The 144,179-nt window shown below is 38.3% G+C and overlaps 1 protein-coding gene and 1 long non-coding RNA gene across 4 annotated transcripts; one reads left to right on the top strand and one right to left on the bottom strand.

Annotated features, from left to right (window-relative positions):
• Positions 1 to 43,904: 43,904 nt before the first annotated feature.
• KHDRBS3 (KH RNA binding domain containing, signal transduction associated 3) lies at positions 43,905 to 133,072 on the bottom strand. Of its 2 annotated transcripts, XR_008440284.1 has the most exons (11): positions 132,594 to 133,072; positions 106,786 to 106,904; positions 95,623 to 95,739; positions 93,380 to 93,526; positions 86,963 to 87,102; positions 78,887 to 79,079; positions 66,813 to 66,895; positions 51,526 to 51,584; positions 48,100 to 48,249; positions 46,667 to 46,723; positions 43,905 to 44,650 (listed from the first exon to the last, which is right to left on the bottom strand). XR_008440284.1 is itself a non-coding variant. In XM_053996582.1 (9 exons), exons 1-9 carry the CDS (start codon positions 132,679 to 132,681, stop codon positions 48,158 to 48,160), a joined length of 1,038 nt encoding a protein of 345 aa, XP_053852557.1. In that variant the 5' UTR covers positions 132,682 to 133,072; the 3' UTR covers positions 47,218 to 48,157. The 2 variants fall into 2 exon arrangements, 1 of the variants encoding a protein (XP_053852557.1); XM_053996582.1 differs by lacking the exons at positions 43,905 to 44,650; positions 46,667 to 46,723 and having other exon boundaries at positions 47,218 to 48,249.
• Positions 133,073 to 133,526: 454 nt separating this feature from the next.
• On the top strand, positions 133,527 to 142,044 carry LOC128809026 (uncharacterized). Of its 2 annotated transcripts, XR_008437592.1 has the most exons (6): positions 133,527 to 133,688; positions 133,998 to 134,113; positions 134,300 to 134,430; positions 136,342 to 136,450; positions 141,727 to 141,789; positions 141,891 to 142,044. It is a non-coding gene; the product is annotated as an uncharacterized LOC128809026 (long non-coding RNA). The 2 variants fall into 2 exon arrangements; XR_008437591.1 differs by lacking the exon at positions 133,998 to 134,113.
• Positions 142,045 to 144,179: the final 2,135 nt, after the last annotated feature.

Below are 144,179 nucleotides of genomic sequence, written 5' to 3'. Positions count from 1 at the left end.
GTTTTCTTTTTCAGACCAGATCCTCTAGATGAGGAAATGGCTTTTTTCCTGAAAATGCATATTGCCTGGAGTTATGTCAAGCAGCAGTGAGAGACCCTTTCAGCACAAGAGGAGCAGTTACAGCAACTGGTGACCAAGACAATCAGTGTGGTTTTATCTGCCAGAAGAGAAAATTCCTCTGGCTTGTTTGCCAGTGATGTCGTGGTGATGCCACTGCTGCACAAACCACTCCTTGTGCCCTACGTGGCTGACACTGTCCTTGTCCCCAGGGCTGCAGTGGTTGCTCCATGAGAGCATCCTGAATGAACTGACTCTGATCTCCTCAGTGTCCTTTCTTGAGAAGGAGCACTCAGGAGGAAAATGGCCTTTTTGGAGATTGCTGTGCCCTGGTCAGGAGGTGAAGTCCCACAGACATGCAGAACCTCTCTGGGAAGTTCATGTCTTGCCATTGAGGATTGTTACCTCATGGATCCCCTGACATCCAGCCAGGATGAAATCAGCTACAGCATGGTGAGCATTAGGTAGGAAGATGTGACAGTTTTAGCCCAATATGTCAATTGCTGATGTGCAAGTTTCATAACAAGAGCATTTCCAATAAACTGGGGGAAAAAGAAAATGTCAATTCTATCTAGATTAGATCTATGTAACTCTAGATGCTTCTCAACTACATGAAGGTGTGCTGATAATAATCAGTGCATAGCCATGAAAAACACAAAGACTTGGCCAACTTTAAAAACTCAAAACTTTTTCATAGCAAGTGAAGCATGAAGTATCTTGTTCACTTGTATATACATACATATATATGAAGCTTGAACAAAATCTTCTGATTTTTTTCTTTACAGCTCCTACAAAACATCAGCTATTGCAGAATGTCACTGGTGAAAATATGAGCATATGTATGGAATTGATTTAGTGCCAGCTAAAGGAACATTAATCTAGCTGCAAATTTTCACTGCAGGGACATGATGCAGTAAATTTCTGCTACTCTAACACTGGAGTTGATATTCCATGATATATGACACTTTCGTTTGGAAAAGAAAAGAAAACTTTTCTTCAAAACCTTAATTGACTCTCATATATTTCTGACTACAAATTGTACTGGATAATAAAGGCAATAAGTATAGCAAGTAAACCCATATTTTTCAAACACTCTGAAAGATATACAATTAAGGTACCCAGCTCACTGTATTCTCTTCATTCCCTTTATAATAACTGGGAGTTAACATTTTTAATTTACATTGATTTCCTTCATGGATTTTTTGGTTACTAGCATAGAAGCAGAAGAAAAGAAAAAGCCTGTGCTTCCAAGAAATCCTTCAAAGTGAAGTCAATAACTGGGCTGCCTTATGGGATGATCTGTCGAGATTCCAGGTAAAGAAAGTCATGGGACTGCACCATCACTCTCTAGCAAGAGTCCAGTCTCCAGTGGTTTTCTTTTATTGTGTTTTGTACAATTTACTACAAAACTGTGTAGTTAAGGGAGTAACCCCAGTGACTTCAGATGCTTCAGAGATTATGCAGGGATGAGCATTTTGTATAAAACAGTTCCCAGAAGAAAGGCACTGGTCCCATCCTTATTTCACTACATCAAATTCAGAGCTTTGGATCAGTGGATGGGAGCACAGTGCTGCTCTTTCAGAGTCAGCAATTCACCAGGCAGGCCTGGAAGGCGGTAACTCTTAGAAGAGGTAGTTAAAAGCATCTTTGAAACCCTCTGTTGGATCTACTTCACTGACTGGTAAATTATTTGCCTGCTCACTTGTATGAGTAAGACATCAAGGGTAAATGCCTTTTTCTGCCTGATTCAGACCAAGCATCACTGATCTGAATTTGAACATTATCTTATGTCATTAGGCAATCTGAATGGCAGCATGTCCCTATTTCCTTTGGCAAAGCTATTTTTCTTACGGCAGGAAAGAATTATTCTTTACTGCATCATTTCCCTTTTCAGCAAAGATAGGAAACCAGAAGCATCTGCAGCACCAGCTACTTGTGCTAGAAGTACTTAAAATCTTCAGAAATTGTACTGACCTTTTGGTCTGAGCTTGCTTTAGATTCCAGTGGCAGTGTAGCTAACACCCCTTACACGCATCACCTTTCTGATTTCTACCAGTGTTTCACCTGCTCCAACAAGAATTCTCCTTTTGCCTTTCTCTACAGGTCTGTACATCTGTACACATCTGCACACACTCCCAGATGCCCAAACAAACAGGTAAGCCCAGTTACAGCTGGGTTTGCAACTGGGCATGCTTCATTCACAGAATCATAGGATAGTCTGGGCTGCAAGGGACTTTAAAGGTCATCTACTTCATCATCCATAGCAACACAAGAAAGCAAGACAGCTCTTGCAGCCTCAGTCCATGCTTTGTGCAGCTTTTCATCAGATCTCCAGCTGGTGCACCCTGAGGAAGGCAGGTCCTTCTTCCTTTTAGTGACTTGCTGGGCCCCATGTGGAAAGTCTTTTTCCATCTGTTTTCTAATCAGTTTCTGGTTGCCAGTCACTGTCAAGACTTCACTGGTTATAGGGGTGAGCACTTGGTCTGACTCCACAGATACCTTGAAGACTACAAAGGCAGGAGATTTTTGTGAAGCATTCCCAGTCTGTCTCTCAAGTTCATGGACATGTCCTCTACAGCCCTGAGATCCTACTTACCTAACTGCATGTCTCTGTCCAGATGGAACAGCTGGTATGGGATTTTAGAGTATTTCCAATGGCAGCCTTAAAGAGCCCTGATCTCCCTGCACAGGAAGGGGACATGGCCATGCCAACCATACCAAAAGGTAGGTACTGTAGTGTTGTGTAATAGACATTTTATTGCAACCTGTAAAAGTGATCCCATTTGCATCTGTTAACAAAGGCAGACCCATCTGCAGTCTGTGTTCAGCCATTACAGAGTACTGGTGCCATGGATTAGCTGAGGTCCTGCATATGCCACCTCACAAACAAGTGATGGATGCCACAAACAGCTGGACCCTGAGGGTTTTTTAGCACTCTTCTGGGAGCAGTCCATTCTGAAATTTAAACTACCTCAATTGCCGTGCAGGGATCAGAAGTCTATTTCTGTAAGAACTGAAAGGGAAAAGTTCAGAGGCAGCATAAATAGAGTCTGATTGTCCTCAGCTTAACGGAGGGAGGATAATAATATGTAAACAAAAAGTGTCCAGCTTCAATCTAAGAATTATTCCATCAGCCACACATGCAGATTAAATCAAAATGTTTGGATAAAAATAAATGGTGGTGGGAGGAAGAGAAGATGGTGAAAAGGGATGCTGGTTTCTTACCTAATATGTATTTTACACAAAAAATTTCTGGACTTGCTTTGAAGGTGACCTTCTGGCAGAGGATAAACCTGACAGCTCTAAGGCTGGAGATTCAGAAGATAAAAAATGGTTGCAATCAATAGTGGAACAAAGAGGCAACTTTACCCTGGGCAATAGGGAAGGGCATGACTCTGCCAGGTGAGTGAAGTCTTGCTCTATTGGTTCACAAAGTACAACCCTAAAAGTTTTTGGTGCTCCTTGCTCAGAGATTCTGACAAACTCTCTGTGGTCACATGATGTGACATCAAGAGATTTTTCTTCTACATCTCAGTATATACAGGTTTTTCCTACTTTATATATTAGAAGCAGATGGAAAAAATGAAACTGAAGCCTTCTCTCTGAAGACTGAAAAACTGAATTCTAAGTTACAAATTCACATTTTAAGTTGCCAAAAAAAAAAACCAAAAAAAAAAAACAAAAAAAAAAAAAACCACAAAAAAACACCAAACAAAAAACAACTAAACCTTACTCTGATGATTTTGGAATCAAAAGTCTTCAATTAACTTATGTATTCATCAACATTTTCTATTTTGAGTCCCCTAAATTCTTCTATTTTTCCAAAAGAATTAATTATATTGCATTTTTGCTCACACTTGACAACTTTTTGTTTCCTTTTGCTGTCCACAGAACACTTGTTTGTTAATGGCTTCCATAAACTGATCAGTAGCTTTAACCATTAAATCTTTCCTAGCCCTTTTTTTTTCTTTTTTAACTTTGTCCAAAAACATAAATCACATCAGTGGCCAGAGTTTTTATTAGAACTCTGGAACAACAATTTCTCACTGTGAACAGAAATACAGGATAATCAAGGCTGGAAATGAACTCTGATGGCCACCTGTTTCACTGTGTTTCTCAAAGAAAGGCCAGCTAAAATCAGGTTGATCAGCACCTCATCCATTTGATTTTTTAATTGACCAAGGTGAGATGTCACAGGTTCTCTGGGCCCTCTCAGCCTCTGCTCACCAGGCAAATACTCCAGCCCCAGCCATCTCTGTGGGGCTTTGCTAATCTCCTGCACTTTGCAGTCTTTCTTGCAAAGGGGAGCCCGGTGCCAGACACAGATGTGGGGGCTCAGAAGAAAAAAAAGAAAAAAAAAAATCCCTTCTGCAGTCTGATCCTTTTCAATTTGCATCTTCCACAACAGCAGGTGAAGGTACACAGAGCCTTCCAGGGCCAGCTTTCACCCTGACTGCTCAGGAGCTGTGCCTGCATTTGCTAGGACAAGTGATCCTCAGATTTCTGCCAGCAGAAGTTGTCAGCTTTCCAGTATTGCAGATTTTTAGGTCTTAGGACTATCAGGCTGTCAATGCCATGGGCTGCTGACCTAACAGGATTGTCAGCAGATGTCCCCACTGAATCCCTCCCCATACTTGTGACTTCCTAACACATTTTTCTTTGGCTTCAGGATGCTTAACAGAGCTGCAGAACACTTCCCCAAGTAACAAGGGTAACAATGACAGCAACAATAGCAGCAGAAGGAAAAAAGACTCATGCAATCAGTCAAGGAGGAAATTAGGACACTGAGGTTGGGAACTAGGGATAAGGGGAATGCTGCAACTGACAGGAAAGTACATTGAGTTTGAAAAGATTTTTTAGGTCTGTATACAAGATGACTCAAGAATATCCCACCTGAGGCTATTTGCGAGCTCACCTTCTGAGATGGCTTTATTGTCAGCACAAGACAATGCTTTTTGAAAACCAAGACAGCATATACACAGGAAATCTATAGTTACACAGCCAGGTGGAATCAGACTTAGAGAATAAAACCCACATATTTCTTAGACTAAGTTGCTTCAACTTAGATGTAAGCCAGCACAATGTAGGTATTAAAAAAAAAAAAAAAAAAAAAAAGAGTAAAACTGACCTGCAGTAGAGCTGCAGTAGACTGATTGGTTAACTATAAGCCAAATTTCAGTTTCTCCAGGAGACACATCTGTAATCTTTATGTGCCACAGGTAGAAGTATGGGGATTTCTGAAAACACTATTTGGGGATTATTTTAAGCTTTTTCTTTCCAAGTTGTAGTAGCTTGGCCCCTGCCTGGACAAGGAATAAAAAATGGTTCTTTCAGAGGCTTTTTTTTTCCCGCTGAGATTTGATCTGCCTCTAACAGCATGCTATTGCATGCTATGAATAAAGTCAGCTAGCAATGTGATCATCTGGAAACAGGAGATCAGAATTATTTTTTCTACTCTGCTAGTGACTTGGGATTAGACCTTGAATAAATTCTTGTATGCCTCTGAGCATGTTTCCCAGACAGACTGTGGACTTCCCATCCCTGGAAGTTTCCAAGGCCAGGATGAATGGGACTCTGAGCAACCTGGTCTAGTGGAAGGTGTCCCTGCTCATGGAAGGGGGTTGGAACTGGATGATCTGTAAGATCCTTTCCAACTCAAACCATTTTGTGATTCTACAATTTCATTATTCTGTCTTCTTTCATTTTCTATTTTGCTGTGTGAGTAACAGAGTTGTGGTAGCTCAAAGAATTTACAGCAGGTCTGGCTTTGATCTGAGATACAGATTACTACAACATAGCTGGACCAGAGCATCTATGTTTGCTCTAGATCTTGCATTACCCTGTTCTTATATGCTTCAGTTCTCCTCATGATGAAGGAGAACTGAACACACAAGCACTGAACTTTTCTTTTTTACCCAATATATCCTCATCATCTAACAGGGTCTTTTCCTGGGACTGAAAGTAAAAATTCTCCACTAGCTGAAAATGGTTCCTAGGTTTTCACTGCTGATTTATGCACAAGGTGCCTGGTCAGTGCTCAGTAGGCTTTTTGACATTTTAGTAGATAAAATTCGAATCATCTGATCCCTGTCTGTGCTTTTAATTCCCAATCTGTCTCTTTGGCTACATCCTGATTAATGAAATAAACAGGACCTGAACAGCACAGGACTGGGGCCCCAGTGTTGTTTGAAACACAAACTTCTATTTTCCTGCATTCTCCACTTTCACAGAAAATGGTCAGGCTGGTCCAGGGAGCAGTGTGAACCAAGAAGCAGTTTGGATGCAGACTCATGTTTTGGGGAAGAGAATTCAGCCCCACATGCACAATCTGCAGTGTGCCAGCTCTCACCATGGCCAGTTTGTTAGCAGGGTCATAGGCTTCCATACTTCATCTGGCTTGAAGTTTGAATTGCATTCTTAAAGCATTCTAGGAATGCTGCTGCTTAATTTTTACAGCCATAAAAGATTTCCCCTTTTCCCATCTGATGAGGAAAAGGCTTCTTGGAACTCACATTTGGGAGAAAAAAATCCCTTCCAAAAATGATCTTCATTTCTTAATAACAAGAGATGAATGGCTAGTGCACTTTCCATAGACATTTTGCTCTCAGTTCCTCTAAGCATGTCTGAAAATATCCCTTGGTCTTCCTATGAGATCTGTCCTGTCATGAAATGGAGGCTGTCACAGAAAGAACCTTAAGAAAAGCACGATGCAAAAACAAAATACAATTATTGCTAAACAGCTTTTAGATTTTACATCAGAACCATGGGATTTTATAAGAAAAGGAGGTGAGAAGCAGGATCACCACACAGCATAGCACAGAAAATATTTGCACTGGCTTTACACCTGTGCATCTCCACTGAGTTTTGCTGATCAACTTACGGAAGCAAGAAAGAAGATTCTGACCTAGAGAATCAAACATCAGCAACAAAACTAGGGGGAAAAAATTGCATTTTGTTTTTCATTCTCCCAACTTTTTTATTAATAAAACTTCATACTATAAAAGCACAATAAATACAGATAGCACATTAAAAATGCTTTTCTATATCAGGAAATTATGTTCTTAAAGCAATTTTGGATTCCCACATGTCTTTACAATAGAGCACTAAATAACTTGTTTGTGCTGAATCTATTGTACACACTATTAAAAAGCCAAAAAAGTCCAAATTACCTATTAAAATATGAAGTGAGTTTAGGAGCTAAGACCAGATTAAGAGGAAAAAAATTCTCTTGTTCTCTGAAACAATCTTAAAGGCTTTACTGACATTCATTTTATTTTCTCTACTGATTTTATTGAGAGACAATTTTGATAGGTTCTCTTCTTTTTGCCAGGTTTCAGTATTTCATGACAGTTGGCAATTTGGTGTTGACATAATGATAGGATTTGATATGACCCCTAATACTTAAAAGCCAACTTTATTTTGGAAGCAATAGCTGCCAACACTTTAAATAGACATGCAGTTCTGATATATTACACCTTTCTTGTATGGGAGCAAAATATGAGGCAAGGTGAGCAACCAAAATCTTTGCCTTGTTTTCCCTTGAATAAAAGTCCCCAGGGGAGCAAATGGCTTTTTCTCTCTTTCCTTTATGTTTATTTATGCATTTTGCCCATGCTACCATAGGAATACGGGCAGCAGGAGTTACAGCACAGCTTGGAAAGGGTATCAGTGAGGTCACACAGGAAGTTTTGGGGTGCTGCACAGTAGCAAGGCCTCTGGCCAGACAAGGGAGAAGCCATATGTGAAGTGCAGTCTTTCAGCTCCTGGTCCTAATGGTCTGCTGTCCTCATGGAACACAAAGAAAGTCTAGGACTGAACAGGGGATCAAAACAATGTTCAAGACAATTCTTCATCTTCCAAAAGCAAGAGGAAAAAGGTTCAAAATGTTTTTATTGGATATTAGGAAATTTTCTTCACTGAAAGTGTTGTCAAGCATTGGAAGAGGCTGCCCATAGCAGTGGTGGAGTCACCATCCCTGGGGATATCTAAAAGATGTGAGGATGTGTCACTGAGGGACATGGTTTAGTGGTGGGCTTGGATTTTAGGGGGTTTTTCCAACCAAATGATTCTGTGATTCCATGGCATGGGATCTTAAAGACTGAGTCAATTCTAAGCCTTCCCCTTCACAGACTCTGTAGCAGAGAGGAATCCCTTGAGGAAAGGAGACTTCTGAGGAAGTAACAAAGGCATCCCTGAATATCCCTGGACTACGTCAGAGGAGAAGTCCTCAAGTACTGAACAAAATTTTGAACATTGGTCCAATTATAAGCATCTGCTTCATCAGCTTCTACAGTAGCTTTAGCTTTAGAAAGACGCAAAGATACATATTCCTAGAGGCAGCAGTTAGGACCATTTTATGGGGTCTGACTTACACTCTGACACTTCAGTTCCGTACCATTCATTGCAATGATGTCAGCAGATAAACTACTTTTGTCAATATGACTTAAAATCTATATAAGTACAACAATTAAAACCAACATCCTGATATCTAATTGTTCCCTTATGCTCACTTTTGGGACATAAAGACCAAAATTTTCCACATTCTTCCACTAGCCCAATCTGCACATGGGTGTCTAAAGAGCTGCTAACAAGTAGCTTATGCCACCTTTGCAGAGGCCTATCATACTTTTTAAAGTGCTGTAGCACATCAGATCCACCAAAACAGGATTTGCAACTTGGAAAACAAGGATATCTGGAGAAAACTCTTAAGCCTTTGTCTTTTAAGAAAGCAAAAAGCTCTTTCCAGAAAGCCATTATTTCCTTGTTCCTACCGAATGCAATATTAGGGAGCTGTCTGAATACTAGTTAAGGTGTTATTCATAATAACTGGATTCCATTTAAGACCCTAACACAGCTGACTTGACAAAACCAGCTATTACTGCACATCAGTCCCATGTCTATGGCAATGCCTTCTATTTAGGTGTCAGAGCTTCTCCTCCTGATTAACACATTGTACTTCAGGTCACTTTTATAAAATAGGAAAATGCAGTTATGCCCATTTTGTGCACAGGAGGTGAGCACATAAACACTGCAATGACTTACATGCAAAGCCTGTGCTTCAGACGTGAATCACACTCCAGAATCTAAATTGCAACACTACTGTAATTTCCTTCCCTATTCCATTAAATGAAATTTGTCTAAACTAATGTACTAGCAGATGCTCTGTGCACAAGAGTAGTGTTGCATCAAAGGTTTCCCCTCTGCTAGTCACAGATTTTGAAAGGGGAAGGACTCACCTGAGCTAACTTGAGTGATCTTTGCTGTAGGATGTGTACTATGTCTGATCATGACAGTGCCATTTGAGATCTCACAATCTGGGTTTTAGCATCTGGTTATGAAGACTGTCAGTCTGTGAATTACTGTCTCACTTCAGACTTCCTTGTTCAGACACCTCAAGCCACCTCACGTAGCATTAGAAATTTGTTTATAGGCAAAAAAAAAAAAGAGATCCAGCTTGGATCCAGCCAGCCCCAGTGCCTTTAGTTGGTGCAGAGTCACACAAGGAAACAATCCCTCTCTTTCACATCTGTCCTGTCTCTTTTAAAGCCATGTTCATTGTCTGCTCTGCATGGTCAGCAATTTCCTCCTCCAGTAATCTTCTAATGTTCCTCCTTGCATTGCTATAAAGGTAATCCTCGATGAGTTAAAAAACTGCATTTCTATGATTTTATGAGATACCATTTGAAAGAGGTCAGGAGAAGAAGTCCTCATGTTTATTATTAGTAACTGTCAATTTAATTTTTCAGCTGTTTTACCTCCTTTAGCATCTCTTGCCTTAAGTTTAAGGCAGCTGCTCTGGGATGTGTTCAGCTGTATGAATTATAACCTGACTTTGAGCAGGAGGTTTAAGTACACAAAGTGAGTCACTAGATTGATGGCTCATTTGATCAGCTGTGCAGTCAGGGTCCTTACTCTGCTGCAAACCTGACTGCACAGTCAATACTGCAGCATCCCTGGCTGGCAGGAGGATTCAGGGTCAGTAGCTGTACTATAATAAAATCTGCATTACTGTGAGCTGGTGTCTTGTATCTTGCCTATCTCTTCCCCTCAGCTGCATTTCTTTGTTCATATAAGAAGTCCAGGTATGGGGCTTCCTTCTTGTCCTCCATTCTTCTGCTCAAGCCAGTCTGTCCCCTGTCAGCTGCAAAAATTCCTGTGGCCTCTTGTCTCCAACTGGCTGACCAAGAACAAGGTCTCCGTTGCACTGCTCTATTCTCACAGAAGTGAATTTAACCTCCAAGAGCATCCCTGAGCTTGAACATAATGGACAGTGAAAATATCACCAGTGAGAGTTGGTCTGATTGTATTGATTTGTTTGGTTTTTGATGAAGGAAAACTGCCTGAAAAAGTTATGTCCTTTCTGGTTCTCAAACAATAAAACTTACTGTTCAAAAAAAAAAAAAAATGACACTGAATCATGGGGACAGCTCAGCTATCAAGGGAACCATGGTGCCTCAAGGGAAAGTGAATAGAGGTGAGGACACCAACCTGAGGAAGAGTGAAAAGCTCTGGACTATCTTTTTGAGATTCACCATAGCAGCTTAGATAGACATAATTCGATGTCAAGCCTGAAAGGAGGTTGGGGTGATATGGGCGTTGGTCTCTTTTCCCAGATAACAAGTGACAGGATGAAAAGAAATGGCCTAAAGTTTTCCCAGGATTTTTAGCTCAAGTTTTAGCTTAGACATTAGGAAAAAAAATTCTTCAGGAAAAGCTTGTTAAGAACTGGAACAAACTATCCTGGATGCAATGGAATCTCCACCCCTAGATGTGTGCAAGCAACTTGTGGGTTTGGTCCATGAGGATGTGGTTTAGTGGTGAACATGGGGGTGGTGCTAGGTTGATGACTGGACTCAATGATCTTAGAGGTTTTTTCCAACCTTAATGATTCTGTGCTTCTATGAAATATCTCTGAACTGCAATAGTCTGAGTGTTTGTTAGAATGAAATATTTGGATGTGAGGTGGATGGACTTGAAAAGAAAAGTTTCATTTCTACTCTGCAAAGTTCACTCAAAAGGTCTGTTCTCTGGCCTCCAAGACTTCTGATCCCACCAGCAGATTTTGTGGGAAGGCAACATTGACCTCTCCAGAGGAAGATGTGGTTAGGAAACACCTAAACCAACTGAACACCTTCAACTCCATGGGATCACAGGATACACTAATTAGGGTGTTGGAAGGTGGCTGATGCTATTGCCAAGACCCTTGCAATTGTTTTTGAAAGGCCCAGGGGAGTGGTGGAATCACTGTATATGTGGTACCTGGGGACAAGGTTCAGTGATGGACTTGGCAGTCCTGGGTTAATGGTTGGACTCAGTGAGCTTGAACAATTTGGAGTGATGGTGTTTGTCTTCCCAAGTAACTGGTATGAGTGATGGAGAGCTGCTTCCCTGGGCACTGCTGAACAACTGCCTGAACTTGAGTGAGAAGTGGTGAATGAATTCCTTGTTCTGTTTTGCTTGTGTGCATGGCTCTTACTTTACTTATTAATGTGCCCTTATCTCAACCCACGACTTTTCTCACTTTTCTGTTTCCCATCCCACAGGGAGCAGGGGAGGACTGGAGTGAGTGGTTGTGTGCTACCTAGTTGCCTGCTGAGGTTAAACCACAACAGTATTATATAAAACACATAATTATATTAATATGGTTATTTTTGTACAACTGACAGTGTATTTGTTATGAATGCCTCACATGTACTGTGTTCTGAATATGTTACATGAAGTGCACAGCAGTTCATATGCAGACACTACAGCAAAGGCTTTTTATAGATATCTACAAATGTTTATGGAGTTGACTATTACATAAAACCACCAGCAACAGCTTCTTGGGGAACCCAGTTCTGTCACTGCATGTTAGGGAATATCTAAAAACTGCATGGAGCTCCTCAGGAGACACCAGCCTCATGCTACCTCCTTCCTGCTCCCTGATTAGATTCAGACAAGAGGTAGGGGCTAAGAGAGGGCTCTGCTGAGGCTGAGGAAATCTGATGAGGCAGGAGAGTTCAGATGTCACCAGTCTTGAATAACACCTAAAATGAAGTCACAGGAATGAGATTTCAGAGTCAGACTCCTTATTCTCACTTATTCCTTGTGCTTGTTGTCTGCATCCATGCCCAGATCAAGCCCCCAGGCTGGGAAGATGACAGATAGTTTAATTCCTAAATCTTCCATGCCTATACTGTTCCCAGGACCAGGCCCATGTTTTCTTTCCAGGCTGCACTTTTCCAGCCACTCAAACATTACTTTACAGCCATGTTTTGAGTCAATTCTCAGTTACCAACTTCTTGTGAAGCTTGGTGATGTCATTGGATGAAGGATCTCTCTCCACAGATAAAGTACTATTCATTTGTATCATATCCCTTCATAATTACTGGAATCTGTCCCACTTGCTAATGCAGAACAGAGAGGTCTGAGTAACAGGAAAATACTCTTAATATCACAGATTACTTCTCCATGGGGCAATTTGTCAGAAACAGTTGTGAAGGTTGTAATCCACATTCACTCCTGCAAGATCACAGCGAGGGAGCATACAAGAGAGTAATTTCTGGAATAAGGGGCAGGTAAAGGGTGAAAAGAGCAGGATAAGCAATTCTCAGAAGCTCTTTGGAAAAATATAAACAATCTGGTAAGGGGGAGGAGGTGTGGGAGTTGAGCAGAAGAAAATTAAAAGGATAATTAGAAGATGAAAAAAATTGCATTGCTGAGAACATTTTAGCTGGTGAAGCCAGGGATTTCAGATGAATTCACAGCAGACAGATGGTAAAAAGGGGGAAAAAACCACCAGCCAACAGCACACCCTATAATCAGTTCCTTACCATGAATATTAGGGGGATTTAGTTAGGGATAGGGAATAAGGAGCTAGCAGCTTTAACACAAAATTATTTTGTTTTGTATTTTTGCAACAGAGGAAGAGGGATCAGAGCAACTAGAAACAAAAGCCAGAGCCCTGGTTTGTTGTGGGTTGTGAGCTGGAACAGTCAAATAATCCTCACCATCCCCTACTTATATTTTAGCTGCAGTTTTCACATTTCCTTGTGACTGTAGTTGGGATTATCTTTTTTCCTTGGACACAAATATCTCTGGGCACCTGAAAATTTAATTGATGAACAAATGGGTAAATAGACAAGTCTTTATCCCATATCAATAATCAATGTATCCTAAAGAAAAAAAAAAAAAAAGTGTAATTCAATAAAAAATTTATAACCAACTCAAATACGTCAATTCCCCATCCTTGGACAACATCAAACAGAAGCTATAATAAGCAAAACAGGAAAGAAGGAAAATCATCTCCCCAGTGACAAAGAAAGCACAGATCTTCCCAAAGCAACAGGGTGAAGGACAGAGATTTGAAAGCTGCTCTGACTACAATGAACCCTCATGGCATAGGGCAGAGATCAAGAAAGGAAAATTGCTTTGGCTCAGCACCACAAATGCTGCTGTCTTGCCCTGGATGCAAACATGACCCTCACAAACCTGCTTGGAGGTCCCTTCACAGTATTCTCCAGAGCCCTGATCTATGTCTCAGCCCCTTGGGGGCAGGTGGGGGTGTCCCCATGAAGTAATCTTTGGTTGACATGCTTCCCTTTGGTTGTTTCTCTTTTTTTTTTTTTTTTTTTAGTAGCTAAACCGAGATGCTCTACACATTACCAGCTTTGTGAGGGATATGCTTACAGAAGTGACTTGTTACTCCTGTCTAGTCTAAACCTGGGCTCAACCTACTCCCAAGATGAAAACGATCCTCATGCAGACTTGGAAAGGCCCTAAAAAAATGAAAAATTTCATTAGAAAAACCATTTCCCACTGAAATTACTAGCAGAACTCCCATTGAGTCAATTAAGGGAAGAACCACAGTGTTTATAGCTCCCAAAACTGCTTAAAGATGAGGACATCTGACTCATGAGGATAGTAACCAGAGGCAAGCTACTCACACACTTTATTTTTCATGGAATCATAACTCTGGACAGCACAGATGAGACCAAATTGATTTTAAATAGAGAAACTTTTTTTTTTTTTATGTAATGCCAAAGCTTTCAGATAATTTTGCTGATTTCAATAATAATTTAAATTTGCACTCTCACGTTAATTTGGGATTTTTTAACAGAGATATTACTGAAAATTAAAGGAAATTAAATGTGAATGAAAGAAAAAAAGCCCAAAACCTTTGTGATTCCTCTAGTGGCGTCTCTCTCATGAAGATGATTTGATTTTGAAGTGCTGCAATTTGCTGTTATCAGTTCATGCCTGGTTGGAAACAGGTTATATTTTGTGTGGTTTGCTTTAGTTTCTTCTGTTACTGCTGAGGTACTAAAAACTGTATTTAAAAAAGGCAAAGGATTTTCACAAGCACATGTGTCACAGACAGGGGGAGATCAGGAGGGAGTTATTCATCCTAGCCATGGATGTCCCATATTTCCCCTCACTCAGCACATGTGGCGCTGCCCATGCACTGTGAATCTCTGGACACAATCCTGGCTATCAGCAGCCCCAGGAGAGAGCTGCAGCCCCCCAGCCCTGGCCAGGGGGGCAAGCAGAGACCTGGCAGGCTCTCCCAAGTCCATCCTTGCAGACAAAGTCCATGTTGTCCATAGGTTTCCCAGAATTCCTCAAAAGAAGCTTTCCAGCCTTCCCACTCCCTCCAGGAAAGCAGTTCCACCCATGCAATGGGCTGCATTAAACATCAGCAGCTGTGGGAAGTGTCATATAACATCTTTGACGTAGATCATGTTCTCTCCAAACCTCTGCCTCTCCCAGCTGTTGGATGCTCCTTTTTGCACAGCCCAAAGTTATGAATAAAATGGCTTGGAGGACCTGAAGCTAAAAGAAATGTCAAATTATGATGGGTAACACTGCTCCACTGGAAGTACAAACTTCCTTTTAGAAGAATTTCTAAAGAACAAAAGTCTCCATTTCACAAGACCTGGCTTTGCAACAGCCATTTCCATATTTCAGTTGTTTCTTCTCAGAGGCTGTGATTTCTTGATAGATCGGAACTTGCATCACTTCATCTTCCACTTTACTAATTTGATGAGCAAAATGGAACTGCTGTGGTGGCAATTTAAGCGTATTAAAGGAAAAAGTTAATCCAAAATTTTGATTCGCCAAATTTAGTCCATTTCCATTACATTTAATAACTTCAGCCTCTCTTAGTTCATCTGTACTTATCTTTAAGTCTGCATGGCTGGGTGGCATTAGAAATAAGAAGATTATTCATAGTAGGGTGCTCTGCCTATGAACTTTTTCTTAGCACTCAGTAGAGATAAAGAATATTTGCTCAACTGTATATCACTTCATAATCACGAGTGGTCGGCTCTTCTGTTCTTATAAAATCATATCTCACATCATCAGCCACAGACCTTTCAAAAAATACCAAAAAGGGTATAATTAATTCAAGCAGAGTAATCATTAAAGTATGAGGATAGTTAGAGACATGCTTTCTCATTTCCTTCCAAGCACACATGAATTATGAGATCCAAGTCACAGCTCTTGTACGGGACTAGTTCATGCATTTGTGGAGAGGAGGGAACTTGCTGCATGAATTCTCAACTTTCCTCTGCAAATCTGTGCACAAAGCATTTGGGTCTGAAGGCCTGAATCGTGACATGCTTCACCACACCATGGAAAAGTGGGTGAGGAAGGGAGCCCGAGGGAAAAGCTCAGTAAGGACTGGCACTGGCACGGCTGGGAGGGAGCAGGCTGGGCAGCTTCCTCTGGGGCTGGCAGCAGGTGCTTCAGTTCTGGAGGATTTAAGGAGTGACTGGGGAGGGGGGGAAAGTGAGAGAAAAACTTCCACGCAATCCTGCAGCATCTGGTGCTTCCTGGCCTGTGGAGTCAAGGAGAGAGAGCGGAGCCCTTGGAGCTGGCGTGGGAGCAGGTGGGGGAAGGTGCTGCTGTTATTTGCAGCAGACGTTCCTTAGCAACAACCTGGAGCAGATGGAGGGCCGGGTACCACTGAGCAGAGCCTCCATCAGCAGCCCCTCAGCCTCCTCGGGCTCTCCCGCGCAGGGGGAGCTGAGGCAGCACAGCAAATTCTACCCGAGAGCTTTTCTCCAGACAAAAGGAAGGGCTAAGGTGATAACTTTGACTCATGCCAGCTTGAAGCCTAAAGATATGTGAGCAAATTTCATTAAACAAGTTTGATAAATACCAACAATATCGTTGCAATTATATAGCAGTCGTTACATATACACATACATATATGCATACATATATGCATACAAACATATTCTGTTACTATAACTGAGTACCTTGGATTTCTAGGAATGCTGGTAAATCTCATCATTAAATTTAAAGAATATAAATGTGATGAAAAAAGTGTCTTTAGGTTATACTAGCCACACTTGATTAAAAAAAAAAATAATGTCTTAATCTGTATCTGAAGTAAAAGGAAGAGATCAGATCCTAATCTGTCTGAAGAAAAAACAAAGTGATAATCCACAATTAAAAAGGTTATTTGAAAATGGACAGTTCACAGATGCAGAGGATTTCAGTGAAAGTCTGCATTGACAGATGGATGTATTACCAAATTGAAGAAAACAGGGACCTTCTGTGGGATAACTAATTAATCTTGTACATGGAGAATGTGGAGAATCATCAAAGTTGAACATAGCTAACAGCAGAGGTGGGGCCTCCTGCAGAGTGTCTATAAAGCTGTAAAAAATACCACCAACTTCTGCATGCATCCCTTCTTTTCTTCAAAGTCAGGTGTGAAGAATTGAGCACTCTGATATCATATCCTCTATTATGATATTGCATATGTAAATATTGTCCTATCATTAAAGGAAAAGGAACCCTACTGTTTGTATTTGATCTGCCTACATGCCCTTGAGGTTTGGCTGTGATCTGCATGCAAAAGCAAAGGGGAACAAAAGTACTAAAGCCATAAAATTTCATGATCAAGAAAGAGCCATAATTGTCTCTAGGGGGAAGAACAAAACTTCTCTATTCAGAGTTTGTACATAACAAGAAGTATTGGTATTTCTTGTGTCTTCTCAGGGCTAGGATGTTTGAAACACATCTAAGGCCATATTAGAATTATGTTGGTAAAACTCATGCCTTCAATTCCTCTTTTCTATTAATATCACCATCGACAAAAATCTGATAGATTAATTGATTTATCTTCCTTGATTACCTTGATTAATCAGGACCTAGATGAACCTTTTAAAGACGTAGGAATAGCTCTGTAGCCAGCAAAAGAAGATAAACACTTGATTATGTATTCTGGTGAGTCAAGCTCACCCATATGGGATCTCATCTCCATTTCCCTTCTGCTAATCTACCTCTTAGCAACATTTTAGCAATTCCTGTGGGTGATACATCAGTGAACAGAAATTGGAAAATGGCAGATGAGTCCGAACTTCCTTCCATTAAAGACAATGGATGCTTTATTCCATTAACACCAAGAACACCAATCTGAGCAATAATGGTATTTAATATTATTTCTTTGGCAATGGCTGGACAAAAGGAGAAGAATACTTTTTTTTTTTTCTTCACTGTAGAAGTATAAATTAAAAAGAATGTAAGCAAAGCAAGGCTGAAGTTTTCTATCTCATCAGAATTTAGGAATTATCAAAAATTTTGTAATTTGAGGAACTTGCTAATTTTCCAGGTTTCTCATAGGTACCCTACAGGTTTGTCTAATTCTAACCTTTCAGCCCACTTCTTTGTCCACCATCTTACCAAATTTTCTGATAATTCCCAGCTTCCTGACAGTTCATCTGCCAGATATGACAAGATCTGAGCATGGAGCTGCATCATGGATCCTCAAGAGCCAAAACTCCTTGTCTGATAGACCACCGTGCTCTCAGGCTTTCCAGGGTTTTCACAGCTCCAGAGTCAGGGATCAATACCCTGTCACAGATAATTTTCAATTCTTATTTTTCCCCTTGAGAAGCAGTAAAGCAAAATTTCAGGATATCAGATCTTAGGTGACTGACTTCCCTATGTGGTCTCCTCAATCCAAAACCTGGGGGCAGCGTGAACCAGCTTTGGCACACAGGCAACATTTTGTTGTGGGTGTTGCCAGATGAGTGGCAGTTCATACGTGGTCATTTCTTAATTTCCAATTACTGCCCTATCAGGTCCATTTCTATACAGTATATAGTGGGTTGGACTAAACCAGGGGGTGCTGTGTCTGTGTGTGTGTGTGTAATTTGTTTGTTTATTCAGCCCTGTAACAGTTACAGAGATTTCACAGACTGAATTACAGCTCTCAGGTAAAATGGCCCCAGTCTGTCGCCAACAGGCACTGCTGTCCCACACCACTGAGATGGGAGTCCCTGCACAGGTCTGGCAGCACCCCTCACCTGATTGTGCTGAGTCTGTGCAAACTCCTGTTGAGCTGTCTGTTGACTGCAAAACATCAGCTTTAGCATCTCACTAGATACTATTCCTAGCTGCCTTAATGTGAAATAAGTTTGATTTAAACTGATGTAGGACTGTCCAGGTTGGGATTTGCAGTACTTTTGTTATGTTGATTGATGTGACTCCTTTTCTTAAACAAGTACCGCAGGAGGGCAGGTAAGGGTAAGATGAGGCAAAAAAAGAGCAGTATTATTACTGTTGCTGTAATTTTAGCATATTTTTCCGTCGCAATCTTTCTCCAATAACAAGATACTATCTATCAGCAATCTGCTCTAGTGGAAGGTCCTTGCCCATGGCAAGGGGCTTGGAACTTGGTGATGCCTTAAGGTCCCTTCCAACCCAAACCATTCTGTGATTCTATGATCTTCTTAGCCATTATAAGGCAATAGTTCTCAAAAGGAAGTATGGGCAGGAACTGAGATTAGTAAGCAATCCCATACATGACATCCTTGCCTTACAGTTGCTGCCAGCCTGAACATTTTCTTTATGTTTAATTAAGTAATTTAAAATAGCTTCTTCCACTCCTTTTCACACACATAAAGCAAAAGACATTATTGATATTTTCAGTGTTGTATCCTTTATAACTTTATCCTCCATCAGGGCTGATTCTTTTACCTGCTAGGAGAGCCAACTTCACGTTTTGTAGAATATCCCTTTTTTATGCAAAGCATTAGCAAGAATGACATTTCAGCACCAATCCTGAGAAAAGGACATTGCAAAGTGTCTTCATGTTGAGATAAATTCAGTGTAACATGAATAAAAAAAATTTCCAGTGCATTTACATTCTGAAAGCATACCTAGTTGGAAATCTAGATAGCTTGTTTAAATCGTCAGTCTGCTGGGTTCAATGCCATGGAAATTGGAAGGCAGTTCTGCTTTTCAGGACCTCCTCTACTGTATCTTGTAGAACAAATTTGAATGTGCTTATGACCAGAGCAGAGAAATTTGATTGTGACACTTGTTTTTATGGATTGTGTCACTTTTCATAATACACTGACTTTTCCAGGCTTCAGTTCAGCAGGCTATGTCACTTGATTGCAGAATAATGAGTGTGAAATACATTTGGTTTTTTCCTATACTTCTGTTTGGGTTTGGGTTGTTTGGGCTTTAGGTGTTTTTTGGTTGGGTTTTTTTTTGTTTGTTTGTTTGTTTGTTTGTTTGTTTGTTTTTTTGAAAAAGGTTCATATGAGCCTTTATATAAAGGAGCCGCATCTTGTATAATTTACTGGAATCTTATTGTTAGTCTTATTATTATTACTACTACTTATATTTTCCACTCATAAAAGTAATAATTTGGGAAACAGCTCCTTTGTCTTGTGAAGATTCATCCTATTATAGTAATTCCATTATTCTGGTTAATCCCTAAAGACAAAGAGGAAATTTCCCTGCCAATAATGAAGGTATTAAATAGCAAGTGACTCATTTCTGGTACAATCATTGAAATTGTCACCAAGCACACAGATGGTGACCTTGGGGATATGAAAACCTTGATGCAAATTTCTCTAACCCATCCTTTGGTTTACTTTGGTCTCAATAAGGTTCAGATATTACACAATGACCCAGTCATCCCAGGACACACAGATACAGTGCTGAGGCTTAAAGGAACAATTGCAGAACAAACTTTTATATGTTAACTCTGATTTAGAGGGAGGAAAGACTATAGTCTCAAAAAATGCTATTTAGAAAAGGCTTTCAAAGACAATAAAACCTAAGATGGAAGAGGTAATTCCTGCCATTGCATAGTTATTTCATTCCATTTTGGTTTTGACACTGAAAAATACCATTATATGAAACTTACTGTCTCTCATACTCCTAAGGATGTTTAAAAATAGCTGTCTTTTTATGTGCCTTCATGGCATTTCTTTCAATATACCTTTTCCCTTATTTTTAATTTTAAAAGTTCTCTAGTATTAAATATTTTAGCTGTACTGTCTCACTCTTATTTAAATTCTCCTGGCACTTGTGAAGAACTACTTCCTGCAGGAGTGAGAGGCAGCTTTCACTCCAGATTGCCTTACAATTCCCCAGTGACAGCTCCCCCTTTCCTTGTTTACTTTCCTGGAATTAATGTAATGCCACCTTCATGGTATAGGGGCAGATAGCAGCCTTCCCCTAAATTCTTGTGTATCAGCATCATCTCTTGTGCAAGGTAGAGAACAGGACCTTGGTGAAAACAGCACACAGAAGATGGGGGATAAATCACCTCAAACTTTCCAGTCAGTTTGTGGTGTAGTCTGAAAAAACATTGCACCTAAATAAGGGTTTCCCAGCACTGGCTTGTCAGGATACCAGCACAGCTGTATGTCCATTCTGAGCTCTGTTCTGGACAATTCACACATGTAAGTTGAGTCAACCCCCCATTTCTGTACCCTCATGCCCTTTCCTGAGAGAAAATCTCCATGCCCTTGTCCAAGCCTCCCACCATCAAGAACACAAAGCTATGTCTTCATTAACATCCATCACTCCTAACCCAATGCTTTCTCCATCTGCACTTGCATTACCAATCTGTGCCTTATCAGTGTTAATGATCAAGTAGGTCCTTAGACAGAGGCACGCATACCCTCAGCTCAGACACATCTCTGAAGAAACCACCAGGTGCAGCTGCCTTTCCCCTTTTGCATTTGCTTGAGCGCTGTCACCAGCACACTTACCATGCTTGATAAACTCTGGAATAAGCTATTCCAGACTCCTCAACTGCCTGTCTCTCTGTCTCTTCAGTAGCAATAAGGTCATTCTTAAAAATAAGGAAATACAAATTCTTTTTCATAGAAGGGAATGACCTTTATTTTTTGCATGTCTAAGAAAGCTGCATTAAAATAACATGAATATTGTGACAGGAGACAACTAAAGATGGCAAATTTAGGCTGACACTTTGTCCTTAACTTGAACTGTTCAACAAGTGTACAGTAAAAACAAAGATTTGGCCTAAAATCAGATTATTTTGGGATATGTCGCTGTGCAATATTTTTAATACATTTTCAGGTACTTCTTGAGCAGCCTGCTGTAGGAGACAGAATCACTGGAAAGTCAGGAGTGCTGTAAGATCATCACTGGGGATTTGAGTCCCTTAGGACCCGATGCTATAAAGTTAAATCACAGCAACAGAGTCCCTGCCCAGACAACTCTGAAGTTAAATGCCAGAAGGGATACAACAGATGAGTCATTTAGGCAGATGAGGGAGGGATAAGAAGAAAATGAACTGGCTGAATGGATCTGATAACAAAAAGAATGAAGGTCAAACGAAAAAGGCTTGTGAGTCTTGACAAGGCGGTTTCTCACAAAGGTGGGAGTTATGGGAAAGTACCAGTGACCTTGAGGAAGAGTCCGAGAGAAACATGAATGTGGAGCTGCTTCTGTCACACATCTAGAACAGTCTTTTGGGTGACTGTAAGTTTTATAGTCTATCCAGTTTGAAGCTAAGTGCTCTGAGATTAAAATCATACAGCAAAACATTGTAAAATTTAACTGCAAAACCACATCAAGTTAGACTCAAAACACTTGGGGAAAAAATTTGCACACTGAGAAGTCAAGACTGCTTTCCAAGCAGGCAGCCAATGAAGGCTCTACCCCAAAACTGCTTCCAGTGAAGTTGAAACTGAACACCTGGGTAGAAGTGGGAAAACTGAGAAAACAAAGGTAAAAATCCAGGTTGCAGAGGGGCTGCCTGCATAGCGTTAAACTCTTTGTAGGGCTCATGATAAGGATTGACTATGAGGGTATTTAAGGAGGATGAGGCCATGAATTTTGCCATTTGTCATGGGAAACAGATGGCATTAAGGGAGAGGGCAACTAGTGGAAGCTGGCAGATCGTGGGTGGAGCAGAGACAGGAGCTGACATTGTGATACTGATTGAAAGAGGCTGGGGAGATAGTTCAGTTCAGTTCATTTGGTTCAGTTCAGGCAAATAGGTGCTTTGTTTTTGTTTTCTTGTAATAGGAAAGGAGAATCCTGAGGGAAGCACAGAAGGACGTCATGGTGGGATGATGTGGGCTCAGTAGCCTGGGAGATCACTCCTGACAGCAGTGATTTACACGGAGAAGGGGAAGGTGAGCTTGTACAGGGCGGGGTGACAGGCAGCTTCCTTGCTTATGAAAACAAGATCTGATCAAAATCTGGGCAGGAATGTCAGAATGGCTACAAAAGCCTTTCATTTGGGAATGAGTGAGACTTAAATTTGAACACTGCTAAGGAACTGAAAGTTCAACAGAACTATGGGATTATCTGTAGCAAATAATTTCAGATTATGATTTTAGGCAACAACCTTAATAAGAGTAGGAGATGGACAAGGAAAGGAAATTGAGAAGGAAAATAACTTTTTTAATGTTTGTTTATATTTTATTTTTCTTTTCCTTTTTTTCTTTGAACATAAGTGAGATAAAGGAGCAAATAGGTCAAAGTGAATAGGTAAATACTTGCAAGATGGGAGAGCCATTGAGGAAGAAAAGACAGAGTAGGGAAGTGGATGAAATTTTTCTATTGGTGGAAGCAACCTAAATTTAAGTTACCAGATTATTTCATGCTGTGATGAAATACATAAAGGAAGACCCAAGTTAGTGTCATCCCTAAGGAACATCAGCTTCAGCTATAATTTAGGCACCAAATAATCCGTATGGAAGGGGCATGGTATGGATTCTCCATCCATAGAAACACACTTAATGACAACAATTATGTTGACATGACAGCCAGAGCAGATGTTTCACCACATATGTTTCACTGCTCACACCAGCACTTACTAAACCAATACTCAACTACTTAAAATATTCTTCAATTTCATTTTTGTATTGGTTCCTTTCTGATGTATATTTTATTCCTTTTAAAGCAGAAAAGTGAGCTAACTGAAGCACACAAAAAAACCCCCTGCAGCTGATGTTTTTAACCACAGTTTTCTGGGAAGGTTGACCAGCAATCATGAGTTATTCAGGGTTTTCATTTTTCTTCATGACTTCAACACAGTGTCACTAATGTCTTACTAACTTAATTGTGCTTGTTTCCTTATGCAGAATGAATCCTGACTGAAGAGTCAATGTTCCTGGTACAAATTCACAAAACATATCAGAATTTCCTCCCAGCATCAACAAGGAAAAAAAAAAAAAAAACTGATTGGTCTTTTAGACTGACTTTCTTTCCAGTCCTATTTTGAACATGGTAGAAATTTTGCTGTTCTGAGCAGATGGTTTAGTAAAGTTGGTAGGTAACTTCCTACATTTTGACAGTGTAAAAAGTTACCACTAGTTTAAAATTGTAACTGCAAACCACACCACATTGTAGATAAATTCCATTCTGAGAATTAACCCAGACAGTCTTATGCAATACTTTATTTTTATTTATTTTTCCATTTTAACAAGAAAGTTTTACTAGCAGGGGCTTTTTTCCATCCATTTAGGCCCAGCTCCAGTTTCAGCATAAGATGTTGGGAAATATTGTATCACTGTGCAAAAAAAAAAAATCAAAACAAAGCAGTTGTTCAGCAGGACAAGACAACTTATCAGTGCCCAGCTGGGATGCCAAGAGGAAAATCAAAGCAAGCACTGGTGTCTGTAGGATCCTGCACAACATGACAAATGTACACAGTGATCTCAAGAGAAAGGAAGATGAGCTCAGGAAGAGTGTAATGAGCAGTGCTCTGTCTTTGGGAGTCAGCAGCACCAGGAGCAACTGCAGTTCCAGTAAAGCTCTGCTGCCTAAAACATTTTTACATTGAGCTGTTGCTAATCAATAGCAAGGAGAACTCCTGTTGCTGTGTATTCCACAGGAAAGACACCACAAAAGCCTCCCATGACAGGTTCATGGCTGACAGGGGCCTTGGAGACCCTTCTGAGAGCCAGCAAGGAAGGGCAGGACTGCGAAGCTGGGATCCATCCTGCCTCCCCTGCCAAGGAGAATCTAAATCTTCTGCAGCCTCATGGTAAACAACTCCCATTTCCAGTGGGAAAGAGGTATTTGAGGGGGGCCTGGTCCCATCCCAGGGTGACTCCTAAGAGAGTTGCTGAGGGTCTTGGTGCATGGGTGGGATGTGATTTCAGTTAAAACGGGCAGTGAGATGGAATGGAGAGAGGGACAGGGATCAGTACAGGTTGGTGTGGGTCACCTGTGCCCTTCCTCTTGGGCTATGCTGGTGCCATGAGGTGCCTCTCACAGTGCAAACAAGAGACAGGAACTGTCAGGTATTCCCTGTAAAAGGTGTGTCTGATACACTCACAGGAAAACATGTACCAAGTTTCTCAGCTGATCATCAAAAGGGAGGGGTTCCAGTGCTTACTGACCCCAGAAAAGGCCAGGGGAAGTGTGAAAGGAAGTTGTAGCTGGCAGATAGCTGAGTTTTTCATCCCCAGCTATGTAGCAGGATGACATTAGCTCCTCTGATTGAATGGAGGCCTCTACATAGATATCAATAAATAAATCAAAACCACAAACATGAAAGCTGGGAGTGTTTAATTCAGACTTGACTGTTACTTTCTTCTCTGCACCGGGACTGGACCACTGTGAGATATAAAGAAGCATTGACTCTATTAGATTTGAGCTATTTACCATATTAATCATAATCCAGCTCACCTTTCAAAAAGTAAATAACATATTTAAGATTATCAGACTCAGTTTTGAGCAACATTTTTCTTATTAAACAAGCACACAGGACTGGCAAAAATCAATAGGAGAGTTAGAGTAGCCTCCCCGTAGAGGGTGTTTGTTATCTCCCGTAAGTCACAGTAAAAGATGACAAAGCTGCCACATCATAAGGAAAAGTAATTTTACAGGATTCAGGTGGGTTCAAGTTTCCATCTTCTCACTGTAATCCAGTGAATCATGTGTTTCTACCAGCTAAATGAACCTGCAAGCCTGTCAGACACAGGTGGTTACAGAGCTCAGTGTGCTGATTCCCATTTCCTAGGCCGTCTTTCCTTAGCTGTCCTCTTTAGCAATAAAAAATGGAACTCTAATTCTTCAGGGTCAGTGCAGGTTGGTGTGATTGGGTGGTGTAACTGCCCCCAGCTGCAGGTGGCTGGCTGACCACATCCATATGGGGAGAGGAGGGGATCCTCATTTCAGCTGGCAAGAGGAAACTTGAATGGTGTCCAACACATTCATCAGCCAGGTGACACAGTTCACTTCCCTCACTGTCCCTGTCACCTCAAATAACTGGAAATGGCCATGTAAAGTGAATGAAATTGCTATAAGTTTAGATTAAAATTATCATGTATAAAAAAAGTTTCCAGATAGTCTGATTTTTCTGTGCAGTTTCAGAAGTGTGAAACTTTAAAATTAAGAACTGACAGTAAGATTTTTAGGGAAGGGGTATTTCTTGTTGCTTATTTATTTGTTGTTTGTTAAGGGAGGGGTTTGGTTTCTACCAAAGTGAAAGTTAATCTTAAATTCTTATTTGGTATGTAAGAGCTATTATTCATTTGTATTATCATAAAGCATTAGATCTTGCAGCTGTAGTGGGAAAATCAGTGGGAACAAGATGAGGTAAGTAGCCATTACTGATAAATGTTTCTAATGCAAAGGAAAGGAGGTAAAAGCAGAGAAGGATTAATCAAATGGCCTGTGGTTTTAGAGCATTTTTGTTTCAGGGAAAGGACCCTTATACTTGCCCTCCAGATAGTAAATTGCTTTTAGGGGGAACTACTGCCAATTGGTGAAAACAAACCTATATATGTAGAGATGTTAAGGACACTGGGAACAATAATAATAGTATTAAAAAGTAAATATGTGGCTTTGCAGTTTTACCTGTTGCAGTACCAGTCTCAGATATAGAAGGATTTTTCCTTGTCCTCTACTCTTTAGCTACTACCTGAGTAGAATAAAACTGTTCTACCAATGACTTTCAAACTTCACAGTTTGCTTCTGTTACCCAGATTAATGGGCTATTATTTTCTGCGTTTGTCTTACTACCTTTGTTATTTCAGACTTGAAGTGTAGCTCCTGATGATCAATAGAGCTTCTAATATGCACATACTCACACTGTTAGCAGTACTAAGTCATGCACAGGACTCACAGCTGAGAGTTCACTTTGTTAGCTCTGTTCTCCAGCAGTTTCGTAACCTTTCCCTGTCCTCTGTGTACGTTTTGATAACTAGTATTGAGTGGCTCTCCAAAGTGAATACTGTACCCTGTTTAATGAAATTAATCAATAATACTTGCTATCCTTGATATTACATTCTGGGGACATTGAATTGTACATCTCTGGAGCACAGGGTTGATTTTACAAAGTTTTAATATTAATAGCAGGTTGAATTGAAAAACTCTTTTTGTTCCATTTTAATGATAGAAGAATTTCTCCTCATGTGATGTAAAAGAAAACTGCACATTCCATGAAAAGCAAATTATTTGCAGGATCTTTCTAATCCTGATGTGAAATTCTAGGTTTTGCTGTAAGTTTCCTGTCAGGCCACTGCAACTGGGATAGTTCACAATCAGGTTAAGATCATTCCAAGCCAACACCAAGTTTTGGTGCCAATACCACAACATCTGTATAAATGTGTGGTTGATGCACACCACAGGAAAGCTTTCACTGCAAGAAATCCCTATTCAAGGGAGTATGTGGTTACCTGATAAAGTGATATGTGGAGCTGTAATCACGAGAAGGCAACTACCTCAAGGTCGTCTGAGAGAAGGAAAGGTCTTGGCATGAAAACATCTGCCATCTGATTAGTTAGAAAATCCCCAAGGAACTACTTGAACACCCCAAAAATCAACCTATATTCAGCCATATATGATTGTTTCACAAAGACATAATTCCTGCCTCTTTTTCCTCCACAGCTTTTGATTAAAGAAGACAATGAGTCATGGTTGCCTCTCTGTAGCCCATTCTGAATTTGTCTACAACCAGCAGATACAGACAATGGCCAATTTTCTGAGGTGTCATAAATAAAAGTTTCCACCTTGGGCTAAACTACTGGCTCTCTCGTGGAGCACTTGTTGGGACCTCTGCACTGTGTGGAGGGATAGTATCTAGTTTTTCAGTTCAGTACTCAGCCATGATTAGCAAGAAATCCTAATTTCCATGCCCATATTCTCTTATCTATCACATATCCTCATTGCTGCAACAATGCCTGGGCAGTGGAGCCCTTTCACTGGTTAGTCCTGATTCATCTGTGGAGCAGGTCCCATACACAGATGCAATATGTGCATGTATTTGTACAATCAGTGACTGGAATGAACTGCACCAATTCAGCTGTCACAGAAAATTATAGCGATTCCCAAGATATTTGTTATGCATGTTTAAAGAACACATAGTTTTGTGGTTTTTTTTTGTTTTGTTTTGTTTTTTTTTTAAGTCAGTAATTGTAATTCTTTCCAGATAAAGAGGAAAAGGGGTAATCCAAACCTGCTTTTGGGTTACAATATGGCTAGATAATTATGCTACATGTGCCTGGGATCATTCTTTGGCACAGATTTGCCTCTATCTGTACTGTTAAACTCTCCCAGCCTTGGAAACAGGGTGGGCATCCAAACTGGTTTCTGGGAATGGTCCTGGGTCAGTGCTGACTCCCCAGCTGTGTCCAGGATGCATTTGGGAGAGTGCCAGCTGGATGGAGCCAAAATCATAGCAGGAGCCATTTAACAGGTCAGTCCATCAAATTCCCATTGCTGGGAACGTTCCCTGGTGCCATTCAATTAACCAGGATAGATGTAGTCCAAAAGTCTAAACTAATTACCATGAAAAGAGACAGTAATTCAGTGACGGTGTTTCATGGCTATATGCTGGCATCTTGGGAGCCTGGAGAGGAAATGAAAACATCTTAAGGAGACCTTTGCCAAATGAGAGCTCCAGATGACAATTGAAATAGGGAAAAATATTAGACATTGACAAATTGTGAGCAGAGTAAAAATCAACAAATGAAGAACAGATGAGCCTATAGAAATAGGGCATGATAAAACTGCCCTTCCCTTGCTTCCAGAATATTTCAATAGAAAGGAAACATGGTGAAGAGCCAAAGAAGCAAAATACTCAATTATTTACAAAATTGTGCTGTTTCATTTTTAAAAAATACTCTTTAAATGCTGTGTTTGCTTTACTGGAGTGAAGAGTTAACCACAGCCTGTTCCTCAGGGAGAGCCCAAATCAGCTTTCATTTCAAACAGATTTCAAACTCTGCTATCCTGGACACAGTGATGTGAGGAACAATTACAAGAAATAGAAACACTTTGTCAAGAAGTCTTAGGATAGCAAATGTGCCATGTACATGCCGGAGCCTTGTAAAATTCAAACTTTCCCAATAAAAATGCAGTTGTAAATGATAATTTCCTCCTCGGGTTGAACTGAAGAGGTTGAAAAATTATTTGTGTTCTAGAAATTCCAACTATCTTCTGGCATGGATTTAAAAATGGGGTGAGATGAAGTAATCTAGTTGCACATGAGAGGAGACTGCACTGTGATACTTCATTGTACTACTGACCTCTGAACAGTTTTTGTCAGACCTCCAGGGCTAGCAAATATCAGGATCATGGGAAGCTACTGCATCAGCAAGGAGATAAACAACTACTGCAAAGGCCATTTCTTGCACTGTGGCTCTGCATAGTATCAACTACTGGATGCACTTTGAATAAAGCCTCAAAAGGTGAATAAGCAGGGTAAATTCCCTACTTGTTTACTGGACCACCGGGTGGGTATGATAAATGTCTCTTCCTACTCTTGTTAAATGGAAAATACTGAACCTCCAACTAAGCATGACAGTGAAAGAGGAAAGCAAAATGTACACAGAAGACACAAAAGTAACCTGGTTGCATCTCAGCAAGTTCTCCTTTATCTGGAAGAATACAAAATTTGTTTGATACCACTGCATATCAGAAATGCCTCACTCCCACTTGTAAGAAGACATTGTCATAACATGATGTATCTACCCTGTTAGCTTTTACCAACTTCCATTCACTAAACAGTGGGAGATGGATAAAGGTCAATTGGCAGCTGAGATAATTGAGTTTAATCATGAGCCACCTAAGTGAGGGAAGACATTACCACCTGGCATTATATAGTAAGTACATTAAACTGACTCTTTTCTGAACTATAAAGGTCATTGTACATTGTATAGCAAAGGTTGTACTGTGAAAATGCTAATTGATTTTTAATACTGGCTGCTGACTTTCCTGTAGAGGGTGTCAAGTGCCTCTTGGGAGTACTTACTGACACTCATTCCAAATTCAATCATCATTGTCATCCCATGCCAGCAAAAACAAATGGATTTTTGAGGTCCAGTCCAGCAAAGCTGGGAAAGGACTAAGTGACTCTGTCCCTGAATGACTAAAACGCCTCTGTCCAATTTGGGTAATATGTTTGAATCTCTCATCCTGAAAGAAAGATAATCCTGTCCTCTTGCCCATGAGATTCAGAGATGGAAAGGGCAGGTTATCACCATTCACAGAACAGGTCTGAGCACTTGGTACCATGTCTACAGGGCTTTAAGTGATTAATTCGTATTTCAACTGACTTAATTAAGAGTTAAATACAGAATCAATACAGAAAATATATCACCAAACCAGAACAAGTCCTGAGGAGGACTCTGAGGTGATCAGGGCTGGAATGCCCCAGAGGAGAGGCTGAGGGATGGGCAGTGTTCAGCATGGAGAAGAGGTGGCCTTGGGGGACCTCACAGCAGCTCCCATGGCAAGGTCCTCAAGATGATGCGAGCCAGGCTTTTCCCAGTGGTGTGTGGGGGGAGGATATCAGAGTCTCACACTGAATAGAAAGAGGTGTTTTCCCTATGAGGATGGTCAGACAGTGGAGCAGACTGCCCAGCCACATTATGCCTTCTCATCCTTAGAGCTTTTCAAGACCCAAATGGATCAAACTGAGCCATGTTACAGGATCCCATAGCTGACCTTGTTTAGAGAAGGAAGTTTCAATAGAGGTCTCCTGGGGTCCCATTTAACCTGAACCCTGTCAAGCCCATGAAATGGGCACTTTGGTGCTGGATACTCCATTTGTGTGAGCCATCTGGGAGGATGGTCAGGTGGGAATATCCATCATTCTCCACACTCAGCACGCACAGCAACCAGCACAAGCCAGATGTGCTTCCAGCACAAAGCTCAGACACCTCTGAAGGGGGATACTACATGGTGATATTTTGCCTTCTGAAAAGGAGACAATTGATGAATTTATCTGGCATCTGTATAAATGTCCAGTAGCCTACTCCTGACCCTCATCTTCAGTGCCAAGAAATGTATTTGAATTGTACACACAGTTATAAAATGAATGTAAAATTCAAATCTTCCTGGTGCCGGTCAGTTGGAGTCAGCAGCATTTCTAGGAAATCCTCAAAGATAAGTTTAAGATTTGGAAAAATGTGGTTTGGGAGGGCTGTGGTGTGACAGATTACCTGGCTCACAATGGTAGGCTGCAATGACAAAGGGAATCTCTGGCAAGGCATTGGCATATTTCTGTGTCCATAATTCCCTCAGTTCTAAAATGACTTCTGGAAGGCTGATCATAATTTGTATTAGATCACTACTATGTAGGAACAACAACAATCTGTGACAGCAGGGAGACAGAAGTTAATGATGACAGCACTTTAACAAAAAAACAAACTATAGAAACCAACCAACCAACCCACCAACCAATCAAACAACCCACCCCCCAAAAAACACCTCACTACAAAAAGCAAAACTCCCCTATTTCAGAACTGTGTATTTCTGAAAAAAAAAACAGCTCCATAACCTCTTTAAATGGCACTTCCAGTAGTTTAGACAACATTATCGTTTATGTAGAACTTGTCACAGCTTTGCACAAATGCTCAAAATAAGGAAAAAGCAAAAAAAAAAAAAAAAAACAAAAAAACAAAACACACAAAAAAGCCAAAAAACCCCAAACAAACAAACAAACAAACAAAAAAAAAAACCCAAACAAAACAAAACAAAACAATAAAGCAGATGAAAAAGCACTACCGGGGCTTAAAATGTACAGGTAAAAACAAAATTTATTATTTATTCCCAGTGCAATCCAAGTTTCTTTTGTCAGATTTAAAGAATTTCATCCAATTTCCCCATTAATCAGCTGATGAAGCAGACCCACATCCTGACATGAAGCATAAGATAATGTCAACATTATTTGCAAACTGCTATGTTAGGGTGACAGCCTAATGTTTATCACTATCAAATTACTGTCATTTTATTAAAAGGACCAAAAGCTCTGGCTTTGCTAAGCAGAGCTCCCAGTCCCACCAGAGCAGTGGAGCTGCTCCCTCTTCCCCCGTGCTGTTCTCTGTGATGGAGCACAGCATTTGCATCTGTCTGCACAGGCAGCTCTGTGAACGTGCTGGCTAATGAACAGGGCAGGGAATTTTACACTCCAAGACATCTTTTATCTGAATATCACCCTCTGGTTTTTGATAGTTTTTTGTTTGGAGGTTTTGACCTTGTTTGTTCCCCCCCCCCTCCCCCACCGAAGCCTTCTTATGTATTATCCCAACAGTTTATTCTCCTAATAGCTATCCTCCCTGTGGTGTTTGTGTTGTTGGGGACAGATTCTACTTGACTTCCTCAGACCTTCTCTGCTGTGTCAGTTCCAGCACTTGTGAAGTGACATGCTATGAAATTTTAGAAAAGATATCACTGTGCCACCTTCTAGACTTGCATTTCCTAGTCAAACAGAATGTAATATTCTCATCACCTATGCTTTTCTAGTGTAAAATAAAAATACTTGGTAGCAGGTCTGGGCTAATTCACTCCATAGGATTGCATGCAAACACCCTAATATTTATTTTGGCATTGCTAACAAGAGCTGGAATTAGACACTAAAAAAATTCAACCTTAAAATCAGTGATGATACCCTAGAAATAATATTGTTAAGAGCTGGAAAAAGCACAATACTTACACAAGGAAAGGAAGGGCATGCAATGTCTTCTGTGGTGTTTTAAACAAGGTTTGAGATCCTTTTATCCAGCTTTGGAAAGAATTGTTGAATTTGCATTTTTTGAGGGGGGAAATACATTTTGAGCCTATTCTGCTGAATGAATACAAGCACCAGGACTGGGAGTCCTTGTGCTGCACTCAGTGCAATCATAGCACAATTATTTAGCTAAGGCTTAATAATTTCTTGCAGTACAAGTTAATGTTATGAGATTATCACTTATAATTTCCAGAAGGATTTCATTACATTCATAAAATACCAAGAAAAAAGGCATCAAATCTAGGTATTCTGTGCTCCACTTGGTGTGGCCCTTCCCTCCAGTTTGCTTGTTACAGTTGTTAATGAGCAAACTGCAATTACTCTTGATTCAAATGGGAGTGAGAATGACCTTTTCCACTTTTGTTACAGAGAAAATAAATGCAGGATATGTTTCTCTGTACATATTGCAGGAATACACATTCATTAGCATGTCCCACAGAAACATACATAATATGGGAGGTGGGAAATAGGATGGGAGTGCTGAGGGATAAAAGCAATTGGCTTCGTTTGTCACTGTTAAATCTCCCCAGCTAAAACACCCAAAGTCAAGCTCAGGGTCCAAACCAGGCACCACCTCACTGAGCTTTAGCAGCTGATTTCCAGATATGAAACTGAGATTTGAGAATCCACCACTGTGAACCAGAACCAAAAGAAACTCTGTTAGATGACTACATGGGAAAGTCCTGCCTCCTTTCACCACTTCTTACAGCCTATTCAGCTCTTTTGCCCAGAGAACTTGTGGATGTCCCATCCCTGGAAGCCCCATCCCCAAGGCCAGGGTGGATGGGGCTCAGAGCAACCTGGTCTAGTGAAAGGTGTCTCTGGGCATGGCAGGGGGTTGGAATGAGATGGTCTTTAAGGTACCTTGCAATTCAAACAATTTTATCATTCTATGAATCAGAGAATCTCATACAAAACTGAATGACTTTTAATTAACCTATTTAAATGTATGTCTTTGCTTCATTTGGATTTTTTATCTGATATCCATCATTTAGGGAAGCACTCCAACTCATCATCCAACCCAGTCGTGACCATGACTTGTCCCATTCGTGAGACACAACCTGTGTCAAATTCTTATTCTACATTGTTGAAATTCTTTCAACCCTCTACTTTAAAAAAGGTAAAGTTGCTAAAATGAAGGCAAGCTATGGAGCTTGCACAGCAGAAGAGTGAATTTCATATATGCACAGAGAATCTTTGTGTGAAGACTATTTTTAGGTGAGTTGTACACAAAGACCAATCCTGAGGGTTTGGAAAAATTAGCATCCTTGAATTTTTCAGGAGCTATTTCTAAGCTTGGCTTGGCTAATCCTGAAAACCAGAAACAGCTCATGACCAGACTTTTCTATGTGACAGGAAGGAGCTTGCACACCACACATGGCTAATCTGAAGGAGCTGCATTGGGGTCACTTTACAGTCCTCATTCTGTGTTATGTGAAATTGCCAAGATGATACATCTTCCTATCTAAAAGAAAAACAGATACTTGGTGTATGGATGTATTTTGTGGTTTGTTTGTTTCATTGGTTCATTGCTTGGTTGGTTTTTTAACATCTTTTTTGCATAATAGATTGTTTACTTATTATCTAATTTTACTAAAACACTTATGTCAGATCTTCTGGTATAAATGGAGGAAGTCAGCTGAAAAACTACAGTGGGAATAAACACAAACTCAAATTAAATATAATTTATCCCAAGAACAGGCAGAAGGAGCACATCTGGTAGTATTCTAAGGCTATTTTTTCAGTTTCAAACACAAATGACCTCTAGTACACTGATATTTAATTACAACTATTTTGTCTGATTTAGTAAGCCTGAAAGTCTGTTCTGTTTCTTTTCTGTGTGGGGAGAGGTGAAAAGAAATAGTCATCTGCAAGGATATAATAATTTAAGGATGCATCCCTACCAATATCGGATTTTAAGTCTGCAGATGTTTGAAAAAGATTTTAAAGTCAAATAAGGCAGAAGATTGGGAGCTCTTTACTCCCAGGGAATTTCACATGCTTGAAGAACAGCAATTGCTTTGTCTTCTGCTGAAATGCCACTCTCTTGGGGTAAAGAGAAGCAGCTGTGTAATAACACATAGTGATGCCACACAGGAACTTGACAGGAAAGGAAAAATTGCACGTGAAAGCACAGCAGCACCAGGAACTTCGCTAGACAAACTGTGCAGTCATTACCCTTTCAGATTTTCGGGACAGAGATGGAAATTAGGCTTCCCGCAGCACAGGGCCTTTAAACACTCCTCTGTGGCAAAGTCTGAAGTCTGATATCTTACTTGATGCCTGGCAACCACCACCTCACAGGGCCATTTGCTCTGATGCTGCTGCTGCAAGTGCTGTTTGATGTCACAACAGCAGATACAAGTTCATTCACAAGCAACCTCTCGTTACAGGCAGAGTTTGCTGGTGCAAATAACTTTAGCTGCTTTCAAAAGGGGGTGGGGGAAAAAAAGGAAAAGAAAAAAGGAAGGAAAAATACAGGAAAAAAACATCCCTGAAAAAATGGAAAGGCAGCAATCCAAATATGAATCAAAAGCTGTACCACCTACTGAGTCAACAGGAAACTGAATGAGATAATAAATACCTGGCTCTGGATGAATATGAGATGCTCATCAATGTGGTTTACTCGCTTCTTAAAGGGGGAAATGCAGGATGAAAATTAACACTCTAGCTGGATATCTAAGAGACAAACAAGTTTCACCAGACCCTTAGGACATGGGGATGGATTTACCCCCATCCCCACTTACAGCTAATTAAAGCATTGGTAAATGTAAATGGCACCCAGAGAAGGAACACTGAGGCAGTTCTTGTGGGGCTCACAAACCACTGCTCTGACCAGGAGGAGGGGAGGTGATCTGATAGGTCACCAGAGCTGTCTGGTTTGCACAAATAGCCTTTGCCTGAGCAGCCTGGGTGGTGGGAGTGTGGCACTCTGCAACTAACCTGCAGGCCTGGTCAGGAGAGTAAGGATCATTGAAACATAAAGGTTGGAAAATTGAGGCCAAACATTAACCCAGCACTGCCAGGTCCAGAAGCAAACCATGCCCCCAAGCACCACACTGACATTTTCTGAACACTTCCAAAGACAGGGATTCCATCACTTGCCTGCATGGACTGTTCCAATGCTTGACCACCAGTGAAGAAAATATTCCTAATATCCCCTTAAGGTTTAAGTGAAGGATGGAGACACAGCTGAAGAGATGCTGTCAAGTCCCACTGGGGACCTGATCTGTACCCAAAAAACCCCAACCATTTCCAGCAATTTGTGAGTCAGTTCTGCTCTTCCCATTCACTGTATATGGACACAGGATCCAACAACTCAAACAAATGAGGCATTCAAATTATCAATCTGGAAATTTCCGTGGTAAGCAATGCTTATCAACCTCAATTAACACTTGTGATGGTGATTGCTGAGTGATCACTATCTACCCACATCTTCACACACAAATGGGACTTTCATTATATTTTCATCCCTGACCAGTTAGAAAGAAGACTAAAAGAGTAGATTAATGGGCAGGAAAGGAAATGAAATCTTGTGATTTCAATGAAGATCAATTGGGCAAGGTTTGGGCCATTTCTGTGCATTTCATGACATCTCATTCACTCTTCTTTTTCTGTTTTTTTTTTTTTTTTTCCAGAATTTTCTCTCATCCTTTTGGAGCATTTCATTTCTTCCATTACTACTCCTGTATTTTTGTTTACCTTTCTTGCTTGATTTTGGGAATTCAATGAGAATAATTTTGGCAAGTTTCGATCCTTTCACTGCTCCTCATTTTGTTTCAGTCCATTTGGTTGTAGTCACTCCATTTGCATTTTTTTTCCAATTGCATTTGATTTGATCATACTTTTTTTCCAGAGTTTTTGTTCTACTTTTCTTCTCTTTTTTCAAGATTTCTATTCCTTTCAGCCCTGATTTGCAAATAAGTACCTTATTACAAAATTTTGAACTTTGCCTAAAGGTCAGTGACTTGTGCTCCGATGATTAGCTGTCTAAATCAAAGCTGTAAGTCTTTCCAGCCTGTTTCCATCCTAACTAAATATACTGTGGCCAGGGAATTCAAATTCTGATTTTTCTTTTGAAAGATACCGATACATCATGATGCACATCCTAAACTATAGTTTTTTTAATTTTGAGCTTTTTAAATTTTAATGCCTCTTACATGGAGCTAATAGGAAAAAGACATTCTCAGATACATGTACTAATGCAGAGTTGTGTTCTGCTCACTAGACCTGAAATACTCAGTAGGTGCTGAGAAGAAAATAAATAATATATTGCAGTCTGCTAGATATTCTGATGCTTTAATCCTGAGAAGCTCCTTGAAAAAATAATTGCCTGCATATATAATGAAAATTCTGCCTTGTTCTCTAGATGTACCTGTAGTAGAACAAAAGATCTGCAGGGATAATTAATCTGTAGCACTGTTCCTCAAGCACCATCTGATTAACAGTATTTCCACTTACACAGTCCTTCACTGGATTGAGTAGAACAAGGTTTCAGCAGTGAAGGACAATAACAAGACTGGTGGTGAAGTAGCATAAGGAAATAAACTCTTTCCTGCTGGCATATGCTGATCCCTGTGAAGTTATTTCTAATCAGCTCACTTAAAGTCTGTGTTTGCACAGTACAGAAGTCAAAGCAGGGAGCACCAACTTCCTATTTAGTGTGTTTATTCATTATTAAATTATTTTTTAAACTCTATTAACAACTGCAATTATTTCAAAAGCCATTTCCCTGAGTCAGTAAGGAGGCGTGAGATAACCTGAGGCAACCAAATTGGGCTCTTAGCCTAGGAGCAGAGTCCCTGATGTTTCCCAGGGTAACCAAATCACACCTGGCACACTGCTCCTCCCCTCTTCAATGGCTTCAATGGCTCAGTTCTGCCACAACTGCCTATAAAGGAGCCTAGAACAGCTACTGGCCAGAATTGGGGTCACATTATCTGGGTCTGACACACCTGAAACACATAAACCTCAATAGACACCGATGCTGTGCAGATCCTTCCAAACTATTGAATAAAAGTTGTAATAGTCCTAAGGCCTGCTGGCTTAGGATGAATGAGGGAGAAGTAGAGATATGCAAACATCTTTCTTTTACCTTGATGGATTTGAGAAGAAAAAGTAACAGCAAGAAAGCATGCAGAGTATTTTTAAACTCCTTCTCATGCATTTTTTTTTTACAGAAGCGGAAGAAGGAAGGACCTGTGTCAGTTTGGGTTCCTCTCAAGTACCTTCATTTGGGTGTTGGGTAAATGCTGACTAGTACAGTGTCCTGAAAGAAAGTCATCCTTTAAGAAGCTGCATTTTTTGAAAAGAAATTTTGAAATCAGTTATTTTAAAATTAAACAGTAACTCTGTTCCAAATCCTTTTTTTCTGCAAACCCATGTTTTTCTGGGAAAATTTCAGCTTCCAAGGAATATTTCACCAATGCTAAACTTCAGGCTTGCTTTAGCTCTTTTTCTGTATAGTGCAAAAATTATCTACCTGCATCACCACTCCCTTTACAGAACAGTATTTGAAAGTTAGTGAATTCCTTAAGTGTTATGAGCCACAGAGGCATAAAGTCTTAGATTTTCATTAGCAGAAGTGCTGCATATTTTCTCTTTCCTAGTTAAAAGATACCCTGCACATATTCTAAAGGATAGATAATGTTATTTAAACTGCTCTGGATAACTGCATAAGTACACTGGAGGTTTTTATTTTCCTTCTGTGTAACATCTAATGGTTATAAGTGTGGACTGGATACTAATATTTCAAACACTAGACTGAAAGAGGAAAACTTTTACTTTACATTGTTCTAAGTATTTATGCACAGAAATTCACCTGCTTTTTCTGGTCTCTAGGCTTTCCTTCAGAATTTAAAGTTTTCTCTTAAACAGCAGCTAACATTTACAGCATAATCATAAATTCATAGAATCATTGAATATCCAGAGCTGGAAGAGAATCACAAGGATCACCAAAGACCAACTTCTGTCCCTGCACAGGATAGCCCCAAGAATCCAGATTCAGAGAATATCCTGAATTGGAAGGGAAATTCCCTCTTGTACAAGTCCTCTCAGCCATTATTCTACCTAATCCTGGGATTTAAGATGCTTACAACCAAAAGCATGTGGCTGTGTTTAACAGAAGGCTCTGGAAACAAATACTGATCGTGAAAAACTCCTGATCAATGCATAAACTAAGAAGGTTGATAGAGAAATATTTGGAGCAGAAGCCATCAAAAAAGAGTCTGCCTTTCTTTGTTCCTTGCTGTTGTTTTAAAGGTATCAACAAAGGTGGTTTTGGAATAGAAATATGAGTGAGATTCATCATTCTTCAGTTCAGACATCTAAGGTTTAAACATCCAGATAAGTTTAATCACCCACATGAGCCAAGGGGGAAGAGCCAGGTGCTTTCAGAGGGTGAGTCAGTCCCCAAGCTCAATCCATTTCTCTCTCAAAAAGCTGATTTATCCTTTCAGATTGTTTCTCTTGGTCAATGATAAGGGAAGCCTAGGCAAATAGTCAAGAGTTTGTCATCTGAGTTGAACATACATAAGTCAGAACTAAAAAATCCAGCCTATTTCTTTTTACAAAATTAAGAGCCATTTGTTAATTCAAAAAGTAGATAGTGTCATGTAAAAAGTGTAATTTGTGTTTACCACAGCAGTACCCAGAATTTCTAGGTGCAGCTTGCACGAGGAACAAGAGTTGTGTTGGTGTGTCAGCACCAGTAAATACCGACCGATCTCCCTTTCACTTTGCAAAGACAGTAGGATGTGCAGTACATTAATAACATAGATAGAAATGGAGAATTAACCCCTGTGAATAAAAGGAATTTTGATTATCTTAACTCTTACATATTAGTCTGAAAAACAGTTAAAGAAAGTAAGTGAGAATTATTATACAATAATCATTGATCCATGCCTCTCAAGCTCAGACACAGTTATGAGATCATCCAATCTAGCTGCTACATAGGAAAACAAAGAGAAGCCCATTCTTTTCATGTAGCTTGCTGCTGTGGTTAATCACTCTCATTTGAGCCTAATTTTCTATTTAAGAGTGCAGGGTTTTTACTCAGCATTAGTTGTTACTTTTTTTTCACTAGTAGATTAGAGTAATTTAGTACTTGTTATTTTCTCCCTGTGTGAGCAATTATAAACCATAATCAAGCTTTTTAAGTCTCTCACAGTAAGATATCACCTTCTGTCCTTTGAATTATTCTTCTGAAGGGCCCTTACCAAAACCGTTAAATTATGTACACATGCCTATAAATATTATTCAGTACACAAAGTGACCTTTCAAAGGAATATTGATTGTGGCATTTATGCAAGTTATATGTTTATATCTTTGAAGACTATCACCAAAACTTAGTGCTGCTGTTCCTACTATGTGAGGAATTTCAATGCCAGACCAGTTACATATAGGCAGAAAAAAAGAAAATGTTAGTTATCACAGACCATAACTGTGACCTGTGTTTATCTTGCCCCTCTGGACTATGATATATCACTTCAACTTCCTAACATCAAATATGTTTAAACTGAGAGTGAACTTCAGGGAAAAATAGATGGAATAACCTAAACAGAAAGAAAAAAAAAAAATATTAGCAGCTATTGCATGGCTTCCCAAGCTAGCTTAGGAAAGATATGTTCTGGAACATGATGGTTTTCCTCTTCAACTCCAGATTTCGAAATCTAAATTGTTTTTTAGTATTTAGCTTTCTTTTTAACAACCACTTCTCAGTTTCCTTTTGTGTAATATGCTTGTGTTATTTTTTACATCTTCATTTCCTCAAGCCTGTAATTAGTCTAATAAGGTAAATGCATTTCATGGTCACCACCATCAAACACATCACAAAACTTTGCCACAATCCTTTATGCATTCATCCCATAGCTTGTTCAGGAGAACTGCCTGAGGATCAGCTCTGCTGTCTTGACTTATTAATTCTGTCAGTCTTAGAGTAATCCTATTTCTGATGTAAAAAAAAAAAAAAAAAAAAAGTCTTAAAATGAATAATGAAAAAAACACACACACTTTTCTTATTAGTAAGCTGTATGAGAAAATCATCACTGGAGTATTTTAAATATCTAAGGGAATTTTCTATTCAAACTATTTGAAGTTAGAGCCTCAAGTGCTGTAAAACAGTGAAACTGTGCATGGTATGTACTCTAATTTTGAATTTTGAAATCAGGCTTGTCCTGTCTTATTCATTGCTTATAATTGAGATTGGCTCAGTTGGTCAGAGCATGGTGCTGGTAACACCAAGGTTGTGGGGTCAGTCCCTGAAATAGCTGGACTTGATGATCCTTGTGTGTCCCTTTCAACTCTCCTTCTGTGAATCTGTAAACTTCTAAGAAGATTAAGGTCAACTTTCACATGTGGATGATTCTGATAATCAGCATTAGTCAGATGATTTCCAGGAAGCACGCAGGCAGAAGTCTATACAGTATTCTCATTTGATTTCAAACTGTAATTAACTATCCTGAAGGTCTATCGAATTTTCTAAATAGGAAATATTTATATTGTAATACAAACATTGCAAAATGGTTTAGCAAAAGCCCAGAGTCCATGAATGCAGGTTTAGCAGTCTCACTATCTGAAGCAAGAGTATCTTGATGCATGGATTTGTGAACTGGTAATTGCACTATCAGAAGAATTAACTCAAGGACAAATGTATTTTCCTTCTTTCAGTAAGAAAGACAACAAACAGCTATCTCTACACTAAGAATCTTCAACTCTTAACAGAGGAACAAAAAAAAAAAAAACCAAGGCAGGTATTCAAATGAATAAAAAGTGTTTCATGCTCCTGAGATGTTTAGGACATCAGGATCTTTGTGTTGATCTTCATAACCAGATCAACAGCAAGAGCACAAGTTACCAACAACTCTTTTGCCACTGAAGACAAAAAACTTGAGATCCTGGGTTACTGCTTGAGTAAGCATTTGGAGCAGTTTACTATGTTTTGTCTAAGGGAGAAAAAAATCAGTCTCTGGAGTCATAAAACATCCCACAACTTCCCATTATCTTCACAAAGGGAGTGGAATTTCACTGTGGTTGAAAAGTGGTTTTTTATTCTAAATTTCAGTAGGAATATAAAGATAAAATTATTTATGCTATTTATGCTATTTCATGCCAAATGCTTCTAAGCATAAAGAACAGGTTTAGTATTTAGCTTTGCAAATGCAGAAACTATACTCCAAGGACTGATTTAGATTTAATTTTTTTCTTATAAGATTGTAATAAGATCAGAATCTTGTTTAGTCAGGACTTCTGGCTCAGTGGCTATCTTGAAAGAAAATTAGTTTTTTTGATTACTGGATATATAGATTCCTGATAAATTTTGCCATAAACCTTTACTAAATATAAATTATTTTAATTTCCTATTTGTCAAGTGCATCTTTGACCAAAAAGTGAAAGTGTCCATTAAGCCTATTACCTAATGTCCTATTTTTAGGAGTGTTGACATCTTTTAATACCTTCCTACTGATGGAAAAAAAAAGACCTAAAAAAGAACTATGTAGCAAAGCGGCTTTATTTTGGCCCCTGGCTATAGCTTAAACATCTTTAAAATCCAGGTTTGCCAGAGATGTTCTCTTGACTTGCAATCATGTGGAAAGCCTGCCTGAAGACAAGGGTCAATGCACAATGAAGTATCTGAGGCTGCACAAACATTTATCTTCACAATGTCTGCTTTAATACTAAATACTTTCAATAATTTCCATTACCAAAGGGGTTTTTCTCCCCATTAAACAAATGCAGCTGTCTCAGACAAAACTGCTGAGCCTGTGAAAGTAATTCTCAGCCCCTCCACCCAATTAGTCTTTTTCATAAAGTTATAAAGTCAAAGATATTTGGATTCTCGGTGTGTATTTACTTCAGCTGCCAACAATGCTGGTGTTCTTGGACATGGGCAACCTGGAAATTCTTCTACAAGTTTGGGCTTTTAGCACACATTTGTGAACTTACTATAGAAATCCAATTATAATAGCTAAAATAGTTTTAAAAAGATTGCAAAATTCAGTGTGGGAAAATTGGAGCAGAACCACTCAAGAACAAATATGATTTTATTTGTACCAAATCATTATATATGCATTTTAAGTTGAGCTTTGCATTCTGATCTTTAAATTTCCATTTCCATTGTTACCAGAAGGATGAAGTTCCAGCATGAAATTTATGATCTTCAACATCACTTAGAAAGATGTCTGACCTCAAAGTATGTTCTAATTCATAGTCATGGAGCAAACATCTTTTCATAGATTTATTGTACCTCATAGGTGGGGTCATCCCCAAAAGAGCAGACACAATGGGAAAGGCTGTGATACAGACTGCACAACTCATTTGAAGCAGCAGGCTCACATCATTCCTCAAAAACTTCGAAGTAAATTGATGGCACCGAGAACTGGCACCTGGGAACAGAGCATCAGGACTGTCCCACAGTGTAACATCACTGAGGCAGCACAAGGCTGCAGGTGTGCTCTTGAAGTGAGTGACAAATGAGACCCAGATTTCACTCAAAACACAATCACAAGAACTTAAATTTTTACCTAGTGATGATAAAACCCAGCAGAAATGGAGCCACAGAATCAGAGAATGGTTTGGGTTGGAAGGGGCTGAAGTCCAGGCTGGAGACAGCCAGTCCTTAAACTCTCAGTGAAACAAAGCAAAGTACTTGTAACCCCCACAGCTGGATGGCCACAGGCAGCCCACTTTGACCAGACCCCAGTGGTTCCTGTTAGGCCACTCAGCAATCAGACAAGACCCCAGGAAAGCCACATTTGCTAGATAGTCTTGACAGTCACATAAGTCATACTAGCAACATATTTTAGTATTACCAATAAGCAGCCCATGACTCCAGAGGGAAAGGTGATACTTGACTCCTTGAGCAGTTCATAGCACTCCTCAAATGAGCTTGTGCTGGCAATCCTGGTGTCCAAATTACAGAAGGTAAAATTGCATTCTGCTTATCTAATTCCCCACACAGTATCTATATACAGTTTTCATACTTGGCCTGCATTTAAAATGTCAGGTGCTGTTCCACACCAGAGGCTCCTGCCTGTCAGTCTGACAGAATCATTATTATATATCTCTTGTGCTTATTCAAAGAAGTTTTTTTTCTTGATTTTGCTTTCACTTATTTAAATAATTACTATTCCTGGCTGTAGAAAACAGTTTAGAAATGCAGTTTTAGCACAGTGAGAGATGAAGGCAGGGAAAACCTCTCCAGATGGTGAGATTAACTGACAAAATCACCTTAAATATTCAGAGGTTACACATACAGACTTTTAAGTGGTCAGTTCACTAAGTCTATTAAAAACTGCCTTACTCAAGATAATTTGATTGGTGCCACAGTTAATAGGAAATCTTATTTTTATCCACAACTTCAAAGCTATTTTTCAGTAGTCAGTATATGGAATTAGAAGTTATGAAAACCTGTTGAAGAGGCAGCATTTTCATGTGAAACTGTCAAGTGGTATTGTTTATGTTCAAAACAGCAACAACACAGAACCAAATTATACTTTTTTTGGCAATAAATTGAGATTCAGTGAAGAAAAATACATCTGATGGAACCATAATTGATGAATGGGGCACACGTGCTCTGCAAGCAGTATTTATGAAAAAGAACAAAAGAAAATAAATTATCAGAACTTTATTTCTGTTACAAATTATCACAATCACAATTAATATAAAACAGCAAGCACTGAGGAAACATGACTGTTGGATACAAGATTTATCAAGGTGTAAAAGCCTCAACCATGACTCTACTACTAGAAAACCTGTTACTGTGTATTGGAGGAAAGATTTCTATGCATCAAACACCAAGTGAAAGAGAATAAGCAGCATAGTATAATTGACAGGGATTAAACTCCTTCTTGTTATACAAGTTTTTGAAGGAAAAGGAAGTTGGAGCATTATTTCAGCCCAAGAGCCTTGTCTGGAGCAGACTTGTTTACAATTAGCTATTAAAAAAAGCTTCAGCAGAAAACACCAATCTTCATTTTAACTTATCCATGTTGTTCATACATTAGACAAGCTATTTCCAGAAGCATTTAAGTTCTAGTCATGAAACTTCACACACTCTCTCATACTTGCTGCATAAGGCTAAAAAGAGTCACTAAAGAAAAGGAGGTCGTGTTATTGCTTTGTAACAGGAACTTAGATGGAAATTCTTTATTGAGCTCCAAATAAAACACTGTTGTACCACTATACAGTTAAGAGTTTCAATATACAATTATTTTTAAAAAGTGTATGCTGTTATACACTTTAAGGCTTTCATACAAGAAATGCTGAGCAGGATTTTCGTACTCGGTCTCGTCAGTGTCTGAGCATACGGGTAAGTACAGTGCTCTAAGCAGTCCATAATTGACATGGCAGAAGTTCCTGAAAAAGAGCAAAATACCCTTTATTTGTATATATCTTGAGACTAGAGATCTGAATTCTCTGAAGCCTGTCAGACTGTAAGTAGAGGAATCAGACAATTATGCATATAATAAATGTATGTAGATCTAGGCAAGCATTGCAGAAACTGCTATCATTGAAATTCAGTGGAAACTTTGTAAGATTCAATACAGGCAAATTATTGACATGATTAATTATGACCATTAACATTATTTTTTTTGACCAGTAACATACAATAACAGTCCAGTGTAAGAGTGCAAAACTCTACTAGAATGAAAACACACTTCTAAGTTTGTCACAATGGAAGAAAGGCTGCCTTTTACATTGGTCTAAAAAGGTCTCTACCTTTTTAAATTATTTTTCCCTCTGCTCAAAATCAAATGGGTTTAATTTAAGAGATTACTCCACATTAAAAAAAAAACCAAAAAACACAAGAGAAATGCAATAGCAGAACAATGCTAGTGCATGTTATTTGAGGAAATGCTAAGGTAAGTTTTGCACTGCAAAAATATGGTTTTGAAGAATATCCAGTACCATTTGTTTGAACTAATGTAGTTTATTGTGCACACACAGGACACGAGAATTGATACTTTTTTTTTTTTTTTTTTGAAGAGGCATGGAAACATTTTCTTAGGAGAAATAAGATGTAGAGCATTGGAAGAAGGAAGACTTCATTCACATGGTAATCATTCAATGGTGCACTTAGAGCCTCTGCTATCAGGGAGACACATTTTTCCACCCCAAAGGGAACCTAAAACAATTTAAGGTTGGGACTTCAGGGCAGAGTAGCAGAGAAGTGGCACAAATCACACATGCTGATTACACATTCATCCTCCATACTGGAGGCAATAAGAAAATATGGCATTAAATAAAAGAGAGTTGGGTAAACAATACAGAACACTGAAGCCACTTCTGATCCACTTATTTATCTACTAGCCACCCTTGTTACTAGGTATTTTAGTTTCAACCCCTGAAGTTTCATTCTGTCTATTTAAAATAATACATGATGTTTGCAGATGAACACTTCTTATGTAATTCATTATATTATGTGATTTAAGATGTGACCAGAAGGAGAGATTGTGCCAATTGTTATAAATATTTTTAAAAGATATTTATATATTCAGATTTGCCATAGCAATTCTAGTAGCTGGTATTAAATCTTTGCCATCTGAGCCCCAAAGGGGAGAAATCTTCTTCAAGCTCTCCTACTCTTCGAGTCCTTTGATTTAAGCCCTTAAAACACTCAAAACAGTTCTAAAGCCATTTTGTATGTACAAAAGGTTCCTTTAGCCTGTGACAGCAGCCTCTTAAATTTATTGTAGTACACAGAGGCAGTGCAACTTATGCAATATTTCACAGTATAAAGCTCTATTTATCTGAGGTTTGTCAACTAAAAACACTGAGATCATGAGGTTAGCAGGAAGAATTACCATTCCAAGTAGAAAAAGATCTGTTTTATTTAAAATATACACCATCTGAGCATAAATACAGTTAAATTATTTCTTACTTTATATATTGAATTGATCGGGAACCAGCTATTCTTCAGCTAATGTTTCTTAATGGATTTGTTCTCCTTCAATTAATACCAGAAATCAGTCTGCTACTTGTGCAGAAATTCCTGCTTTGAAAATCAGTTTACAAAAAGTATTTTTCATATTTTAGACATGTTTGTTGACCAGATTAGAGTTTTAAATTCCTATTTGAAAACTACAAGCATCAAATTACATTTGGTTTCTTCAGCTTCCCCTGTCCAATCAAAGACTTAATGGTTTGAGCTGCTGCCAAAGCTATGCACACCCTTCAATAAACTGCCAGGGGAGTGTCCACACACTGTGACAGCTTAAGGTCCTGATTAATGAAAGTTTAAAACTATTACTTTTCCTACCAGAATTGAACTCAGACAGCAACACCTAACTTAAAGCTTTGTGCAGAATTTAGAACCTGATCAAAAGTTCCATTATCTATCTAGTAATTTTACAGATGAGTAAAGATACCTACCAAAGCATCAGAAGGTAAGGGTTTTTGTTCTCTTGGCTGTCCAAGGAGGTGAGTTTCCTGACAAGAGAGGAAAAAAAAAAGATGTTTTTACTAAATTCCAAAGAACTTCAAATAAAAACTAAAGAAAACAACATAAATAAAACTGTAATTAATAGAAACAATGCTTAAAAAAAACTTTAGATAACATTTGCAATGTTTAAGTTACTAGAATTTATGGAAAAATAATATATTACAAACTATTGGTTATGAGGTTTTACAGTTGTTTAATAGGGAATAGTTTGTCCAAATTTAACTAGCTAAGCTAAGGCTTTTTAGACTAATACAAATTAAACGTTTTAAAATGAGAATTTAGGTGTCCTCATAAGTCTTTCCTACATTCTAAAATGAAACTTTCTAAGTTGTAGCCTCCCTGTTTTTATTGGTTATATTAAGATAACTTAAGTGAGATTAAAATCTTATTTGATTTATTTACCTTTGCAAATGAAGACCGTTTTAAGGGTTACACATCCTCTGCCTCTGACGAAAGCGACCTCAATTAGTCAAGTCAGAAAGTCTTTAAAAGCTTTGTGTTTATTGCTTCCAGCACGGAGCGAGGTGGTCATTAACGTACCAAAATTCTCATAAAAATTCCAAAGTTGCACTAGTGAAAAAATGCTCAACAAGGTGAAAACTAGTCACATCTTTTTCCAGAAAATTCATTAGCTATTTTAAACCATTTTTAAACAAAAGTATTTTGATTTAATGTGGCACTCAAGCAGATCCATACCATTTGGATATTTTAAACAGCATTTATATCTACTGTGAGTATATAGAGAGATACATTTAGGTTTAAACCATTTTGTTTTAAAAGAAGTTGCACCATGTTTAATATGAGCCTTTTATGCTGATCACTGTTAAACATTTCTCCCTGTTTACTACTATTTATGAAGTTTTATTATAAGATAAAGCATAAAATTAATCTCACACACACTGATTTTCTTTCAAAAGTTTATTTAGTATCAAGCAAGGGTAAAACTTTGCTTAACACTACAGAACATTTCAAGACTTGAGTTACAAAATACCACATTATTCGCATTTGTAGTTGGCTTCCCTTTTTACGCATGTTTGCAAAGAGAAAATCTAGCAAATGGCTCAAAATAAAAGCTAAAAACTAAATTGTTGAAAACCTTTAAAATAAAAGGTTACACTTATGTTAAAAAGAATGGACTAATGTATTTAGTAAACCTAGTTTTTGTTTAACACTAGTTAATCAAAGGTTATTTTTTTGATCACCTATTTTTTCAAACACAGTTTGGAAATAACAAAGTTCCTTGTTTTACATATCTTTCTGTCCAGGTTGTTCTTTCAACAAAATGTTTTAAGTTCAGTCCATCCATTCAGATTTTTTATGCACTTTGAGTTAATAAAAAGGGATTGTTCATAGAAAAAATTACTTTGAACAGTATACAGGACTGGTGGAGATTGGATATTTCACAACATCAGACAGTACAATCAGTATCTGGCATATGGCTGGTCTCTGTAGACTCCTTTTGTTGTCCTTGCAGAAGGTGTCTTGTGCCGTGAGTTGGTCCACTCTTCTTGCCCTACAAGGAAAGAAAATACAGTCAGAGCCCTTCCAACATTCTCAGATGCTGAATGTAATTTTTCTTATCTGTGAATCAAACAGCCACATTCTGTTTACAGAAATCAAGGTGTACAAGTCTAACACTTGAAACAAGAAATCTGGGTACAGCACATCCATCTGAGCTATCCCACAGTGATTTCTCAGCACACAGGAGCAGGGAATGTGACAGGCTAATGGCAAAAATATTTACGGCTGTGGAAATTCAGCTGGACCTGCTTGTTGCAAATGCACAGAAATGTCAGCTCCTGTAGCAGACACACCAATAATTGCAATGGGATGAAATGAATTGAAGGTATGAATTATGTATAAGGAAATAAGCTGTCCTCAGAAATAAGTTTCTCTGCATCAGTGCCAATTTAGGCCTAATTCAAACACGCAAACCAAGCCTCAAGTATCACTACAAACACTTGTGGTTTTTAACGTGCTAGGGCCAATATTCCAGTTCTCTGAAGGTAAACTACATCTCCTCTGAAATGCAAGAAATAGGAGGGCAGATTAAAAAAAAAAAACCTATTAAATGGACAAGTAACATTGGTTGTTTGAATTTTGGCTAAAACATAAGTTTGTAAAAAAAAAACTTGTGCTGCATTTAGTGTTTCATGATCCTACCACCTTTTAATGGCAATAAATATTTTTAAAAAGTATCAAAAATTATCTTAAATGAGAGTCAGGCCCACTATGCCAGGCAGTTGCAAAAGGGAAAACACAGAATTAAATGCAGAGTATAAGGAAAAATACTTGGCTACACTTTAATGATGTAAACAAATCAGAGTACGATGTTACATCTGCAAGAACAAAAATAAAAAAGTAGCACTAAAGAAAATCCCCAAAAGAAAACACACATTAAAACAGTGTATGTTTCCATACTTATTTTTGTTGAAATGCCCTGCCCTAAACAGACAGGTGCTTCAGTGAACCCAATGCAATCCAGAAACTGAAGGTGGAATCCAAATGTATGGCAGAATAAATGTAGACATCACTTTGTCTTAAAAAAAAAACAACTCAAAGAATCCCTGCAATTTGAATGCTGAGGTAACTTGCTCTGACATGAGATATCTGAAATTAGATGACAAGGATCCCATATGTCAAGGGTTCAGTTTCACAATCCCTTCACAGAAGCCTCATCCTAACTACTGTTTAATAATGTAGGTGGTAGGTGGCTGCCTGCAGAGTCCAGGCTATAAATCATACCCAGGTGGTCAGGACATTTGCCTAGGAGGTAAAAGGAACAAGTTCAAATTTGGCATAAGGCTGAAAGAATTAAACTTTCACCTCAGGCGATTTCCAGGGGCATCTGGTAACAATCTCTTGTGCTTCTTCATCACACAGAAAGCAAGATTTACATTAAAAAGAAAAAGACTGAGCCTAATAGTACGGGCAGCTGACTGAGAGGTAGGAATTCGAAATATCCTAGCTTTTAAGCACTGTTGCAAGAACTGATGAAATGAAAAGAGAAGTCTTGGTTACAGTTTAAGGGGAATACTTGCTCTTTTTTCAAGCAGTTGATCCAATCAGCAGGGTTATCTTACTGTTTCTCAGTTTTCATTTTGGTGCTGTTCAGGGCTTCAAATCCTAAAAACACTGGTATTTTTCCTACATCCTCTGGATTGTCACGTCAGTTTCTCAAAGGAAAAGCTGAGATACCACCTGGGAATCTGAATTTCCTCCCAGCAGCATGAGACAACTACCTGCTCACTAGGCAGTGTTCCTTTCTGTGAGGCATCTAATGTTCTTTACATATAGTGATATGGTTATTAATCTCTAATTCTGATTTTAAGGGATATACTTAAGAAATAAAGTGTACAGCTATTTATATGTGCAAAAACTACAGTGGCTGCAACCCATAATCATTCTTCAAGGTTTTATAGTCTTTCCCTCAACTTGAATAAATACATCACTTAATATTCTGAGTGGCTGTGCTTTGATAAATAGGAAACCAATTTTAAATGCAAAAGCAATGAAAAATCCATATTTTCAACCTTAAATATTGCAATCAATATCTCTCCCCATCAGTCTATCTACATTAAGCCGTTTCATACATTTTTCCCCCATCAATTTTGCATTACTGAAATAGTCTTAGAAATATCAGGTTTATAATGGCAAACAGTTTATTTTAATGCTGAAATAAAGATTTAAGCTATATATCTATCAACACCAACTGAAAGTGCTGGGGGACAGAGGAATTTCACATGACCTCTTCTTTTGATGAACTGTCTTTCTCCTTAAGCAAAATAATTAGTTTAAGCAGATACGTTGGGCAAACTACTGCATTGGGTGCATTTATCACAACTTAGTTTAAGTAATTTTAGTTTCAAGCAGGAAGCACTTCCACATGAAGCTGAAGAAATAGACCTCCGAAAATTTCAAGTAGAGCTCTAAAGTCACTGAAGTATTCATTACTCAGAATCACATCTTTTACACAGGTTACTAACAACCCTCCAATGTTTGAGATTTGAGAGATCTGGATTGTATTTCGATTTCTAGCCAGAGACTTAACATTTATCCCCTAATCAAAGGTGCCTTTTAAAATGCTTTATGCTTCCAACCCATAACAGATTTCTTTAATTAAACCTGTCACTACCACATTTGTATATTAAAAAAAAGGGATCTTTACAACTGGCATATGTTTTTTTGCTTCATTACGCATTGTTTTGTCTCTATACAGAGTAACCCACTGACCTCATGTCTATTAGCTACCTGAAGTACTTCCCTAACCTTTACATAATGACTCCCTGCTTGATTTCCCAGGACTGATGCATGAAAATGAATTAAAACAAAAGGACCATACAAGGCTATACCACACTCAATTAGGCCCTAATTCAGCTGGGAGCTTCAGCAGATTTCAACCTTGTACCAAGTCTCAATGCAAGCTGTGCCACACCAGAAGCATTTGCTTTTGGCAGCCAAAATTTCCTGGAAAAAGGTCCTCCACCCCCATTTTCTTCCTAAATCTCATTGAATGTGACATGGAAAGGCAGTATGCGTCATGATTTAAGTTTTATTTTCTCTGCATCTTTGGTTTTAGTTTCCCATGACTGCTTTAGCTAACAGACCACAGAGGGCATTTTTCTCAATAATAAGCACATGAGGAGCTCTGTGACATCTCAGGAATCCCTGAAGTAGCCATTACCTGCTGCAGGACTAAGCCTTGCCTCACAGAAATTATCCCTTCATTATGTTTTTCTTTTTTCCAAGAGTCTGTTGCTGCAGTGATTGAGCTGATAAAGCCACTCACCGTAGGAGTCGTAGGTGTCTTCACTCAGTCCGTGGCCATAGTCGTAGTAATCTGCTCCACTGCAGGGCAGGAGGGGTGTGGAGAGAGCAAGAAAGAAAACATGAGAAGAAATAATTACACATTATGCCTCTGAAAAGAGAGCTTGAAGGATATAGCACATGCCCTAAGAAAGGTAAGTATCCATGTGGCAGTGACAGCTGAGGTCCTGCTTGTTCATTGATTAGAAACTGTATTTAATTTCATTCAGGATTTTTTTTTCATCACTTGCTACTCATCCACATTGTAAATGTGGATGTGTGAATTTTACATTTAAAATTATACTTGGGAAAGTTAAAGATCTTACAAGTGTTAATGAAAAAAATGAAGATGTAGGTACTGAGCCAATTACTTTGTCTTATAAATTCCTTTTCATTACCTACTGCTACCTAGTATTTAGGTTTTATATCTTCAAAGTCACTGATAAGAATGCAATAAAGGGTAAGCTATCTGGTGATTGGAGGGTTATACAGCTGCTGTGTGTGTACAAATTCCAGTGTTTTCAAAACAAGACAGCAGAACACAAATATAAAGGCTATCATTTTAACAGGAAGAAATGACAATAGGAACTATGTTTAAAGATGAAATCTGTAGTTGTTAGGATTCAAAAGTGTGGATGAATACCATAATCATGGCTTAAAACAGTCCTCCCTTTCATAAAGGCTTTTCTATTTGTATTAAGACCCCTGAATGGAAACTGAAGAAGAGCCCTTATTTCACATCATTCCATTATGCTCTTGTATTTCATGCAAGTCTAGCTACGTGTAGTCTTCTACACAGTTTGTAGGATATGAAAAAAAAGTGCCTAAATAGTTCTTTTCCTTTTCTTTCTAACCACAGCCAGACTCAGGGCTGACAATATTTGGAAAATACTCTATGAAATGATGCTACCAGATCAGTAGACTCTTAAACTTTTTATTTCCCTTAATGGATTTATTCTGCAAGGAAAAATCTTTTCACAGAATCACCTCCTGAGTGAGAAGGAAATCACTAAAATATGATCACTAGCAAGTAATTACTGATATTGACAAAATGTTCCTAACATTAGATTGATTGCTAACAAAATAAACACCAGAGTGAAAAGAAACAATTTATAGCCTTAACATGAATTAGCAGGTGAAGTATTTATATAAAACAAACAACACATCACAATTACTTCTGAACTGACAAAAGTCTTTGTTGTGCTTGAGTTTGTTTGTGTTTATTTTTGGTTGGTTTTTTTGGTTGTTTTTGTTTGTTTGTTTTTTGTTGTTTTTGTTTGTTTGTTGTTTTTGTTTGTTTGGTTTTTTGTTTGTTTGGTTTTTTTTTTTTTGTTTTTTTTTTACTTTAAATGAAACATTTTAAACTCCTCAAGGCCAAGAAATATTTTTTATTGCTGGTATAATGCTTCCTAAACAAAAAATTTAACCAACTGCACTTTGAAGACCCATAAAGAATTATCCCTACAAAGCCTTTTCTCTGTGGTTTCTCAGGTGTTGAGGACCCCAGAATAAGGGTAAAGTTTGAATAAGAAGTATTTTTTTCCCTGCAGCGGCCAGTAATAAAAGTCTTTATTCTGACAATGAACTGAAAACTGACATTCACTATCCTTCCACACAGAGCTTATTTATTTTAAGACTGTGATCGAGTTTAGAAGTCTAAAGCAGCTGAGCTCCATCCCTGTATCTGTCAATCCTGTCAGAATAACTTTGTGGAGTCTCATTTCATAGATCTAATACATCTATTAAACAAAAAAATGAGTCACTTTACAGCACACAAAGTGCAAAACAAATAAACATCAGAAAGGAAGGAACCTTTCACTTATACTGAAAGTATATATACAACTCATCTTTATTAACAGACAAACCCTTCAAAATTAATAATATGTCTGAAAAGCACAAGGTACAATGGGAAGGAAACTTGCCCAGTGCAACTCAGTACTCCCTGCTCCACTTCATTCATGTTCTATGAATAATGCCAACATTCTCCAGTCAACTTTGTGTTAAGCAAACCCAAAGCTTCAGATGAGAAAACCTCAAGAGCCAAAGAAAAGGGTACCTACAGATGGTTGTAAGGAGGTCTGGGTGAAAAAAAAAAAAAAAAAAAAAAAAAAAAAAAAAAAGACAATTTTTTCATTTGTTAAGGAGTCTGAATACGCCATGGTGTTCACAGCTAAGACTGATGCTAATGGGTTTTTTGTGTTCTTTTAGAAATACAGAAAATTCTAGTACCGTGTATGAACTTACAGCTTATAGAATTGTATTTTGTTTCAAAGCAACTGCCTGCAAAAAGCAAACTTATTCAAAGCACCCTAAAGCAATACTAAACTTCTAAATTGTACATTTTAACTCATTAACTGAGATAACTGAAATTGTTGAGGTCATTTCTGCTGCAAAGACTTCAGTAGCTACGTTAAATAATTCTTCCTGTGGACAGAAGATACACATTTTTACTTTAAAATAATCCTTTACATTTAGACACTTTTAATATATATTCTCTGACATCTTAGCAGTCTGACTGAAGAATATTAAGCTTTTTACTTCCCTTAATGGATTTATTCTGCAAGGAAAGGCCTTTTCACAGAATCACAGAAAGGCTTGGGTTGGAAGGGACCATAAACATCACCTAATTCTATGGGCAGGGACACCTCCCACTAACCAGGTAGGTCAGGCTGCTCTTCTTCCTTTCATTTTGTCTCATAGAAAGGTAAAAAAAAAAAAAAAAAAAAAAAAAATCCACAAACTCAGTTAATTTTCTTCTTTATCTCATGTGACTCCCTATTTCCAAAAAAAGAAAAGGAGAAAGCATGACATGGATTCTTCCCTTTTGAACCCAACAAGACTAGACATGGACTATGCTTGGAGTTCTTTTGTTTTCCTATGTGAATTGTCTTCATGAAACCACCTTCTTTATTTTCCTTATTTTCTATGCATCTAGTTTTTTAGAAAAATAACTGGATTACATGCTATATCCAGCATCTTCCTAACCATCAAGTAAATGGTACAAGTGCAATTAACTCTGGAGTATCAGCTGTGTGTATACACAGACCTTTTGCTTATATCCCCTCTTTTTAACTTCTTTTGTATTCCCATTCCAGCATAATAGCTTTGGGCTGACAAGAGAGAAGACAGAGATGGCAAAGAAAAATTGCTTTGATTTTCCATGTCAGCATAAAAACTTGAAACCACTTAATGCTATGGAAGGATTAGACAACAACAATAAATTTAAGTACATTGTTTCTAATTGCTGAGGGCTGGGCAGTAATCCTACAATATTCAGAGGAACTGTGAAATGAGGCTTAAATAGTGTAAGTAAGGCCAGGGGAAGAGCCTGTTTTCTGAGTTAAGAGGAAAAGCTTCAGACAAAAAGGAGAAAGCTCAGATTCTAGCACAGCAGTGCTGATGAAGCAGAAATGCTTCTCTATGGCTTTATTTAGTAAACTAGAGGACTGGGAAGCTTCCTGCCATTGCTCTGGAATCACTATGAGAAGTATCTTAAAATACTTTAATTTAGAGGTATTCAACATAAGCCTTCAAAGGCCCTAGGAAAAATGACCTTGATTTCTCAGGCTTTTCTATTAAGCTGATTTGTTTCTGAAAATATCTTGATGAACCATAATAGAACAAATGTTTACAAAAAACAAATAGAAATGACTGCTCTAGACATGATGGTGAAGCCTTCAGGAACTTTACCTTTTTTACTTTTTTAACTATTAGGTTATTCTTCCTAGAGACATTGGGATATTCTCCTAGGACAGATATCAACAGTAGTTTAAACCCAACTCTCATGGGTCCCTCAGTACAAGACAGACATTGAGGCATCAGAGTTGTGTCCAGAGAAGGACAGCAGAGCTGGGAAAGGTCTGGAAAGTCAGTCCTGTGAGGAGCAGCTGAGGGAGATGGGTGTGTTTAGCTATAAGCCTGGAGAAAAGGAGGCTCAAGGGAGACCTTATTGCTCCTGAAAGGAGATTGTTTCCTGGGGGGGGTCGGTCTCTTCTCCCAGGCAACTAGAGACAGGATGAGAGGAAATGGCCTCAAGATGTGCCAGAGAGATTCAGGTTGGACAGCAGTTAGAATTTCTTCACTGAAAGGGTGGTCAAGCATTGCAATGAACTGCTGAGGGAGGTGGTAGAGCCACCATCCATGGAAGTGTTCAGAAATGTCTGGATGTGGCACTGAGTGCTGTGGTTTAGTTGACATGGTGGTGTTTAGTCAAAGACTGGACTCGTCTTGGGAGGTCTTTTCCAACCTTAATGATCCTGTGATTCCATATCAAAAGAGGTCACTTGGCTATTTTTGGGACAAGCCTAAAACAGGCAGATCAGACACATAGTTCAAGTGTACTTCCAAAAATACACAAAAGTAGTAAAAATATATTGCACTTAATTCATGTGACTGCCACAGCTCTTTACATTTGATATAGGCATCTTTTAGAACAGGCACTATGACATTTCTGTGTTTGAAACAGAAGCAGTGGGGCAGGGAGGCTGCTTGCTAAGGGAAGATTAAAAGGTCTCTGACTGAAAGCTCCTAGTTTACTGGAAAAACCCAGACTTAAGCATTGACAAGCCCGGTATAAGCACCGAGTGATCTGAAACTGCCTTTGGCTTCTGATGAAAAACAGCCTTGGCCAACAGTTCAGCTTCCAGTAATGCTTATTAGGGAAAAGCCCAAAATTTCAGTTTTTTCACATGAGTATCAGAAGTAATTTTGATCCCTTTAGGCAGAAACCAGGGCAATTTCAGAAAGTGACAATACCCTTGCAAACACCAAGGTTTCCTTTTGTGCCAAGGGAAGCTCCAAGCACCACCCTTTGTGCTTCCACCCAGAGTTGCACAGAACAACAAAACAGAAAAAGCAAATGAGGATCTCTCTAGCAACAGTTCTTATATGATAGACCCTGACTGATATGATCACATCTGAAGAGAACTCTTCCATAAGGATAAGCCTCTTTCCATCATTCCTGTCAGATCTTCATGCTCAGCTACTTCTGACAGCAAAAAGCATCTGTCAACAGCAAACAGGAGAATGTCCAAGACAACAATCACTGCAGTGAAGCTTCTCATAACTCTGTAATGTCTTGAACATTGAGCAGCTGTTCTCAAATGCTTCTGTGGATCACTAGAACACCCTATTCTGGAACCCAGCTTACAGCAGGACAGCAGAAATCCAAAATATCAAGAGGAGACCCACATCTTTTCTTACATCCTGTAGATAAATTTTTAGTTAATCCCCAGTTCTGCTGCTTCTTAGTAGAGATTTCTTTACTACATACTTTTATCCCTGCAGCTCAGTTTATGTCTGTCAAACAGGTAATGACCTCAGAAAACAACTGAGACCCCTATGTGAATGCTTTATAAAATACAGAAAAATGACACAATCTTCCTTGAATTATAGCCTATTGTACTCTCAAATGGATCATACAAACAGCAGATCTGTTACCTGTAATCCTAAAAGGTGACCAGAGTGCCCTCTCAATGACCCCTTAGCTATCACTATTTAGGAATTACTTTTTGTCAGAAATGAGAAATTTCACTTCTGAATAGTGAAACATCCTCAGAGGCATCTGCATTCTGGTACTACCTACGAGGCACAGACCTATCTAGGTTATTTCTAGCAGAACTCTACAGAGTTGCCTAGGGCAGCTTTACCATCTGAAATGTCCAGTTATTGCTGTCTCAACAAGATTAATCTTTCCCTGCTACATTCTCATGTGCCACCTCTCAAGAGAGGAATGGAAAATGGGAATTAAAAGAGGTGACTGAAGTGTGTGGTACAAATAAGCAGCAGCTATAGCTTTACCTTGAAACTATGAAGAGAACAAAGCAACAAAACATCCCTCAACATGAGAAATGCTTACCATATTAATTGTCAAAAATCCACTACATTAAATAAGAAAGTACCAGCAGAAAGACTAAAACTCAGGTTGCATAAATTCAGCATTTTGGTTTGGCTGGTAAATTAGAACCCAGCACCTCATCTGTCTGCTTTGCAAAGTGGGTTGTGAACTGCTACAGTAGGAAGCTAAACTTGAACTCTAACTATCCAGGTATGTACCACTCATATTTCAGCTGCTAAATGGAAAAAAAAGACATGACACAACATTAACACCAGAAAAAGATGTTTTCTTCCCTCTCTCTCCAAACAGACAAGATTATTCTGGGCAGTGGAAGCAGCAAAGAACAATGAAGATCTGAGAGATAGCAGTTAAAAAAAACCTTAGACTATTCACTGCAATCCTGGAAAGATCTGGGGTATTACTCCAGCTAATTCTAATTACTCCAGCCAAGTTCAGTGCATGTTGTTGTCAGACATCCAAAATGATGTCACTTGTCAACAGACTGGAGTACAAGACAACACCGCCTTTAACACACTGTCCTCAAAAAGTGCACAGGTGATTTGTCACCACTCCATCAGCACAAATACTGCTCCAGAAGATACACATCATACCTTCTTATACTTCTAATTTACTGATGGAACAGTACAACTTTCAACACTTTTCTAAAAAATTGGGGCCTTACAAGTTGGAACTGAAGAACATTTGAGAGAAAAGGTATCATTCCATCCTGGTTTTATATAATACAAAAATAATGAAAGTGCCTTCAAGGAATACATTTGGTAAAAGAAATCAGGTTTAATTGTTTTCAGGGCTGCATAATCATATCCTTTACCATACTCAAGATCTTTCCAATACTTCCCTAATATCCTTTGCACCTTGCCTCTCCAAGTACAGCAAGGCAGGACTCTTCCTCCTAAGGACAATTCAATCCATTTAAGTGCAAAGAGTAATTTCCTGGCCTTGTGTGAGCTCCACTGCTTTGATCCATACTCATGTTTCAGGTGCTTTACATACAGCACTCATGATACAATTACACCTAGATAAATGTGGTTATGATGGTTAGTAATACATTATTTTTCACCATCTATACCTGACTTATATCAAAATTGTGCTTAAAAGCACAATTTACTGCCCTCAATACTTCTACTGAAATAAAATACAAGGACAAACAATTAAGACCATTATAAAGCTTTCCTGCAAGCATCTCCCATTTTTAAGTTTCCCAATTAAGTAGGCCATTTCCTTATCAACAGAAAGAAGGAAGATTTTTCTTCCCTTGAAAAGCAAACTGAATACAACAGGTACTCAGAAAACTGCAACTTTCAATTACTGCTAGTAAGCAGCCAAAGTATGTTGACTGTCAACCAGCAAAACAGTGTCAAATCTTCATCTACAAAAACATGTTCTGTGATAAAAATATGTTCTGAGCTGATGCAGCCAGATTTCTCATTCAGCTAATAGGCACTGGCTTCCAAGTGTGAGTTTCCAGTGAAGTTCCTTCTTCAACCCACACCAGGGAAAAAAGAAAGTCTTCCCTATATAGAGCTATATGTCATTCTCTAGTCTACAAATGTAAATTTAAGATGTCCTTTCTGTAGTCTGGAGAGAATATGTAGTCTCTTTTCTTTATCTTTGTATCTCTTAATCAAACTGCTGGAAAGTTAATTACAATGTGAGATGTTTGAGAAGTCTTTTCTAAATGAATAACTTTAATTTGTAAGATTGATTATCTGTGTTCTGTCTCCAAAGCCCATATATCCAGCACATTTCTACAGCATCCTGCTGATGCCTGGCAACTGGGTATTCTCCCTTTCTCTTTGTCACCTCCATCCTCCAAGCTTAAAGAACCTTATTTTTAAAACAAACTGTAATTAATTTGAAGCCTTCCTTTAATTAACTTTTTTTTTAAACTATGACTGATTCTACTAGTTACACTAACAGGTAGAACACAGAACTTCAAGTTTAAAAAAATATTCCTTGTAAATGATTTTTTTTCCTATTTTGGACTTGGAAGATCCACTTTGACCTTTCCCTTCCTCATGTTTTAACTTCTGTAATCAGTCAAGGAAAAAAATTCAAAATCCTACCAACTACTAATCCTGTTTAATTGTATTGTGGAATTCAACCACCAAGTTTAAGATGCTGTAAAATCACCGAAGCAAAATTAAACCAAGTATGCAAAATTAATATAATTTTATGAAATAATGACTTTTCTTGATTCCTCAATACTTGTAATTTGATGTTACTGCTTTTTTTTACTACTGTAACACCTGCAAATTGGTTTTTCTAGTAGTTTTCTAAATTTATTTTCAAATGCATTTTTACTTGTTTCCTAAATAAGGAGGCACAGACACATTTAAGAGCAAAATCAGGAAGAAAACCAAATGAATTTTATTATAATTAGTACAGATGAAGAGTAATCCTAACATTTATTAAACAGTGAAGTCATCTACCAAAATCACCACGAGAATTCAAAAAACCTTTTCCAGTTTTATGACTGCACCATGAGATATGCTTGTGCTTCTTCCATGACTACAGCTGAATCATCTTAGTCATATTCCTTTTTACTGACATTTCAGATCAGATTTCTGTAAGTCAATTAAAAAATTAAAATACACAATTCACAACTAAAACTATCTACGCTACTGAGGCACTTCTGAATACTTTACCTTGTCACATCTTAACATGTAATTAAAAGAAAAACATCTGACTAAACCTGAAAAATTAGATTTGAAAAACTGCTGTAATAAGCTCTTTCAATAATATAAGTGCAAAAATTAAGCAGGAAACCACATCCCAGGATTTTCATTCAAAAGCTACATTAGCTTATTTATGCTAATGCTTTAAGGCTTTATTTTGCAGAATTATAACCTCTAGTACACTCTGGTACGTACTAGATGTTCATAAACAACAGCAACACAAAATGCCAACCCTTTGCACAATCCCCAGAAATCAAACTCCTGCAGACTGATTTGATTTATAAGTCAAAGCATGAAATATAAACAGCTACAAGCATTAAAATGGAGAGAATTACATCTTGGAAACTACAGTAACAGACACTCATTTGCATATAATGCATATTTATACATCCTGGAAATGCATGATTGCTGACAAACTCAACAATGTAAATTTAAAACACTGAGCATCACAAACAAACTGTTAGCAATTAACTTTCAAATACCAATAGCAACATCTCCATAAGCCAATTTCAAATCCATATGCTCAGCTCTTTACGAAAATCCTCCCATTAAACAGGAATGTCATCATCTTTTGTGTGACTACTAAGCATAGTTTCAAAAAACACCTGAATATTTGAGCTCCTAGTGGGAAATGAGGAGGGTATTTCCAAGAGCTACATACCAGGAATCAGCTTCTCTTGTAACTAAAGTGCCTTTTTAATAATATAAAAAGCAGTACTTAGAGATTTGAAGGATTTTAGCAAATCAATTTAGTTGTATTCTTCAAGCATCAGTTGAACAATGGCCACTGCTGGATTTCAAGGTGTTTTTCTAAGTCCTTTTCAACCCAACATCCAGGTTCTCCATTGTTAGGTAACTACCATAAGCTACCAAACACAGAATTCCTCAAACCGTTCACATCACAGGGTTTTTCAGCATAGTCTTCCCTATTATAAAGACATTTTTTGTCTTGAATCAGTCACTTTTGAAATAAATGGTAAATAAGGTAATGATAAAGGAGGCTCAGGGGGAACCTTATCACTCCCTACAACTACCTGAAAGGAGGCTGTGGAAAGGTCTTCTGCCATGTGAGAAACACTGGATATTGGGAAAAATTCCTTCACTGAAAGAGTGGTCAGGCACTGAAACAGGCTGCCCAAGAAACAGTGAAAATCTTAAAAGAAATGTTGCTGTGGCACCTGGGACATGGTTCAGTGCTGAACATGGTGGTGGCAGGGTTAACAATTTTATTTATTCTTGGAGGTCCTTTCCAACCTGAAACACCATGTTTTTAACATACCTAGGACTTACCATAGGGGAAATTATGTTTTTATACCCTGAAATAAAAGATCTAACAAAGTTGCAGTGTGTAACTCTTACTTCCCAACACATCAACAATAACCACAGAATGATTTAGTGGCACTGAATAAACTTAGGTATACTAAAAAGAATTTGCCAGTTCCCTCAGCTCAGATTAGGTTAACTGTGTGGCTCCAAGGCTCACAAGCAGCTTGCAGGGATTTGAATTTATCACATTTTGGTATGATTGGAAGTGATAGTAATTATTGTTAGATATGCACAAAGAGCAGTTGAGAAACACTATTTAAGCCAATGGCAAAATGGTTGTTGCCAAGAGAAATCTATAGCACTATTAGGTAAATGTGGAAACCCCAGAAGAATGCAGAAAACTGTAAACAAATCAAGCAATTTCTCCAAGTCTGAATTTTCCCCCTTTTATGTGTGTGTTTAGATTAAATTCTGCAACAGAGTGAAGGTGAGATCACCTTGACTGAAGATTTAGAATACTTTCTAAATTATGAATTATAATTAAACACAAAATGACATTACTACATAAATGACTCATTCTTGTCCCTCACCAGACCCTGGCATACAGCTACACAGAGTGTCTTATAGTTTAGGCTTCTGATCTCTGTTGTAGGCTGAAAATAAATCTAGAAAGACCTTTTCTTGTTTTCCTAGGAAAAGTATCCCATTTTAAATGCTAGCAGACAAGCCTAATGAAGTTCTTTGACACTTCTGAGTGCATGAAGCAGACAGATGGGGTTTGTCCACATTCTTTTTTGCACTACAGTAACTGTATTAGCCATCCTCTCTCGATGGTAAACCTAAAAGCACACAGTAAACCCTCTAATGCTACTGGAGAAGTAAGAAACCCAGCCCCCCTTTTTCAGCAACCTTGCCACATAATCTGGATTTCAGCACCAAACCTCGTTCCCTGGCATGTTAACTCTCTGCAGCATCTGTCACCGCTATGAATGGTTGATCATAAGTACCTCTGTAGTCATCTCAATGCCATTAAGCAGATGGCAGCGCTAAATCCAAATGATGTAGTACATCTCCCTGGTGGACTTTGTTTCCATACACCACCATTATTCTGAAATTCCTCAGTGATAAATCTTATGTATTCTAGAGAACATTAAACAGTGAGCTGACAGAGACAATTGATTTATTAGCATCCATCTCCCTTTGCCTCGCATTTCCTCATTGTCCTCACAAACACTTGTGCAGATCATGTATGGAGTCACTAAGGGACCAAAAGCACTTTGGCTCAATTTGAAGCCTATTTTGGAGATCTAAAATAACTAGATTTTTTTCATGCTGAAAATATTTAAACTACAGTTTTAAATGAAGATTCAACTAAATCCTCTTGATTCCTCCATAACACTGTGAAGTGAATTTTCATAATAAAATTGGTCTACCATTAACACCAGGCTATTAAAGCACCCACTACTTTCTGCAATAAATCCAAGTAAATAATTACAATTCTAGACAGGCTTGGGAAGTCCTTTAAGAGTGAGCTAAGTTGTATAAGGATGCATACATGCTGGTGACAAGCCTACATGTGTCTGACATAGGCAAATATCAATACCAGGAGTCACGAGTTTGGCTTTCACAACTGTAATTCACATTTTACCCTAAGATCCTGACAAGGCTTTTGGCACACAACTGCACATGTGAAATTAATAAATATGTACATAGGAGAAATTTTATGAAGGAATTCCTGACTACATAACATGCCCTTGACTGCATATCATGTAACCCTAAAGACTCATTGCATATTGGGGCATGAAGTGATAGGAGAAGAGGATATGGCTTTAAACTAAAAGAGGAGAGATTTAGATTAGATATTATAAAGAAATTCTTTACTGTGAGAGTGGTGAGGCATTGGCAGAGGCTCTCTGGAGAATGTGTGAATACTCCATCCCTAAAAGTGTTCAAGACCAGGTTGGATGGAGCTTGGAGCACCTTGGTCTACTGGAAGTTGTTCCTGCCCATGGCAGGGGGTTGGAACTAAAAGATCTTTGAGGTCCTTTCCTACCTAAACTATTCTATGATTCTATGAAGCATTTGCTACCCTCTGATTTTCAAAAATGGCATTTTAAAAAAAAAAATTTAGATTGTTTTGTTTTTTTTATAACAAGACTAAACAATCCAGTTGATTAAACATCCCAGTTTATACTGAAAAAATTATCTAACAATCCCTCTGCAAAAAACTATACATGTAATTTAATCTTCTAAAAATCAATTAGATATCTAGTAAAGCACAATACAGCTTCAAGGGATATTTAAAGTCTTTTCAACCATAAAAAATAATTCTGTTAAAGGATATCCTGAAGCGCTGTTTGGGGCTTTGTTCCATGAACAAGGAACAGTGGATAACAAAATGTTCTAAATGAAAGCAATATTTTTTTAATAGGATTACAGGGCATTAAGATAGATGAGAACTCAGAAAATTCCCATGTTTCTCTCTCTTGTTAGTGCTGTGTCAGGTTTTAACTCAAACTTCAGATTGCCAAGCACAAGGAGGGATTCACACAATGTCAAATAAAATACCATTAAACTTCTAGCCACTCATGATTTGGTGTCAGCAAGCAGAACATAGAATGGAATAATTTATTTGCAGAACAAACAAAGTCTCAACTACCTTAATGCACACAAAAATACAGTTTCCTATTCTTCATATCTAAACACGTTACTCATCCTAATCCAACTCAGATTTGGCCATTTATTGTCCTGATTAAAAGAGCAATAAAGGAGAGTCACACTGTGTGGTGCTGAAAACTGAATCTGGAGAATGCACTCCTGTGCACCTCCAGTAAAAGATTTGCTGTCATGCAACCACTTAGAGATCTCCAAAACACCTAAAGAGATTTTAGTTTCTATTGCAAGTTCCTATCTTTAACAGAGGAATCACTAAATAAGCCAAATATTTAAAACAAAAATGAAAATTTTAGCTGTTTCTGCCATATCACATACCATCATTGTACACTTTTGAGCATTAAGCCCTGTTCCTACACTCAAACTTAGTCACGTACTAAAAACTACTGCACATAATTTAATGAGACAACTCATTTTCAGTTTACTAGCTACTGCTCAGACTTCCTCTTTAATACACAGTATCACTAATATTGCAGTATTTCTACAGGAATCAGTAGCAGAAGACATACTAGAAATACTATTACTTCAAGATTACTATTTTAGAAAAGGAAAGAGTAAGTTATTTCCACATGCTGGTCACCAAATGATACATTTAAAACACATCACTGCTCTCCATGTGCAAATGCAGTTTCTTTCTCGCAGTTTTATGAGGGCAAAAATTAAGAATAAATAAGGCTAAACTATGAAAACAATGCACTTTGCCCTAATTTCCTTCATAGCAAGCATTGTAATGCTCCTGAATATGATAAGTATCTCACTGTGGTTACAGAATGACATTTTGCAATATGGGCTACTACTTGATATTCAGACTAAAGACAGGAATGCTGGTCTAGGTAGGTCAGATGGCTGTTTATAGTTATTACTTTTTGCCTGCCAATACCATCCTAAAAATCTTTCTGCCAAGCCAGAAAATATGCCAGAAAATGAGTGCTGATATCCTGTGAGAAACATGCAAGTGAATAATTTGTTTTCTTTTTCTACAGAGTACTTAAGAAAATTAGGGGGAAAAGTAAAATAATCATTAAGAAGGTAACAAATTCATTAAAATTTAACAATATATGTATTGTGAAACTGCAAGTAAAATACAAAGTAAAGCAATCATTTTATGAAATATCTCCTCCTAGACAGCTAAGCATGTGCAAATGTATCTAAGAATATTATACATATTCTTATGTATTAATCCTTTACAAGAGCTATTTCATTCCTGGGGAGATTTGCTTTTTTCCTAATTTTAGTTCAAAGGAAGAAAATCTCAGTGAAAACCTTCTCAATGTGGGGAAAAAAAAATCAAATCTAAATAATGTTTAATTTTGGCTCAGGCAAATGACTTTGTAATGAAGTCCAAATGTTTGTGTGCAATAAACCCATTTACCAACACCACAAGCAAGAAGGCAGAACAGAATTGCCAACATAAAAGTTGAGGACTTCTTTGACAATTGTCTTTTGGGGAAAAAAAAAAATCCATTACCAGCAACTGTTCTCGAAATGTTACATTCTATAGAGTCTCATATTTTGAAGGTTCTACACTGCAGATTTCTTAAGTTATATTTTTATCAAGCTTAGAGGCTGTAGGAGCCAAGTATCAGACACAAAGGTAATTTCATTATTTTAGTTCTCAACAATAATGACACTTGAACTTTCCACTATGCTTTTTCACACTGACTAAGTTTGTTGAGCACAGAAAAATATTCATTTACACAACAAAATGAAGCTGGGTGTGACAACACTACAGCAGAGCAGGTGCCAGGTGTAAACAGCTTTGTTCTCAACTTTGCTGTGAACAGTTCTGTACTATTTCAGATAAAGCTGCATTGTAGATCTTACATATTTAGCAGAAGGTAGAACAAATCTGCTTCAAATACACTATTAATTCATCACAAGAGATTTATCAACAGAAACCTCAGTAACCCTACCTCAGAGACAAGTAGTAACTTGCCATAAAATTTTGAGACATTGTCAAAGAACATCTACTATTGAGCAAATTATGAATGCTTGATCCAAGAGAAAAAGAATGAAAATAAAATACAACTCAGTAAAAGGTGGACAGAAGTTCTGTTTCCAGAAGTGGAGATGATCATCCAAGCTGCTACATTTGTAATGGGATTTTTGCCATGAAGTTCAAACCACATAAAAGAAGCAGTTTGTACTTCACAGCATGTTTCCAATTGCTGGGTCATATTGTTATTCATGGAGTTGCTAAATAGTGACTCCTTTAGGAAAGCAAAATTAAAAAAAAAAAAATCAAAAGTGCTTAAAAATACTGCTGAAAATTAAGTTGGAGAAGGAAAACAAATGCCAAGAGATTCAAATTTGTCACAAGGAGTTCCACAGAGGAGAAAACAAACTGACAGGTGTATTTTTCTTACAGTAAAATACAGGTTAAATATTTGAATATAACTTTGTAAAAGTAGTAAGAAAATTCAATCAGTTGTGTTTCAGAAAATTTAATACATTCTATAAAGTTGTCTTTTTTCTCCTCTCCCTTCCTTACCCACTCCTCCCTCCCACAACGAATCTGAGCTAAATTTCCCTGAATTTCTTGAACTTTTGAAAACTTTGATTTAGTTTTAGTGATGGCAAATCCTATTACAAGTTCTCAGTTCTGTTTCTTTTCAGCCTCTCAGAAACTTAACTTTTATACTTATGTGATATTAAAGACAAGTAACCTGCAGGTTATTTCTAAAATCCTCTCATAAAATTTTTGCTGTCTAAGATGAAATTGAAAAACTCTAAGTAAAATTAACTGGCCAACAACAGAATTTTTCAATTGCAGTTACAGTTGATTTGGAGGCTTACCTTTGTGCTTGAGTGCTATAGCTGTTATCATAGGAATCATAGCTTTGTTCATCATAAGCAGCTCCATAGCCATCATCATACTCCTGAAATGACACAAAAGATGCAATATTAACTTCAAGCACACTCCACCAACAGAGCAGTAGCCCAGTTCTACGTGTGAAAGACAACACTCTCCTGAAATGTAGGTATGTGCACCATGAAGTGGCAAAATCTTGAGATTACTTCTACCTATACATCTTAGGCCATAATTTCTTTGAAGGTATTTTAAGCTATTGGCAATGTGCTTTGGAAAGATTTTTTTTTCATTAACACTGGCTTGTGCAGATGACAGTACCAGCATTTAATGTCTCCATGTTCTTGAGTTTGAGTGAGCTACTGATCTTCAAGAAAGCTCTGAGAAGCATCTCAGGAATCAGAACATCTGAATAAATATTGTACTTAGGTAGCTGAAATATTTCTGGACAATAAATTCAATTCTATGTAACTCTGGATAGGAAAGAACTTCCCTAGAGATAAGGCTAGCAAGAATGATAGTTTTACTACTCTGAATGACCTCTGAGTAGTACTCTTCAACTTGTAGGAGTTTAGCACTAACAAGAAGCTGTAAGTAAGACTTCTGACTTCTCTCCACATTATTCACACTATTTAAGTATACATTGTAACACTTCTCAAAACAGTGTTGTATTTGAACACCAATTTCAAGAAACTACTAACCTCAGCCATATAGAAGTCTAGGATAAAAACAAGTGACAGTGATTATGTGTTTTCACAGAGAAGGATGAGCTATACAAATCTGAAGAACTGGCAACAATTTAATGTTTTGTCCAATAATACACCTAAGTGAGCTAAACACGGGAAAAGTAGAAATGGCATATCTACTGCACTGATTCCTAAGATATCGTAATATCTAAATCCTGTCTAAATATGCCAAAGATCTCAATGGATATTTAGGAGTATGTTGCTAGATGAGAATCACCTAACGAGAAGATACTTTAAAGGCTGGGGGATCAACCTTCATATATATGTGTGTGTGTATACACATATATATATATATATATATTAAAAAATGGTGTTTTCTGAATAAGTGTACATCCAGTCCTAGCAATTAAAGGATAAAGTCTCATGAAAGAACCAATATTTTCACAAATGGAATTTCTAATAATCTTTCAAGGGTGACAGAAAACAAAACCAACCATCAGTATCAATCAATTTAGATAGGAACAACAAATGATGGATTGTCCAACTCCAGTAGAAAACATCTCCAATGATGGGAATCTGACAGCTTGCTATAGCAGAAGGCAGTGACATCCTCAAAACAACTGACAGAAAACCTAATTTCCTATGAGTTTTTAGCAAGTTTTCCAGTCATTTGAAATTGCTTCTATGGAAAACAGGCAACCTGCCTATCAATAGGGCTTCACCACTGCTAGATCAGTGCACATGAATGTTTCCCAGCAGTGATTAGGAGAAGGGTGTCTATGAACATTTGCCAGCACAGTTGAGTGAGTTTATTCATTGGTTTGGAAGAAGAAACTAGGATTCTTTCAACTGTCAGTTGCATGGAGATCCATGAATAAATAGTCACTCATAAAAGGAAATGCATTTTCTCTTTCAGTAATTCACTGTCCAGAAACTAAAAATTAAAACGGACTCTTATGATTTTCTTGCCCATCAGATAAGGGTTTTGTTGATAAGCCACAGACTAAACCCCAACCCCACTGCCTCCTGGCAGTTATTCCAAACAGGCATTTTATTACTTATTGATGCAATACACAGGCATCTGTTAACAATGCAGACCCTGAGCAACAGCAGAAGCTGCCTGAGCCAATTTCTTTGCTCTGTTCCAGAATATTTACATGACATTTGGTCTCCTCTCATAGACTCTCCCAGCTGTGAACTAGCTATCACTAAGAGTGGCTTCCAAGCTTCAAACTGGGCACATCCAGCAGTGGCAACAAATGAAAGCAGAGGACTGAAACTAACCTTTTAATGTGTTAGGAAAGCTTTGCCCCTAAGGAGTCATTAGAGACCTCTTGAGCAATCAGTCCTCTCATTCAAATTTATGTTAACTGTTTCACTGAAAAAATAGGTAATGAAAGAAAGATGGTAAGAGACTGAAGTTATGGTGTTCCTATGACTTCTTGAAAACATAGGAACAAATAAATTTGAAAAAAGATCCTTCATAAGATGTTCAGCAGAACAAAAGGAAAATTTGGGGGAGGTCCATTCTGTATCAGACTGAACTACTTATTTTATTAGCACTTATCTTCCAGAGAATTTTTGCCCAGGATTCATCACTGTTCACCACTCCATGTGTTACTATGTCGACAACTGCTGAAATTAAGCCCTGTGTTACGATATTGTTGATGGTGGTTCTTAGAAGCCTTGTATGGAAAGATATCTGGTTTATGGTTTGTATGTGGGACTCCTGTCAGAATTAAAACTGTCAACCTGGGCTTCTGAGATTACTATAATCTACTTAAATAGATCAATTATCTGTTATTGATGTATTTCAGAGAATCACTGAATGGTTTGGATTGGAAGGGACCTTAATGATCATCTTGTTCCATCCCCTGTCATGGACAGGGACACCTTCCATGTGTCCAGACTAGACCAGGTTGCTCAGAGTCCTACCCAACCTGGCCTTGAACACTTCCAGGGATAGGACAGCCACAACTTCCCTGGGCAGTCTGTGCCAGAGCGTCACCACCCACACAGGAAATTTCCCCTAATATTTACAGTTATAAACCTCAAAGTTTACACTAAAAGCAAGATAAATATGTGCAGCATGCTCCAAAAATAAAAAGGGTTTGCTCTCAATAGCTTGTTCTGTTAAGAAATAAGAGATTCAAATTCCAAAATATGTGTTTGCTCTGCACAATTCCTTTGAAGTAGCAATTAGGCAGGAGCAGCTGAAGTATGTATCAGAGCTTTCCTTGAACTAGGTCTGACAGTATTTGCTCTTAGTCATGCAGTATTTGAAAACTTTCTCTTTCAGGAGGTTACAAATAAGGACAACCAAGACAGAATTTTTTACATTTTAAATTAAATTCATGCTACTTGAGTATTTTCTTTCTGAATCAGACCTCTAATGGCTTCAGTGAATGTTTTCTTCAACTTTATTTAGTATTTAGGTGAAACATCCAGGGCCATCTGGCATATTTCAGTGCTATAAAATACCATGCTAACTTAAATGAAAATAACTATCATTTTTACACATGTATAATGAAAATGGACAGAACTGAACTCACACACACAGAAAGTCTGTAGTTAAGTACACCTTTGTACTAAGTACATTCTACTAAGCCCAAGCATTGCTATACAGATTTCTTTCTAGTAATAACAAAAGAATTATACTTTCATAAGAACCTTCTGATTACATTTTTCCTGCTGATTTTTTGGGCATCTTTCAGGTACTTATAAAAGCATTCACTTTCATATCTAAAGCCATTATTCTTCACATGGATTACAGTGTCTGTATCCCTTCAATCTACTAAATGTAATACAATGGACTTCCCTCTCTATTCATACTACATATGTCTATGAATAGCTTTTCCTAAATGTACTCAGATGTCAGAAAGTTTACTGGTGAACCCATATTTCATATCCCACTTCAAAACCCAAAAGCCCACACCAGATCATGTCTTCATGCCGTGAACAGAAGCCTTTTCTTTGTTATTCATTATTCTACTTTTCAGGATAACCTAGAAAACTTAACTCTTATCAGATTAGTCTGATCAAAAGGCAACAAGTGTGCTCAACAGTCTGTGCCCACAACAGAAATGTGGGGAAAAAAGGGCTGAAAATGATGAAGTCCTTTTAAACTACAGGTATTTATCACCCGACATTTGAAGTATCTACCAGGAAGGTATCAAAAGCAACTGCCTTGACTTCAGGCTTAAGAATCTTCCCCCAAAATAACAGAAAAACTGGAGTTACAACAGATAATCCAAAAAGAATATGAAATTACTCTGTAAAAATCTCAAAGCTTGACAATAAAGTCCTTTATTAAGCCAACCTATAAGTGTTTCTATTTAAAGAGAGCTTCTGCCTGCAGTGGTCTCAGTGATGGTGCCCACAGGTGAAATAAATCCAAAGAGCAGCACTGGTAGCTGTAATTGCTCCGTGTAAAGAACAGACATTATTCATTAATAGAATCAAAGGCAATGTGTAAATATGCACCATTTGAATATATTAAGTTACTATCATGGGTCAAAAAATGATAAAAGCAATCTTTGCCACAACCTCTGCACTGCCCAAAACATTATAAATCATGCTAAGCCTTGCTCATCAGTGCTTTTTAATTAAAATAGTACTCTGAACAAACCCTTGCAAGTAGAGAATAGGAAATGGTGGTTTTAAATTGGAATCTGTTGGCAGTGACAATGACAGACTACAGTTTGGACCCTCTTTAAGGAAAATGAACAATGTTTCAAAGAACAAGACAGAGAAACAGGAAGAAGAAGAGGGTAAAAGTGGCTTTTAACAGAAAGGCCATTTGCAGAGCTGGGAAAAAAGATCATGAGATCAATAAGAAATCAATTTTCCAGCTGTTCCCATCTAAGGAAATCTATCCAAGGGAAAAAAATAAGGACACTACCACTACAGCTAAAATGTTTTCTTTTTACATTGTTTCTTTTCCTCATCATTCTCTGAAATTAATACTTACACCACTACTTTATCCCAGAACACTGGAGGAACATATTCACTTTTAGATAAAAACTATAAAATTAAAAAAAAAAAGTTTATGCAGAGATTAACTTGAAGGAGACAACACAAAACAACATCAGTGCAATGAACTCCTTTTGGCAAATTAGAACGGTAAAGGGAAGGAACAGCCATTTTGTTACATGGGAATAACACCCCCCTCATTTAATCAACAGGGAATATGAGGCAATCAGAACAAATACGGGCAGCCACAACCATCTTAAGTCTGAGCACCAACATCAAGGACATCAGCAGCAAACATGCACAGACTGTAAGCTCTTATTTTGGAGATTTTAATCTGTTTCCATCCAGAAGGAGCCTAGTGCATATCCAACCAGAACAAATAAGGTTTTCATGAACGAGAGATGCAGGAGTGGATTGTTTTTCATGCACCTCAAAAAAACCCTGAGGAGTTGCTAATGAATATAGACAGCAGCATTTAAACCAAATTACTATCAGACCAAAACAAGTCTGGTTTTCTATACAAAACAGCAGGGAGCAGTGCCAGAATCAGGAGGACTCATTCAATAATACCAAGTTTCAGATAAGCAGCTTAAGCTAAAATACTTGGAAAGGAATTTTATAGGAACTTTATAGGTGAACAGTGAGTTCGGCAAGGGGAAAAGCTGTTCAGTCTTTTCTCCAAAGCACTCCACTTTTTCCACCACCAGTGTCACCCCAGTTCCTGGGAAAATGGAAACATTTTGCATTCTCTCTCCATCTCATCCTGAAAACCCCAGAGAAGATACAAGATTTGAAACTAAACAAAACAGTTATTTGAAGGGATTGAAATATTAAAGCTTTTTTTCCCCCTGCATTTATTTCTTCTTGCTTGTCCTATTTACTATGAAAAACAACGTTCTATTGGGAAGAAAAAGCCAAGAAATAATGTTTTCATGTTATGAACTTGCTTTCCGGAAGTCTTACCAAATTCCCCCTGAATTTAAGAACAGTGTTAGCACTTCTAAAAAGCCAGAACTCAGCTAACAAACTGCTTAGAAAATGGCACAATGCCTAAATGGAAACCACAACATTATCCACAAAGGGGAACAGGGACAGCATGGACAAAAGATTAATTTCTCTGCTTCTTAGAGATTGAAGCTAATTCAAGCCCTTTTCCAGGAACCCAAACAAAAAGCTTCACATTCAAAACAACTAAGCAAATAAACTCACTGATCTAAAATGCTGCATGTCATTAGGAAGCTATCAATATTCACAAGACCAAGGTAAATTAAAACATGGTGTAAATCTTGCAAAGTGACACTGAAATTACACTTGAACTCCATTCAAGAATTTAAATTCTTTTCAAAGTCTTATGCCATCTGGACTAGCCCTTACTTTCACTAATATTTTGCTACCTCAACTTCAAGAAGCCTTTACCTATATAAAAAGCCCCAGTTTTTAAATTTACGGTATACTGAGATTTTTCTCTTTTCTTCCTACAGATCTTACCTTCTTCAACCCAAAACAACAAGTGAATGTTAATGAGAAAAAATGCTACTTTAAAAACAGTTCACTACTCAAAATCAGCAGTGTATTAATAGCTCCAAGAAATTGCTTCCACATTAATCCTAATTTTCAGTTTTTCAAAATCTAAATTAATTATGATCTCAGTAGGGAGACAGGGAATTCAAGCTTAAAGCTGGAGATTAAAACAGAATTTGCACTGACTTTCTAAGGAAGTGAACTAAATAACAGGATATAGGTTTTTCAATGGAATAGGCTCTCCCCTGTAAATAGTAAGATTGCAATTATTATTTTACCTAATGGATACATTCATTCATATTTTGTAATAATCACTAGATCATGAAATTAATTTCTTAGCCATCCAGACATATTATTTGTGAATCAACTTCCCCCAAGGCTTATCAAATTTGTAGGATTTCCTGCAAAACCAAAAGGACAGAAAGTGCTGCCTATGCTGGGACAGTATCCTGGTGGTCAGCACATCATCTCCTGAGGGAACCAAGGGAATATGAATACCTGTAACAGGAATTTGAACCACAGGCCTTCCAATACCAGAAAAATACTGAGATTTCACTTACAAAGAGAGACAGAGCAACACACCATCTGCTCATTATTTTGGGTGAGATATTGTTAGACAGCAGGTTATGGTAATGTTTTGGGTCTTCCCCATTTCTCATGGGAAACAGGACAAGCACAGTCTCATAGTATTGTAATATCTGTAATACACAAGTATTTCACAGTACACACATAGTGCTAATTACAGTCTCATAATACAGACCGAGTGTGAGAACTGCAAGCTTGAGTCTGAGGTCTGCTTTGTTCATCAGTTAAAGCAATGGATTTCTGGAAATACCCCCATATGAATGCTTCAGGAAATGTAAAGCTTATAAACAGCCCTAACCTTTATGGTTTTGAAGAAAGAAGAAATAAAAAAAAAATGTAGATTTTAAAGAGTAGGTTTCAAAGTTTGTTGCTGCCAGTGACTTTTTTGAATCCACTCTTCCGTACATCCTTTTGAGTGGCCTGTATCTGTATCCAAGTTAAAATAATCTTGAAATCTAATTGGAAATAATTCACAGTGCTCTTTTTCAAGTTACAATTTACTTAACATTAGAAAGGCTCCCTTGGTCTCTTACTGGTAGACATTCCATCTTGGTTCCATTTCTTAATACACAAAGCAATGCCATTGAAGCTTTAGCTGCTAGAAATTACACATGTGATCAGTGCATCAGAAAACTCTGCCCCTGAGTTAACCCTTGTCTGAACACAAGAAAACATAAATAAATTGGCCAAACCAGAAATAAAGCTCTGCCACAAATTTTCCCCAGAACAGGGAGGAATATTTAGAGCTGGCAGTCTTCCAAAGTAGTGTTGAAGCAAGTCTTGGCCACAACATGCAAGACTGATGAGTTATTTTTTAGTGTAGACATTCCATCATGCCAGAGCAAAAGGTTTTAAATCCATGTTTAAAGTTCTTAATGCCTAAAAACGTGATTATCAACTCAGATAAAACTCACTTTGCATTTAACACAATTAAGCAGCCAAAACAGGACTTGACACAGCACCATCACAAATATATTCATGCAAAGTACAGAAGTGAAAGACTGGCAGAATATTTGCAAAATATTTGCCTTTATAAAATGAAAACAGCATCAAATAAAAACCTAGTCTTAAAAAGCTTCAGTCTCACTGCTGTGTTGCTAATTTGGAAAAAAGCCTCAGAGGTTGGAAGCTGCGAAGAAGACAACAGCAGGGCGAAGCCAAGAGCAGCAAATCTTACGAGACAGTAACTGAGACTGAGCAATTCTGTTCTAACCCATGTTTGACTCAACATTTGGTAAGGAATTGACCCTACACTGTTACTAATTTCCTGCTTATTGGAAAATTGTAGAAAAGCTTAAAATTTTCAGCTAGTACTTAAATACAGTTTCTATTTCTTATCGTAGTGGAATAAGTTGTCGGCTTAAAAATCTATAAAAATATTTATATCTGTTACACAGTATAGTTCAATGAGTAGAGAAAAAAAAAATCACATTTAATTAAGAAAAAAAATGTTCCTGAAACCATCTGTAAGTTCTTCAACAAATGTAGCATCCACCTAGTATGGTTTCCCTCATCCAACTATTACAAAAATAATCCTGGCCATGCTTCACACGTCACAACATGTTTTCTCCTGACCTAAGCAGCTGAGGAAAGAAAAATGAGAGTCCGGTTAGTATTCAGAGAAAGTTTATCACAGCAACCAGAGCAGTGAGTTCAGAACAGCGACTATAAAGCTGGCTAGCTGTAGAGGCTGGAATTTTTCCTATATAAGCTGATGCTACAGCTATTAAAGACTCAGTCTTCAGAGAAAATGATAAGGAACTGTCATTTAGTGGCTTCAAGAGCTTCATCATGGTACTAAGAGTGTGGTGGGGTCTCAGGAGGAATGAGTCCTGCAGCTGAGACTCATACATAAGTGACACTGGCAACAGTGGAGTGGGAAACTACTTATATTGAACTGGAAAGACGTGACACTATTGCTGCTAGCCCAGCATGTTGCGTGACTTCGGTAGAGAAAGCCAAAGCATTCAAAGGCCACCAGTGCAAAGAAAAGCTGACAGAAGACAGAGGCAGCTCACTCTGAGCAGAGCTTTCTGTAATGGGCAAGATTCTGGAACACTTCCCTGTGGACTCTAAACACAGGACAGCAATGTTCAGAGTTTTCTTGATCTTACATCAAAATGCATCTCAAATGCATTTCAAATTAAGGACATTTTTTTTCCCATGTGAAATACTGCCTCCAGAAGTAACCCTTCAAAATTTTCAGTATGAAATAGGCATTCCCTTTCTCATTTTGAAGATAACTATTTAAAAAAACCCAGCTATTTAATCAAGAAGAGGAAAAAGAGATAGCAGGATAAGCAGGAGGCAGAACTGAGTTCATCACAGATGTTAAAAATTCATTGGTTTCAAGGAGTACACAGAGTTAGCAAAGGGAGTGAGGGAAAAAGGAAGCTGTAATTCACTGTCTGTACCAAGGTAGATTTAATAGCACTCAACGGAGGAAATGAGCAAGGACTTTACATACCGAAAGCCCTAAATCACCTTTGAGATATTCAGTTACAGGAGTGACTGGTTCAAAGCTTCCATACACATACAGTTTGCTTCCTCCCGGACTTGCACAGTTTCACATTAGTTTAATGAGTACAAAGCAAAAGCTTATAAGCCTAAGGGAATGAAAAGCTTTATGTATCCTCAGGGCTTTCCAACCCTCAGTGGAAAGTCTTCTTGTGGCAGGTTGACTCTGACTGGACACAGGTGCCCACCAAAGCCACTCTGTCACTCCCGTCCTCAGGTAAGGTTATGGGAGAAACCATAACAAAGTCTCATGGCTCAAGATCACTCACCAGTTGCTGTCCCAGGCAAAACAGACCCAGCTGGGGGAAATTAGTTTATTACCAATGAAATCAGAGTAGGATGATGAGAAATAAAAACTCAATTTAGCAACATCTTCCCCTGAACTTTCCCAGTCTCAAATTCTTTCCAAAATTCTCTACTCATTCCCTCACAGCAATGCAGGGGATGGGAACGGGGGCTGTGGTGAGTTCCTCACACCTTGTCCCTGCTCGTTCCTCCCCAGGGACAGGATACTTCCCACTTTTCACCAGCTCTAGCATCAGATCCCTCCCACAGGGACAGTCCAACACAATCTTCTCCAATGTGAGCCCTTCCCTTGGTCTGCAGTTCTTCATGAACTGTTCCAGTGTAGGCCCCTTGCATGGGGTGAGGTCCTTTAGGAACAGATTGCTCCAGACTGTGATTTTTTCCCCCTCTGAAATACATTATCCCAGTGGTTGTACCACCACTGCTGGGCTTTGGCTTGGTCAGCAGCAGGATCACCTTGGAGCTGGCTGGCACTGGCTTTGCTGAACACAGCAGAAGCTTCCAGGAGTATCACACAGAAACCACCCCTGTACCCCTCTGCCACCAAAACCTGGCCACAAAAACCCAATACACTTCTAAAGGTTTCTCTGTAACCAGTCTGGATATCTCAGTCTCCAAAGCTTTGATGGTGCTTAAAATAGTTTTTGGTACCCCCCCAGTGTTTCTGATGTTCTCATTCTACAGACACTTCTCAATCAACGAGACCTTATTCTGCTTAGGTTGGCAAACTAATACTTTAGTATTAGATATAACTGAACAGGAATTAGTAAAGAAGGCACAGAAATACTACTAAAGATTCATACCATGCTCCCTTAACTTGTAAAAGACAGAGTTAAGGCACTTAGATAATGTACTGCAAATGGACAGGTAAAAAATACCAAGCATCAAATTTAACACTGAACATGCAACTCACCAATGGCTTATGTCCCTGCTAAACACTCTTCTAAAGAAAAAAAATAGACCATCTAGGACTGCTTTTTCAACTACAGCTTTAAGTACTATATCTATCTATCTATCTCTATCCCTGCTAAGGTATCTTTTTTGGAAGGTAAGTGATCCAGTTCTAAAGAAAATTCTTTTTAGAAGTTATTTAGCACAGTACTATTTTTGTCTACAATGCTATTTTCTAATTATTGTCCCAGAAGTGAAGCATACTTCAGGATACTGAGGCAAACAGCTGTTACTTCCACACCACTTCTATAGACACATCCTATAAATAGCAGATCATAAAGAAATATGAAGTTACTCAAAGAGGTTTATATTCTACCATCTCTCTATGTGTTCTAGAATGTATGTCCTGGAAACAGGTGTACAATGAGGATTGATTCCTTGAAAAGCATTGAGAGAATAAGTGGGTACTTATTTGCAGTACCCACTTTGACTAGTCAAGTATAGCCAGGGGAAATTTAGGCACATTGTTAAAGTATTCTTCCTCAAGATTAATGAACTACATTAACTTCTTTTGAATTTTTCAGTTATATGCATAAATGTTTACATTAACAACACTGAACTTCTTCCCTTATAAAGCTACAAGTGTTATACAGAAAATGGGCTTTCTGACAAAAGGGAAAAAAACTGGTATTTGATTTAGATGGTTTTGGTGGGGATCTTTGGAAGAGGAGAGGTGAAGATAAGTGAAAGAAAGGTTTAGAGAAAAGCAAAAAGTATCTAAATACCAAAGACATTTTCAGGAACACAGAATCTCCTTTTTTGCTAGTCTAAACAATGAAGTCCAGACACACTTGGCTGTAAAGAGGGCACACTAAAACTTTTAGTATTAAAAGCATTGTCCTTGAAGGTATTATTTTTCTATAAGACTAAATTCATTTTTATCACTATAATTTTGACTTAATGATCTTTTTTGTCTATCTTACTGCTCTGTAAAGTTCAATTTAAGTTTTCCTTAACAATTCATAACTGCATAATTTTGTAATATATAACATAAAAAGTATTTTGATATGATTCTAATGTTTAATACAGTAAAATCAAGATGAATATGTATGGCTTATTGAAATACACTGTGCATTGTTAAAATTTTAGGATTAGTTTTGAAGCTCTCATAAAAATACTTTACATGTCTAATCATTAAACCACTGTATGACCACAAAGATAGGCTTAGGAGGGAAGATTAAAATATTATTCTGTTTTAGCTGAGAATTAAAAGTCTACAACAATCATGATTTTTCAGGTTTTTTGGAAAGCAGAAACCTAACAGTAAACATTTAAGAGGTACATAACTATTTTGCCAAATGCAATGTAAATGTCTTTATGGTGGTGTATACATATAACCTGATTTTTTTCAATTAAACAGTTCAAGCCTGAAATGATAAAGAGAGATGACCACATTTGTCAGAGATGTTGGGTGTAGCACTTTCTTAGGTGCTAATTACAGAGATTGTAGAGAGTTCTGAAGGGACCTGACCTCTCCAGAATGACACACACTCCATGCACAGCACATCCACAGCTCCACTTACATATTCCCCGTAGGTCTCCTGTGCCGGGGGCGGCGGCAGGGGCCGGTACCCTGCTGGGGGAGGAACTCCTCGTGCTCTGGGTGCCAGAAGTCCCCGGCTCCGACTGACTGGTCCTCTGCTGGGAGGGACTCCCCTGGGAGCTGGTGCCCCTCTGGGCACTCCTGCTGGTGGTGGAGGCACTCCCCCACGGCCCCTGCAAACACACGGATCACTCACCATTAAACACTATAGCCAAGGCCTCCCTTCCAACACCTCCCTCCCCCACATCATGACAGTTTTGCTTTGCTACAGCCAGAAAAAGTCTAGAAGAGATTTAGTTTGTCCTTTCTCTGTAGGCTTAAATCAGATTACACATATTAGGCAAAAAATGTGGGAAAATACAAATTAGACATGGGATTCAGTGATGAACCTTGCACTGACTTGAGTCATTCTCACACACTCGGACACACCCAAAACAATCTGCTCCAATCAGTCAACTTCACTGATTTGACTTCTAGTATGTGAAATCACAAGCACAGAGCAACAGCTGCATTTGAAGGTGTCAGGTTATAACATATTCAAACTCTGCACAGAGGAATCAGTTGCCACTCCCATGAAACCTCCTGAACACAACCCAAAAATCACACTGGGTGCAAGATACTGAGTGCATCACAAAAAGTACATTTTCTTTTGCTTCTGAAGAGATTTCCATGTGTTTCCAGGAAACATCCAAACATAACAAAACATGCAGGGTGATTATAGGATATAACCTGATGTCCTACACACATTTAAGAACACTAAATAACACTATATTTGGTCTAAAAATTCTGAAAGTGTGATAGGCACTAACTTGTATTCCATTACTTTGGACACTTAAAATGGATGAAAAATATGAGACTTCAGTTGAACCAGTTTTCAAAATCATTTGATCCATTTAAAAGTGGCTTTTTCTCCTACCTCCCTGTAGAGTAAAGGGAGAGACTTAGAGGTACAATCTGTGAGAAATTTGCATCATTTACTCTCTTTTAAATAGGACATCTAAAACATTGCTAATAGACATCTCCTTTTTAAGGAGATCATCTCAAACCATGAGCTATAATTGAGTCTGAATAACTGCTGTTGACAAATAGAATTGTTCCAAAGAAGTCAGACCCTTATCATACACTCTAACAGATACATAGAAGGAAACAAGGCACAAGCTCTACCCTATCTTTCTACCTACCAAGCCATTATCTAATTAATCTCAAGACCAACAATTGAGTAAAAATGTCCTGATTTCAGTAGAAATTTCCAACTTGAACAGTATGACAAAGATCCAGATTTGGCCGCATGATTTCCTATCCCATTTAATACAAATCATATAATTTCACATCAACAAATGAATCTGAAAACAATGGCAGTCATTTTACAACAAATAAGTAGTATTTCAAAAACTGCATCACTGAATGAGGAATACAGAAAACGTAAAGATACAACCAGGATAGATTTTATTAATTTTATTACTGATCAAAACACAGTCACAAAGTATTTTAAATAAGCCTAGAGAGTAAGTGATTTAAAACTGTGCTTATTACTTGGTTTTGGCTAATCTGTAGAATGCCTCTACATTCTACCAGCTGCTTATTTGACTTCATTGTAGTGGGGGCAGAGGTGAGCAGTGAAGTTTCCAGACACAGCCTGCTGAAGTAATATAAAGAAATAGCAAATGTGATACTTTCCAGGAGAAGCCAGAGAAAGGGAAATGAACCTAGTGGCATACACTGTAGTAAATACCAATTCAAAAAAAAAGGTCAGTAAAAAGATTCAAGAATCATTAGGCATAAAATCACGACAACATCCTTCAGGCAGGGTGCAAGTGAAAGCAGGAAATGGGATAGGCTGAAAAACATGGAAAAACATTTAAGGGAAGAAAAAAAGGTAGTTTTTCAAGCTAGTATAGATTTATTCTTGAGAAGTAATTAGAAACCAGATCCATATGATGAGGTCTTTTCTGCATTTCAAAAAACAGTTAATAAGATTGGAATGGTCATGGGTGGGAAATAATATTTCGCTTGTATTATGAGATCATTTATGATCTTAACTTTTCATAGCTTTGTTCATTCCTCCTACAGGGTCTCTTAATCTGAGATGTATGGTTCTCATGTTACTGCAACAGGCTGGAGGAGACTGGAAAAGCACGAGACAGAAAACCCAGTGACAGGAGAGTTCAATCAGCACCACTCAGATTTGAGTTGTAGGTTATCATCAGGTTATGATGCTAAGAGGAAATTTTTAGAAACTGTAAATTGTTGTTTCTTTTAACTTGTACAAAAGTTTGTAAATTGTAAATCCTTTTAATTTAAGAATTGTTATTTTTAAAGAAGTTATGGGGAACTAAAGAAGTTGACATACATTTACAATGAACAGACTCAAAATATAGAGGAACCACTTGAACAGTAACCTTTGCACACCTTTGCAAAAACAACAGATCTGTTCAGGTACTGCTTAATTTGAAAAGGGCAGCTACACAAATTACATTATTTCATTACTTACACTTGCAATTCAGTATATGAGGAAAAATATACAAAGTGAAGCACAATTTCTATAAAACTATAAACCTACTAGAGAAGGGGAGAAAAAGCCTCTAACAAAAGTGTCAGAAGGTGCTAAGGTGATTTGTAGGCACTGTGGAGTAATCATAGATGATGGTTAATATCTAAAAATGTGCAAATGCAAAGTCTATCTTACTGTGTGCACTTACAGTATTAATAAAGCATTGAATTTTGTGCTTAACATCTCATTGTTTGAATCCTGAAGTTACTGTGTAAGTAAAAACATTTTCAAGAAAATCTAATATCAAAATCTAATGCCACTTAGAACTGTGCTACACAATGTTAGACTCAAAATATTTGTGAATGTTCAGAAGGACTTCAAAAGCACTATTCTAATCACTGATTCTCACTGAAATAGTATTTTACCAACTTATACAACTTAGATACTTCCTCTTTGGCCTTTGTTAGCAATAATATTTGACATTTCTACTTTCTAGTAGTCCCACAGTGTTTCTAGGATTTATTTCCAGCAAGCTGCACTTACTGTCCTTGCCCACAGTAGCAGGCACAGCATCTCACTCACACTCATCTCCAGCTGCCCTCAGCAATAGCCACTTCCATCATTTCATTTAGCACTTTCTCTGCTCTAGAATCACACTGATTTTTATTTCAAGTTTAGCCTATCACTGAATGGCTGAGTTGGTAAAATTATTCTGATCATGAAATCCCAACTAGAGTTAGTTCACAGCTTTTCTTCACTTTTAGTGAAACAAAAAAATTGGAACAGTTTATGGTATGAAGATCCTTTTCACTATCTCCCCCAGAAACATTAAATGGAAGAAAAGCTTTAAAAAAAAAATACTTGCAAAATTTAGGACCAGTTCTTGAACACTACATTATTCAATGAGGAAGCACTTGAAATTCTTTAATTTTAGCATTTATAGTTCAATGTATCTGCAGGGATTTACACTGTTCAATAAATAGATCTAACAAATTTGGTCACCAGATGCTGATATATTATCTTCATTTGAGCACAGCCAGCTACATTCAATGTTCCTTAAACAGTAATTTTTTTTTTTTATATTAGACATGTGAAAAATAATAGACCTGTTATTTCAGTGCTGGCATTTTAAAATACTGAAACACTGATATCCAGATACAACTCAGAACTCAGATTCCTGACCTTTCATCCTTTTTGAAAAAAAAAAAAAGCCACCATTGAGTAAAAACTCTTACACAATTTTTATTTCATATTTATATTTCAAAACAGTAATACATATGTTCATGTTTCAATTTTTTGGAAAATGGGATATCAAAAAACTAAAACAAAACACAGTGAACATTAATAATACCTGCCTTTGGCCTAGATCCTGAGCTGACTTTGTCAAATATTTATTTTGTGCTACAAAATCTTTTGCACTTCACTACCTACATGTTCTCAAGAAAAAGTGATTCTTCAAAAACAGAAACCAGTTCATTCCAGACACGTCAGGAAAGCAGCTGGAAGTTGTGAACACACTGCAGCAGTGATCCACATCAGCTCATCTTACTTCTAAGACAGCAAGTTCTAACTCACAACTTCTGCAGCAATTTTATTTCTCCCCAGACAGTGACAGTCAACCATTAGGACCCCAGCCATGCATAGACTGAAATATGAATAATAAATGGAAAAGTAAAAAACCCTCCATACCCTCTTGAAAGCATAAACCACAAATCTGCCATTTCTTTATTGAGACTATTGTTTTCAAATACAATCTCTCTTAATCTGGGGGGTGAACTCAGCCAGCTCTACCTTATTGTGGCCTTCCATGGCCTTTTAATAACTAAATGGAGCTGCTTGTAAGAAAAAGAGAATAATTTTCTCAGGGTCCCTACTGATAGGACAAGGAACAACCACTTTCAATTGAAGAGGGCAGGTTGAGATTGGAAATAAAGAAGAAATTCATGATGAGGGCAGTGAGACAACAGTGGAAGAGGTTGCCCAGAGAAGTTGCAGATGTCCCATCCCTGCAAGTGTTCCAAGGCCGGGGTGAGACTTTGAGCAACCTGGTCTAGGGGAAGTTGTCCTGCCCATAGCAGGGGGTGAAATGAGATGGTCTTTAAGGGTCCCTTCCAACCCAAACCATTCTGTGATTCTAGCACTGTTTTCTAGCCATAAGTGACATGAAATGGTTCCCCCCCCCTTGCCATCTTAAGGTATCAAGGAAACTTTAGCCAAATTCTTAGACTTATTATTATCATCCTCTAGAATTTCACTTTTCTAAAACATCTCAGTTGGAGTCACAAATACATGATCCTTGAATCTTATTTTATTCTTAAAATAGTGTGAAGTTTTAGAGAGAAATACTGTTTTAGTTACAAAACCTCCCTAGAGGTGTACATTAACATGTATAGAGTTATAGAAAAGTTTGGGTTGGAAGAGACCCTAATGATCATCAAATTCCAACTCTGTTGCCATAGGCAGGAACACCTTCCACTAGAAGGTGTATGTGTATTTTAAGTCTTTAGTTAATCAGAAATCAAAATTCACATTTTGGTTGCTATCATTGATAATGCACTGATTCAGGATGGGATTACACATGCACTAAAGAAACACTGATTCCTAAAGAGTTACATTTTCTAGTTTCACACCATAACAGCATCACATTAAACACCAAGGATCCTTTCTAAGCTTGCTATCACAATAAATTAAAAAGCAACTGGTATGATCATTTTATACAGTTGCCTCCAGAAAAAAATTTAAGATCATAATAAAAATAAAGGAATAAAAACTGGACTTTTACCACTTCCCCTTCTTGTTGTAGAGAAGAGGGGTTATGTCAAAATAGCTTAAGTGCTCAGCACAAACACTACAGAAAATAGAAGCACTGTGATTACTTCTGAAAGTCATCTTTACCAGTATTAGGGACAAAACTTGGGGCAAGATGGGGGAAATGGAAATAGCTATAGGAAGCAGCTGTATCCTCTGAGATCAATGATGAGAAAAGAACATTCCTGAATGTAAAGCTCGCAATACACACACAGCTCTTCCAGAACAAATTCCATCCAGTCACCACAAAAGCTTACTTGGCTGTAGAGTAATAAAAATTTAGTCAAGAAAATCAGGAACAATCCATAAAAATGAATAGAGTTGCTATACCACAACCATTAGGAAATTACTTACCACACAGGAACGTCTGCACAGAAACTAGAATTTTTGTATGCAAATACAAATGTACTGTTTTCTACAAAATAAAATTTTATTATGGAGCTAGAAAAAGATTTAATAAGATGTATTATATCATGTCTGATAAGGAGCAAAAAAGGCATAAATTAGTACTTTTTTTTTTAACTGAAACTATTCAGGAGTAATAGAGGTTTCAAAAGTGGGAACTTAAACACACTCAACAGGATGTTTCATGTATAAAGCTGGTATCATAACACCATTCTGCAGATTACAAAGAAAGGTTAGGATCAAGGTTTTAAACTTCATTTTGCAAGTCTTCTGAGGCTTTGCTTCAACTTCTCCTTGATATCTCAGGGATGCTGCCTATTGAAACTGTTTTATCCAACTCTGAGACAAAGCCTTGAAAGCTTTGCTTCAACAAAAGTATTATTCATTGAAATCCATTTCTGCTAAAAAAGAATCAGAGCATTATAACTGAGTTTGAGATCAACTCAATGGCTGTAGAATCTCAGTAGCAACAGAATTGAACTTCACTTAAGGAATATGCTAACAGAGCACTTCAATTTGAGAGAAGTTTCTTGGAGTCTAAGACAAGCCTTGATGCAAGGACAAGTCAGACACCCTTTAAGTTTCCTTTAGAATAAATGTGAAAAAAAGTGATGACAGAACCACAATCTTTTACTGTCATCTCCAAATCAAACACTAATAGCATTTAAATTTACCCTGAAAACACTTCAATAGTTGTAGACCAACTTTGCACGATTCTGTAAGCTCTGTGACAGTGTACCTCTTGCATAAAATGCAGATTAGAAAAAATAATTTATCAAAGTCCAGAGGACAGAACTCGTGATGTTAGAAATGTAGTACTCTAAAAAACTATTTACATATGCACATACTAGGTACTAACATTGTAAATTAGTTATCAAGCTTTGGTGATAGGGAATTACCAAAGAATAGCTTCTGTATCCCAAAAATATTACCTGAAGGATATGGAAAATGAAATAAACTTTAAATAGTACTGAAAATGTATCCATACTGAGAGTCTGTAACAGAACCATTACTGTGATGGCATCTGTGTCAAAGTTACAAACAGTTATTTAGAAAAAAAAATATTTGAAAAACAAACAAACAGAAAAAAAAAAAAAAAAACACAAAACCAACACACACACCAAAAAAACAAAAAAGACCCCAAAAAACTCCAAGACCAAATGAGGTCTCCAATATGAAAGAACTCTTGTAGGGCTGATTACAACAACAAGGGGTGAAACTTGGTATATAATTAACACTACTCAGAACATGAAAATCAAGAAAAGCAATATATATATATATATATTTACACGATATTACAAAATACAACAATAATTTGATGACTGAGAGAATTTTTTTCTCACAGAACACAACCCACAGTAAAAATAATTTCTTTAAATTAAGATTCACTCTGCATTGCATTTGAAAAATTTTCAGGATACATGTAACTAAGCAAATCTGTATAAATGGAGTATTTCCTTAGTGCTGCTGCTTCTAACATGCTTCATCATCTGAGATAAAATGCTTCAGGGTATTATTAAGAAATTAGTTTACAAGAAATGCATTGAAACAAGAAATTAGTTTACAACTTGCGTTCAGAAATGCAAGTTTCAAGTTGCATTGACAAGAACTGCACACAAAACAGAAGAAAAGATCACCACAGTTAGCAGTCACACTTAGGTGCTGCAGCCACAATCCCTGTATTCTGTAACCTAAAGAGTTATGAACTTTATTTAGGTTTTGTTTTCACTCTTCAGAACTTGAAGGAGTTTCAGCTGTCATCTCAGTACTGCAGTGAAGATAGGGGATGCTAGAGTAAAAATAATACATCTCCTGTGACAAAAGCAAAAGCAGTAGACCTTGCCTACTCCCGAATCAAACAAAAGCCACTTTTCACAAAGTAAGTGTCACTCAAACAAGAAAATCCAAATTCTACCTCCAGAGCACTTCTGTATCATTTCATCATGACTATGAAAACTTAGTAGTACGATAAAAAAGAAAAGCATAACTGTGTAAATTGGAGATACTGCCTGAAATTCACATCAACTGAGGTAAGAGATTTACTGCTGTGAACTCCATAGGGCCCAAGCACAGACTGCACCTAAGGAGTAACTCAAGGCTAGAATCAAGCTACTCACAGTAGGATTGAACATCTCCTATGCTGTGCACTGCTTCTTTACAAAGGCAGCATTCCAAGTTCCACAAGTCCATTGTTAAGTCAGTCCAAATGAACTAAACTTCCATCAATAACTGTAGGTTGTTTCCCTGACCTTTTGCTCTTATTTTGGGAATCCTTCATGTTGTACTTGGGGGAGAAATGGTGTTTGAAGGAAAAAGCTTGAAATACATACATTCCAATGAAATTCCACCTACCTGGATAAAGCAGGAACAGGTACTCCTCTTGCTCGCATCGATGCTTTTCCACGGACAACTGGAACTTCTGCAGTTTCTGAGCCACCATTTAAATATGTTAATTCTTGAAGCTGTGCCTGTCTGATTTCATCATTGTAGTCCTAAAATAAGAGGGAGGGAGAGCGAGGAAAAAAATCAAATTTTGTTTACCCACTACTCTCAACAAACACTGCTCCTGGAAGTTTCCTCTCAAAAAGTTGAACATTCCAATGAAAAAGTTTAATATACATAATAAGATAGGAAAAATTCAGTCCAAACATTATTAGAGAATTCTACATAATAACTGCCATTTTTGCTCAGGCATGTTGTTCTTTCCCTTTGCATATATTTTTACGTAGCTTTACCAATTAAAATGGTAAAGTTAAAGTCCTGCAGAGATAGGAGGAAACCACCAAAAAAAAAAAAAAAAATCAAGATCCCATATTCTGAACTGAGATCCAGTTTGTAGTTCCAGCTGTAGAATAACTGTGTGTGAAAAACAGGAAAAAGAGGAGAGAGAGAGTTGTAGAAGTGTAGAGAATAAATACATTGTTGAGTACAACACATGAAAATAAAGGAATAGATTAGGAATCCACACTTTTACAGTCAGGAGTTCTAGAATAAACACAGGAATTCATTCAATACACACATGCACTGTTATCTAATAAGAAGAGCTCAAAAATGAAATTCTATAATATGTAATGGTAAAGATGCCAAGGACATACAACTTATTTCTGTCTGCACAAATCCTCTACTCTCAAGGACTATCAAAAAGAAAGCTCAGGCTTTTACACACAGAATTAATATGGCACTTCTCAAGCACAGTTTTCAGAGACCATGAGTCAACCTCTGAAACAAGCAGAGCACACAGGAATAAAACAGACCTAGCACTGAACTCTTGAGATATAAGTATTTTTCCATCATTTCTCCTCCACTTAAAGTGAGCCAAGCAGAATGCAGCCATAAAGGTGAATCAAAGATAACTATTTTACCCAAGGGGCATCCGTACTGAGCATCAAAATATTAATAGGTGCTCTCATACGAACAAAGGGATACTTCTGATACAACAGCTCTTCTGCAAATCCTCCCATTTCAAGAAGGAAGGTCTGCTCTAACACTTCCCATTTTACAATTCAATGACAAAACAAAGAAGCTGCATCTCACTGCAAATCTGAGTTTATTACATTTATTCACTAGACAGGGACCAAAAGATTGTCAGGCAGTCTTAAAGGCTTCGAAACATAACCCTGCATTGAAAAAGAGATTAAAACTTCCATGAATTCAAATCTCTCAATTATCCTTGAAACATTCTGCTTCTCCTAGACTTCTATAAATGGAAATAAAAAAGTTGTCCTTTATATGCCATTGCTGAAGAAAGTTACTGGTGTTAAAAGAAGCATGACAACAGCATTGTGTCCAAACTGCTTTAAATAGGTTCTGAAATTTAACTCCCAACTGCCCACCTGAGATCATCATCTATTAAGCAGCAGAAGCAAATACAAAAAAGGTCTAAAAGACTGAAATAATTGTTTCAAATGGCATAATTGAAGCCTTTGAGAAACAGAGTCCATTATTAAATGGCCAGGACCCAATACATAACCAATCCATCAAAGGGAGTAGACTACAAACAGGAAACTGAATACTATTCTGGCCAGCTACTGTACAGAAACCCACTTCGTATTTTTTGTTTGTTGCTGGATCAGAACTGGCTACAAATGCAAAATTCTATGTCCTGTATAGAACAAGACGCCAAGAAACTGTAGAACCAAGATACAGTATCAAAGTTCTGACAGCCTGTATCAGATGCCCTTCATGATTTCTTCATGAACATCTTTTTCATAACTGGGCCCCTGGAAAAATACCTTTGATCATTTTATACTTGATTAATTTAATCCCTTAGCAAAGATGTGCTCCGGTTGCCACTCTGTGTGTTGGGTCCCTTTTCTCCCCGATGCTTTCTCACTTTCCTGCAGCACATTACCAGACACAGCAGCAGCCTTAGGTCACAGAGAAGGCTCCACTGTGCACAGCACAGAACAGAAAACATGGCCCTTATCACATATGCCAGAGGCAGCAGGAGGATACCGAGTGAAGGGGCAGTACAAGGCAGCCACGATAAGCTGCAGTGTTAATCCATTAGACTCTGAAATGGATTCCTCAATTAAAAGTAGCAGACGGTCAATTTATGAATACTCACTGCTGGAAACAGCACACTTCAAGTCAAATTAAGCAGACAATCTTTTCCTCACCTAGAAGATGGATACGGAAACCCTTTAGACTGCAACCCTCCTCTGAACAGCTTAGGCAGTGGCAGCACTTGAATTTCAGTGGAATTCTGCTGCTGAATTTCAACTGAACAGGTGTACTCTCATTTTATGAATAAACTGCCTACCCTAACTAACTGCAGTCTTACCCAGCCACGATGGGTGCATTTACATCAAATCCATGCAAGAGATTTTCATTTCACAAATTCCTATACTTACATGATCTAAGTAAACCTTCTTTAAAATTTTATCTATGATTTTCATCCAGCAAGACCAGCACATTGGCAGCAGCTCTTCTTGGGATCACTCCAGCTTAAAGACCTTATTTCAATTTATCTCTCACACCATTAGCAAAGCTATTTATTTATATCATGTTAGGAGAGGGCTCTACAAAACCCTTTGCAGCTTTGCAAAGCACTCAAGTAGATCTTTATCCTGACAGTAAGCAATCAATAATTATCAGGTTTCCAGCCACCTTTTTACACCTTACAGTTACTTGCCAGCTTACTTCAAGAAAAGTTTTTGAGAGCTTCCAAAGGCCACCAAGCTCTTCAAGATGCCATTAAAAGCTATTTCATCACCACATCTTACAAACCAAATATGCAGAAGGTAGGACAAGCTACAGGAAAAGATTGTGAATTCTGCTCACATTGTCATATAACTGATACAGATTGTTCTCTCAAAGACATTTCTATACTTTGCTTTAAAGACAAGGAAAACAGGAAACTGGAACCAACAGCAAAGGGTAATTAGTGCTGTATTTGTCAGAAGACAAATGACTGCCACTACTCAAAAATTAAGCCAAACAGACTAAGTTCTAATGGCCAAAACTGCTATAACCATAGAATCACAGAATAGCTGGGGATAGAAAGGGCCTTAAAGAGACCATTTCATTCCAACTCTCCAGCCATGGGCAGGGACACCTTCCTGCTCACAATGCTCAGGGCACCATGCAGGCTGGCCTTGAAACCCTGCTATAATACAGCAACCAGGGAACTGTGAGGTTGAAAGTACCTGGCTTTTTGACCTGACAGAAGTAATTCTGAGGTAGCCAGTATTAAGGACAACACCCACCAATCTAATACTCAAACAAGAGTTTGAGTACTACTCTAATCTAGTATAAATCTAATACTCAAACAAGAGCTGACCAAAGAGTCTGGCCAGAATAAAGGGAAGAACTAAAGACTCTGGCTAATTTAAAGGAAGGTAAAAGAATATACTTAAAGTCAGAAACTGCAATTCCAATTGCAGAAGAAAGGTAAGACTCAAGGCAACATAAGCACAGCCAAAAATACCCTCAAAACCAATTTTTATTTTTTTGGGTTGAGTAATGCCAATAGTTTAAATGAAATTACACCACTGCAGCTGCTTGTGGTTAAATTTCAATGCAAGGATACTTGCCCATGAAGCCAATAAGAGAGGCTAAGGCATTTCTGCAATAGTCAGGTACAACAAGGATATTCTGTATGCTGCATTCTAGCACCAAACATGATGTTATGTTCAGCACTGATCTGAAAAATGAACAATAACCATATTCATAAATTGGATCTAGCATCTAAAACTACAGGAAGTCAGAGTGACCCTACATTGTAAGGAAAATGCAAATTATGATCATAATCATATATACTCATAGCAGGACATCTTTCCTGAAATAAAACAGGTAATTCCTTAAGAAAGCCACAACAGACCTTGGAGGAAAAAAAAAAAAAAAAAACACCAAAAAAAACCAAACACACAAAACCCCCCCAAAAAAAAAAAAAAAATCAAGTTGCATTTGGCAGCAGTGAACCAAACAGCAGTTCTAGAGAAGAAAAAGCTGCTCCTTATTCCTTCATTGGCTGCTGCAAGGTGGGGCAGGCGAAAGAGATTAAGGCATTTAGAGCAATTCTGATAAACTTACATTTGAAAAGCCAAAGGGAAATTAAGACAGTGTTGGCTTGATCCCACAGTTCAGGAAAGATTATGTAGCATCAGTTCAGCTCAGTATAATAAAGATGCAATGATCAAAAAATAAAGATGGAAAAGCATATAACCACCAGTCAGTGGAACTGCTCATTATCAGTCTGTAATTCTACTGGTTTAACACACTAATGACCAGGTTTTGATAAGCTTACTTCATTTATAGCAACATTAGGGAAATTGAGCTCAGTGAAGAAAAATAAGACCTCTGATGAAGGGGGCATGGGGATCAGGCATAACCTTCCTTCCAGCATGTGCAAAAAGCATTTATCAAATAAAACATATTTCTATCTAAAAAAGGCAGCTGTTTGCTGTCCAAAATAGCCAAGAACTTAATTCTCCCTTATCTCTCCACACCATTAAATCATGAATCGTGTAAATAGAGTAACCTTTGACATTATGACAGCCCAGAATTCCTACAAATATTCTGTGGAGTATCCCCTGTCTGATCAGTGAGGATGTCTGAACAGTAGTACGCTCATTCACCACTTTTCATCTGCATCAAGAAAAAAGCAATTTGGAACCTGCAGACAAATGTACAATGTGATGCTTGATTTTTATAAGATGAGAACATAATACCCAGGACATCTTTGCTTTTTAACTGTCCTAAAGTGCATGTACATTAGGGTTATTTCACATCAGGACACGTTCCTACTGAACCTACTGACAACTGTCACTTATCATGCTTTGGTTCATACCATGATGTAGTATTGGGGCACATGAACTGACTTCATTCAGACAAAAACAGGTCAGAAGAAACACTCAAGGAGCACACAGCTCCAGTCACCTGGAGATTTAGTTTCACAAAATAACTTGAGTTGGAAGGGACCAAGAGGGATCATTTAAGTCCAGATCCTGGCTCTACACAAGACACCTCTAGAATCCCACCACGTGCCTGAGAGTACTGTCCATTTCTTGAACTCTGTCAGGCTTGGTGCTGTGACTATTTCCCTAGAGAGGTGTTCTGGTGCCCAGCCACTCACTGGGTGGCTTCTTAGATGTGGACTAGGTTTGGTACAAACTATAATTCCCAAAACACACACAGGAGCACTTGTTAAGTCACCAGCACAAACTGTACAAGGGACAACCCCAAGTGGTCCCTAGTACGGCCACTCTGGCTTCACTCAGACATTTACAAGCTGCTGTCACTCAGACACATGCCTCAGGAAACTTTCCTTGGCCATGTCCCCCCACTTCCCAGATTTGACACAAAGACTAACACTTGGGTAACATTTTCAGCAGTAAAAATAAACAGAAGTCAATGCACCTTGAGAAGGCTTTGCTTTCTATACTATTCCTTTGATCACCAATAAAGACTGAAGAGCTAAAACTCAACAGCTAAAACAGTTGTGAACTTCACACAGACAAACATCACCTCAGGTGCTCCAGAGTTTCCTAACAGAGACTGGATTTTCTCAAGCAGTTTAAGATTGAAAAGAAGTAAGGTTGCTTCTTACATGAGGAGCAGATGAAGTTATCTTATAGAAGACATTAGAAACCCATTACCTAGACATATCCCGAACCTGGAGTACAAAATTTTACTGGAAACCGGATGTCATTTTATACATCCATACAATGGAAGCTGAAGCATCCACCAGAAAACAAGTATAGCTCATGTATCACTAGTATTGTGATAAAGACAAAGACACAAGATAAACCTGTATTGATTCTCAGCACACAACACTAAACCAGGATTACAGGTGAGAGAAATACTACAGCTCCAAATGTATTAGTTCTTAAACAGAACTGATACTTCACATGTACCAAGAACACAGGCAAGGCACACATTTTACAGATTTTTACAATTATTTGTAGTCTGCCATACTTTGCATATGACTAGTTAAACAAGATTAAGTTTCTCTTTCACTGTAGGTCAGGTCATGAGATTTGTGTGGACAGTTACAGATTCACCCAGTAACTGCCTGTATCAAAATGCCAAGTATTTGACCATCATAATTTCTTTCACAAAGGAAATCAAGCAACATGACCTGACCAATATTGTGCACTGTTCAGAATCACAGAACAGTTTGTGTTGAAGGGACCTTAAACATCATCTAGTTCCAACCCTCTGCAATAGGCAAGGACTCCTTTGGTAGACCAGCTTACTCAGAGATAGTATTTCTCACGCAAGACTACCAGAACTCTCAAAAAAAAAAAAAAAAAAAAATGTACTAACAGGGATGAGGAACTTCTTGATTTCTTCCAATGCATGTCCCATTCTGGCATATGCTTCTGCAGGTGGAGCAAACACTTCAATTAAAACATGTAGGTCATCATTTAGGTGGAAATATTTTGCCTCTCCACTTTTTCTCAACTCTTCCTCCTAGGAGATAAGAAAAAAATTGGTTTTACACACTCTTGTTTGAAACATTGTAATGCAAGTGTTGAAGTTTCTCCAGAGGAATTTGCAGACACTGTTCACTCATGTTCAGATGTCTGCAACCAAAAAAGTAACATGAAGTAAGAGCCAACAGCTTCTGCTCACATATAGAAATTGTAATACAAGGAGGAATGCTTCCAAGAGTCTTCCCAGGTGCACCAGTTTCCTGAAGAAGACACTCTTTTCTTGAAAGTAAAGTCTACAGAAACAGGTTTGATCTAATATTCCACAAGAGCAAGCTTCTTTTACCAATATTATTTCAATCTCAGTATTACTATGCTGTTCTCACTGAAGTCTTTATCCAATGTGTGGCATCCTTCACAGAACTGTGCTATTTGGACATAAAGCTAACAGCATATGAAATGAGGGAAGAGAACATTTGCAAAAAGTGTTCACTAGCTATTTCAGTAGCAAGCTTATTTCTTTCATCTTCCTTCACCCAACCCACTTCAATGACTGCAAAGCTGAGTTCAATGGAGTAAAGCAGAGCTCAGTTCTCAAATACTGACATTCACATGCAAAATATTCACAGACCAAAAGGGCAGCACTTGCTTTTTTCAGGCTGCCCCTCGCCCGTGTGCACTTGACTGGTCCAAAGGGATGAAATCAGCATTAAAAATCATTTCATTGCTTTACCAGATAACATTATATCAAATAATTAGCAGTTCTGTTGTCTAAAAAATTAACACTCCCCTGCAGCTTCCCGTATTTGGCAAGCACCAGGTCAGCACTTCACCTTTGAGATAACTAAAATTGTAACTTGCAATGATAGCTGGAATCTCCCCTGCACACCCCTAATTATGGGTTGAGGTTTATATGTGACAATCCGTTTCTGCTCCTCATGAATAGCACTCTCATCAACAAGATTTGTGTTTAACTATGAAGATGTTTAAAACAGAAAAAAAAAAAAAGAAGAATCTAGATTGCTGTCAGAACACCCAGACCAAGAATATTAAGAGGTCACTCAGGATTAGACTCTGTCAGTAAAATCATTATTTTGTCAATAAAAATAAGAGATCACAAAAATAGAAAGTAACCTAATATAAATGTCACAGCTCAAATATTTAGTTTTAATAGGAACTGTTTCTCAGTTAAATACTTTAGGTATAGTTACTCAAAACATATGAGCCACTAGCACTGGAAGCTAGTTGAGTTCCCCATATACTGTTTTTTAGTATATACTTGCACCACACATTCCTTATTCTTTTCTTCTACAGAGGGAAAAAAAAAAAAACAACAAAACACTGTGCACTTAGTTTGTGCAGAAAACAGAGTGCTAAGAAACTTCCTTTTTGTGTTTATCAATCAAGTTGGTTGATAAAAGCAATAAGCAAGAGAAGAGTCACCATTTTCTGCATAGGACCTGGTAAAAGAGCATTTCAATCAGCACCTTCAACAAAACATACAGAATTTCAACACAGGCTTTTTTAAGATGATTCCCATAACCAAACTTTTAAGATCACTCTGCGCTTTTTTTGCTAAGCTCACTTTATTATTGTATTTTAGTTATGTAACATGACTTGGCAATGCTTCCATTACTTTCTCCATTACTTGCAAGGCCAGAAGTTGGACTTTGATGATCCATGTGGGTACCTTCTAGCTCAGGATATTCTGTGGTTCTATCAAAACACTACACACTAAAACTCTTATAACAGCATACAAATGAAAATGAGTTCACTCACTCACTGGCTACAACTCACAACCTTGGGAACACATAAAACATTTCAGGTTTTTTTCTCATTTCCCATGAACATCAACACAACAGGCACAACTTGTTCCCATTCCAGTATCCCTCTTTGACAATATCCCTTTATAGTTTAGCTCCCATAAAATTCTCTCTCTTCCGTTACTTGACATCTATCGGCTTGGTTTGCCCACTGCATGTGCAATCTTGGCTTGACTGGCCAAAGAGAGACATTAACCAATATTAGGATCTCCTATGCTTTTTATTTGTTACAATTTTTGTTACAAGGTTTGTTCCCCTCTCCTCAGAAATTTAAGGTAAGTATCAAAACTCCATTGGCATACGCAGGCCTTACCTTTGTCTTGTCCCTCATAGAACCTTTTCCCAAAATAGACATTTTTGTCAGTGTTTCTTCCTGTAAACGCTTTAGAGAATTACCACGTGGACCCAAAAGTTTTCCCACAAAGTTGAACTGTAAAAAAAAAAAAGAACACCAAAAAACAACACGTTAATCTCATTGGATTTTTAATTCTAAATTAATGAGTAAATTAAAAGGGTTATTTTGCTGAAACAGTTTCTGGTCATAGATGCAAATGATTAGATTATAAATTAAAAAATATTAAGTACAATCACATAGTACAATTAATTGAATGTCAGTGGCTCCAGCAACACAGAAGTATCTAACTCAAGGATAACTTGGTGTCCACCACCAGGCTGCCAGATCAAAAGGAGCCTGTTGACAAAGCCCTCTTGCTCCAGCTAACAGAAGGCATCGTGCCCAAGGCTTTTGTCCTGCTGAGGTACTCCAACCACCCCAACATCTGCTGGAAAAGCAGTAAGGTGAGCTGAAGGTAATCCTGGAGACTCCTGGAATGCACGTGGGACAATTTCCTGACCCAGGTAACAGACAGACCTACCAGTGGGGAGGCATTACAGGATCTGTTGGTCACCAAGGCAAACGAGCTCAATGGGACATCAGGATTAGAGGCAGCGATCATGCATTGGATGTGGATCGGGTAAGAAGTAAAGTTGGTCTCATGAATTTTAGGAAAGCAGACTTCCAGCTCCTTAGGGAGCTAGTCAGTAGAAGCCCCTGAGAGACTGCCCTCAGGGATGAGGGAGTGGAACAGAGCTGGCAGATCTTTAAGGAAGTCTTCTATTGGACACAAGAGTTAGTGATTCCCAGCAGCAAGAATTCAGGCAAGGAAGGCAAGAGACCCACAGGGCTGAGCAGGGACAGGCTGGTCAAACTAAAGGGCAAGAAACAAATAGACAGTGGGAAGTTAAGACAGGTGACCTGGGAAGAGTATAGAGATGAAGTCTGGTTGAACTGGGGTGAGGAAGGCCCAAGCACAGCTGAAAATTAATCTGGCAAAGGACACAAAGAGCAACAGAAAGGGCTTCTCTAGATGCCCCAACCAGAAAAGGAAGCTTAAAAAAAGGTATTGTTCCCCCTTTGCCCTAACGAACAATGCTGGAAAACTGGTTACAACAGATAAGAAGACTGAGGTACTCAACAACTGAAGTGACACAATCATGTCAAAAAGATAGTTTTAAGCAGAAATAAAATATAGTGATGCTGAATAGCAAATGAGCTTAAGCCTTATGGCCTCATATTTTTGAAACAGTTCCTAAGTTCTTTGCTTGTCCCTCTACAACCGTGTCACTGAAGAGCCAAGATGGACTGCACTGATCTCCCTGCTCACCTGGAGTTACTTGAAAGGACCTAAAAATGGGGCAATGGCAGTCCCAAATCTCTTGTTGCTACACCAGAAGTGCTGATGGAACAAAGGCCCAGCTGCACTCACCCTACAATGCAGAAAGTCTACAGCTCATTTCTTTCAGGTTTAGAGAAAAAGGAGAACAAGCATTAAAGGTCAACTAAATATGGAAATATAAGTTTATTCCCCTTACTAGTTGCAAATTCAATTCCCATTGTAGACCTGACAATACTATTGAGAAAAATGGCTTATAGACTACTAAAGTCCACAGAGCTTATTAAATTTAAGGCCCTGCCTGAACCAGTCTTTTCTGAAATTATCAGGTCACATAAAAAAATTCTCATGGAATTTCTTTTTTTATTAGAGTTGTCCATTTTCTTCATATGGATCCTAAGATACAGTCAATAAAAATACTAATCAGAAAGATGGAACAGATACAGGCAGAAATTTCCCTTGCTGAGAATATTCAGGACTCAAGGCCACTGATGGGGTCATGTGCAATTTAATTTACAATCCTTATTTCAACAGAAGGCTGAACATCTGAAGGCACAGATGTTCTCTAGAGATTCCTTTTAACTTGGACTTCTGATTTTATTGTTTCTGCAGATATAACTACGGAAAGCAAACAAATTGAAACAATTTGTAACAAATTTGAACCTTGAGATGCCAATTGTTCCTTATCAAGAGTTTCCTTTAAGGAAGCTCATAGTTCAGCTCCAAGTAAAGCTTTCATGTAGAGGAACACCACCTCAGTTTTTCAAGCATTACTTAAGATTACTTATGTCTACTTATAACAGCCTTTTAAGCTACTGGGAACAAAAAGAAACACTCTTTACTGCAGCTATATTCTTTCAGTTAAAACCAAGTAGTTTAATGTTGTGTAAATCTAAAAATTGATGTACCAAACTTTAATACCTCCGAAAGTTGTCATCTTTTAAAAACCATGAAATCTCTAGTGCCAAAGTCAGACACTACAGAAGCTATACAAGGACTGCACAGATGACATGTTCTAGACACATTTAATGAACATGAAAATGTATTCTCTGTATCCTGAGATCCACTGAACTATTCTTTTCTGTGCACCGAGGCGCCAAATATTTGATTTGACAAGTCTGAAGCATTAGAAACTTGTGTTGCAAGTCTGAAATTCTGCTGATTTAAAAGCACAATACTTCTAGGTGTAGCTTAAAAGCACAAACAAAGGTTAGTAAAATATGGCTTGAAACGCACTCACAAAGCATTTTTGCTCCCACATAAAATTGAAAGGCTTTGGAAAATTTCAGTTGATTATTCCATAAACAAAACCCATTTATGATATTGAAGGAATACTTTCAGTAGAAAACAGATTATTTACTTTGAACAGCTACTGAATTTTGTTCAAACTATTGGTTTATCTCCCTTTTACATCAAACATCTGATCAAAGGTTTATTTTGAGATAGTTCATAGATACAGAAATACGCAAAGTATCAGTCACTAAGTTACTATTATTACTTATACACTGCTTTCAATCAAATAATAGCATGACTCAAACCTAAAGGTACAAATCCAGCACACAGTAAAAGAAATTTTACTTACAAAATTAACAAATCCTGTTTATCTGCTGGTGTTACAGAAGCAATTAAGCCTGGCAGATCCAGGTTAGCTCTTACACAAGATTTCTCACATACAAGTTGCATGGGTGCTTCCCATGTTCCACATTTAGGGTTTATTTGCCCCAAGAGCACATGAACAAAGAATAAATTTACGTTTGTTATTGAACTCAAAGGTTATAAACTATCTCTGAATAAGATACAGACATCTGAGCAGCTCTGCCTGGCTCAGACCAGTCATGTTCACTAGTGCTGGATTAGAATCAGACATGCCAGACTACCCTCTTTACTTGCCCCTCCCAAACAGCACAATCACCTCTAAACTGCTGTAATTACCAAAAATTGTCCTTACCTTCACCAACTTCAGCTTAACACTGTATTAGAGCAGTCACACTCTATTCCAATGCAAGCTGGTGAAGTTTTCAGTTCTACAGGAGAGATGAACTCTTAAGAGTCAACCACAAATGTCACTCTACATGGGATCACGTTTGTCAAGTCAGGAATTGTGTCTGCACTAAGACAGTTTATAATGTATTAGATGAGTGCTAGTAAACTATGGACAATGGTATATAAAAGAAGAGATAAAGTTCCCAGCTCAAATTTGCTTCTAGACCAGCTCTGAAGGATTTGGTAAATATGGTATCACAAGCAAAATTACAGACATCTTTGCAAAAACAGTATCAAAACTCAGATTAACAGACCTGGGAGGAAACAATTAGATAAAATGGGAAAAATTAGCACCCCACCTACACTTCTAACCAAATAATATTCTGCTGTTGATAAATGGTACCCTCTGAACAAAATATCATTATTACAAACATTAGTTTGAACAAAAGGATGGAAGATTTGAGAGGTGTTCTTATTCCTAAAATCTGAGATCACTGAAAGGACAATCTCCTGGTAACTCTGGTTTACTTTGCGGGTAAAGATACACCATGCAGTGCAACAGCCCTTCCTCAAATTCCTGGGACACAGGATTTTTCTTTTGACCATGGTGTCCATTAGCTGCCAAATACAGGTTAACTGTACTGAAAGAGTGTATGTGTTTCCCTTTTACAGACTATCATAAAGGCTGTAACAAATCTCCAATTTAAAATACATCTTAAATATAAAACATCTTTCACAACAGAAGCAACTAAAAAAAAATATTATAAGGTTTTTGCTTCAAAATTGTCTCCTTTCTTAGCTGTTCATAAATCCTCATTTTAAGAAGCATTTTTTTTCAGTTACCGCACAATGGAGATTATGGGCATCACAGTAGCACCCATTTCTTCAGAATCACCAAATCAAAACATGAGTTGAACAGCTGTCTAGAGATTTGTTTCCTTACCACACCACTGTTTGAAACTATTCCCTGAAAACATTTCAGGAGAAACACAGTTACAAAGAACATTCAGAGAACATGATATTCTTTTCAGAACTATTTGATATACTATATGAATTTTAAGCAAAAGAAAAAAATCTAATGCCAGTGCTATAGCATTTTTAAATGTATATATTACAGGAAAGGGTTTATAATAGAAAAAGTAATCCTTGTTTATCCCCAACCAAGGCAAGTATGCTAAGAATGGTTCATCCAGCTTAAAACACTTAGTGAAAGTATAAATGCTTGACCAAGTGCTTTCCTGTAAAGCTTTAAGCACTCCATTGTTATTAAAGCCATATAAAGCTTTCTTGACATATTAGTTTTCTGCAATGGTTTCTCTGTGACAGGGTCACTAGAAAAAAATAAAAAGCTAATTTAAGATTCAGAGCACTTTCCCTCAGAATGACCTGAAACAAGGCAAACTTCAAGGTTTTTCCTATTCATCTCAGAAATATAGTTTTTATAGAAAGGTAAGTGCTTCAAGCATCAATGTTACACCACAAACTACTCTCCTTCATGTAACATAGTAGTAAGTCTTTAAACATTTATTCATAGCAGAGAGCTTGGTCACTTTTACTACAAAGTTGCTCAAAAGTAATCTCTGCTATTACTATTGATGCTTGCTCCTCCACATTACTTCTGGTTATGCAATGACATTTTCTCATTTGTGCTTTAAGAAATTGGCTATTATGAAAAATTGCTTTCCAATTAGTCATATGATTAAAATATTAATCTCTCCATGACTTTACATAACAATGGCAGATACATTGTATATGACAATGATATTTTAAAAACGGTATTTTCACTTTAAAAGTTGAGCCAAGAAGCTTAAATGGATACCAGTTCCACAAGTCAGTAACTTTTGAGAAAATATATTTAAAGTATCACTTTGGGGAACGACAGACCATTTCTTCCTAACTTCTGAGATTTACCCAGTATTTAAGTATAGATCTATGAGCAATTTTAAAAGATGGTAGCCTGTCAAAATGGAAATAATTATTCCCCACAGTTTTGATCCACATCATGGAAAGCCATCATGATTCCATTTGCCATCCATGGAAACTATTTTTTTCACCTAATTCAGAACACCCAAGTTCAGAAAACTGTCAAAGCAAAATCAGGTTCTGAGACTAAACTACTTCACAATGCATGTTCATTAAATGTATTGGAGGAGGATAACACCTTCCTGACTCACAAGTACACAACAAAGCTCTAAAACACCTTTCACACGTGATGGCTCTTCATAGCAGAGTTGGGACAGATCCAGAATCCCTCCACAACTACATCAGGACCTTCCTTGAGTGGCCAGCTTACCTTTTATGCCTTTAAGTCTGTGAAAGTTTGAAGATTATTTTCAAGCACAAAACACAACAGAAATACAGGTTTAAGCATCACATTCTCACACATAACCCAGAGTCAGCTGAGGTATTCAGCAGATCAAAGAGCAAGTGACTCTAACCTTAGTGCCCTAAGCTGACAAGATCTCATTCCACTACCTTTAGTGTAGACACCCAGCATGCACATGGACTCCTTTCTATAGGTAACTTGATTTATCAGTTCTACCTCAAAAAGTTGGCCCTTTCCCTATAAGGCTGCATAAAAGCCCAACCTCATGAATCTTTACTTGTAGTACATGTCCCAGTTACAACAGGATTGCAGACAGCATTACCAAAGCTTATTCAAGCTTCACCTAAATACCTCAGATAAATTTCCATATCACAGCATTTCAGGCTTCTTAGAGGCATCTGCAGGGCTGGACTAAACCAAAAACTCTAAGCCTCTGCACAATCATATTTTGAAAAGATGTGACTGGGCCTGCAATCTATAGAGGAGTTTCCACAAGGTTTTGTCTTACCAGGTAAGACTGTCACCATATCAAAAGACATTAAATCGGGGACTTTTTTACAGGAGTCTGTAAATAGCACAAGGAAATGTATTAAAATGCACAACCAGCCTCAAGGAGAAACTGAGTATAATTCCTGGGACTAACCATCTTGAGTTATTACATAGCAGAGACAAAATTCAGGTCGTCTTGGTTATTCCATCACCTTCCATCAAGGTCCAAAAATGAAAAAAAATCCATTCAGACCAACTATCTGTAGCATAAGATTAAGCATGTTAACTAACACTGCCAAGGGCTGAGTAAGACAAAGGTTCCCAGTTAAAGGATATAATTACAGAGTATCACAGAAAGAACCAAGAGCTCTTAGGCAGAAGGCCAGTTATGCACATTACCAGGAACACTCAACTATTTGTGTACTAAGCAAAAGACCAAAAACTCATCATTTTTCAGGGTGAGCAAAGATGCCCAAAAGAGTGCAATACATACTTTTGAATGTGAGGTCTGCCAGGTTCTTTTCCAACAGAAACCCAGCTGCTCTGCACTTTAGTTGAAGAGCTTCTGCTGCACTTAACCTGTCACCTTCCAGGGCTGTCAGAGGTAATTGCACAGGACCCAGCCATGAGCTCATGAGAATGGATCTGACAGGACAGGAAATGTGAGCAAGCATTAGCATGCCAGGCTGATCTGATCAGAGCCTGGACTGCCTGACCTGTGCTGAGACTATTATGATTTATTCAAGGAATCAGAATTACAGAAAAATTTTAAAGAAGGAAAAGGCAATGTAATGTACTTTTCAGGTCTAGCAAGCTGTCTTGTTTGGGGGCAGGGCACTGATGGGTTGTTTTGGTTCACAGACCTCTTTTATAACAAAAAATAGGACAGGATTAATTAAATATCAATATACATAAACAGCAGAGACATTTTTCTTTTCCAGAGTTATCCCTGACAAATCCAAGAAAAGGAATAGCTTCTGTTGTCAAAAATCACTTATATTTGTGGTTATTTTAATTTTCATCTATTTAACACTGTTAAGGATTTAGCAATTTTAATAACTTTTTTTTTAATCTAGTTTAAAAGCAGGATTGTTTCTTTAGGGGAATATTCTGTTAATGAAGTTGAAGCAAACTTTGTTTTTCCTCACTACTTGCTGGTTACCAAAGTTAGATTAAACCCAAACTGTAACCCAATGCTTGAGAGATTTATCAATTATTTTAATTATTTTGTCCGCTTTAAACATCAGATTCTCAGGTCACTAACCCCATAAAAACTACATCTCCTGAAAAAATTGAGATGTCTTTGTTCAGGATCTTGCAAAACAGGTAACAGCATTAGCGTGGATGGCAGCAAACATGCCAGAATGATAGGAGAACTCTGAATTCAATACTGATAGGCAGAACATTTTTTTTTTTCCACAGATTTCATCCATATTTAAGTCTGGAATTTCTTCTTCTGAAGGATTTGTCACCAATACTGATCAGTAGAAAGAAAAAAAAAATTTCTCATTTTTGAGTTAACTATTTTTCTGAGGAATTCTCCCTTGGTATTTTCTACCAACAACATATTTGCAGCAATACCAACACCTACCACAGGGTAAAATGGTTTAGGAAACTGCACATATACACAGAGAACAGCAGTGCAGAGGCACAGAGCATTTATGCAAAACACCATTTCATGCTTTTATGAGGACCACAATATTTTTTGGCAAGTTGTGCAGAAGAGAATCACAGAAAAGAACAGGATGGAAGGTACCTTAAAGATCACCCAGTTCCAAACTCCTTGACCTGGGCAGGGACACCTTCTACTCAATCAGGTGGCTCAAAGCCCCATCCAGCCTAGTCTTGAACATTTCCAAGGATGAAGCACCCACAACTTCTATGGGCAACTATACCAGATACCTCACTGCTCTTTTAGTGAGAATTTCTTCCTACTATCTAATCTAAATCTCTCCTCTTTCAATTTAAAGCCATCCCCACTTGTCCAATCACTTCACACCCTTGTAAGAAGTCCCTATCCAGCTTGCTTGTAAGCCCCCTTTAGGTACTGGAAGATGCTGTAAGGTCTCCCTGGAGCCTTCTCCAACTCTCTCACCCCATCTTCCTAGCAGAGGTGCCTCCAGCCCCAGTCATCTTTATGATCTCCTCTAAACTCATTCCAACAGGTCCACATCCTAAGCTCTGGGGACCCCAGAGCTGGATGCAGCACTGCAGGTGGGGTTTCACCAGAGCAGAGGGGAAGAATTCCCTCCCTCACCTGCTGCCCACAGGGCTTTGGATGCAGCCCAGGACACCTCTGGTTTCAGGGCTGTGAGAGCATATTTTGGGATCATGTCGAGCTTCTCTTTCATCAACACCCCAAGTCGTCCTCCTCAGGGCTGCTCTTGCTCCATTCCCTGCCCAGCCTGTATTTTTGTCTGGGATTGCACTTGGCCCTGCTGAACTTCACAAGCTCTGCACAGCCCCACCTCTCCAATCTCTCAAGGTCCCTCTGGATGCCATCCTGTCCCTCCAGTGTGTGTCAACTGCACCACACAGCTGGGTCAGTGAACTTGCAGAGGGTGCACTCAGTGTCACTGTCCATGTCACCAACAAAGATGTCAAACACTGCTGCTCCCAGTACCAGTCCCCAAGGAACTTGTCCTTAGTCACCACTTGGACACTGAACCAATGACCACAACTCTGAGTGCAACCATCCAGCCAATTCCTTATCCATCAAGCCATCCATCCCTCCCTGTCTCTGCAGTTTAAAGACAAGAGTGACACACGGGACAGTGTCAAATCCTTTGCACAAATCCATGTAGATGACTTCGCTTGCTTTTCCCCCTTTATCTACCAACCCTGTAACCCTGTCAAAGGAGTTCACCAGTTTTGTCATGAACAGCTTGCCCTTAGTGAAGCCACCTTGGCTGTCACCAATCAGACAACATGGATAAATATCCAACAGGTACTCTACATACAGTTCAGGGGAGCCAAGATGATTAGAACAACCCCGTATCTATCCCAAAAATCTTGACAAAGCATCTCTAACTTCTGAGCCCTCCTCTGAACACATGAAATAGAAACAGGATTAGCACTTCAAAAAGTTATTGATGCAGAAGGACTTTGTTCTCCCATGTACAGGCATCTAAAACTCATGTCACTTACTGCAGACTACAGTATGCCAGGATAAAGTTCTTAGCTTACCATGTTGAAGTTACGTCACTTCATATAATGTATTGTAATTTATTAAATCTCAAAAAAAACCCCACAAGCCTGGTTCTAATAACCAAGAAAATTGCAGTCACTCGCTGTGGTTTAGGGCAGGGGCTTTTCAGAAGTATCAGGAGTACGTATCATAATTCTGAACTGATACTCACCTCCCAGAATACTCCTAATACAGGGAGAAATTTTAGTTCATTTTGACTCTACAGAATCTTTAATGAGCAACCTTTATCAAATATCCATCTATAAGCAATAAAATGGAAATTTCTGAGAGACGTTTAGCCCCCAAATATTGGGGTAAAAATATTCATAAATATTATGTATCTAGGATTTTATTCACTCAGGCAGAAGAGAGATTTATGTGAATAGAGATAACAATATTTTCCTTTCTGTGGAGCAGTCCTAGTAGAGATGCAGGAACTCACATGACGCATCTGTTCTGCACAGCTGTTTTATTTTGCACCCCTGGACTTGCTGAGACATAAGTTCAGGCTTCTTTCCATAGCACACACCAGGCTTTATTCCAGTTCAGTATCTTCATGGGTCAGAATCAAACAGCAGAGCATCTCTAGCCATTCAAAATATGGCAAGGGCTTTCCTACCAGCTATCCTAAATAATTTCAGTGTTTAGTCCTATAAGGAAAGTTGACACTAGATAAAGAAGCAGAAGTATCTTTCAGAAGGCAATATTTCCCTTTTTAACAGCCAGTTTGCCTTTCTTGTCCCTGAGCTCAAGTATCTATATCTCAAAATTTAGAAGGAAAACACCCTGTTTGCAAACACTGACCACGGGGTAAAGGGTTCCTATATTTTACCTTCCCATTTCCATGTTTCTGCATGCTTGTATATAGCTTTATTTAGCCATAAAGATGACTTAAGTCAGAGTTCCAAAGGGATGCCCACATGATGTGCATCCTTGCACTCACTCAAGGAATATTTCATGAAACTTTGAACAGCAGCAAAGGAATCCCTGCAAGTTATCCTGCACAGGCGTGTGAGAAAAACACTGATACTGTGCAGAAAAAAAAAAACAATTATAAAAGGTTTTCCTAAACAGGAGGGAGGAATGGCGACTTTTTTTCCTCCACGAACAGATAGTCTTGCAATTTCTAGTAGGAAGAAAAAGTCATTTCAAACAAATTAAAAAATGCTAACCTGACTGTCATAACATTAACCTTAAAATTTTAAGCAGCACCAAAATAATAAAGTTCCACAGCCTACTGAATGTTGCATAAATGCTTCCAGGCAGCAATATTTTAGTGCAGGATAATACTTGGCAGTAAAGAAGTGTTAAGAATTCATGGTGGGCAAAGATATTAATGAAACAGTCTCTACCCCTCCAGAACAGACTGCATAATTTAGCAGTCAAGCTATAATTCATTCAAGAATAACAATAGCTGAAACTTAAGAGGATGAGAAGAAAATTTACACAATTAGTTCCTTAATGGTGCATTTTAAGCTGCACTTCCAGCTATAATAAGAAAGTTTCAAAGCCTGGCATCAGATTCAACTTCAAAATTTGTTTTTCCTTTTGATATTCTGAAGAGGAGGATCCTGCTATCCCAAAAATATGGTTCAATTATTGCTCTCAATATACCATTTTGTGTGACCAGCACCACTTCCCTGCACATTTATTCCAACAAGAATCACTTCTACCTTACAGCTCCTACAGAACAGATTGCAGAAGAGTAACAGTAGTGACTGGTAATAGTTGTAAATGTTACATTAAAGAATAGTTAAGATACTAGTGAAATATATTTTAAAATAATTTAAGTTTATCACATATGAAAATTCAGCTTACCTTAGGGAATTGTTTTACTGGAATGAGAACTTTTTGTCCCAACTTCATATTCTTATTGATGACTACATCAATATACTTTTCTTCTTCCTTTCCTTCCCCTTTTTGGAATTTTTCAATTTCTGTTAAAGAAAAAAAGTTATTTTTTCAGTTTAATGCAACAATCTAAAAGCTGAGAAACTTCAAATTCATAAATACATTTCAAAGCTAATGCTGAATGGCATACTTATGACATATTGTGTAATCAATACATGTAATTGGTTATACAAGGCCAATAGGGTAAAGCATGTTTCCCTTTTTTATATATTCATGTTTATACCAGCACCTTGAACTAGCATTGCAATCACTGTACTAACTTAACACTAAGGATACATTTTTTATATGGCTCAAGTAGTGAAAACTATGCCTAGATACCTTTGAGCATGTATAAATTAAAACACATAATATAGTTTAATATTCAACAATTTTATTCCTCTTCTATAAATAAAGTATCCGTTTTAATGGTGGCTTTCTACAGTGCACTTAGGAATAAATGTCAAGTTAATCTTTTGGAATTTCAGAAATGTAATGCACATAGACCATACCCAAAAATCCGAGATTAGTGCTATATCAACAATGAAATTATTAGGAATGGGATTTAGAAGTTCAAGCCGTGGCTTGCATGACTATTTGTTCCAAAGGTACACACAAAACTGACTCTTGATTGTACTTTTCTGCAAATATTGACTCTCCAGTGTGCCAATGAAAAACTGCAGATTTCGTTTCATTAGAGAGGATTCATGAGGAGCATACAGGAAGATGAAGTGAAGCACTTCTTGAGGTATTTGCTGGATTGGGTCCATTATGCTGGGGGCTGCAGCAGTAAACATGTTAGCATGCACCAAAATCCAACCCATTTCACAAGTGCCAGAGAAGTTCTGTGGGAATTTAGCACTTGTCCTCCACAAGTATCTCCATATATCTTGTTAATCTGTTCCAAGAAACACCCTTCTACTCTACCTGACCACTAGAAATTAAGGACATTCATCAAGACCTTGCAGTTTCTTTAATGGGAATGTGATCTTAGGCCGACAGGAGACTGTAATAAAAACTTGAATGCAAAGAAACCAATCAAAAATATAAGAGAAACCAGCCTTTAGTACACTTTCAAAGACAATCTGTTTTGAAATCAGGTCCAATGAACAACAGAACAAACCAACAAATGTCTAACTACAAAAAAAAAAAAAAACCATGCATCATTAGCAGATTTGTTTAATAAATGCCAGTCAATTTCCATCTACCACTACAGAAATTAAGATGCCAATGTCTTTTTTAATAGCTGAAACTTATCTTCCATGCAAGTTTTAACTTCACTAACACAAAACAGAAAATAAACAATTTATCCAAGTTACTGTTCAGTCCCCGAAAAGGAAGTCAAACTATCAGACTATCTGAAGGTTTCCTGAAGGAAAAGAATTCCCCAGCTGTACTTTCAAAACTTCTTGTCAAGTCCGTACAAAGTTTTTGATTCCTATGGATTGTAGCAATGTAAAAATGCTGGAGAAGCCCTATCAAAGCAACCTTGCTCCAGCATGTCCTTTGTTTCATCATGCTTAGTAAAAAAAAAAAAAGCTTCCAGCATCATTATCCCACCAGCTAACAAGAACTGAAGAACATTTCAATAGTCAAAATCCAGGTAAAAATGGAAATTTGGAAATGTCACATTAGAGACTAAGGAATTATGGGTAATTAAAGAAATGTAAAGTTACATCAATTTAATTTGGAACTCATTTCCAGGTGAAATGAAGACTAAAATTTTACAGGGTGTGGTGTTCCCACTTAGAAATCAGGTGACTGGTATCTTTTAGAAGTCAAAGTTTCCAAATATCACATTCAGGTGTAAAAGCATAATACTGTCACAGCATTGAAATACAGATATACCTCTAACACTGCTCTTCCCTCATATAACAAGAGCAGAGTCTTGAAAAACAAGATTAGATACTTAGATGCTTTTATGTTATACAAGTAAAAACACAACACTAAATTTTAAGGCTGCTCTTAGTATTACACTCCTACTATAAACAGTCAAAGCTTAAAACTGACCAGAAATCTGCTCATCTTTAGCAATATTTTACACCATGAAATGCTGATTATGAAAATTTTAATAAGAATACATCCATTTGTTAAGACTGAAGCAAATGCAGTTGCAACAAAATTTGATATTATTTGATTTAGTATTGATTTTAAATGTTAGGACTAAAATTTTTTCTAAGTCAGAAAAGCACAGTTAAACACCATTAAATATTAAATTCAATTAATGCATTTTGCTGTATTTTTTTTGTGACAGAGCAGTGCACCAATACCCCACAGGTAGTTCAATTGATCCCAGCCTGATGCAAGACATTTATGAGTTCTCAGTCACTGTAATTACTGTTACAGTAAAGGACTTTTTCCTGAAGAACCTAAACTTACAAAATAAAAGCACTTTCAACATCAAAGCCCACTAAGCTTTTATGAACTGGTAAAGCTAAAAATTTGTTTTCTCGTGTTGAGTCATACGCTGTTATCCCCAAATGCACAGCATGGCATACACTGCAATATCCCCTGCCCACCTGAAAGTGAGAGCCACAAGTCTATGAATCAGCAGTGGCTTAAGGAACTTCCTAGAAATTGCCAAGAAATATTACACCTGGAAATTAGTTTCTTCAGACACCTCAGATGCACTTACAATGCACTTGAAGAGTTAAGCACAGAGTTCTACCTCAGGACCTTTCTTCAGCTGTGCCAGCTGTATAAATTCCTTAAGAGATCAATACAGTGCTAATTGTATTTCCTAAATACTTCAGCTTAGAAAAGTTATTTGAATTGATATTTGAAGGACTTGGTTGCAACACTGTGATTAATGTTAAATATTCTCATAATTTGGGACTACTTTGAGCTGATAAAAAAACATAAGACCATTCTCTTCTTGCTCCAGTAGATACTGAACTTCATGTCACTAAAGTAATTATTAAAAGAAACACATTACTTACTCCAAAAATCAGTTTTCTTACCCCAAATATCTACACACTTTATTGAACATTTAAGCAAAAAACCCTTTATTCTTTTTCTTGCACTGTTTAAACAACTTTCTTTTTGCTTGAAGAAGCCACTGAAACCCATTAAGAGGCTGCAAATCAGCACACAGCAAAATGGATCACAATTTTCCCCATTTATTTTAAAGACAAATTACTTTACTAACAAACAGCCATAGCCCACTGCCAAAGCAGTACAAAGTAAGATTAAGTAATTTTTTCCTGTTATGGTCTAATGCTAATCAAACTGATTTAAGATTTTCTGCCTCTTCATTGCTATTGTAAAAGACTTTAGTTTTGGATGAACAAAGTCCAGTCCACCGATCACATTTTACATCAGATTTTTTTTTTTTTTTTATTTCTTTGCATTTGAAATCTAAGATGAACAGGAAATACAGCTAAGCATTAGAATTTTATCCATATCTGCACAGCTCTTGCAATATCACTCACATACATCAAGCTTTAAATAATTAGGGAAAAAATCATTCCAGATCACACAGGAAATCCAATCAGATTTTCAAGGTCAAATGGATAGGAAGATTTGCCTTTTCTTAATCCTTAGATTACATTCTGCACTGCTTTGCTATATGAAGCAATGCCATTTCCTAGAGCACAAACAGTAAATAAACATGTGATTAAAGCTTCCCATAATGTTAGAGATTAAAAACTCATGTTCTCAGACCAAGGATGCAGCTAATGCAACAGGAATTTAACTGCATGCAGTAATAACTGCATGGATAGATTTTTTTTCTTTAGATTTAATCATAGAGGAGATCTAAGCAGTGATTAGTCCTCAGTTAATTCACCAAATAACAGTGGTAGATACATCAGATAATGACGAAGTAGAATTGTTTCATATTATTCTTCAATTAGAATTAATCTTCCTGGGGCAGAACGACAATCCAGGATTCCAGCTCCCTCAGCTAAGCCAATATAAATACTTGTGTTTTAATGCTGAGCAAAGTGATGCCCTATTTGTCTGTAGCAAATCAATATAATAAATATAAGAATGAATGTCAACCTCAAAGTAAACAGAAATGCTTACAGCATTTGTCCTTAAGGCAATATTTCCTTTACACAAGATCAGGAGAAATAGAAACCAGGTCAATTCGCCTGCAAATCCTTAAGGAAGTTTCTATTTTATTTCCTGAGATTCAGATGTCTTACCAAATACACTATTATATCCAAATAATTTTGTACTAACTTTTTTCTACTTTGGATGGAAGAAAAAGTGAAAAATGCAAGGCTCATTCAAGGATATCCACATGATCATGACTTAAGAGACCAGGGCATTGATGGAACTGTATTGCAATTGCACTAGAAGTAGTTTCCACATTCATTTTGAAAGTGAAAATACTCTAAGAATTACATTATCCTTTAAAAATACTCCTAAATCAAGTGGGTTTGAAAATGACTAACATTATATAATAGAAGCAATAGATTTTGCTTTATTTGGGCAATTTTACTGGCTTGTATCTACAAAAAGGAAACATCAAAATTTAGACTGACTCAATCAAGCATGTTGTACAACTACTGAAGCATAGCCCAATAGCAATAATATTTCTCAGTGAATTCTCAAAACTTCACAGTTGACTTAGAAAAGTCACGCCCTCCTCAGTTCAGAAAGCTGTTAAGTCAAAGTGAAGGCTAAGTATCTTCACATACTTCCCCTGTCCTTTTAGTTTTTGAAAACTCACTGCTTTTTGACCATTGCTGGAGACAGAACACTTGAGCTGGATGGCCATCTCCTCTGGCAGCCTGATTCCCCTTGGTTTCACATCAGAAAAAAATCAAAGTGATGGTACTACAAAAAACAGACCTCAACTTATTCGTTTGCATTTTATGAAGACCTCCTTTAAGGAACACAGTCAAGCTTTGGTAAGAGACAAGCTTCCACAGGAAAAGGGGGACTCCAAGCCAGATGTAGCAGAATTTCAGAAAAAAATAGTCTTTCCTTTATGGACAAAAACTGACAATATCAGCATTCCATACTGTTTATTTGGAGATTTTCACTATGGCAAAACCCGTAATTTATCCCAGAAGACATATTTCAAGAACATCTAGTCTTAAAAAATATTAAACCTTTCCCAACAAAGCCAAGTCATAGAAGTCTGCTGTGCCAGATGCTGACTAATTGCATCACACATTCCTTCCAGGAGTTCTGTAAATCCAGAGTACACATCATGGTGAACCCAATTACAATTTAAGTTTGATTAAATTGATGAGAGCTTAATCTCATTATTGTTGTAGTAAAATGGTCTTGATCGTGCTTTAGATTATACATCTTTTACCCTGTGCTCCTTTATTCCCTGCCCTACTAGGGGATGATTAAAAGTTCTTTGAATCAGCGCCTCTGCAACCAATATTGCTTATCTTTTGAGCTGACAACAGTACTACTGCACAGCACGAACTTGAACTACTTTCACCACACCAAGGCTTTAATACATTCCAAAAGGCTTGCTGAAATAAACCCCACAGACTTCCTTACAACAGCCTCTAAGAGACCTACTACTCATTCCCTGTCCTCTTGATCAGCATGAAACTGGAAAACCTTCCCAACATTTGCGCTAAACAGAAGGGGCAACCTTAGCCTCCTACTTTTGAGTATCTTAAAGCATGTCTAGCATAGTCTAGTTTGCTTCAAAACAGTTTCTCTGTGTAAACATTCACAAAAAAAAAGGCAGAATTTCCCGATTTCAACTGTATATAGCATCCCAATCCCCCAGAAAAACAGACAATTAAGTTCAGCAACTAAGCATTTTCTGATATGAGTAAATGCTTAGACAAATATCCCTTTTTCTACCTCCAAGATGTTTCCAAAGTAAACACTAATTAGTGTGTCTTCATTAAAAAAAAACAAAAAAAAGGAGAATTGGGGAACTAAAGTAATCAAACAAAAATAGCTTAAAATGTTTAAAATAAGGAACTAAATATATGTGGAATGGCAACATTTAGACTCATCCTGAATGGGTCTAAAACACAAATAAAAAATGCAACAGAATTTTCAAGTTTTAATGCTGTTTCTCTGTGCACCCACTCCCATTCCTTTAAGAGCCTCAGAAAACTCCACCTATTCTCCTCAGCCAACATTTTAATCCTTTAAAAAGTCTTTTTAAAAATTGCAAGTTTTGCATCCATAATAGGTCCCAATTCTGAACTGGCAGAAACAGTAATGCATTAAGAGCATGAATTGTGCATAAAAAAACCACACTAATTTGTTTCAATTAATGCGCATTATTACAATAGTTGAATTCTGAATAACTGTCTTTCATATGTCACCTTAATTTTGTAAAAGCAACTGACAATGAATCTAATTTCAATTTACAATAAAATAAGCAGTTCATGCCAGAATGATGTCTACAGCATTCAGAATCCTCAAATTAATAATAATATCCCTGTTGAAGGACTCAAACTAATCTTTATTTAAATTGCATTCACATTCACACAAATAAGTTCTATTTTACAGTCTAAGTACTACTATCTGCACTGATCTGAAAATACATTTCAGTCACCAATATGACAAATATTTTGAATGGACTTTTTTATTTAAGCAATTCAAAACTAAATGAACACCTATTACCTTCACATCAAAAATGACTCCACTAAAATCTGTTTAGACTGATTAATATTAGCAGTAAGGTAGGAAGTACCACAGTAGGAACTGTCAAAATCATGTATAAGGTATTAACAGATGTTTAATCAGTCTTGCACAGGAAGAAAACAAGATTTAGATGTAGATATCAGTCCCATATCCTCAACCCACTCTACTGAAAATTATTTATCTCACTGTGAAGATAACTTATAACAAAATGCTAAAATCACTGTATGATTTAGCCACTGTACCTACTGTACATTTACCTACTGCAGATCTTTAAGCATTAATATTTTTAAATTAGCAAGGTCAGGCATCCACTAACTACAAAAAGTCAACTCATTTGTTCTGTAACTTAAAAATAAAATCCAATATACAGAGCATATTACACTACACTTGGTGCATAGGACCCAGGCAAAATGAAGTTAATATTTTGTATCAAGAGTCCTCACAAGCAGCTGTTTCACCTTTTTCATTTAAGCACATGAACACGGCCAGGTAGCTCTTACACAAGGTTTCACTTATGTTTTGGTGAGACATCAAGAAGGGCCTATAATCTTTCCTCCTTATCATGTACATAGCACCACGGAGTAGTACAAACTTTCTGTGACTCCTCTGACAACTTTCATAAGAAAAATGCATAAATCAGATTGCAACAGAAAAATGGACACAACCTGCAGCTCTCAATATGCAAATATCACATTTTAAACTATTGCCAAGGTGAAGTAGTAGCCATAGCACATCCAGTCGCTGACCCTTGAAACAGACAGACTTGAGCACTATTAGGACCACACTTTAAGGCACTGGCAAAGTCTTCAGTCTAAAAATCTACCAGCAGATTCAAACAAACCATATTTAATACTAGAAGACAGCTATGCTAACAAAACACATCCCTGTGTTTTTTTAACAGATAGTTACACAAGTAACTGTACAGCTGTTTACTTAGCATTATGTAAGGTTTATGTAGCCATCAGCAAGACAAAGAAGTGTTATCTTCTACTTCTCTAAAAATCATTTTCAGGCAACTAGAGATTTGCCAGGAGCTTCCATCCCAATGACAGAAGGCCAGCCAGGGTAGAGCCTCACACTCTGGCAATCCTTAATTCAGCAATGTGTCATATCCCACTGATAAATATCAGTAAAACACAACTCACACCTTCTGTAAGTCACAATTTAATTTTTTTTAAACCATCACTAAAGCAAAAGTTTCAGGAAACAAATACTGAGGGAGCTGGCTGATATCATCAAGAGGCCACTGTTTTTGTAAGGTTATGGTCATCAGGGAATGTCACTGACTCCCAAGGCAAAGCAGTCCTATCTTCAAGAGCGGGGAGGATGGATCTGGGGCACCACAGCAAGGTAAAACTCACCTTGATCTCTTGGAAGGTGATGTAGTAAACAGCTCTTGAAAACCATTTCCAAGCACAGAAGGCCAAGATAAGAGCAGTTTGCACAAATTTATGGCAGGGAAGGCACAAGTGCTAAACAACACTATGAACAATATGAGATGAGACAAGAGCTGATGTGTCCATACCATCTGTAGTAGGGCTTTTGAGAAACCTCCCACATTCCATCCTGGTGTGGACTGATGAGACACAGGATAGAGACATGGACCATGAGGCAGACTGAAAACTGACCTGCCTGGCTCAAAGGACTCTGTCAGGGGCATCACAACCAGGCCAGCCATCAGTGGTGAGCTCTGAGGGTCAATGATATTTAACATCTTCATCAATGACCTTGCTGATGGCACAGAGTGCAGTTTCAGTAGCTTTACACATTAACAGAAAACCAGGAGCAATCCAAACACCAGACACCCCAAGTGCCTTGATGAGGTCTGACAGCAGTCCTATGCAGTTCGAAGGGAAGTGCAAAGTCCTGTGCCGGTGGAGGAACAACCCCATGCAAGAGAACTCCATGCCTGAAAACCAAACAGCCAGAAAGCAGCTTTGCAGAAGAGGACCTGAAGCTCAAACAAGCTGAGCACCAGCCAGGAAGGTGCACTTGCAAAAGCCACCAGCAACTAGGCTGCACAAGAACAGCACTGCCAGCCAGCACTTTGGAAGCAGTGATCCTTCCTCTCATGCAAGTTTTAGCAAGTGTCTTGACTTCTGCTGTTTTGCTGAAGAGTTCTAAAATTATTTTTGGAGGAAAGATTTGTTCCATCTTTGGTACTTTTAAAAAAATACTAGTTCTAATAAATTCTTCCCCCAGCCCAAGATTTATTTCTCATGAAAAACTGGAACATAGAAAGTCATGATTTGTTACCTAAAAGCACGGTAGAAATCAATGTTATTCATATGGACAGACCCAGGGTACAGCAGTCCATTGTTTTCCCTGTCCATGGCTGAAAATGCACACAGCATGCAGCTCTTCCCACTGCTTCCCAGAATGCAACATTGTCCAAAACACATTTTCTGTCCAATAAAAACTTGTCACTGTCCATATTTCACACCGAGTTAGGGAAAGGAACAGAGATAAAGCTACTGCAAGTATCTATAGTGTTTTTAAATTCTTATATTTAATTCAGCGAAATTCAGAGATAGCACCAGACACTGCTATGATTTAAACTCACACCCACTGATCCTACATAAGCTCTACCAACAAGTATAACCTCAGTCTTACTACAGAATTGATAAAAAACATCTATATATTCTGTGGCATTGCACTGATTGAGTGAACTCAAAGTGAATGCAATCACTGCTTAGAGCCTCTAAAAGATGAACCATTGAAAACAGTATAGGCTGGAGTAACCTTCATGTACAATCTCGTTTCAACCTACTGTTTGTAATTTTCTCATATTGCTGATTTTTAACACAAGCTTCCTGGTCCCTTGACAAAATGTCTCAGCATCCTGAGAAATTCCATGTCTGAAACTTTGTTTACTAAAGCACAAACTATTGATGTGCAAGTAAGCTTTGAAAAAGCAATCTTGTATAGAAAGAACACAAAACCACAAAAACAGGTGTATGTCATGGGTCATAAAACAGATGAGTTGTATATTTTACTCTGCAAAACAACAACAAAAAAAATTTAAAATTTTTCATAATATTTATGAAAAAGGTAACAATCTAAAGCATTTGTGCATTCTGATCCACAGATGTATGAAACAAACTTACGGACTTTAGTTGGCACATGTAAAAGAAAAGGAACTAATTCCAACACACCATCCTGAATTAGGTTAAGAAAACCCTAATCCTCTAACCTCAAAGCCAGGTTGGATTGGCTTTTAGCAAACTGGTCCTGTGGAAGGTGTCCTTGCCCATGGCAGGGGGGATTGGAACTAGATGACCTTTAAGATCCTTCCAACCCAAACCCCTTCATGATTCCTTCAGAAGGCCATCACTTCCACTGCCAGCAGATAAAAGAGGTAAAGAACCACTTTTGACAAAATTATTATAGGCAGTACTTTTATTTTTTGTCACCCATTACAATCCTGGGTTGCAGTAATGTAACTTGGCAGGAAAAGGCAGCTTGCACATCTACTGTCCCATGGGAAAGTGCAGCTTAAAGAAATTTGTGTGGTAATTTTTTGTATGAGCTTCAACATAAATTGGATGTTAAAAACTTCAAACATCCAAGTTAAAAATTAACTAGCAGAGGGATAACATTAATTACAATCCCTTCCACATGCTCAATAGCAGGCAAAACCAAATTATTTTCTGTGTATGAAGACACATATTACACAGAATTAATGTATATTGCTACCACATTCGATTTTTTCCCCAAATATTATGATATTAAACTTATTCTCATGAAATTAGTTGAACCACTTCACAGAATTGTAGAACAAGATCAGACTCCCCTAGAAGAGTTATAAAAGTTGAAAGTCCATCTTATGGATTCAATCCAGCTGCAAATCTTAAGGACAAAACATCTTTCAACAGACCAGTTTTTGCAGGAAAATGGTCACATCTACAGCTGCAATAAATCTCTGCCTCTGTAGGACCATGCGCCTGTCTATGCAGCACCTTCCCTGAGGAAGGCAATCTTCCAACTTTCATGGTATCTATGAAGAAAGGATTTTTTTCTTAAACTATTATTTCTAGCGTTCACCTAATAGAACATTATGCATCTTTCCAAATTTAAGAAAAAATGAAACAGACCATGTTTTATACTTGCATAAATATATGAAGTAACTACCAACTTATGCCCGCAAGCTTTTGCTGAAACACATCTTACAAAGATAAAATATACTACAGTTTTAGTAGCATTTATGGTATGGTTTACTTGCCATAAGAAACAGCTCTGACTCAAAATATTTCTCTAAAGAAAGTATCTTCATGTTTACCTTAAACGGAACTAAGCAGCTCCTTCTGGTTAAGTTATATTTTGACTTTGTAAATTTGTTTACAAAAAGCACCTTTCTTCAGTAAAAAGTATTTTTAAAAGTCCAAATTTCATTCCAACAGACATGGTTATGGTATAACTGTAAGAATCAGGGAAACTGCATGTTCTGTGCAACTACTCAGCAATCAAGACATTGCAAATTCATTTGTCTTAATAGTTTGTTTTGAAGACGGTTTAAAATCAAATGCTTATATAGAAATCTAAAATGTGATGCCTGAGTTTTAGTGCAGCCAAATTATGTCACATAGTTATTTGATAAATTAACTTTAGACATGTTACTGTTTTAAGTTTTCATCCAGCTAATTTCAGAATGCCAGCTTTCACTGAACACAACTTTTTCCCAGTGATGAGTACATGGGTTCTTATGGGAGTAACTCCCATATTCAGTACTTTAAATAGCAGATTTCAGCACATTTCTACAGCTTATACACCTAAAATCATCTACTACAAAGTGTCACGGGCACAAAACAGCTGACACCTTTAAGTGCAGTGGAACAATTCACAGCCAGGGAAGTTCACCTACATTCAAGGTGAGACAGCAAGAACAACACTGGTCATATTTTTAACAGTCATGCTGGGAACCTGCAGAAGCTGCTTCTAACCAGACACCTGCCCTGCCTGTCCCCTACCTGCCTTCACAGCCCCATATATTCAAGTTTCTGCTCCTTCATCACTTCTGTCTGCCAAGAAACAATAAGAAAACTGCCAACGCAAACTACCTGAGGTGCCATTACTTCTTGATTCAGTGATGCTTAAATTGCTTTTATATGGGAAAGAAAATGTTGATGCTCCATTTTCTAAAAGTACAGAATGAAGTTATCTTCTAGATGTGGCAGAGGACAAAGGAAATGCATTTAAAAAAAAATACAGCTGCTTAAGAAATTTAGAGTCTGGGTACCTAAAAGATGAAGGACAGTTGAGACAGCAATAATCAATTAATAGGGTAGACTTTTCTATTGCTCCTTGCTACTTGAGAGAAACAAAGCAAAAAAAAAGTGCATTTGGGAAGAAACTCAAGCAGTCGCAATGGGTACTTTGCACCCATGAAGAAGACTTCTAGAGAAAGGGTCATATGTTAGTAAGTTTCAAATCTCTCCATTCCTCCTCTCCATTCATTGACCTTAGAGCAAGTGCAGGAATAACATGTTCAGTCACATACAGAATAACCACCTCAAGAGGCTGGAATGTGTTATTTTGCATATACCAAACAAATAAAGGTGCTTCACTGAAAAATCTGACTGTCCACTAATACATCTGAAAAGGACATTTAACCACAGGGAATAGAAACTCTTTCTTGTGCCAACAGGAGAGACACACTCACAAATCCCTCTACCAAATCTGACATGTGGGTTTAAAGGCTCAATCATCAGTGTGTCATAGAGCCAGAAAATATCTGAAAGGCTACAATGAATTTTCGTTGATCATAAATGGAACTACATTCCCAGAGGCGCTCTTTTTGCAAGATCACTTTCTAAAGTAAGACACGACTAATTTAATGAGTTATTACTCATACTTGCTATAACTAACTTTAAAAATACAAACATAACACTACATTATCAGAAAGAGCTAGGACTGAAGGAAAGCTTTTATCACTAAATTCATACAGCTTTTACTTCACCCTTGCATAATAACTATGTATTGGCAGTACCCCTTGACAAGAAGCATGAGATTAACTATGTAGCTGGCCAGGAATATCTATTCTGTTTAATCTATTTTTCTGAAGGGGCCATCTGCTCTTATTTCTTCATTTTGTGGCTTAGCTTGAAATTGCATTCACTATTCTGTTAGGATTTCAATTAGATACACATAAAATTTCTCCCATATCAGGATGGCTGATTTGAGGATGAAATACTGTAAGGGGAAAAGGTGTTACTACAAAAAGTTGATTGACTATTATTGACACAGCTCAAACAGCTGATTAGTCATCAATAAAGAAAAATAATGCTAACATTTGTTTTATTACAGCACAGCTTGACATCCATTACTAACAGTATGCACAGCCATGTTTAAGGTACCAAACCTGAATAAAGGAACTACATTTGCTTTCTACATTCCCTCCACTCAGCTCTTTTCCAATGACTCTGCAGAAAAGCTTTAAATCTCAGCTTTGATAACAGCACTGAAACCTTTCCAAATGAGGAGCCAAAAAATACCTAATACAGATGCTGACATGACATACCTACATGATTAGCATCATTTGCACAGACTTAGAAATAATGACGTTACTGCTAAAACACTTACTGAAATGCAAGCTACAGGTTTGAGCTCTAGCCAGTTACTACTACTCCAATGCAACAATACAAAGTTAAGTAAAATAGTCTGAAAGAATGGTAAAGAATTAAACCTACAGTTTTACCTTATACTTTATCCGAGTGGGAAAAAAAATGTACTTTTGATTCAGTTATTTCCTATCCATTTCACTGCTCTCCCCAGAAAAATGACCAAGCAGGAGGCTATCCCAGCAAGTTGAGTACTTTAGCTCTTGCCTAGAGTAACTAAATAAGTATTTAGCATCAGCCTCATGCAAGGCAACGGAGCAAGCAGCCTCCTAGCCCAGGCAGTCATTGGAAGCTTTGGTCATTGCTTTGAACACATGAACAGGAATAAGGGATTGGTACCTTCAGGACCTACAACCTACTCAGAGGCAGAAAATACATTATGTTAGCAGAATGCTCAGCACACCAGTGAAGTCTAAACTACAACCTAAAAGTTAAGAAAGCAAATCACATCCATTTTCCACTATCAGGGCATTAATCTAAAGGATAATTCACTTAGAGTTCTTTATAGACCTGATCCCACAGCCAGCTACTTGCCACTTAGGTGGTAATGAAATACACACCAGCATTTTTAATTAATGTTATATTCAACTACATGAACTATTACTTAGGGTTTCAAACAAGGCCTATTATTTCAGGTCTGCAAACTATATAAGTGCATCTATAAATAAATAATTTATAAATACCATTATGGTAATCTCCCTGTACTCTCCATTTAATCAGCTGTTAATAAAGAAATATTCTAAGAGCTTGAAATTTAGAAATCTGAGAAAGTTTCTTTTAAAATTTTATTCAAGATTTTTCAAATTGGACTGACAGCAGTCTTAATAGTTCAAGCATACATTAAGAAAACACCACAGGTCAAAGCTACTTCAGGTCATAGAAGGGTTTGGGGTAGAAATGACCTTAAATATCATCTAGTTCCATACCCCCTGTCATGGGCAGGGACACCTTCCCCTAGACCAGGTTGCTCAGAGCCCTGTCCAACCTGACCTAGAACACTCCAAGGGATGGGGCTTCCACAGCTTCTCTGGGCAACCTGTGCCAGTGCCTCAGCACACAGAGAAGAATTTCTTCCTAATATATTACCAAAATTTCTCATCCTTTAGTTTAAAACCATGCCCGTGTAGGATATGGTGTCATCCTCAATATATAAAGTGAGGGCAGAAGGAAGAGGTGGACATTTGGAGTGGGAGGAATAAAGAAGGGGGAGGATGTTCCAAGTGGAAGCATTTGTCTCCTCCAGCCACAGTCAGGTGTGATGGAATCCTGTCTTCCTGGAGATGGCTGAAGACCTGCCAGCTCATGGGAGGTGGAAAATAGATTCCTTATTCTCATTTGCCTGTGTGTGCAGCTTGTGCCTTGCTTATCAAAGTATCCTCTCTTCACCCAGAGTTTTGTAGTTTTTACTCTTCTGATTCCCGCCCCCATTCCCTCGCGGGGGAGGGAGCGAGCGGCTGCGGGGGCTGAGCTGCGGGCTGGGGTTACAGCAGGACAGGGACACACCCGCACCTTGAGACGCAGAACAGACAGAACACATCCGGCTGCGGGAGCTGCAGTGACAGGCGAACACCGATGGCACCCGGCCCCCGCCGGCAGCCGCGCAGCCCCGAGCCCGTTCTCCGGGGGATCCCACCCGGGCTCAGCTCTCCCGGGGGGATGACACCCGCTCCTGAATCTTCCGGGGGACTCACAACCCATGCCGGGAGCCCCAATCCCGCTGAGCTAACGCCCGATCCCGGGAGTTCCGATCCCGGCCCTCCCGATGGGCTCACAGACGATCGCAATCCCAGCTCTCCCGGGGATCACACCCGTTCCTACAGCCCCGATCCCCGCTCTCCCAGGGAATCACATCCGTTCCCGTTTGTCCCAGGGAATCACACCCGTTCCTACAGCCCCGATCCCCGCTCTCCCGGGGGATCACATCCGTTCCTACAGCCCCGACCCCGGCTCTCCCCGGGATCACAGCCGATCCCTGGAGCCCCGCAGGGCCGGGCCGCTGTCGCCCCCTCCTGGCACCGCTCCAGAAATAATTCCCGAAACGCTCTAAAACACTCCCGAAACAGCTCCCCCGAAAATTAAACATACACAATGCCTTCTCTAGTAACTAGTGCCCTATTCGTAATAGAGTTGCCTGGCAAAGATACGTTCAAAAATCGTTCTGCAAAGGCTGCATCGTCAATATTTCTGCATCACTACATGTAAGATGCTGTATTAGAATCTTGTAGGAAAACCCACTGTGGAAGGCTTCTGCTCTTTCCAAAGCGTGCTCATAGTAATAGTCTGTAATCGCCCAAGATCCTAAAATTCAGAGATGATATAAAGCTGGAAAAATTCTTCAGAGGTCATTAATTCTCTGTCATGACTTAGCCCCAGCTGGCAGCTAAGCCCCACAGAGGTGCTCCCTTCCCCCAGGAGGATGGGGGAGAAAATCACAAGAGTAAAATTAAAAAACTTCGTAGGTCAAGATAAAGATAGTTTAATAGTAGGTAAAGCAAAATCCATGCACATAATCAAAGCAAAACAATTCATCCACCCCTTGCCATGGCCACAGGTGCTCAGCCATTCCCAGGAAAGCAGGGCTCCATCACACATTGCCACTTATGTGGCACTTATTGCCACTTATATGGCAATGTTGGGAAAACAAACACTATTGTTCCAAACTTCCTCTCTTCCTTCTTCCCCCCAGCTTTATATGCTGAGCACAACGCCATATGGTCTGGAACATCTCAGTTGGGGTCAACTGTCCCAGCTGTGTCTTACCCCATTCCTTGCTCCCCCTCAGCCTCCTCACTGGCGGGGTGAGGAGCAGAAAAGGCCTTGAAGGAGCAGAAGAGGCCTCTGTGTAAGCTCTCCTAAGCAGTAATGAAAAGATCCCTGTGTCATCAACACTGTTTTCATCACAAATCCAAAGCACAACCCCACAGTGGCTAACAGGAAAAAAAAAAATAACCCCATCCAAAAAACACCACATCCCTCACAAGCACTTAATGACTACACTTACATCATTCCCAGCATTTGTTTCACATGGTATTAACAGGCTTCTGTGAAGACTCAGGAGTCTGCAGAAACAAAAAGGTCTAAAGAACAGATACAGTAAGCCTTAAAAACATGATAAATCTTTTGTTGTATGCTTTTCCACAGTAGGCCAATAAAAACCTAAACATTTTTCCAGGCCATGGATGCATGGTGCAATAAAAAGGTCAAGGGTATATGATAAGCAAAAAGAATCTTTAAGACTAATCTGTGCAACAGAAGACAAATTGGACCACAAGAGTCTTTTCCAGTCTTTAAGGTGCTGCATTTCACCTTGCAGACTATCCAGCCTAGGATATTATTGGGATAACTCTACATAGGGAGCAAGTGTTAACAAGGGCTAAAGGTATCACTGCAGCCCATCTGCTGTGAAGCGGCTTAACTCCTCCAGATACACCAGGCTTTAAATGGAGAAACAGAACCAATCATTAAGAACAAATACTTTTGCTCTGAGAAACATCTCCAACTACCAGAAATATTTTGGGGAGCCCTTTAAAGGAAGGCAGAAAACTGATCTGTGACCAAGTTTCTTCAAAATTAGGACTTCTTGAGCCTAAAATAATAGGCTGGAAGTCGTCGGGAAGTAGTTGGATACTTAATAAAGAGAAAAAATGCTTTCTGAACTTTCACGACTCTACAAATGGATCAAGAACATCATACCCAAACTGTGTTTCTATAGCTGAGAAAAATCTGCTTTCCTTCAAGCTTGGGAAGGGAGATGCAATACAGTTAAACACCATAAGAAGTCAAATAACCAAACGAACATGAAGAACCACAGTGCCTTTCACTTTCACAGAAGTGAAGTTTATCATTTAGCATTAGTCTGGAGATGGACAGAGAAGGAAAGGGTGATTTTTTTACTTCACTGCTTTACCCCATGGAGCTGTATCACTGAAGTCAGTATAGAAGGCACCACAGCATTTCTGCCTAATAGCAGAAGAAAGGCAACAAAAATCTCCTTAATCCTTCAATACTGCGGATGTGATTGCAGGGAGGAGAAACTGGGCTTCTTACCAAGGATGCATCAGGATTGGTACTTGACCACCTCTAGTTAATTAGGACATAGATCAAAATGAACCAGTAACAAAAACCTTTGTCCACTACCAGCAAACGAGAAAAGGACACATAAGGAAGAATGACCACATAAGAAGCAGTCCTTCAATTTCTACATCTGAAAATCATCGTTTTTATCCCAAAGCAGTAGGGAAAATTGGCTGAAAACATGTAAAACCTTTTGCTTTCAAACACATCTGCTTCCCAGAGTAGTTACTGAATGGTCTAAGGCAATAAAAGGCTACAGACATTTCCTCTCTAAGCATTCAACAAATGCAGCAGCAGAGGAGAAGCAATTTTGATTTATAGAATCATAGAATACCCTGACTTGGACTTCAGTCCTTGTGGGTCCCTTTCAACTCCTGGTCCTGCACAAGACCAGCTCAAAAATCCCACCATGTGGCTGAAAGCATTGTTCAAATATTTCTTGAGCTCTGTCAGGCTTGGTGCTGTGATCACTTCCCTGGGGAACCTATTCCAGTGCCCAACCTCCCTCTGGGTGAAGAACATTTTCTCAATATCCAACCTAAACATCCCCTGACACAGCTTCAGGCCCTTCCCTCAGGTCATGTCACTGGCCCCCACAAAGAAGAGATCAGTACCAGCCCCTCCTCTTCCTCTCATAAGGATGATGCAGACTGCAATGAGGCCTCCCTTCAGTCTCTTCTTCTCCAGGCTGAACAGACCAAGTGACCTCAGCCACATCTCAGATGGCTTTTCCTCCAAACTGTTCATCTTCATAGTCCTCCTCTGAACACCCTCTAATAGTTGTATATATTTCCTATAGTGTGGTGTTTGAAACTGCACACAGTACTTAAGACATTTTCCTATACTCTTTGTCTTGTCCACATAAAAGCATCTTACTCAGACTGTTCCTTTTGAACAATCCTGATGGATTATAAGAGTCAAAGAACATCAGTAAATCCTCAAAGGATTTGCAACTTCAGGTTTTCACTGTCACTATATTATACCGAGATCAGCACAGCAGCAGTTGTTATAACAAATTTCCTGTTGGATCAAGTACAATGGGTTTACTGAAATGATTTCTAATCTTTTAGCTTTCCAATTACTTTGTCAACAAATTCTTCCTAGAAAATTAAGATCTGTAAAAGAACACCTATACAAGCCAAGAAAGTGAAAGATTTACCATCTACAAGAATTAAACTGACATTTTTTGCTGCCTTGCAACTTTGTTGAAGTTGAATTGCTACCTGCAGCCAAAAGTCTGATAAACACATCAAAATAAGAAATGAAAGGCATCCAGCAAATAGCAACTAGAGATGGAGAACAGAAAGGAAATCCATTTAACTGCCTAGTTTCTTAACAAGTTTGCCTTGACAATAAGGTAAAATGCTGAAAAACAACACAACATAAAAGAACCATAAGTGATAAATATGACAAAGGCAAGTTTAAGCAAAGGAAAATTTTAAGATAGGATAAACACACAAAGAATAAAACATGCACCACTCAGCTGCTGATGTACAAAAATACATCAGTCAATCTAACAATGCTTCTTCATGCTACCTCTCCAGTTACTGCTCTTTAATTTGTTCCTTGGCATAAACAGCCAACCTATTGTACCTATTGCACAGCCCAAGGCAGTGACAGTTCAAAGAGCTTAACAATTTAGCAGGGATCAAACGTCCATAAATGCAACTCATTTAGAGGCAAAGATGTCAAGACACACAAAATCTACTGGTCCTTATATCTGGTTTAAGAGTTAATCATCCATTGCTAAAGCATTGTGCATTTTTTCATTTGTACTTCTTGGCCAGACACTTCACCATCAGTTTGCAGGGCCTCTTCACACCTTTATTCACTCCTGCAGGCAGTCAGGCTCTCCAAGCACAAGTCAAAGATCCCTTTCACACACCAATCAGACTAACAAGAGGCCTACAGACCTTCTCAAACTTGCAAAACATTGTATTTTTCCCATGATTTCCTCAAATATTAATATATGGACTTCTGTACCTAGAATGACCCAAGAAAAATAAATTCCCAAGTCCATATGCCCTTATGGCCTTAGCTTAAGGCCATAAAGATACTAATTTTCTAGTGAGTGTTACACTTGATTAAAAAAAAAAAAAAAAATCACATTTGGCTAGAAATATATGGCTCTAAAATAATTCCCAGAACTACCACAACCCCTACCAAACAGTTCCCATGGCATGGGTGAGACTTGCCTTCCCAGGATTCAGGGCTAGACAGCCCCACTTTATCAAAATATTCCACATGGCCAGTATAGAAGCCCTGTCCTTTGTTACCTTCTATTTGAAAAACAGTATTAATAATGTAAACATTAAGCTTGCAAGATTCCTGCAGAGCTCAGCTAAGAACAGTCAGTTAATTCACCATAAAATATTAGGTGTGTCAGTTACCAGTTAATCTATTTAAACATGTTTTTTACTGAATCCTGCTAAATACTAATTAAAAAGTCATGCAGTACCACACTGAATACTTTGCAGATGCTTCTCAACTCTGAACTTTGGTACCTGAATCGTTCAAACAAAAGTGCATCCTAAATTCTTTTGTTTCTTAATTATACTTGAAGTCAGAGGGCAGAAAGGTCACATACATAAATTTTAAGTACATGCAAGAAAAGTCAAACAAGCCACAGGCCACAGGAAGAGCGCTGGGACCTTCTTTCTGATTTCCCCAGTAAATAATACTCAGAAGTTACAGTTTTAGTTTACATGGCTGGTGTCAAAAAGGATTGAAAGTGACAAACCATGTCAGCCTGCATTTGAAACCTTTAAATTCAATCTCTCTCACTGACTGCCAAAGCAAGTGTGCAAGTGAATTAGGAGTCAGCTTTACACTAACTGTGATTGCAGTGAGTGGCTCCAGGCTCAGTCAGGCTTCAGAACAGATGAGCCCAGAGGTGAGGAAAGTATGATTATCTTCAGCTGCATTTTGCAGAAGCCCTGTTAACGTGACTGGAATGTCTGATAAACCACCTCTCCAGTCTTTTAAGAGAGCAAAATTGAAATCTAACTTTTAGGAAGCCCTCTGACTGCTCCAATACAGTTTCACTGCAGTAAAAGTAAAGAGCAACCATAACAAAAATGTGAACTTCTGAAGTTTTACCAAATACAGATAGCTGAGATGAGAGACAGACTCTGAAATATCCCTTCTGCCCTCCAAGAGTTACTACTTTTCATGCTGCTTTAAGAAAACAGAAATAGAAGCCAAGTCAGCCTTCCCCAGTTTAATGGTGAAACTATTACATCATATCCATTCCCATTACTGCCACTTTAATTTCTCATCACACTTGGCCTGGAAAATATCCAATTCCACCTAAACGTTTTACTTAAGACTGTTGTCTTCTAGTAATCAGACTAAAACCAGAACAGTTTATTTCTGATTAACCTCTAAGAATGGCAACTAAAAATGACCAGCTGTCTGAAAAAAATCTGAGGAGCACAAAACTTACTACATTTCATACGATGCTCTGAATAATTTTAAAACACTCTCGGCTTCTACAGTCATACCTCACTTTCAAAACACCTCTGACCTTCATGAAGTGCTTTGAAATTCTCAAAGAGTAGGACACTTGAAACAAGTATTGTTTTTGTGATTGATACTATAAGGACAAAAAGGAGAGTTTGGGGTTACACTGATAAAGTACATTCAGCATTATTAGTGACTGGAATGAGCAACACGTTGTGTGTGTGCCATGCCATGAAACTTGTCCACACGGAAAAGTGGATGCTTCAGTGGCGAACTGATTACTTATGTTACAACATATGTGTGTCACTCCACATAATCACATGTATTTTTGATAATTTAAAGAAAAACAAAGCCCCTTACATACTTAAATTTATTGAAAGTTGTCCTGGTTCTGGCAGGGATAGAGTTCATTTTCTTCCTAGTGCCTGGTACAGTGCTGTGATTCAGATTCAGTATGAGAGTTGACAATACAGTGATGTTTTGGCTGTTGCTAAAGTAGTGCTTACTCTAAACCAAGGACTTTGCAGTGTCTCATGCTCTGCTGGGGAGCAGGTGCACAAAAAGCCCAGAGGGAGCACAGCCAGGAGAGGTGACCTGAACTGGACAAAGGAATATTCCACAGCAGAGGATGGATGTCCTGTATATAAATTGGGGAGAGTTGACTCAGAGCCCCTGATTGCTGCTCAGGGACAGCCTAGGCATCAGTCAGCAGATGGGGAAAAACTGTATTATGCATCACTTGGTTCTCTTGGGTTTTAGTCCTCTTTTTAATTTCCAGTATAATTATTATATTTTACTTTATTTCAGTCATTAAACCCACAAGTTGTACCTTTTTTCAATTCTCCCCAGATTCCACCAGGGAAAAAGGAATGAGTGGCTGCACAGTACCTACCAACCAAGCTGAGCTTAAACCACAACAAAAATGAGTAATATATATAGAACCTTAATTTATTGTTAAGCTCCTACTTCAACCATTTTTACAAAGCCATCTCTGCCTCTGCTGAAAAAAAAAAATATACCACTAATACCCACCACAAAGCAGAAAGTGAGCACACTCTATTCTCCCTGATATTTAGGGAGGTACAGCTCTGGTTACTGAAGTCCCAAGCAAAATTTGACACAAGAAACAGCAAGTCCCTGCTGATCACCACTAGCCATGTGGCTCAGGGAAGCCATTCAACACAGTTAGCACATACAGCCATCTACTGATGGGAAGGCTTGGTATTCCTGTACATCATCTCTTCAACATTTTAAAGGAAGCCTTGCCAACTTCAGATACTACCTCACATCTCAAAGCAGCTAAAATGAGCTTGTAAGGAAGAATTCCAGAGGTCCAGTCTGCACAAGAGCTGTTCAGCAATGGCAGCAGCCCTAACTTTCATTATCTACTTATTTAATTACCTACAGAAACTGAACAACTACCAAGCACCCATTTTCACGTCTCCCCTGTTGGAAATGTGTCTGGTATCACCATGTTTTATTTACAGCTAGCTTCTTCCATTTGCAGTTTCACATACTTCATTCAACATTCACAAACTGCTCGTCTTGAATCATTACTATAAATAAATGTGAAAGACGGTAAAGTAACTTTTCTGTCATGGATCTTTCAGTATTTTTAGAGCATCACTCATGAACCAAGTTATGAGAATCAACACTACACTTGCACATTTACCAACATTTACATACAACCACAACTGCAGAGACAGCCTTCGAAATAAGGTTTGATTTCAGAACTACCATCACTCCCACAGACAAATATTTTTCAGATTTTGCATAAAGATGAGCATATGAGAGTTGAAAATAGGGAAAAATATAAATGTTCTAAGCTCCTGCTTCTTCATAGAATCTCATCTTTCCCCAAGTTCTTCATTGACAGAATTTACTATGAGCTAATAGCTGGACAAAATTCCAGTTCCCACTGCCTGGTACCAGCTGCAAATTAATCATATTAGCATGGCCATCTTACCACACGTGCAAATAAGTCTATTTCCAATCTATAACATGCTTAAGGGTTTATAGGCAAAAAAACCCTCTTTTTAGGATGGCTTAATGTTCAAGTATACAAATGCATCTTCTTAATTAGAACAAGGGATAAAGTCTAGTCTCCTGGAAAAGATTGCCACTGTTCTAAAATTTAAGCAGTAGCTAAATGTTTCAATGACTGTTTAAAACAAAATTTAAGCAATAAGAATTGTATTTGTGTCCCAAGGAAACAGAGCATCAAACCCTTGAACAGAGTTCTCAACATGAAAAATCAGGACTTACTGTGCAGGAACATTGAAGGACACTGATATTTGATTTCAGTGACTTCAAAACAGTGTTTCAAGGCAGAGAAATTTCTGTCATATCTTAATTCAGAAACACAGATTAATAATACTGCCCATGAAAATATTCTTACAGCATCTTAGCTATTTCCACATTGTTCTTTTTTAACTGAAATGTTAGCCAGGAACTTGAAGCAGGTCAAGCTCCGCTTTTTAAATTTAAAATTATGTAATTTGTGTGTACACAAATTAAAATGTGTAATTATAAGCACAATATGCAAATTAATCCACTTCCATTTGAAAACTATAATTACCACATTTCATAAGTCTACACCCAGGATTTTCCCTAGAAACCAAATTTCACCATGACTGGAAATTTGTTAGCAGTTTGGCTCTTCTGTCTAAGCAGTAAACACACCTGAATTACTTCAGCATCTCAAAAGGATTCTACTTCATCCATACAACTCTTAGAAATTACTCGAGTTTCTGAAGAAAGCCAGCTGATGTACAGTATTTCAGTTTAAGTAAATACAGATAGCAAATTTAATGCCACTAAGACACCAAAATGCTATTACATAATTAAGCTGGTTATTTAAAGCACTTAAAGCCTTTGCTGAGACATTCTCTGATACCCAAAAGAAGCCAAACCTGGAAACCCGTTTCATTCTAAACTTAAAAGATAAACAAATCCAGTTATAAAAAAATAGATAAGCTCTTTCATTTGCCTCCACATGAACTAATATAGAAAATACTCACTGGACCTGGCACACAAAATCCAAGCCAGAACCATTACATATGCATTTCCACTCATAATTGTCATTCATTTAAGTGCATAGAATTATTACCATTGAGAAAAAAAAACAGTCCCTGATAAAGTTAGTGTCATGGCAGGATGGGTTTGTAAAACATGCCCTCCTGATGTCATATTTCCCACTGTATTATACAGGCACTTCATTTGAGCTGGCTCTTTGGTGATTGGACAATTAAACTATTTTACATAGATATTATACAAATTTCCATTTTAAACTGGAGTTAACCAGTTGATTAGTCACCCTCAATCTTTCTTTTCCCCACCTCTAACACATGAAACACTTCAGATATAACCCAAGATTTCACTTTCAAATTAAATTAAAAAAAAATCAAGACACCTACTAGATTACAGAGGTTGGATGCACATACATCTACATTTTTACACTGACAATATAGTTTTTTTCTGGAGCTGAATGTATGCATGCAGATACTGTGATGAAAGGCAAAAGTTTCAGTCCTCCAATTTATCATTTCAATGAGAAACTCAAAAAAATACCATAAACTCAGTCAAAAGGACAGATTTACTTTCTTTAACACTATTTACAAAACAGTAAATCACATGGTTCTGTAACTCCCTGGAACAATTTACACACGCAGAAAGATTCTTCACTACCTAAAGAGGAACTTCAATAATTTCTAGCCATCAAGTTTAATTTTTACAAGTTGTTTTTCATTTACAGCAAACAACTGCTTTTTTAACATAATTCTCCTTTTCCCACAATCAACAGGGACATTTTTATAGATTCAAAGTTTGGAAAAATATGCAAAATACCAACCACCCATGGACATGGACCTTCAATTCACTTAGCATATGCATTCCACAGTTGAAACTGTGACAGCTACCCCTAACTCCAGAGTATTTCAGACAACAGAAATTCTCCTTCTGATTCTGAGACAGGCATTTGCATCTATTACACATCAAAATCTACAACACATTAGAAGAACCCACATCAACTTAAACTTGTTCCTGTTATAGGATGTGAAGTACACCAAGCACAGCTTTGTAATCATTGCAAATTGAAGCCAAAATCATTTTGGCTATCAATGTGCTTGGTGTGTTAGAGGATCAGTTCATAGCTTATTTCACTTGAGCATCCTAAGCACTAGATCAAGCATTTGTCTCTCCAGAGCTGTACTTGAAAGTCACCTGCCAATTATATATTATCTCTATATGTACATTAAATCATAGTTTAATTCACACAGAATGACTTTTCTAGTCAGTACTGCATCACAGCAACAAAAAGCTAGCACTTTAAAGCACATCTGACTTGACAGATGCAGAAGGGGTGGGAGTAATTTATTATCTGGAGTTATATAATTGCAAAACAAAATATGTTTTGTGTTTTTATAAAGGTTTACTAACACGGATTGTTCGTTCCGTAGCATCTTAGCCGCAGAGTCTAAAGTTTCTAGGAAAGGCCATGGGTAGTAGGCTCGTTCTTAAGAAAGCTCCCACATATGTAAACAATCGGCTGTTCACTCTTCACAAACAGGGTAAAACAGGAGAACCTTCTGGGGTTTTAATTGACATGCTGCCCGAGCAGAGCACAGCAGACACGGCCATTCAACTCGGAATAATCTATAACTCGAGTAGTGAGCGGCGGCAGAGAAAACACGGATGGAAGAGGGGCAATGCGGGCAGGCACCCAGCGTGCCCGGGCGATGCTGCCCGGCAGGGGAAGGGGAAGGCGAAGGCGCCGGGAGCCGGCAAACACCGACAGCCTGAACGCAACAAACCCCGCCAAGCGGTGCAAGGCAAGGGTGAAACCCGCACCGAGAACCTCACCGGGAGCCTGAACACAACAAACCCCTCCAAGCGGTACAATAAAGAAGGATGAGCCTCCGCCTGAGCAGCCGCGGCGGCCGCCGCTCACTCCGGCCCGTCCCCGCCGCGGGACAAGGCGCCCCGCTCCGCCCCGCCGCCCCTCACCTTGGTTGACCAGCCGCAAGGCGTGGGTGAAGGACGGGTCCAGAGAGTCCTTCTCCGCCATCAGCTCGGGCAGGTACTTCTCGTCCATGGCAGCGGCCCGGAGCGGCAGCGGAGCCGGGGCGCCGGGTGCGCCCGCGGGGAAGGAGCGGGTCCGAGTCCCAGGCAGCAGTAAATCCTCGGAGGCAGCGCTTCCCCCTGGCCGCCTCCCGCCCGGGGCTGCGGGGACGCATCCAGAAGGAAGCGCCGCAAGCCCCCGGCCAGGAGCGGGGAGAAAAAGGGCGCGGGCTGGGGGGACGCCCCCCCTCAGCGGACAAGGGGCGCGGACAAATCACTCTGCGGAAGCGCACAAGAAGGTAAGACGGGAAGAGACGCGCCCCGGGAGCCGCTGACCCAGGCAAGACGGGGACCGCGCACACAATAAGACTGCTAGGCAGCGGCTAGCGCTGCGCACACACCCACAATACAAACAACAGCGCCGGCGACACTGAGCCCACTGAGAGCGGAAAACGCGCCGTGCCAGGGTTATATAGCGCCCTAGACCACGCCCCCCGGCCGCCTTTAGCCCCGCCCAGGAGCGGTGCGCCGCCCCAGCGCCTTCCAATGGGCGGGGATAGCAGAGCCCCCCAAGTGTCGCCGCCTTGCTCAACTGAAGGCTCCTATTGGACGGCGTGGCCTGTCAGTCAGAGACGAGGCGCAGCTGCTCATTGGTGGCTGCTGCTAGCCCCGCCTCCCCGCGGTCGGTGAGGGGCCGGTGCTGAGGGATGCTCTCAGAGCGGCTCCGCATCGGGAGCCGAGCGGGAGCCGAGCGGGTCCGTGCCCGTGCCCGTGCCCGTGCCCGTGCCCGTGCCCGTGCCCGTGCCCGTGCCCGTGCCCGTGCCCGTGCCCGTGCCCGTGCCCGTGCCCGTGCCCGTAGCAGCGAGACTCGCAGAGCCCCTCAGATCCCACAGCGATCCTTCCGACACAAGAGTCTCCTTCGGGGCCCTCTCCGGGGCTGTAGGATCTGTGAGAGGGGTCGGGGATCCAGGACGGCGTTCTTTTCCGTCCCTGTCAGATCTTACGGAGCGAGGCAGACCTTGTGTTGAAAGTAGTGCAAAGGTGATTTTGTTTTCTTTTTCCCTTTCACAAACAGCGGTATCCTCTATCAGGCATTCTATGCTTTTTCCTCTAGTAATACAAACCCCTTTATAAATACCAGTCAAAAAACCCTAATTCTGATGAGTTTCCCAGATGTGTGGCTGTAAGTGGGTTTGAGATTCACCCTGTTCTCAAACAGGATAGAGAAGCAAAGTTTAAAAGACCTTGCTCAAGCCCATTTTCCTGTTTTTTCAGAGGATGCATTTGTTTTACTAGGTCATGATTTGCTCTGTTCTTTAGCTTTGAGGCTTTACATCGCTTCCTTATTAGTCCTTAGGTGTCTCATCAATGAATCTCGGGTGACAAAAGCCTGGAGGAAGCCAGACCAGCTCTTCTCTGTCACAGAGCACAAGGGCAAAGCAGAGGAAAGAAGCCAAACCCATAAAGTAGCATTTTAAATCAATGTTTACTGGATAAGCCAATAAGGAACTTTGATGATCTAAACTTAAATGACCACAAAAAATATTCTTATATCTGTGAATTGAATAACCATATATTTACTTCTGTATTTCATGAAAAAAAAAAAAAAAAAAAAATCTGTGATATATCTTACTCATATTCTTGCAATACAGGGAGGAAGAAAGCTCTGAAAAGGTAAACCAGCATGAGAAATGCTCACTCAAAGCTCCGAAGCAGAGGTTAAGTCTCCCTTCTCAGAACTGCAAGTGCTCTTTCACCCTGAAAACCAAGACTACATTTTAAGGTATCTTATTCCTTGTTGTATTTCACAGATTGCAATACCCCATGAAACAATGTCTGGTATGTTGCAACATGAAACATAGTTGATTTATACTCTCTGTAAAACCATTCCAAATAAATCTTGATCCAAAATGAACAGAAGCATATTTGCAAAGTTCTATTTAAAAAATTCTTTTGCATGACATCAAGCTCAATGGATAGAACTAAAGCATACAAGCAGCTGGAAGAATTCGAATTAAAATGAATGTTTTTTTTCAACCTTCCATATACGTCTTCTATATAAAAGTACTGAAATGCAACCATCTGTTCTGAAACAGGAAGGCACATACAACTCTTGACACAGAACAATACGTAGGAGTGTAATCTTTATTGAGTGACCTGGAGCAAAAAAAATATCTATTTTGCCAGTTAAGCCTAAATGTACTTAAATTTGTACTAAAGCATGCAGGACCTCAGACAGAAAGGTAGTTATGTTTTTACAATTTGTGTAAAACACAATGCACCTTTCTTGGAAAGAGTCATATTCTTCCTGGTAACTGATTAAATAAACATTTGATGTTTCAAGAAACCACAGTATTTCTTTCCATATTATACCAATTCCCTCTGGCTTTCAACAAAGAAAGACTTACTTAGGAAGTCTGAAGACTTGCTTCTCTCCAGGTCTTTAATAATATAGGAATTATAAAATTATCCATGTTGTACCCTATTGTTCAAACTCAAACCTGTACATAACAAATGCAGGATATTGTTTTTTCCAATGAAATTCACTAGGATGCAACAAAATAAGACAAGGGCAGAAAGGATGGGAAATTACGAGCCCTAGGCCCTAGAAAGCAGCCCAGGATGTGGTTAGCTGGGAAAAGACTGCTAAGCATCACTTTTACTGTCCAGGAAAGGCAGGAAACACCATCTTCTTAAGGATTGATTTTTTTTTTTGCTTTCTTTTTGCTGAAATCTATGCAGAGCTTGAAAAGCAGCCTTGCTCAAGGAGATGCTTGGTAAGTATTAGCTGTAGGATTCATGAATATTGAAAAGCCATGAATCCAAACTTTTAAAACTCATTACTTAAATGTATTTTCTCTCTAACAGTACATGTCTACTTTGCTGTTTAATGCATGTGGTAGTCGCAGAAAGTTAGTTTGATAAGTGGACATCAGTCAATAACCATGTCAGACTAATATCCATTGCTCCTTTTTAAGCACCAGTTATCTGACCTGATAGTGTGTCTGTCTATCTATAAGTTAAAATTGTAGGTGCCAAAATTAGTACTCATATATCCTAGAAGCATTAGGATGTACTGGTATCTTCACTCTTAGGAATGAGATTCACTTTCTTGTACTAAAACAATGTGAGGGGACCATGTGTAAAGAGGCAGAAACTGAGCTGTGTCCTCTCTCTGAAATATATATTGTGTACAAATTAATCCACTTAAATTTTCTTTATTTGTTGGATCAACATAACAAGCAGTAATTTCACTAATAAGTCTTCGTTCCAAATATTGCAAGTACAGCTAAATGTTTGTCTTTTCCACGGAATCGTTGAATGGTTTGGGTTGGAAAGGTCATCTACTCCAACTCTGCTCCTGCAATACATCTTCAACTAGATCAGGTTGCTCAGAGCCCCATCGAAACTGACCTTGAATGTTTTCAGGGATGGGGCATCTATCACCTCTCTGAGTAGCCTGGTATAGTGTTTCACCACACTCATTGTAAAGAATTTATTTATAACTAGTCTGAGTCTACTGTCTTTTACTTAAAAACCATTGCCCCTTGTCCTACCACAACAGCTCCTGCTAAAATGTTTGTTCTGATCTTTCTCATAAGCCCCCTTTAAGTACCAAAATGCTACAAGGTGTCCCCAGAGCCATCTGTTCTGCAGGCTGAACTGGCCCAACTCACTCAGGCTGTCTTCACAGGGAAGGTGTTCCAGACCTCTGACCATCTTTGTGGCCTCCTCTGGACCTGCTGCAATAGATCCCTATCTTTGCTGTCCTGAGGACCCCAGAGCTGGATGTAGCACTGCAGGTGGGGTCTCATGAGAGCAGAGCAAGGGGCAGAATCACCTCTCTCACTGTGCTGCCCACAGGGCTTTGGATGCAGCCCAGGACAGGGTTGGCTTGTGGACAATGAACACACCACAGTCAGTGGCAGCTTGGTGTGATCACTGAATAGATGGAACACTTGTCACAGGAGAAAAAAACAGAGTGGGCAGTAATTTAGGCAAAATCAACCTTGTGGTTGGTATCTACTACAAGGCACCTCATCAAGTGGAGCCTGTTGCAGCACACTCACTCAGATACAGAAGGCACTGCACCCACAGGCTGTCACCCTGCTGGGGTCATTTCCAATTCTGTGGTAGATTTTACATGCCTCTAATGTAGTCCTTGCCTCTAATTAACTCCTGGGTTCCTGATTTAAATCTCAGACCACAACAAACTGTTACAGAATCATTTATTTGAGACTTTAACTCACTAAACTGCACACAGCTGAAAACCTGTAGAAGCAGGGTCCGTTTGGAGAAATGGTTTGTCACAAATACCACATTTAGTGATTGATGTGACTCACCACAATTCTGACTAGCATGTTGCTAAGTGGGTTCTGGTTTCCTTAATATTGCAGTGTGTTACTTGCCAATTTCTATTAGGCATGATGAAAGTACCATTGCACTCCTTTCTCCAATATTCCTCTGGCTTTTTTTCTTTCTTTTTTTTTTTTTTAACTTGCATGTGTTTTAAAATATGAATAAATAAATGAAAGTGTACTGTAATATCAATACATCCATGACAAATTATTTTCAAAATATTTTCTCTAAAAATTCACCTCTTTCTTTTTTATATCTTTTGCCTCATTGTTCAAAGTTTAGGCTTTTTTGGACCTAATCAAGGTAATCAGCCAAGTTAAAGTAGAACACAGTACACAGACTGTATGAGACCTATAGAGAAAAACGATTACATCATCTACAGCACATAAATTCTATCATTCTACCTTACTTTCTTTCTAGGTCTTAAAGGCTAACACACTGTATCAGAACAGTCTCTCTGATTTCTAATGCAGCAATTGAGTCAATACATTGCAGTGAGTTCACCACGTTTGTCATTATATTCAAGTATGCCATGATCTGAAGGATTTTTTTTCTTTCTTCTAGGTATTTTTCTAATGGCAGCTGTATCAGTGGAGCTACAATGTAGTCCTGTAGGAGCAGTCCATGGAGCTGCACACACATGTGCCTTGGTTATATGATGTACCTTAGGCATCTTGATGAACTTTGTATTCTCTGCTCTGAAGCATTTTGTAATATCAAAAGGGTTTTTTCTAATCTTGTTTTGAATGAGATGCAATGATTTTACAGCCCATTATTTGTTTTGTACAAGTATTTGTTAACAATCTAGATTTTGTAATTTTCTATTATGTACCTGCTAATACACCCTTCCTGTAGTTCTAATGATGCAAAAGATATCAGTGTTATCATGGCAAAAAAACCTTTTCTAGATAGTCTTTTTCTCTTCTGTCATATTTGAATATAAATACTTCTTTAGTAATCCTTTCTTGATCTTATACTGTAGCTATAAAGGAATGCTGTACTATTGCTAAATTCCTCTGCTAGGAGCTTTTGCAAAATTGTACAGTCTTTAATTTCCTATATTCCTGCCTAGTACGCTTACAAAAGTGGTTTGCTTTGAGCACTTTGTGACTGCCTTCTCTGGTGCTGGGACAATCAACATGTATTACAAACCTTGATGCATCTGGTCCTCCCACATACCTCTTTTATTGCTCTGAATGTGGATGATGCCAAATCCAGTATACCCTTATCTCTGTTATACCTGTCCTCTTCCTGCTTTCACATCTTTTAGCACATTGTGTTGTGTGCTAATGAATGTTCTCTTTTGTTCTTAGGACAGCTTTTTACAAGGTGAAATGGTTTGTTGCTAATTTTTTCTTCCTATATTCAATCCATTAAAAGCTTGTCTCTCACAGACTATCTTTTCTAACTACCAAGTCTTCATCAGCCATAAGTTATCTGTTGTCTTGGTAAGATCATGATGTGGCTCCCAACATTTATCTTTGTATGGTGATGTTTTCTTGAAAAAGAAACAGAACTCAATTCAAAATTAAAATCTGTGTTTTCCTGTCTGCTTGCATGAGTTTACTGGATATTTGAGCTTTGAAAATATCAGTGCCTTTTTCCTTGTTACCAACTGGAACCAAGGTGAAGAATATTAGCTACTCCAACCCTGAAATAAATCTGCTGCCTTAATATCTTCTATATACCCATATTTTCTGCAATATTTCATTTCTGATTTACCCATGGCCTATTTATTTCATTATTGTGCATGAAAACCACATTTCTTTTCTTCTGATAATATATCAGAAAATAACATTGTTCTGACTGCTAAGATCCTCAGAGAGTCAGAGTGAACTAAAGTTATTATATAATAGGGGCCATTTGGTGATGGTGGTTTATTGCATTTGCTTTTAAACTTTAACTCTACACAGTAATAGTAAAGCAGTCTTATAAACAGTATTTCTTAAGCTTCTCTTAAGAGGGAGGAGGGTTAGCAATAAAATGTCCATTTTTCTCTTGGAATAAAAAATCTTATTTAAAAAGCTGGAGGGTGAGTCAGAACATAGCTCATGAAAACTTTGCAGACTATGTTGAGACCAAAGTGCATGCAAAAGTAATGCTGCTTTTAAGTGACCTTGCATACTTGAAGTGACATTATGAAGCAAAGCAGCAGCTGTAGGAGAGCCCCAAAAGAAGCAATGGCAGGGGGAGAGGAGGGGCAGAAAACAAACAGGAAAAGGCATAAAGCATTTTCTGTTTGGAAATGGAACCATGCGCCTTCTGTACCTTCTACAAGGCAACACGTGAAAGAGGAACTCACCATGTAAGACAGCAAGACTCAGCTCCCACTCAGAGCACACATGCAGATCAGTCTGTGAAACGTGGATTTTATGCATGCACCCACTCTGCCAGGATACAGTGGAAGGATCAAGCAGTGCAAAATGTTCTCAGCATCCTGTTCTTGGTATCTTTTATGAGTTAAAGAGTAAAAGTAAAAAACACAAAGAGTTAAAGAACAGCAAGAATCATCAGCCTTTGCCATCAGAGGTTTGCTCAGCTCACCAGCAGTTCCTGAGGAGGATGTTGTGTTTTTATATTCAGCCCCAAATAATGTAATTTCCACTTATAACACAAAATAGGTATGTTTTCTACAGCTAATTCTTTCAACCTACCCATCAATACCATCTCCACAATGTTGATGTGACTGTTGCGTGTGTATCTCATTGCTTAATTTTTTAATATCACAAAGCCAGGTAGATGATATATGCAAAACAATTGTTTTAAAAAATATTTCAGCTGTATATACATTGGTAAATGCTAATAATTTTTTTAAAAAACCTTGGATAGCAAGGCAGAGTTTTGTCACTCTCTATATTTATGAATTTTATCTCACAAGAAATCTGTTCTTTAAATCTGTCACATAAGTTTAGATTAATTTCTATTGAAACTTCTAATCATTGTGTTTTGGTCCTATATTTTAAAATAAAATGTTTACTTACTTAAATTTACTTTCAATTTTTGCAGTAAGCAAACTACATATTTAAGTTAGTAGTTCTTTAGCTTTGGACAGTACATAGACAGAATCATAGAATCACAGAATATTCAGAGCTGGAAAGGACCCAAAGGGATCATTGAGGCCAACTCCTGGCCCTGCACAGGACACCCCAAGAAGAATTGGCACTGTAAGATACAGCAAGAGGATGCTTTGGGGAACGGTAAAGGAAATGTGACTGTGAGAAGAGAAGGAGAAGTCACTAAGAAAACAAAACAAAACAAACAAAAATCTCAAAAAACCCCAAACAGCTGTTTCTATAAACTGTGCCTGAGAATTCAGTAGGTGATAATGGCCTGATTTCCGATTTTTAACTTATAACTCCAATGGAAAGAAAATAGTCCTGATCATCCATTCACAAGTATCACAGCATTTCCATCTATGTATTAAGTTTTTGCAAAATGAGGGAAAGTAAGAAGCAGGACTATTTCATTATAGACCAATGTATAAAGTGAAATGTTAAGGCAAGAATATATCTTCACTTTCCTGCTGGAATATTTTCATTAGGTGCAGTGTCCTTCCCTCATTTCCCTCCCCATCATTTCCCCTAATAATTTGGGATTCTGACTTAATGTAGTTATGTGACTTATATTGAGAAATAAATTTTTGTCAAAATAAGTTACTAAAAATCCATAGTTTGAATTTTATTCATGCACTGCCTTATTTTGGCAGTGAACAGCCGCAAATATAAACCCAGGTAAGAAGTGCTTACTAAGGCTTAAAATGTATCCAAGCACACACTTCCTTAAAAATAATACCTCAGTAGTCTAATATCTCAATTCTGGGTCTTATTTAGGGGCCTCTAGATATTTTATTATCTTTTTTTCAAATTAGTGGAGGATTAGAACATATTATTTCCCAAGGAAACCACTTTTGTTTTCATAAGGAAACTGTTAAGTTTTATTGACTTTTGAAGAGTTTTACCCCTTACAGAGTTCAAGTAAAAGTGCAGCACTTGAATAGTAGGGTATGAATGGGTGTTTGAAATTACTGTGAGAAGCTAATGATATCTTTATAGCATTAGTATTTGGTAATTGATGCCTTCATCCTAAAGTCTCTACTTTGCTGCTTCAGCAAGTTCCAAAAATTAGCATAACAATCCTAAAGAATAAATGGGTCCCTTGCTGTAAGTTTCTCAACTACTGATTTTTTTCATTCATTACTGTGATTTTTTTTTCCTGGTGTTTTGCCACAAATCTCCTGTTCCAATGATACCATATGCAGTTAAAATGATCTCATCTTAGATTTGTTTTTCAATAAACAGAATGTGTTACACAAATGTGCCATATTCATGGTTGTATAATAAAACAAATACTATTCTCTAAACGACACAAATAATTAGATTTTTAATATCCATTATTGTTTGGGTTCGTGATTTTTTTTTTTATTTCTGATTGCTTATATTGTAGCTATAATAATGTGATTTCTTATGTTCTATATTGCATTAGATTTCCACAGCAAGATTGGGAAACAATACTAAAAATATCCAGTGCTAAGTATAACCAGATATATTTCTATTTCTTTTTTTTTTTATATCACAGAAATAGAACAGCTATAATTTTACACTAGTAACAGATCTAATTTCAGTAAAAACACTCCAGGTAGGCTGGGACAAATTAAAGCATAGAAGTGGGAATGTGTGAAAGAAACATGCTTTCATTTTAAGATTATGTTATTTATCTACAGCAGTGTTAAAGTCTTGCTGGTTTTTCAATATGGAAGACTATTCAAATGTCCTTAACACAACAGGTTAGTGGTCAAGTACAGCTTTATAAAACATTGCTTTGCTAGATGCTGTTGTCCTTTACATGCAGGAAAAATATCAACATGAATATTTTTTTTCTTGACAGCACAAAGAGCACAATCTTACAGGGAGCTGCATGATACAGAACCAAAGAAAAGGAGAGTGAAAAAGACCCCACAAGGTCATATAATCCAAGAGTTTGCCCAAGGAAAGAGTCCAGGGAGCACTAATATCTGCTGAACTGCCTTGCCAAAACTTGGATACAATGCACCCAGTAACAGCCTTCTCTTGCACTTTCAGACCTCCTTTTCTGTAAAGCATTGGGAGCTGTGAGTGTGCCAGGAGAGAGCTCACTGCAGGACCTGAGCTTCTGCCCTGAAGCTGTAAGACAATAAAGCTTATCCCGCTTGTTCAGGTTATGCAGAGTGATTTTATGCATCCTGTATCTTGCTTGGTAATATTCACCAAACCTAAAGATTGTGAACAATTATGTGATATTTTTGAAACCTAGGTATCTATAGAAGTGCCCAGTTACCCTTTCTTATATCAAAGATAAAAGCCTAAATTTACCTGCCACTATAGTACCCCTTACTATATCTGGAAAATATTTTCTGTAGTTTTATTATGCTAAATATCTTAGACCTAAATGGCTGATCCAGTCTGAGGCTAAGTTTGGCAAGGGCATCTGCTCTGAACCCTCTGTTACCCCACTGCATCCCTTACTCTTTTCCCTCCTTACCCATTTGTGTTCCTGGTCTCAGCAAAAGTCTTCATAGGCTACTCTTCAACCATTTTTTATTTGTGGGCTTTATTTATATAGTAAGTAGTAGAGTGAACCTTGCCATCAAACTTTGTCATGCTTTTGCAAATTTGTATCAAACCTGCTTTTGTTGATCCCTTGCTGGTGATTCTTTAAGTAACCTAAACCACTCATTCTTGGCAGCAGCAGCTAGCTTTTCCTTATTTACATTGAGCTCTCAACTTTGTTTTCTTCTGGGGCTTTGTTTGGTTTGGTATGGAGTTTTTATTAAAGAAAAGAAACCCATACATCATTTTGTACTGATTACTTTTATCCAGATCTGCTGACACAGCAGGAGTCTTTACTGGAATTATTTCTAACCTGGTTTAAAAACAGCCATCAATGTCCACCTCTAAAACCCATAAAACCCTAAGGCCTCACACACAGCTATTGCTATTGATAATGTGTTTCTTTATCCAAATTGAGAAAAAAGAAACCCTGAAATTTTGAATTAATTTCTCCTTCTCCAGTGTCTTAGAACCAACCCACCAAAAAAGGACATTAGCACCAATATAAGAAATTTTGGAAGAAATAAATGTTCATATGCATTAAAAAATGTGAAAAATAATATTATCTCATATTAAGAAACCCTTTGTGTGTTTTAAAAAAAATTAAGGCAGCCCCAAAAAGCTCACAATGTAGCCCTAGATGTTTCCTGTGCCACATGTCATTTAATACTTTCTGGGCTGAGGAAATTATTAAAAAATTTTATTCCTCTTTTAAATTTTGTTGTGAAGTAATCAGTTATAATATAAAACACTGTACAGATGCAACAGAGGAGTAAGCTGAGAGAAGATCCGGTCCCTGTAAGAACCTAATCTTTTGTCTTCATTTACAAGTACCGAAAAATCCTGAATTGAGAACAGCTCTACAATACAATTGTATTGACTGATTCAATAGGGTCTTAAAATCCATTGCCTGACGGAGGTTCAAGAAGAAAGTTCTTTGTTATATGGATCTTGACAGGTATTGAAAAATAACTGCTTTGCAAAAAGAAAACCATTCTGGGAAATGTAGTTCTACTGCAAATGGTTACTTTGCTAATTAAACCTTATTAACACCCTGGGAAAAAGGAGATGAAGAGTTGGTAGTGTGTGGTAAAACTGTGTCTTACATTTAAAGACTGTGGCATAAGCAAGGGAGCCTTAGAGTGCAGCAAGGGTCCATAACCTTGTTTGTGCTCCATTTGGTCAGGGTTATCTGATGGGTTTAGAGCCTGTGTTTTGATTTCTTTCTACAAAGACATGGTATTTTATTAACATCAAGTAGGACCATTTGGTTTGGGTTTCATTCTTTCCTTCATAATAGGGTCTGAGAGCAACATGCAATAAGTCATCTCTTGAGCTCTTGTTAAGATAGGTGGCTTTTTTCGGGGTTTGGTATGTTTTGGTTTTTGCTTTTTTTTGGTAGTAGTAGTTGGAATCTTCAGTTTTATGCCATTATTTCAATATTCAGTGGGGTGATACAGCTTTTGTTTATACCCCTCTGTTGTCTGCAGGATGTAGTTTTAGTACACTGTGTAAGGCAGTTTCCTGCAATGCTCCCCTGCAGGCAGGTGTTGCTCTACCACTGGAGAAGAGTTTTAGTGCATTGAAT

The sequence above is a fragment of the Vidua macroura genome, chromosome 1 (genome assembly GCF_024509145.1).
Source record: "Vidua macroura isolate BioBank_ID:100142 chromosome 1, ASM2450914v1, whole genome shotgun sequence".
In the NCBI taxonomy this organism is placed as follows: domain Eukaryota; kingdom Metazoa; phylum Chordata; class Aves; order Passeriformes; family Viduidae; genus Vidua; species Vidua macroura.
The sequence above is the reverse complement of the archived record's forward strand: the minus strand, read 5'-3'. Positions and strand labels throughout refer to the sequence as shown.

Coding starts and splice junctions, on each gene's coding strand:
- KHDRBS3 (XM_053996582.1), bottom strand. CDS start 132,681: ATGGACGAGAAGTACCTGCCCGAGCTGATGGCGGAGAAGGACTCTCTG. Junction 95,740..106,785: donor CAGTAAAACAATTCCCTAAG/GTAAGCTGAATT, acceptor TTTTTTTTACAG/TTCAACTTTGTGGGAAAACT. Junction 93,527..95,622: donor CTATGAGGGACAAGACAAAG/GTAAGGCCTGCG, acceptor CTTATCTCCTAG/GAGGAAGAGTTGAGAAAAAG.